The 137,741-nt window shown below is 54.7% G+C and overlaps 5 protein-coding genes across 11 annotated transcripts; 2 read left to right on the top strand and 3 right to left on the bottom strand.

Moving 5' to 3' along the window:
* The first annotated feature begins 9,596 nt into the window (after positions 1-9,596).
* Gal (galanin and GMAP prepropeptide) lies at positions 9,597-12,345 on the top strand. 2 transcript variants are annotated; one of them, XM_090347225.1, is made up of 5 exons: positions 9,597-9,671; positions 9,886-9,940; positions 10,867-10,956; positions 11,161-11,235; positions 12,163-12,345. In XM_090347225.1, the coding sequence occupies exons 1-5, from the start codon at positions 9,597-9,599 to the stop codon at positions 12,225-12,227; spliced, it is 360 nt and encodes a 119-aa protein (XP_090203351.1). In that variant the 3' UTR covers positions 12,228-12,345. The 2 variants fall into 2 exon arrangements, with proteins under 2 accessions (XP_090203351.1, XP_090203350.1); XM_090347224.1 differs by having other exon boundaries at positions 9,883-9,940.
* A 3,930-nt stretch (positions 12,346-16,275) lies between these two features.
* Positions 16,276-44,461, bottom strand: Tesmin (testis expressed metallothionein like protein). Of its 3 annotated transcripts, XM_090347218.1 has the most exons (11): positions 44,362-44,460; positions 43,717-44,186; positions 42,313-42,471; positions 40,577-40,697; positions 39,623-39,699; positions 37,336-37,427; positions 32,747-32,818; positions 22,864-22,966; positions 19,425-19,562; positions 17,337-17,512; positions 16,276-16,725 (listed from the first exon to the last, which is right to left on the bottom strand). In XM_090347218.1, the coding sequence occupies exons 2-11, from the start codon at positions 44,119-44,121 to the stop codon at positions 16,533-16,535; spliced, it is 1,536 nt and encodes a 511-aa protein (XP_090203344.1). In that variant the 5' UTR covers positions 44,122-44,186; positions 44,362-44,460; the 3' UTR covers positions 16,276-16,532. The 3 variants fall into 3 exon arrangements, with proteins under 3 accessions (XP_090203344.1, XP_090203347.1, XP_090203346.1); XM_090347221.1 differs by lacking the exon at positions 19,425-19,562 and having other exon boundaries at positions 44,362-44,461; XM_090347220.1 differs by lacking the exon at positions 32,747-32,818 and having other exon boundaries at positions 44,362-44,459.
* A 2,198-nt stretch (positions 44,462-46,659) lies between these two features.
* On the bottom strand, positions 46,660-89,892 carry Cpt1a (carnitine palmitoyltransferase 1A). 3 transcript variants are annotated; one of them, XM_090347213.1, is made up of 20 exons: positions 82,977-84,376; positions 77,115-77,182; positions 76,193-76,344; positions 72,068-72,213; positions 68,966-69,137; positions 67,928-68,029; positions 65,882-66,019; positions 64,585-64,662; positions 63,551-63,658; positions 62,834-62,921; positions 60,106-60,301; positions 58,473-58,661; positions 58,261-58,366; positions 56,788-56,904; positions 55,315-55,479; positions 53,770-53,904; positions 52,850-53,002; positions 51,741-51,854; positions 51,515-51,607; positions 46,660-48,398 (listed from the first exon to the last, which is right to left on the bottom strand). In XM_090347213.1, exons 3-20 carry the CDS (start codon positions 76,331-76,333, stop codon positions 48,312-48,314), a joined length of 2,328 nt encoding a protein of 775 aa, XP_090203339.1. In that variant the 5' UTR covers positions 76,334-76,344; positions 77,115-77,182; positions 82,977-84,376; the 3' UTR covers positions 46,660-48,311. The 3 variants fall into 3 exon arrangements, with proteins under 3 accessions (XP_090203339.1, XP_090203338.1, XP_090203340.1); XM_090347212.1 differs by lacking the exons at positions 77,115-77,182; positions 82,977-84,376 and adding an exon at positions 89,817-89,892; XM_090347214.1 differs by lacking the exon at positions 77,115-77,182.
* A 15,329-nt stretch (positions 89,893-105,221) lies between these two features.
* Mrpl21 (mitochondrial ribosomal protein L21) lies at positions 105,222-112,898 on the bottom strand. Its single transcript, XM_090347226.1, has 7 exons — positions 112,798-112,898; positions 110,889-110,946; positions 109,571-109,656; positions 108,455-108,618; positions 107,231-107,283; positions 106,827-106,930; positions 105,222-105,668 (listed from the first exon to the last, which is right to left on the bottom strand). The coding sequence occupies exons 1-7, from the start codon at positions 112,880-112,882 to the stop codon at positions 105,604-105,606; spliced, it is 615 nt and encodes a 204-aa protein (XP_090203352.1). The 5' UTR covers positions 112,883-112,898; the 3' UTR covers positions 105,222-105,603.
* A 53-nt stretch (positions 112,899-112,951) lies between these two features.
* On the top strand, positions 112,952-128,190 carry Ighmbp2 (immunoglobulin mu DNA binding protein 2). Of its 2 annotated transcripts, XM_090347211.1 has the most exons (15): positions 112,952-113,079; positions 113,956-114,125; positions 115,615-115,807; positions 115,943-116,040; positions 117,495-117,658; positions 118,221-118,421; positions 119,968-120,115; positions 120,897-121,071; positions 122,420-122,602; positions 122,875-122,993; positions 123,807-123,901; positions 124,098-124,221; positions 125,013-125,744; positions 126,621-126,790; positions 127,503-128,190. In XM_090347211.1, the coding sequence occupies exons 1-15, from the start codon at positions 112,994-112,996 to the stop codon at positions 127,704-127,706; spliced, it is 2,862 nt and encodes a 953-aa protein (XP_090203337.1). In that variant the 5' UTR covers positions 112,952-112,993; the 3' UTR covers positions 127,707-128,190. The 2 variants fall into 2 exon arrangements, with proteins under 2 accessions (XP_090203337.1, XP_090203336.1); XM_090347210.1 differs by lacking the exons at positions 112,952-113,079; positions 113,956-114,125; positions 115,943-116,040 and having other exon boundaries at positions 115,691-115,807.
* Positions 128,191-137,741: the final 9,551 nt, after the last annotated feature.

Genomic DNA, 137,741 nt, shown 5'->3' with positions numbered 1-137,741 from the left:
TCCCAGTACCCCATAGCACACAGTTCCCCTGGCCCTCAGTACCCAGCAGTCCACAGAACGCCATTGGCCAGTCTTCATTTGATTTCTCTGACTCTCTTGGGCACCCACTCTCATTTTCAGAACTTTTCTTTCTTGACACGTTATTTCTGCTGAGACTGTGTTCACGATGTGTGCCGTATCTTGGAAAGGGGGACACTTGAAGGAAATTTGGAGTCTCTTCTTAGCCATCTGCAGGAAGCAGCCTATGGAACCCCGCTGGGTGGCCTGCCTCCCTCTGGGGACCGAGAGACGGTCCCGCCATTGCTGTCCCTCTGGGTCAGTGTGGCCCCCTGCCTGGCCTTCGCTAGTCCCTTCTGAGAGTCCACTGCACAGCTGAGGCTGTGTCTGCCCTGGAGCCTGGCTGACAGACCGGCTTTCCATGCCTGAGCCGGGTGGCCCCGTAGAGTGGCCCCGTGAGAAGGAGCCCCTTTCCCCACTAGTGTGGGCTGGACCAGGGGTCAGCTCTGGGGAGCTGCCGGAAGGGGCTCGGGAGGGGCTGAGGCCACAAAGAACATCCAAAGTCTGCTCAGGCCCTGCAGACTGAGGGGCTGCAGGCAGCTCCCCCTCTCCCTGGCTGAAAGACACTGGTCCAGGACCTTTATCTGGGAAACACTCTTCAGGCTCAGTGACATGAAAGCTGCTCTCCTGGGGGGGGGGGGGGTGGCTTTCATCTTCCCAGACACTACTTGATAGCTTGATAGCTGAGTAGCTCAGTGCCACCCAGGCTCCTGCTGGCCTCTGGCCTCTGGTGCCGGCCTGGGAGGAGGCCTGCGGAACCCCAGTCCTCTGGGGTGACTACAGTCACCCTCCCACTGGGAGGGGCTGGGGCCCAGTCTGCATGGATCCCCTCCTCCTGCCTCCTGTGTGACCACAGGACTGGAGGATGGAGGCAAGGAAAGCGCCCCTCTCCCCAGCACAGCCTGGTAGGTGTCCATTCCCTTCCCATCCAGGCCTCAGGTTCAGAGTCATTGTTCTGCCTACATGAAGAATTAGAAGGCAGGAAGCGAGTTTAAAAGCAGACAGAGTACATTTCCTTGAAAGTAAAAGGACAGCAGAGAAAGGAAGTGGCAAAGACTTTCCTGAGACAGAGTCTGGAGGGAGAGTCCCTGGGTCCCCAGGGAAGGCAGCTCTAAAATACAAGCTCCTGTCGGGCGCAGTGACTCATGCTTGTAATCCTAACAACTCAGGAGGCTGAGATCTGAGATCAGGGTTCAAAGCCAGCCCGAGTACAAAAGGACCTGAGACTCTTATCTCCAATTAACCTGTAGAAAATGAGAAGTGGGGACCGGGAGTTTGGCCTAGTGGTTAAAGTGCTTGCCTAGCATGCATGAAGACCCGGGTTCGATTCCTCGGTACCACATACATAGAAAAAAGCCGGAAGTGGTGCTGAGGCTCAAGTGGTAGAGCTCTAGCCTTGAGAAAGTCCAAGGACAGTGCTCAGGCCCTGAGCTCAAGGCCAGAACTGGAAAAAAAAAAAAAAAAAGAAAATGAGAAGTGGGGTTTGGCTCAAGGGTAGATTGGTAGCCTTGAGCTGAAGAGCTCAGGGACAGTGCCCAGGCCAAGTTCAAGCTCAGTCTCCCTCTCTCTCTCTCTCTCTCTCTCTCTCTCTCTCTCTCTCTCTCTCTCTCTCACACACACACACACACACACACACACACACACACTACAAGCTCCTCCCACTTCCCCTCCGGCTGTGTGCTGACGGGTTGGTGCCTTGCTCATGTGTCCCCTGTTTGTTTTCATTGGTGAATGGACAGCCAGGGCACTCTGGGAAAAATCATGTGAGCTGGAAGCATGGGAACAAAAAGCGCCATGATGAGCCATGTATTTCCTGTCATGTGTTATGTCAACCCCTGTCTCGAGCTCACAACTCCCCTTCCTTTCCCTCACTCCTATGCGCTGGGTTCAGCACCTGGATTATCTGAGAGTCCTGTGACGTCACACCTTTAGAAACATCCTCGTATGATTTGGTTGGGGCTGACTGACCGCACCCTCTCTCCCGCAGACCCAGGCCTGGGCACCTGCCCCGGGCCGCGTTTCCTCAGCCCCACAATTGGTGTAGGGGACATAACTCAGCTCCATGCTGGACAGGCTGGGCCTGGGCTCCAGAGTTCCTCCCGGGGATCCGGCCTGCCCAGCCTGGGCGCTGCAGCTGCCCTGGGGACGGACGGGGAGTCTGCCTTACCAGCTGTACCCGCTTGGAAGTGCCTGGTGTAGAGAAACCAGTTTCCAACTCGTGGGGAACTGTCCTGGAGGCGGCTGGCACAGGGTGCAGGGAAAGATAGGAGGGGCCCAGCCCTGGAGAAACGCAATGTCACAGTAGACCTTACGGACTCACGCCCTGAGAACAGTGGCGCTCCACCATGGCGTTGTAGCTATCTGGAAGCTCACGCCGCAGCCCACAGACGGGATGGGCCAGGTCTGCTTCTCCACCTGCCAGGTCCAGGCGGAGGTGGTGGCTGCTTTGACCAAGGGACGGACATGCTGGGCTCTTAGAGGCTATATGCCTTGGCCACCATACTGTGAGGAAGCCAAAGCAGTTGTGAGGAGGCCTGGTTGTGCCAGGAGGGCAGAACCATGGCACATGCACATTGCTTTTGCTTGGGGCTCCAGGAAGGACATGAGTGGGAGGCTGGAAGGGAAACTTGAGCGAGTTCAGGAAGGCCGGAGAAGGTCTGACAGCTGTCGCCAGAGATCATCTCCTGTAAACACCACAACGCCCTCCCCTCCACCCCCAGGCCACGGACAGACAACAGTGCGGTTTCCACGGTGATGAATCAGGTTTAGGGACAGGCAGCTGTTGGGTAGGGGCAGCTGCTATCTGGGTGGCTTGTAGGACAGCTGTGCTCCCGGAACATGCTGGTCCTGGCCATGGTAATTGGCTATGTCCTTCCTTTGTCAAATTCACCTGATCCTTCAAATGGAATAACAGGGTGGAGAATTGAATTTTTCCCCAGGGTCCTGGGAAGCCTTCTGTTGTCACAGGGGCCTCTCAGCCTGATTTCCTCCTCATTAGTCCTTACTTACATGTCTCCCAGATCTGTGTCTTTACAAAAATGACAGATTATAGCAGGTCCTTTCACCTCCCATGACCCACATGCTCCTGGCTGGAGGACGCGCTCCACCTTACAGACGCCCTGAGCCTAGGAAGGAGCACGTGCAGTATGGATTCCAGATAATCCACAAAGGAGACAGAGAGAGGGAGAGAGCAAGAGAGCAAGAGAGAGAGAGAGAGAGGGAAAGAGAGGGAGAGAGGGAGGGGGGAGTGCGAGTGCCCCCTGGGGCTTGAACTCAGGGCCAGGGTGCTGTCTCCCTGGGCTTTCTTCCTCAAGGCTGATGCTCTACCACTCGAGTCCCAGCTCCACTTCCAGCTTTTTTGCAGTTACAGTAATTGGAGATAAGAGTCTCATAAGCCTCTCTGCTTGGGCTGACTTCAAACTTTGATTCTCAGATTTGAGTGTCCTAGGTAGCCAGGATGGCAGGCGTGCATCATGGGTGCCAGCCACTGTCTTCTTTACCATGATGTATCTTGACCGTGGCATGGAATCGATCCTGGAAGGTTGCTTGTCTGAAATTAGCTGCACGCGGTGTGTTTGTGTTTGTCTAGTGAACCTGGGCATCTTTGGTGAACATTTGGGGTGACACAGGACCTGCTACACAGCAGTGGGGGCCCAGAGAAAAGGTGGGACTGTGGTGAGGAAGACGCCCCCCCCCCCTCCCCGGGAGCCTGGACCTGAGCAGAGTCCAGCAAAACCAGCTTTCCCAGCGGGAGGAAGTATGCGAGAATGGGCTGCCTGGACGTCTTGGTTTTTGCATCATCCTAGGAAAATGGGGTCTCAGCAGCATAAAACCACCCCGGTGCATTTGCTTCCAGAAAACAGCTGGGGGAAAGGAACGGGAGGCTGGAAACTGCCTTAACATTTCCCATAACACAAAATCCTTCAACAGCCCTGAGTCATTTCTGCTCCCCAAGCCCCAGCCCGGGAGAGACAGCACAGTGCTCCTCAGAGGGGTCGCTGGAACTCATGGGGGGAGAGGAGGCGCCCAGAGGGGGTGGGGAGAGAAGGAAGCAGTGAGCACTCTGGCCAGACACCATGTCTGGGACTGGTTCACGCGCTTGTGTTCCCAGCACTCAGGGAGAAGCTAGGGCAGGAGGGTGGAGAGTTGGGAGCCAGGCTAAGGCTCTAAAAAACTCCAAAATGCAATACATAAACCAAGCGAACCACTGCCCCTTTCGTCTGATGGAGGGTCCACCCGGTGGGCCGTGGCCGGGACGTGGGGCGTCTGGGGAGCCCGATGTCAGTCACACGGTGAATGGAGGCTGCCTGGACACAGCAGCTAGCCCTCACGGCCTTCTACGTGGTGGTGCATAGGCTCTGAGGGTCTGATCCCCTGGAGGGATCCGTCCAGTCCTGGGCCGCCCCTCCTGGTGGATCCGTCCAGCCCTGGGCCGCCCTCCTGGGGTGGGGAGATCCGTCCAGCCCTGGGCCGCCCTCCTGGAGGGGGGGGGAATCCATCCAGCCCTGGGCCGCCCCTCCTCCTAGGCCACCTGCCCTCCCGTGGCCGGGGAGCGGCCCCGACTTGACGGGGTGGGCGGGAAGCCAGGCAGCGCGGGATCTGCGCTGTCCAGGCCCCCGGCCCAGGGGCGGCGCGCACAGACCACCCCACCCCACCCCGCTGATCACCGGGTCCCCATGGAGCTGTGGACTGCCCAAGGGGGAGCGTTTGGGGCGGGGCTGGGGCCCCTCGAGGGGCGTGGCTTAGCCCTACAAGGGGTGGGTCTTGGGGCGGGGCTTGGATGAAGGGGCGGAGTTGTAGTCCACCCAGGAGTGTGGTTGGCCGCTGCAGGGGGAGGGGCTTGTGGTGGGCGGGGCGTGGGTGGCGGGGCGGGCTTAGCCGGTCGGGGCGTGGCTTGTGGGTGGGCGGGGCCTATCTGTTCACCTTCCCACCACTCCCGCCAGGCCCCCTGCAAACCGCTGGCGTTTGTTTTTCACGCTGGCAGATAGTTATTAAATTACAACGCAAATATAGTTAGATGAAATGATAAGTCGAAACCATTCTGAGCCCAAATCTGGTAAGTTGACGCATCTTGGGTTTTGTAATAGGCCTAGGTTTAAGCATTAGCTATGTGATTTTTAAATTTTTAAAAAATTATCTTTAGTGGTACAAAGGGCTTCGTTCCACACGTTAGCGGTGAGCACAGTGGGTAGTTTCGGGGCTTTATTCACGACCACCACGTTGGAGAAGGGGTGGAGATGTGGTCAGCAGAAAACGGTGAGTCAAGGGCTCTGACTTTCCCAGCCAGCCAGGTCCCGGCTCTGAGCTCAGGCAGTGCCTGCTCGTGGAGAGCAGCCATCTCGCTGTCCCCCTGGTCCATCCCATCACCAGCCTTCCGCTGGGACCGCGATCAGAGTAACTCCAGCCACCGGTAATGCAAAACCCCAAAGAACACTGCTCACAGAAGAGTGCATGTAGCGGGGAGTCTGGCCTAGTGGTCGATCATCTGCGAAGACCTGGGTTTGACTCAGGTCAAGAAAAAGCTGGAAGTGGTGCTGTGGCTCAAGCAGTAGAGCTCCAGTCTTGAGAAAGCTCAAGGACAGTGCTCAGGCCCTGAGCTCAAGCCCAGGACTAGCAAAAAAAAGTCTACGTACTCTATGCTGCACAGGCTCAGGCTTCCTCAGTGGTGCCTGAAGTTTGCCTGTGTCCCAAAGTGGTTGCTTGTCTTCAGCCCTCACATTCACATTCCAGGGACCAGGAAGAAGGACCAAAAAAGAGCTTATCTGTGAGAGCCCCTCACCCACCGTCAGGTCCGGCTCAGCAAGCCCATGAGTCACCCTAGAATATTATGTGGGAGCTGCACCGGGGGTGGCCAATGGCCCGGGTGGCCCCAACACTGGTAGGGGGTGTCGTGACAGTCAGTGTCATCTGTATAGTTGTCACAGATCTGGGCTTCCACTAGACAGGAATCCTCGAGAGGGCAAGCACCCTCGGCAGCTGCAGCCCCAGAGCCAGGGCAGGCAGGGAATGCGCTCCCATGTGGGGCGCCAGTGGAGCGTCCTGGGGACTGGGCTCTTTGGGGCTGTATTTTCACCATGGGTGAGCAGAGCCTCGAGGGGAGAATGGATGAGTGGGTTCACAAGGCTGGAGAAAATGAGGCTTTCAGCTTCATGTCCATTATGCTAATGGTGACCCACTTTGTCTGCCTCTCACTGAGCTGCCTTGAAGATGACAGGTTGACAATGACTCTCCTTGGGTCACTGCTGAGCAAGAAGCCCATTAGAGCACCGGGTGTGGGAAAAGGGCTGTCACCCTAAATGTCCTCATTTGTCTGGACAAACCTGGACATAGGAACAGGAAACCCCGCAGGCCTCCAGCCCCTGCCCTGGCCAGCCTGCACCTTCCCGGGGCCCTGGGCCCTGGGTCCTGTCACATTCCAGGCTTTGAACAGACTCCCCTTCACCTGGTGAAGCAGGGAGCAGTGACAGGGTCGCCAGCTGGAGGCAGGCGTCCATCTTTTCCTCTTCATCCTTCCCTCCCTCCCTCCCTCCTCACCCCTTCCTTTCTTTCTCTTCTAGAAAGCAGCCACTTCAATCAGATCTTCCTTTCTTCCTCCCTCCCCCTTTCTTTCCCTTTTTTGTTGTCCCAGCATTGGGCTCTGTCTCTTCATTTTTTCGCCCACCACTGGCACTCTACCGCTTAAGCTGTGAGAGACTCATGGCCTTTCCTACCTGTACCGACTTGAAGCATCATCTTCCGATCTCAGCTTCTTGAGTCTCTAGCGTTGCAGGCATGAGCCACGGTGCCTGGCTATCTTATTTTGAGATGGCTGCTCACTATTTGTAATTTCAGCTCTGGAAACCCTGGGCACAGGCCATCCTCCCACCTCAGTCTTCCAAGCAGCTGAGACTACAGAGCCTGCCACTGGGATGGCTTTGGCTGTGTGTGTGTGTGTGTGTGTGTGTGTGTGTGTGTGTGCGCGCGCTCTTCGTCCTACACCTCTCTGAGATTCAATTCACTGCCCTTCTGGACCTGAGGCTTGGCACAGCTGAGACCTCCAGGAAGGAATTCCACTGTCTCAGGTGCAATACCTTGTCTGCAATACCACCTCTCTCCACTCTGAGACCCAAACCCAGGACCTCCAGGCTCCAGCACACAGACCAAGAAGGACAGTGTCATCAGATAACAGATGGGGTGTCTGAAGCATGCTACAAGTCCCATTTTGTTTCTTCCACCTGGAGGATCTGAACTCAGCCTCTTGCTGGCTAGGCTGGTGCCCTATCCCTGAGCCATGCCTTCAGCCCTGTTTTCCGCTGGTTACTTTTCAGACAGGGGTTCCTACCCTCTGGCTTGTGCCTACTTTGAGGCTCCCGTGGCCGCTGGGGTCCGTGGAGATCAGGTCCTGAGGACTTTTCACATCCACACTGCCCCGCCGCTCCACCCCACAGCCTCAGCTCCCCATGCTAACAGCCTTGCGCGCTGCGCACAGGTAAATGCTGTTCTATAGAATCCCAGGTGCACAGGCCTTTAGCCTTTTTGGTCTTCCACCAAGTCTGTTCCTTGGGTTTCTTTTTTTTTTTTTTTTTTTCCAGTTCTGGCCTTGAGCTCAGGGCCTGAGCACTGTCCTTGGACTTTCTCAAGGCTAGAGCTCTACCACTTGAGCCTCAGCACCACTTCTGCCTTTTTTTCTATGTATGTGGTACCAAGGAATCGAACCCAGGTCTTCATGCATGCTAGGCAAGCACTTTAACCACTTTAAGTGCCAGTGGCAGAGGTGTCGCCCGGGTGTCGAGGCTGCCACCCGCGAGGGCCCCGCTGCAGGACCCCGTCTCAGGTCTGCGCCGCCCACCCAGCCCGGGCCGTCGTTTCCCCGTTCTCGTCCTTGTGAGTGGGCCCCGGGCGAGGCTGGACAGCGGCCCGGCTGCGGGCGGCGGGGGTTGTCTGGGTCTGGCCGGCGGCGGGGGGTGGGGGGGGGGTCTGGGTCTGGCCGGCGGCGGGGGGTGGGGGGGGTCTGGGTCTGGCCGGCGGCGGGGGGGGGGGGGAGGGGTCGTCTGGGTCTGGCCGGTGGGGGAGGTCTGGGTCTGGCGGCAGGGGGGGGGGTCTGGGTCTGGCAGGCGGCGGGGGTGGGGTGGGGGGGGGTGGGGTCTGGGTCTGGCCGGCGGCTGGGGGGGGGAGTCTGGGTCTGGCCGGCGGGGGGGGGGTCTGGGTCTGGCCGGCGGCTAGGGGAGGTCTGGGTCTGGCCGGCGGCTGGGGGGGAGTCTGGGTCTGGCCGGCGTGGGGGGTCTGGGTCTGGCCGGCGGGGGGGGGGGGGTCTGGGTCTGGCCGGCGGCTGGGGGAGGTCTGGGTCTGGCCGGTGGCTGGGGGGGGATCTGGGTCTGGCCGGGGGAATGGGGGGGAGTCTGGGTCTGGCTGGCTGGGGGGCGGGGGGGGGTCTGGGTCTGGCCGGCGGGGGGGGGGTCTGGGTCTGGCCGGCGGCTAGGGGAGGTCTGGGTCTGGCCGGCGGCTGGGGGGGAGTCTGGGTCTGGCCGGCGTGGGGGGTCTGGGTCTGGCCGGCGGGGGGGGGGGTCTGGGTCTGGCCGGCGGCTGGGGGAGGTCTGGGTCTGGCCGGTGGCTGGGGGGGGATCTGGGTCTGGCCGGGGGAATGGGGGGGAGTCTGGGTCTGGCTGGCTGGGGGGCGGGGGGGGGTCTGGGTCTGGCCGGCGGGGGGGGGGCGTCTGGGTCTGGCCGGCGGGGGGGGGGCGTCTGGGTCTGGCCGGCGGGGGGGGGGATCTGGGTCTGGCCGGCGGTGTGCCGCGCCCTCGCCCGCCGGAAGCGGCGTCCGGGCCCCGCGGGAGGCGGGAGCGGAGGCGGGGACGCGGCGGCTCCGCGGGGATAAATAGCGGCAGGGCGGACGGGACCGCGACACTCCGGGACCGCACAGCGCCCGCCGGCCATGCGCTGAGCGCCGCCCGCCCGCCCGCCCGCCCGCCCATCGACGCCCGCGCCGCCGCCCGCCGCTCACGGTACTGGGGACGCCTCGCCCCGCCTCGCCCCGTCCCGCCCCGGGCCCCGTCCTGCCCCGTCCCGTCGCGTCCCCCATCGCCCCGCCTCACCCCGCGCCCCGTCCTGCCCCGTCCCCCCTCGCCCCGCCTCGCCCCGCGCCCCGTCCCGTCGCGTCCCGCCTCGCCCCGCCTCACCCCGCGCCCCGTCCTGCCCCGTCCCCCCTCGCCCCGCCTCGCCCCGCGCCCCGTCCCGTCGCGTCCCCCCTCGCCCCGCCTCGCCCCGCGCCCCGTCCCGTCGCGTCCCGCCCCGTCCCGCCTCGCCCCCCGCCCCGTCCTGCCCCGTCCCGTCGCGTCCTGCCCCGTCCCGCCTCGCCCCGCGCCCCGTCTTGCCCCATCCCGTCGCGTCCCGCCCCGTCCCGCCTCGCCCCCCGCCCCGTCCTGCCCCGTCCCGTCGCGTCCTGCCCCGTCCCGCCTCGCCCCGCGCCCCGTCCTGCCCCGTCCCGTCGCGTCCCGCCTCGCCCCGCGCCCCGTCCCGCCCCGTCCCCCCTCGCCCCGCCTCACCCCGCGCCCCGTCCGCAGATGGCCCGCGCCCTCCTGCTGGCCGCGCTCCTGCTCGCCGCCGCCCTGTCGGCCGCTCCGGGACTCGCGACCGCGGTGAGTGCGGGGCAGGCGGGGCGGGGCGCGGAGGCCGCCTGGCCGGGGATGCGGGTCCTGCGCCCGGCGGGGAGCCCTGGGGCGCCCGACGCCCGGCGGGGGCGGGGGCTGCGCGCGGCCCCCGGTGGCCAGGCGCCCCAGCGAGGGGACCACGGGGCGGGGGGGGGGGGGCGGCCGCTGGCCCCGCCTGCCCCGACCGCGCTCTCCCCAGCAGGCCAAGGAGAAGCGAGGCTGGACCCTCAACAGCGCCGGCTACCTGCTGGGCCCGCGTGAGTGCGGGGGGCCGGGGGGTGGGGGGCCCTGCCGGGAGGGCGAGGGGGGCGCAGAGGGCGTGGGGGGCCCTGCGGGGAGGGCGTGGGGGGCGGAGAGGGCGTGGGGGCCCTGCAGACGTGACAGGCCAGGAGGAGCGGGCGGCGTCCCCGTGTGACCTGCAGGCAGCTCTCGGGTCCACCTGGCCGCCCTCCCTGTGCCCGGGCGGACGCCTCCCCAGTCCTGACCCATCCCCGCACCCCCATCAGACCCGCCCGGTTCACAGCCCACGGCTGTTCCCGGCTCTGCTGTTCCTGGGTGCGGTCCTGGGCTGCTTCTTTTGTGGGTCCTGGGACTTGAACTCCGGCCTGGGCGCTGTTCCGAGCTCTTCACCTCAAGTCACATCCCGGAGATAAGAGTCGTGGGCCTTTCCCGCTAGGCTGGCTTTGACCCATGACCCTCAGTCTCTGCCTCCTGAGTAGCTAGGATGACGGGCGCAAGCGGCTCTCGCCCGCTGTTCCTTGGCTTTTTCCTTCAAGGCCAGTGAACTTGAACCCCAGCCCTCTGCAGCCTGCTCTTCCGTGGTCTCTCTGCCCTCACGCTGTTCTGTTTCCACATGGCCCCCGGGCAGGGTCCCTCCCGCCTTTTCTCCCCTCTTTTCTCCCCTCTTCCCCTCCCTCATCCCCTTTCCCTCTCTTTGACTCGAGTCCATCTGATCTTTGGGAGAAAAGAAAATCTTGTTGCGTCACAACTTCACATTTTGAGTGGCCCCTTGTTTTGGGGGTGTGTGGGGGTCCCACGGGGGTCCCACCCCACAGGCTCACCCCGGGTCTCCAGGTGGCTCTGCTGGCAGTCAGGCTGCATCCCTGGTGAGCAGCCACACGGCCTTGTCTGGGGTGGGAAAGGCGAGGCAGGTGGCAGCCGGCAGACACTGCCCTCTTCACAGATGCCATGGACAGCCACCGGTCGTTCAGTGGCAAGCACGGACTGGCTGGCAAGCGGGAACTCCAGCTGGAGGACACGGAGGTGAAGCCAGGTGAGGCCCGGCTGCCTCACAGCCCAGCCTCGCACCTGCCACGGGCCAGGGCGGAAGCAGCCAGCCTGGGAGGGAGGTGGAGGAGCCGGGGACCCACCACGGTGGTGCCTGGGGCCCCAGGGAGGCTCCCGGTGGCCGCCCCTCCTCAGGACGGGTGGCAGGGCCCAAGGCACCCACGTGACTGGTGATCTCTCTGCCCTCCAGGGAGCCACGGAGCTCCGCCCGAGAGCAACGCCATGCGCGCCCTCATTGAATTTCTGACTTTTTTGCATCTCAAAGGTTTGTGGCAGGGCATTGACACAATGTGCTGGGGGGCAGCGAGGGCCTAGCATACGGGTCCTCGTGTCACCCCAGCACCACTGCGGAACAAAGAAAGCAAAGAGGCTCTAAAAAGCGTTGTAGAAAACCACTCGGGGAAGTAACTGTGTTTCCACTAAGCAGACGCCCATGCAGGGTCGTAAGCTCCTTGTGCGGGTCCTGCCTTGCTCCCCGGAGGAGGAGGAGGGGTTCTGGGGCATGGAGCTGGGGAGGGGGGCTGGTGATCTTGCTGCCTAGCCGGGCTCTTTGCCAGTGGTCTGGAACCATGCTCTCTACTTGGTCACCGGTGGCCGGGTCTCAGAGCTCAGGTGCTCTGCAAGGAGCTTCAGGCCACCCTTGAGTCCAGGGAAAAGGGAAGGGCTCCTGGTCCTGGCCGGCCTCCCATCCGCAGCGAGCGCCTCTGGGGGAAGGAGGCTGAGATGGGGCCGCAGCCAGCACTTCACGTCAGGAGGCCCTTGTCCCTTCACAGACATTGGTTACCAGTTTCTGCTGGTCAGTTTTGTTGAGCTCTGATTCTTGGCATCTCTCTGGGTGGTAAGCAGCAGCCAGCAGGCAGCATGTCTCCTTGGCCTTGGTTGGAGGCCTTGGGGACCCTGATGCTAAAGGGTGGCCCTGTTTCCTCCTGGGGAAGCCAGTGCTGCCTGCACCCCAGGGAAGCTGACTCTTCCTGCAGGGCAGCCGTGCCCTGTTCGTAAGCAGGAGTTACGCGGTGTCAAAGCATGCCTAAGGCCTGGCAGTTTCAAACTGCTGGCTTGAGTCATTTGAAGGTGGGGTGGTAGAGTGCCAAGTTACAACAGAGTCCTGGGCTCTGGCTTCAGTGCAAGCCACTGGCGGGTGGCAGGTGGCTCTCTGGAGCTTGCGGTCTAAGTACACGTCTTCTCTCTCCAGAGGCCGGGGCCCTGGACAGCCTTCCTGGCCTTCCCTCGGCCTCATCCTCGGAAGACACAGAATAGCCCTGCACATGGCCTCATCCTGCCGTGCCTGCCTGCGTGTCCTTCAGAGCCCCACTGCAGGATGAGGACAGTGTGCCAGCGCAGGCAGAGTCATCTGTTCCTCATCCCTGCTTTTGACTGTGCTGTTATTAACAATTTTGTTTTTGCTCTTGTTTTATTACTTTGAGTGATAAATAAAACCTGCAGCTATCTCAGTGGCCTGGCTCTGCATTACCGGCGGCACGACAGTGTGCTCAGCTCGACCAGGAGCAGCAGGGTTATAAATCATTTTCTGTGATTATTTTTATTTTCTGTCAGTTGTGGGGCTTGAACTCAGGCCTAGGCATTGTCCCTGAGTGCCGGGGCCAACCGGCAGCAAACCAGGGTTCGCAGATTGGGGTTCCTGAAATAGGGGACAAGGACTAGGAAGAAAAAGAAGAGAGACAGACACACTAGGTCCGGGATGTCCGCAGTCCAGGCAAAGACTCACTAGACTGCCGCGTTTATTTTCCCCTCCCCCTTCTTCCCTCCTCCTCTCCCAGGGAACCTCCAGGTGTTACATTCATATGGTAATTCTCAGGTCATTTACATAGAATAGGGCCAGAAAGCAATAAGACAATATAGCCATCGTCTGATGCAAGTCAAGGTACAGTTTGATTCCACTCTGGCTCCCAACACCTGAGCTTCTTTTGCTCAAGGCTTGTGTTCTACCCCCGGAGCCACAGGACCACTTCTGCCTTTTTCTGAGTAGTTTATTGGCGATAAAGAGTCCCACGGACTTTCATGCCTGGGCTGGCTTTGAACCACGATCCTTAGATCTCCACCTCCTGAGTAGCTAGGATTACAGGTGTGAACCACCAGTTCACACCATGTGGGGAGCCGGATGGCACCTGTTTCCTGCCTCGCTCCTTGTAACTTATTTGGTATGTGAGTGCGAGGCCTTTACTCGTTACTAAGTATCAAGTTGCTCTTCAGTCTGCGCATGACGAAAAAGGGCGTGACCAATCCCGAGTCTCAAAACGGCCTTAGCAACAGAGCAGCCAATGGTAGAGAGCCCTTTGTTCCTTGGGCCTATATAAGCAGCTGCATTTCCCTGCCCAGGGCCCCTCTGCTTCAGCTCTCCCTTCAATCAAGTGGCTCTTCAACAAAGCGTGATACAAGAAGGATCCTCGGGTGGTGTCCGTTCTTCCCTGCCGGTCAGGGGTGTCGGGCGCCGCAACACCAGCTTTGGTTATTTTTTTAATTGCAAATAATGGAGTATTTGACCTCCTTTACCTTCTATGCCAGGACCCTGAGCCCCGGCTCAAGCATGGACTGCATGAGTGGCCCCTGTCACTACCTGTGCGGGGACCTCTAGGTTGCTCAAGGACAGCTGAGTTCGTCATGAAGCTGTCTTCCTAACTGTGAAGACAAGTGTGTTGCTGCCACAAACAAAAGCCCACAGGATGGGCCAGGAGTTTGGCCTAGTGGTAGAGTCTTGCCTAGCATGCATGAAGACCCGGATTCGATACCTTGGTACCACATACATAGAAAAAGATCAGAAGTGGTGCTGTGGCTCAAGTGGTAGAGCGCTAGTCTTGAGAAAGCCCAAAGACAGTGCTCAGGCCCTGAGCTCAAGCCCAGGCCTGGCAAAAACAACAACAACAAAAGCACACAGGCAAACCCCCTGCCTCGAGGTGGGGGATGGAGACAGGAACATAGGAGAGGGTGACCTGGGACCTGAGAAGGGGCCAAGCAGGGACACGCAGTCCGCTGAGGGTGGGGAGGCATGTGCCTGGGGAGACCAGTGAGGAGGAAGAGCAGCCAGGCCTGGCCTGCTCACCGAGAGTTTTGTCAGGAGGGTGCTACCTCTGCCAGTCCAGGGGGCACCGGCCATTTCCCCAGCCCACAGCTGTCCTGTGCGGTGTCCCTCCCGCCTCCTTCCTGCCCGAGGACACCAGCTCAGCCCCTGGTCCTCCAGACCAACACCTCCAGCAGCTATCAGCCTGTGCAGGCTGTTCCAGTGCACTCCACAGGAACCCGCCTGCTCCCCTGCTCCTGCACGCATGCGCGTGGACACACACGTGCACACACACACGCCCACACACACATGCACACACTCGCGCGCACACACACGCAGTACCACCCTGTGTGGTGCTCAGGGCCTCAGCTGTTGCCAGTTTGCCTCTCTTGGCTCACTCCCATGTCGCTGCCCAGGTGGCCCCATCATGTTACCACGGCCAACCTCTCCCCACCTTGGGGACGAGTGGAGGGGGGTAGCAGCATCTGGAAGGCAAGGGGGGGGTGACAGCCAGGAGGGGGGCTGCCAGTACAGGATGGAGGAGGTGGTGATTCTCAGGAGGCTCTGACGAGGCCATGCCACTGGTCCTGCAATCAGTTTGCCATCCTCAGCTTAAACCCAGAGTGGACTGAAAATACCCAGGCATGGGGGTACACTGGTAATCCCAGGCAGAGCACTGACGTGGGGATGGGGAGTCAGGGCCTGCTGGCTTACATAGTGAGACTTTCTCTCAAGATCTAAAGTACGTAGTAGTAGTAACACTGATAATAATACAAGTGGGGCGGGGCCTGATCTGCACTGCCTGCTAGAGAGGCTGAGATTGGCTGGACTGAGGGGTTTGGATCAGGACAGCCCATGCAAACAGTCAGCGAGACCCCATTTCAGCCAACAGCAGACATGGTGACATGTGCCTGCCAACCCTTCCACTAAGGACACAAACAGGAGGATGGTTGTCCAGGTCGGCTCAGACCTAAACATGAAACCCTATTCTGAAAAGCACAAAAGTGAAAGGTCTGGCCAAAGCTAATTTATGAGCCAGGCACTGTGGCTCAGGCCTGTAATCCTAGCTACTCAGGAGGCTGAGATCTGAGGATCACAGTTTGAAGCCAGCCCGGGCACAAAAGAAGATGAGACACTTATACCCAATTAATCACTAAAATAATGGGAAGTGGTGCTGTGGCTCAAGGGGTAGGACGGCAGGCTTGAGCTGAAGAGCTCAGGGACAATGCTCAGGCCCAGGGATACGGTGGTAGCTTTGAGCTGAAGAGCTCAGGGACAGCACCCAGGCCCAGAGTTCAAGCCCTATGATTGACCAAAAAAAAAAAAAAAAAAAAAAAACCAACCTAATTTATGGCACAGCTGTACTTGTCTTCACCTAGGCTTTGGCATCAGAATTGGGTTTTCTGAGGGGCCAATGTGGGGGGGAGGGAGCCTGCAAATGCAAAGAGCAGGGTTTCTTTGTCTCTTCTGTTGTTCCTGCTCAGGAGCAGGCTGTTCCAGACATTATTATTATTATTATTATTATTATTATTACCAGTTCTGGGGCTTGAACTCAGGGCCTGGGCACTGTCCTTGGACACTTTTCGCTCAAGGCTAGAGCTCTGCCACTTGAGCCACAGAGCCACTTCTAGCTTTTTCTGTATATGTGGTACTGAGGAATTGACCCCAGGGCTTCATGCATGCTAAGTAAGCACTCTACCACTAGGCCACACCCCTGGCCAGTAGCCAACATTATTAATCAACACAGAAACATGACAGAACAGTATTCAATATATTTCATGGTGGCTATTAATAAGATAAATACATTCTCAGTTACCAAGTTAATAATTACATCTTCACTCTTACAATAGAACCAAAAAAGTCAACATAATAAGTAACCATTCCTGCTGTCTCTATGAGCTAGTTTAACCATATTTTACAAGTACTAATAATATCAGAACAGTAATTATGGAGCTTTCCTACAATTCATGTACAAACATGCAAGAAACTAGATACAGTTGGAAGCCCTGAACCTCAGCACTTCTGATGAGAGCCTCTGTCCCCACCCCTCCACGACCCTAGAGAGACGGACAGTCCCTGTGACGTGGATGGGACATCTCCACTGTGGACATTTCTTGGGGTCCTCTCTGTAGGTTTCAAGCTGTATCCTAACACCCACCTGGATAGTTTATTTCTAAACAATGTGAAAAACAAAGGTCAACAAAAACAAAGAAACCAGCCCAGTTTGTGGTGCTGGGCGAGCTGTCCTCAAGGGTGACTCGAGGGTGACTCCAGGTGACTCGAGGGTGACTCCAGCATGACTGACTCGCTCTTCCCTCACTGACCACGTCCAGCCTCCTGCCCAGCTCCCTCTTCTGGACTCCAGCTGTCCCTGGATTTCACACCCGACCTCAGATGAGGAAGCACCAAACTAGGCTCTCTAGGCTCGGCTGCCCCGGAGAACCTGGTCCTAGCTGTCCCCACAGCCCCGGCCCCGGCTCCTCCAGGCCACCATGCCAAATGCTGACGCCAAGCCCACAAGCATTTACACTCGACCCTATTGCACTCTACTCCATTTTCAGGCCCTTGGATTTGAACTCGATGTGGAGAATCTGGGACAGGCACCTTCCGAACTCCTCCAGGATCTTCTGCTCTGCCAGGCACTCGGAGCAGTGCTCCTTCTCGGCCTCCTCACCTTGGGCCAGCAGGCAGGCGCACGTGGCCTCCACCACCTCCCAGGAGATGCAGGAAGAGGGCCGCCTGTGGAAAGAGACGGCCACCTTTGTCACCTCCCACAGGACACAGGAAGCCTGACCGAAGGCAGCCAGGCTTGAGGGTTTCTCATGCTTCTGTCCAAGTAAACCTGAGCTTTGTTTTATGCATTAAAATTTATTCATTAATGGCAGCTGGCGTTTTAAAACGACCCATTACGTGGAACTCAAAGAAACTGTTTTACAGAGTAAAAATACCACTCGAGCTTCAGCACCTCTAAGTATAGCACAGCTTCAAAACCATGGAATACATGGTAAAAACATGCAGTGAATCTGGGATGCACGGGTTCTCCAGGAGAGAGGCCCGTGTCTGCCCGCATGCTGACCCTGCACGTGGTGAGCCAGGCTGGGCCGCCGCTGCTTGCTCCTTGAAAGGCAGTGTTAGGGTTAGGGTGCCCTGTGGCGGCACAATGGGCTTCTCCAACTGAGCACACGGGCCAAAACAGCTCCGGGGTCTGGAGAGGCGTGGCCAGGATCCCTGGGCAGAGGCAGCTTTCCCCTCTGCTCCCTCCCTGCTCCCTCCCGCCCCTCCCGGGCTCCTGGCCCCGCCCAGTGCAGAGGCTGTCATTAACTCTCCTCCCACGTGCTTGGTGTACCTACCTATCTTTTTTGAATTTTGATAGTCCTGAAAATTTGCCTGGTAATAAGGGCTGGTGACCCTCGAGATCTCCAGTCTCTGTGTAGTTTGGCAGGTTCATCAGTGACTTTCGTTCTGGACTTTCTTCATAGTTTTTGCAGCCAATGCATTTGCAAATAGAAGAGCACATAATTTTGGCCTGGTAATAGAAAGTGCATCAATAGAATTAGGTTGTCCGACTAAGCTTTGAAGACTAAGTCTGTTTGAATCTTAAAATAATACTGGCTTGGGGCCGGGAGTTTGGCCTGGTGGTAGAGTGCTTGCCTAGCATGCAAAAGACCCAGATTCAATTCCTCAGTACCACATACATAGAAAAAGGCCAGAAGTGGTGCTGTGGCTCAAGTGGTAGAACTCTACCCTTGAGAAAATCCAGGGACAGTGCTCAGGCCCTGAGCTCATGCCCAGGACTGGCAAAAATAAATAAATAAAAAATAATATTGGCTTGTATTGGCTCCTGTGTGTGTGTGTAGTTGGCAATGTTAATGCCTAAACCCCAAGAAGTGTGGAGGTGCAGAATGAAGAGAGCAAGGTGCACCCCACATCCTGCTGTGGAGCACAGTGGAGCCGCAGGTAACTAAATGGGGTAAGTTCCAGGGAGCAGCGCTGCCTCCCACTGGATAAAGCCTGACAGAGCTCCCTGGGTCCTGAAGGGTGCCCGGAAGAATGCTGCCAGGAGCCTTGCTGGCCACCCCAGGGCACCCTGCTCCCTTCCAGCAGGTAGACCTCCTAATGCAGCCGTGCTCAGGGACAGGGCACAGGCCAGCCACCTCCTCATCCATGGGCATGGGGACAGTGGCAAGCGGACACTGCTGTCAACTGTGTGCTTCTTGGTTCCCTCTCTGCTCAACGCGAGACCCCCTCCAGCCTCTAGGTGTAAGGTACACTGTGTAGGCAGCTTTTCTATCTCCAAACATGTCTGAGGTCTCTCGTTTGCATTTCTGGGCCTCTTTCTTTCTGTGGTATTGAGTTTGAACTCACGGCATTGTGCTTGCTAGGCAGTATTTGAATCAAGCCCCAGCTCTTCTTCTTCTTTTTTTTTCAGGTTGTTTTTGAGATAGGATCTCACTTTTTGTCCAAGTAGGTCTAAACCTTGATCCTCCTTATTTACATTTTTTTTGTGCCAGTTCTGGGACTTGAACTCAGGGCCTGAGCGCTGTCCTGAGCTTCTTTTGCTCAAGTCTAGTACTCCACCACTTGAGCCACTGCTCCACTTATGCCTTTTTAAAATTAGAAATAAGAGTCTCAGGAATGTTTCTGCCAAGGCTGGCTTCAAACCACAACCCTCAGATCTCAGGCTCCTGGGTAACTAGTGCCAGGCTTTACCCACCTTTTTCTGATGACATGTGGTCCTGAGAACGTTTTAAGTTGAGCTGGCCTGGAACAGAGACTCCCCTCTCCCCCACCCTGGTCTCCTGTGCAGCTGGAACCATAAGGCATCCACCCGGCCCAGCTATGCTCTGGCCTGCCCTGGTCCACACTGGAAGTGTCCTGTCCCTGCCAGGACAGGGGTGGCCCAGCCCACCTCTAGGAGCCCCCACTGTGTGCACAGGCCTGGCTCATGGCTAGACAAAGCCGGCGCGGGCTCCCACTGGAGCTCTGGGAACAGAACAGACTCGAGAGGAACTTTCAGTTAATGTTCTCATCCTAAAGCTCAGCTCACATTTGAGGATTAATTGGGACTAGTGCAAGAAGCCTTTCAGAAAGCCTGTGAAGAAGAAAAGGGATTATGTTTCTTCACAAGCCGTTGGTAAAGTTTTTCTAACCACAAAATCTACTTAGGCCAAAGTATTTACTCCTTTTTCTTTTCCTTTTTTGTTTTTTTTGCCAGTCCTGGGCTTGAGCTCAGGGCCTGAGCACTGTCCTTGGACTTTCTCAAGGCTGGAGCTCTACCACTTGAGCCTCAGCACCACTTCCAGCTTTTTTCTATGTATGTGGTACCGAGGAATCGAACCCAGGTCTTCGTGCATGCCAGGCAAGCACTCCACCACTAGGCCACACTCCCGGCCCCTGTTTACTCTTTTTTCAAGGCGGGCGCCGCAGCGGGCGCTGACCTCGTAGCACTCGCAGTAGTTCTTCAGGCAGCCCGAGCGCTTGCAGTTGCATCCCTTGTTATGTCGTGGCTTGACATCGCCCAGCTTGCCTTTCCCAATTTTGGGTTGGAAAGCTTCTGGATTTCTATCAAGGCAGGCCTGGGAGGGAAAAAGGGAAACACTGTAAGATTATTTCCTAGAGGGTGCAGCCACCTATACCTCTAAGTCCAGCCCTCAAGAGGCTACGGTGGGCAGATCATGGTTTAAAGCCAGCCTCGGCTATGTAGTGAGACCCTGTGCCCCAAATTACAAAAATAAGCTGGGCACTGGTAGCTTATGGCTGTCATCTTAGCTTCTCAGGAGGATCAGATCTAAGGATTGAGATTTGAAGTCTGGCTGAGCAGCAAAGTCTGTGAAACTCTGATTTCCAATTAACCACCTAAAAGCTGGAAGTGGTGCTGTAGCTCAAGTGGTAGAGCACTAACCTTGAGCAAGAGACTCTTAGGGACAGCTCCCAGGCTTTAAGTTGAAACCCCAGGACCAGCATGCATGCACACACAGACAGGCAGACAGACAGACACATTCACACATAGAACAAAAAATAAAGCCGTGTTTTATGATTCAGAAACAATGGCCACTGCAAAGCAGGTGAACCAGCTACTATTTTCTGGGAGCAGGGAGCCAAGACACCGCGAGGCTCCCTGTCTTCTGCCATCCATTTCCACACACGATACAGACACAGTTTCTTTACAAATACCTTTTTCTGAGTTTCAAGCTCTTTCATTTTTACCATAGAAAATCAAGATGCAGACAATAAGGATACAGAGCGGGTCATAGCTCCCATGTGGAGTTCACCGGGGCTATGACTGACTACTCCGTGTTCTGCAGGTGCACCTTGTACCCTTTCCCACGGCACCGAGGGCTGTGACCGACGCCATGTCCTGATATCTCTCTGTGACTCATCTCGTTTCTCTCATTCAGCCCTGTCAGCAATCTTGGAAGGTAAAAGCTGCTACATGTATCATCCTTACAGATAAGGAAACTGAGTCATCAAAAGGCCAGCTAACCCACAGTGAGTGGTAAAGTATCATGTCCAAGTTTCCCTGCCGACTTCAGAGCACAGGTTCAAACCACAGGATCACACGCCCTCATAGTGCACACCTGGACACAGATTTCAGGTTGGGTTTTGTTCCCCTAGGGTTCTGGGAATGGTTTCCTAGGGCCTGGGGCTTACCACTGAGCTATCCCCTGAGTCTTCTGAGCATGGTATTTCCTCTTGGTTTATCCTCATCGGCCTTCCTCCCTCCCTTCTTCCCTTCCTCCTTTCCTTCCTTCCTTCCTTCCTTCCTTCCTTCCTTCCTTCCTTCCTTCCTTCCTTCCTTTTTCCTCTCTTTTTTTCTGACATAGGGTGTGAACTTAGGACCTTATACTTGATAGGCCTGTGCTCTACCACTTGAGCCACAGCTCCATTCCCAGCTTTTAGGTGGTTATTTGCAAATAAGAGTGTCACAGACCTTCCTGCCCATGGGTCTGGCTTTGAATCTAGATCCTCAGATTTTAGCCTCCTGAGTAGTTAAGATTACAAGCTTGAGCCACCAACCCGTGGCTCCTGGCTCTAACTGCAGGAAAGCAAATGCTGGGCCGTGGTCTAGACAAAGATTTACCAAGTACTAGCTATTTGCCAAACAATTTCCCAAGTGGCCATGCCAATTTATAGTCCTATCAGCAATGCATGAAAATTCCAACTTCTGAAATGAAACTTTTGTACTATATTTTACCTTGAAATAAAACGTTGTCTTCTAAAGTTTAGATGCATTGTAAGTTTTGTCCGTCCTATGGGTCTGGTCCTAGCAAAATCAATATCCTGAGAGATTATCCCATAAATCAGGAAGGAAATCATTTTAGGAAAAGCAAACAGGCCAATGCACATCATTTTGTCCACTTCCGCAGGCTGGCCTCAAGCCTGCAGTTGATGGCCCTCAATTTCCTTTGTGCCTTCCTGGAGCAGACTGAAGCTCCCCTCCCCTGAAGGATACATTCCTTGCTGATAGCCGACAGTATGTATACCTCCTGAGACAAACTCTCTCCCAAAACACCAAGATGATAAACAAGAGCCAGAAATTTAGAATGTGTAATAACACCAAGAATGATTCAGAATGAAGATAAACTATCTTTTCCTGTCTTTGAGACCCCCTGCCTTTACCATATAAACACCCTGACAGCCAAAGAGCTATGTGTCTCTCTCCCTTTGAGGACACCCATTCTGTTAAGAGGTTGCCCTGCCTTTCTGCCTATCTGCTTGTCTGCTTACCTACTTGCTTACTTACTCAATAAAGCTTTGTCAGGTTTTTGTACCATTGTGACCCGTCCAGAAATGCTTATTCTCTGATCAAGATCAAGGACCCTAAGTGAAGTATCTACTTTTTTTTTTTTTTTTTTGTCAGCTGTAGGGCTTGAACTTAGGGTCTGGGCAGTGTAAGTCTCTTTGTCCTCTAGGCTAGCACTCTACCAACTGAACCATAGCTCTACTTCCAGTTTTTTGAGTGGTTAATTGAAGATAAGGGTCTCATGGGGACTTTTCTGCCCAGGTCAGCTTCGAACCTTGAGCCTCAGATCTCATACTTCTGAGTAGCTAAGATTACAGGTGCCCAGCTGAGTCTCTACTTTTTTTTTTTTCTAGTCCTAGGCTTGAGCTCAGGGGCTGAGCACTGTCCTTGGGCTTTCTCAAAGCTAGAGCTCTACCACTTGAGCCACAGCAGCACTTCTAGCTTTTTTCTATGTATGTGGTACCGAGGAATCGAACCCAGGTCTTCGTGCGTGCTAGGCAAGCATTCTACCACTAGGCCAAACTCCCAGCCCCGAGTCTCTACTTTTCAAGGGAAACTTTACTAACCTTTACCTGCACCTGGTGACACTGTCTTTGCAGAGGATGGTCTTTATTTCTCACATTACCTGGCCTCCACTCAAGCGTCTCAGCCTAAATCACCAAACCCCAAACTAAGACTTGTGTGTGTTTCTGAATCAGAGCCTTGAAACTCCTTCGTGCTAGTGGAGGATAAAGATCTTTCCCTGTTCCTTGTCATGGGCTGGTACCCAATAAGGAGACCAGAATCAATGTATGCACTCTTCAACACTTTGGGTTTTCCCAGCAGTGAAATGAGGGATCTCTGGAGATCAGTTTATGAACATTTCACACTTCTTTGAATGTCAGTCCTGGTGTTTGAACTCAGGGCCTGGGCACCATCCCTGAGCTCTTTGCCCAAGGCTAGTACTCTACCACTTTGAGCCACAGCTCCACTTCTGTTTCTTGATGATTAATTGGAGATAAGAGTCTCACAGATTTTCCTGCCCAGACTGGCTTTGAACTGTGATCTTCAGATTTCTGCCCCCTGAGTAGCCAGGATTACAAGTGTGAGCTTGAACATCTCACTCATTTTAAAACGCTTTAAAAATTGATTACCTTAATGGCTTTAAATCGTTCGATTTCATGACGCAAATTGTTGCAACAATTATTACAATTGCAGTTGTTGCAAAAGTCACCACTGGCAAAGCAGTCGCAGTACCTGTGAAGAGAACAGCAGCGTGAGTTCGAAGCCCCGGTGGCTGGAGGTGAGAGAGGAAGGCATGCATTCAGGAGAGGGCCACCACCATGCCGTCATCATAGCAACTCCACTTAGGGGCTGCTTTCTGGCTCCTTTGTTTATATGAAAAGTAAATCAGCTAGGATATTGTCTTGCCAAGTCTAACCCAGAAAAAGAGAAACTAGCCAAAGCTGTTGGTGTTACAATACAGGATTTTGCAAAACTTAAACATCCTGGAAGATGTCTGCTGCTGATATCCACGGCTTCCAACCCCAGTGTCCTGTCATTTCCCCTGAAGCACAATAAGCTGGTGAGCAGAATTTATCGAAGGACAACTTAAGGGGAGCGGTAGACAAACAGGATCCATGAGCAAGCGGGAGAGGGGGCAGGAGAGGCCCTAGGTGAGGTTTGGCAAAATGCAAAGGCTGCTGGTCCTTTCAGATCCCACACCACAGCTCTGAGGGCAACCCTGTGAGGTGTCCCTGCACCCTGTGGTTCCTGGGGTCCATTCACTACTTCCTGGTCCCTCCCCACCCACCCACAGACAGCCATGGCCCGCACAGAGGCATGCACAAGCTTCTGCTTTAAGATTGGGATTCCCACCACCTTGCCTGTACTCGGTTCCCCAAGCGGGAAGCCTATCAGCCACTCCACGGCTTCTGTAAGTGGGGAGGGAGGCAAGAGTGTGATGCTTGACTTTCCATGTCGTCTGATACAGGTGATCACCTGCCAGCATCTGGAGCTGGGAAGCAGAAACCGTGGCTTTAGCTCGCCAATGCGGGGAAAACCCTGGGGCGGTGATGTCCTCACCACGGTGGATTCAGGAAGGCCCCTTGCTGGCCCTCCGTGGACCAGCTAGCTGCAGAACCCCTCCCGGGAGTCTTGAGCACAATTCACATTGTTAAATCATGCTGGTGAAATGCACGTCAAGGCAGCAGGAGAACACAGAGAGGCCAGGCTGCACTAGGCGGTCCTGGCAGCTGGTTCCCCAGTGACTCAGAACTTGCCTTTGCACAGGCTGCTTATACAGGAGACAGGAGACGAAGTCTGGGCTCTGGAAGGGGAGTTAGACCTGAGGACTCCCCACATAAATGAGATCCCTGAAGGGGCGCACCTGATGGGGGGAACTGGAAACAGCCAAGGGAAGAATGGAACAGCTAGAGGCGTGGCTCAGGTGGTCGGTTATCAACCAAGGAATGAAAGTATCCGATACAAATGTTGAGTCTCAGTTTCAGAAATTAAAAGGAAAAGAATGATCTTTGGGACACCATGCAGGTCTTTCCTGGGCTACCAGGATGGAAAGAAGGAAAGGAGACAGTGACAGGAGGATGGGTGGTGGGAAGTGGCACGAATCTGGGGTGCTCCAGGGCACAAAGGGCAAAGCAGAGATCCTGTGTCAGCAGAAAGAGCTGAGAGGCAACTTTGGGACCACTTCACCAGCAGTGCAGACACTTGGGTAGGGCAGGCGTGAAGGGCTTGGGGGAGTCTGGACGCCCCCCCCCCCCATGCAGCAGGCCCTGAAGCCAGAGCGCTCCTTGTACCTGGCTACTATGACTGCTACCACCACTGTGGCAAAGATTAGTAAGCATTCTCTGGAGCACAGTGATGGAAGATTGGAGTGCTGCAAAATGGAAAAGGCAGGAATGGGAGGCTTTCGGCTTCTGGAATTCTGGCAAGAGATAGGTGAAGCCAACCCAGGAGAAAATACCTAGAGAAGCTGACATTGGGTTCCCACAACATGGCTTCATCTCATCATCCTGAAGCCACTGTGAGCCCCAATACCATGACTTGAGTAGCCCCAAAGGCCAGCAGACAAGCAAGTGAGACAGGCTACAGAAGAAGAGGTTGTAAAGGAGGGGGACTACGGGAGAAAGCTAGGAGGGGGACACACTTACGGTGTGAGGAGATCAAAAATGCGTTGAATTCATTAATAAGAACAGGGCACTGGCAGCTCACGCCTGTAAACCTAGCCATCTCAGGAGGCTGAGATCTGAGGATCACAGTTCCAAGCCAGCGTGGGCTCAAAAGTCCATGAAATTCTTATCTCTAATTAGCCACCAGAATACTGGAAGAGGTGCTGTGGCTCAAAATGGTAGAGTGCTAGCCTTGAGCTGAAGAGCACAAGGACAGCACCCCGGCCCGGAGGTCAAGTGCCATGACCAACCACCACCACCACAACAGCAAAATATTCTAGCAAATAAGTGACCACAGATTCATATAAAATAGACTCGTAAGATGTAAACATTGATAGAAAGCAGCAGTAGATCAGGCCAGAAGCCCCAACATTTATGAGAAGAGAGTCCTAGAAATATAAAAACTAAAATGACATTCCAGAAACAGCGACCTTGAGGAAAGAAGGGGAAGCGTAAGTGAACATAGCCGTGGACTCGAACCTGCATCTTCCCATTTGAGGGCCAAGTGGGAGGTACAGACCCGTTACTAGGGTAACTGAGGCTATGTTCACAACTTATGAGGGGAGAAAATGAGGAAACAGTGTCACAATAGTCGTACAATACGTTGTTTTTTTAGAGTGCATATGTGATCTAGATACCCGTAAGTAAACTAAGAAAGAGAAAGAAGAATTTAGAGATGCATTCCACAGACTAGTGCACAGCTTTGGCTTCAAACCATGACCCTCAAATCTTTAGACTCCTGAGTAGCTCCCTCGTGAGCACGGGTGCCCAGCTTTAATGGGCTTGATCTATGACAGTTTCAGGAAGCTCAATAGCAGGACTTCCTGGGACACAGCCCTCAGGAAGTTGGGGAGCATCGTGTAAATATGTGAGCAGGACCATTGCCTCTGTGGTCTGAGGTCCCAGCTACCCTAGGCCTTCTTTGTCAAAGGGGTTTCCCTGTCTAGAACCTTCTGGGCAGCTGTCCCGCCCACCTCGACCGGATGAACTGTCTCGGGACAGCCCTTCCCACACATGCTCAACATGCCCATCTAGTCCTGGGGGGCAGCTGGGTGACTGGCTTGCCCATCTTTTCCTTGCACCTACAATCATGGCTCTTACAAAGTGTGTGTGCCATGAACAGATCTGTGAGTAAAAAACTGCTAGCACACACTTGTTTCGTGTTACCAGACCCTCCTCCTCTCTGACCCCTGCCTAGGGAAGGAAGCCTCTGCTCGGCCCTCGCCCAGGGTCCCTCTCCTTCACAGGCAGTGTACATTCCCAAAACACTAGTGAGGCAGAGAAGCAAAGAGAGCCGCAATGAGAAAAGTAGAACATGTGCTCCAGGCAGGCGTGCAAGCTGTGCCACAGTTGTGGAAGACACTGTGGCTCTTCAAAGTGTTCTGCCTGGAATGACCTGGGGGCATTCCTGGCTGTGCCCCAAACAACTGAAGGCAAGACAGGCAGACACATACCCCAGTGTTCACATCAGCACCACCGGAAACAACCCACGGCCACCAACAGAACTAAAGTGTAGTTGTGCGTACAAGGAGATGATCAGTGAAGTACCGCCACGGGCCGCCAGGCGATGGCAGCGGCAGGACAGAGGCTGGTGACTCCACACTATTACAAGGTGAAGTCGCTACACCAGACAGACTCAGAAACAGACAGTAGAACAGAGCCACCCACGAGCCAGGGAAAGGGAGAGGGATGGGATGATGGAAAGGTCTGGAAGTAGATGGTGGGGGCTTCTCAACACGTGTGTGTCTTTATTAATCTCTTTGAGGCAGGGTCTCACTGTACGGGCAAGGCTGACCTTGAACTTTCAGTCCCCTGAGTAGCTGGATGAACCACCACTGCCCGCTGCCAATGTCTTGGTAACACTGAATCATACACTTACAAAAGGTTATAACAGTAAATTTTATGCAATAACGTATTTCACCACAATTTGAAAAAGCAGGAGGCAGAGAAGAATATATAGAATGCCGCCATTTACATGCCAAAAGAACTTAAATGCTTAAAATTTGAAACATAAAAGATGGCACAAAACAAGTACAGCCATACCAATCCTTACATGAAAAATGCACACGGATGGAAGAGACCCATTAAAACATGGACTGCTTGCTTGTTAAAGTCCAGCCATGTTTAGTGTACAGGAGACACACCTGTAACCACACTGGACACATGAAAAGGGCATCTGACTGGCAGCAGCTGGTCCTGGCTGAAGAGAACATCAATGCCTGACAAAGAACCTAAGGCAGAAGCATTGGGGTAGCAGGTACAGTAATGAACATCGATGTAAAATCATCAGAAAGGCATGCCAGGAATTTGTGTGCCCTCTGTCTGACAGACTCAAACATATACCCCAGACTGGAATTGGAAATGGAATTGTAAGAAACAAGCAAGCTTACAACGTAAAGTAAAAGATCTTAACACTTATCAAAAATAGATAAAACACAGAAATTTAACAATCATTTACTGTTTTTAAACAATAAAGTTAACAAATGAGCTAAGGGATAGATAACTGTACTCCAATGAATAGAGAACATATTAATATATATTAAATTAACAAATATTTTTCAAAATAGATTAAGCATTAAAGAGGAACTCTTCATTAATTTCAAATAACCGATACCATACAAGATATAATTACGTGACTAGTGTAATTAAAAATTAACAATAAAAATATAGTCTTAAAATACATAAGGGGTGACATTGTCCAAAAATGAAATGTACTCATTACTTCACTTATAAATTGGTAACCCCTCTGCACAATACCTTGATAACAATAAAATTATATCTTAAAAATACATAAAAACAATACACACATGTGCATATATGTATATATACAAGCTTGAGTACTTTGAAGAATACACCTAAGTCATAAGGTAAAAAGAACATTATAACAAAATTTACAAAATTATTTTGAGTGAATAATAATGAAAGCCCTTTTATTCACTCTTGTAGGATTCAGCAAAGCTATACATAGGAATTTATAATTTGAAATGCATGTTAAAAATAATTAAAGGTATAGAGATTCCCTTCTTGAATACTTGTCTGTTAAGCACGTCATTTGAAATATGATGTAAAAATCAATGTTAATAAATTCTTTAATAAAAAATAATTAAAGGATTGAAAATAAGCAGTTAACACAAAATGCTGGCAAAACATGAGTGTGAAATAATAAAAACAGAAGGAAGAGAATGGTGAAGATGGAAATTGGAAACAAATATAAGCAACAGAACTAATGAAGCCAAATACTGAGGCTCTGAGATGATGTACAAAACAGACATCTCATGAGGCTGGTCCAAAAAAGCCCCAAGTAGCGAATAACATAACAAAGGGCTACAACTCTAGAGGTAGAGGTAGTCAGGTTTTCCTGTTTGTTTTATGTTAGTCCCGGTAGGAACTCAGGGCCTGGGCATTGTCCTTGAGCTTTTCCGCTCAAGGCTGGCGCTCTACCACTTGAGCTACAGTTCCACTGTTGCCTTTTTTGGTGCTTAATTGGAGATGAGTTTTGTGGACTTTCTTGTCCTAGTTGACTTTGAGCTACAGTCCTCAAATCTCAGGTTCCTGAGTAGCTAGGATTACAGGTGTGAGTCACTAGGGCCCAGCCATTTGAAAATGTACATTTGAAAATGTAAAGAATTCAATACTTGGGCCAGGAGCGTGGCCTAGCGGCACAGTGCTTGCCCAGTGTGCAAGAAGCCCTAGGTTCAATTCCTTGATACCACATACACAGAAAAAGCTGGAAGTGGTGCTGTGGCTCAAGTGGTAGAGCGCTAGCCTTGAGAAAGCTCAAGGACAGTGCCAGGCCCTGAGTTCATCTAATATAACATTTATCAAAACATTCAAATAGTTAAACAGTTAAATAGTTAAGTGTAGCCTAGTGGTAGAGGACTTGCCTAGCATGCACAAAACCCTGGGTTTGATTCCTCAGTTCTACATACACAGAAAAAGCCAGATGTGGTAGAGCTCTAGCCCTGAGAAAGCTCAAGGACAGTGCCCAGGCCCTGAGTTCAAGCCCCAGGAATGGAAGAAAAAAAACACCACTGAATGTGGTAGTGTACACCTGCAATCCTAGCAGGTGTGAGGCAGGAGGATGGGTTGAGACCTTGTCTTTAGTTTTACTGAAAGAAGGGGAAGAACAGCTATAATAGCAAGCATACACTGAAATGATTACAGTCTGTTCCATATAGCCCAAAGACGGAAGAAGAGTCAGCTCCCTCAATCTGTATGTGTGTATATTATGTGTGTATGTGTGTATGCACAGTGCACGTGTGCACATGTGTGTGTGTGTGGGGGGGGCTCTACAGAGAAAAGTGACCCAGAAAAAAATGCCCTGCTGACAAATAGCAAAGATATGTGCCCCTGGGTGTTGTCTGGGGGAGGGAGGACTCATCTCAACTTGATATTTAAATTCATACTCTGCTGTCTAACAAGAAATCTTAGCCATTTTTTGTGCCAGCCCTGGGGCTTGAACTCAGGGCCTAGGCACTGTTCCTGAGCTTCGGAGATCTTAGGATCACAGCTCAAAACCAGCCAAGTCCATGAGACTCTGATCTCCAGTTAACTACCAGAAAACCAGAAGTTGTGCTGTAGCTCAAGGGGGAGGGCAGTAACCTTAAGCTGAAAAGCTCAGGGTCAGCACCCAGGCCCAAAGTTCAAGCCCTACAACCAACAAAAACAAAATAAAACAAAATAACAACAAAACAATAAATAGAAGATGGAAAGAAGCAGGGATTCAAGTATTAGGATTATAAACTATAGGGTACAAATTATATCTTAAAATACATAAGAAGAAATCAAAAGACTAAGCAACACAAGACTATAAAAATATTCAGACTTAACTTTGTATTTTACAGAATTCTGATGTCAATAGTTAATCTATTGACAAAAGGCCCACAAGAAAGCCATGGAAGACAGCTTAATCAATACCTGAAATCTTAAGGTTAAAAAAAAAAGTTCACAAGGGCTGGGTGAGGTGGCTTACACTTGTAATCCTTGCTACTCAGGAAGCTGAGATCTGGGGATCGCAGTTCAAAGCCAGCCCGAGCACTAAAGTCCGAGAGATTCTTTTGTCCAATTAACCACTAGAAAACCAGAAGTGGCTCTGTGGCTCAAGGGGTAGGATGGTAGCTTTGAACTGAATAGCTCAGGGACAATACCCAGGCCCAGGGGTAGGGCGGTAGCCTTGAACTGAAGAGCTCTGAGACAGTTCTGAGGCCCAGAGTTCAAGTTCCATGACAGACAAAAAAAAAGTTCAGAAGGGGCCAGGAGTTTGGCCTAGTGGTAGAGTGCTTGCCTAGTATGCACCAAGACCAGGGTTCAAGTCCTCAGTATCACAAACAAAAAGCCAGAAGTGGTGCTATAGCTCAGGTGGCCAAAGCACTAGCCTTGAGGAGAAAGTCCAAGGACAGTGCTCAGGCCCTGAGTTCAAGCCAGTAAAAAAAAAAAAAAAAAAAGTTCAGAAAGAGCCAGGCATTGGTGGCTCACATCTATAAGGCTAGCTACTCAGGAGGCTGATATCCTGAGGATCGAAGTTCAAAGCCAGACCAGGCACGAAAGGCCATGAGACTCTTATCTCCAATTAACCACGAGTAGATTGGAAGTGGTGCTGTGACTCAAATGGTAGAGTGCTAAACTTGAGCTGAAGAGCTCAGGGATTATGAGATCTAGGCCAGCCTGGGCTACATAATGAGACCTTGTCTCAAAAAAAGCCAAGGAAATAAAAAACATGCAAATAACCAGATTTATCCAACCTATCAGTAAAAGCTGGAATGGAAGATACTTAAAAAATGGAGTATGGGGTCGGGAGTTTGGCCGAGTGGTAGAATGCTTGTCTAGCATGCACTAAGACCCAGGTTCGATTTCTCAGTACCACGTACATAGAAAAAGCCAGAAGTGGGGGCTGGGAGTTTGGCCTAGTGGTAGAGTGCTTGTCTAGCATTCACAAAGATCCAGGTTCCATTCCTTGGTAGCACATACATAGAAAAAAGCTGGAAGTGGTTCTGAGGCTCAAGTGGTAGAGCTCTAGCCTTGAGAAAGTCCAAGGACAGTGCTCAGGCCCTGAGCTCAAGCCCAGGACTGGCCAAAAAAAAAAAAAAAAGAGCCAGAAGTGGTGCTGTGGCTCAAGTGGTAGAGCTCTAGCCTTGAGAACACCCAAGGACAATGCTCAGGCCCCGAGTTCAAGCCCCAGGACTGGCAAAAACAACAATAACAACAAACAAAATGGAGTATGGATTTGTTTAAAGCCAATATAAAAGGGTCAATTAAAACTATCCTGAGCCAGGCATGTTGGCTCACGCCTGTAATCCTAACTACTCAGGAGGCTGAGATCTGAGGATTTAAGTTCAAAGCCAGCCCAGGCACAAAAGTCCATGAGACTCTTATCTCCAATTAACCACCAGAACACCGGAAGTGGTGCTGTAGCTCAAGGTATAGGACAGTAGCTTTGAGTTGAAGAGCTCAGGGATAACAGCCAGGCCCAGAGTTCAAGCCCCACAACCAGAAAAAAATTTTTTTTCTGAAAAACATATATCCATGGTATATAACCATCTTGAATTTCCAGAGTGCCTGAGAAAGACAAGGAAACACTTCTTCCTCACCAGGGGAAGAGTCTGTCTTGCACCATGAAATTATTTGCAAAGATTTAGACTTTGACATTACATTGCTGCTTCTCTTTCACGAAAATAAGCTTTACAGTGGATGCATTTAAAAGCTAATTATAAAGCAAATCATTTTTTAAAGTACATACAAACGAAGAAAAGCCCAATTCGTGCCAGTTTTACAGCTTGTACCAGTGTCTACTAGTTCCCAATCCAGCCAGCAGCAGAGCAGCTCTGTCCACACTAGACATTGCCAGCTTGCCCTCTGCTTTCCTCTCTCCTCACCCACAGCTGCACTCTCCACGCTTTCCTCATCAGCTGCCTCACGGTGCTTCCAATGTCCAAAGAGGCACGTGGCGAGGCACGTGGCTCACATTCACAGGCTAACCCAGTAGCAACTCAAATATTTTCAGTCAACCTCAGATTTCAGCATTAATTTTTAAACGATCAATTTTTGTCTTTTCAGTTTTGTTTTGTGGACCAAGTTTCAGACTTCCTTCTGGGTTTTACCCGTGTGCACCCACATCACTGTCCCATCAATGGAGCTCTCAGCGACCTCGGCGGAGCTCTGCAATGGAGAAATTGTGTGGAGACTGTGGTTAGGGTTGTCAGACATTGCACCAGGACACGTTCTCCCCTTCCAACATGGAACTAAAGCTAGGCAGGCAGCAGCCCTGGCAAGAGCCGAGTGCAGAGCAGCAATGAACCACAGATTCTGACAGGGCTGAGAGGAGCTCAAGTTCAGAGGGAGCCTCAGATTTTGGCCATGCCATCCTTCTTCCACTCAAGATTCTGAAGGATAGCCTTCCCACCACCCCCTGAACTGAGTGAACCTGCTGGAAAGAAACAGGCACCTAGGGGCAGACTTTTCTGGTAAAATTTCTATATAGAATAAACCAATTCTCAGGCTTTTAGATAGGGTATGGAAATGTTACAGCTCATGCTCACCAAGATCCATTTAGCCCTTGCCAGAGGGGACTGATGGTGTTGTAAACCACAACCAAGAAAATGACACCCGCCCCTACCCCAAGAACGAGTGGTGCCATTCTTGACGTGAACTGGCCAAGGGACTTGAAACAGATTCAAGCTAGTGTGGCTCCTCCCTACTCGTCTTTACAATGTGCAACATGTGTTAGGAAGCAGCCGTGGAGAACTGCACATGCGTGTGGCTAGCCATTCCAATTCATCTACACTGCACTCCACTTACTGACTTCTAAACAACCTTATTCGTATTTAATAATGAAGGATTTGTGATTACTTACAATTTCAGACACTGGGATTTGGTACAGTTACATGGCTTTCTAGACTTTGTGTCCCATGAACTAAGAGTTACTCTACAAAGATTAAAAAAGAAAATGTATTCAGATGGTTACCCTTTAATAAGAGGATTAGCTAAAAGCTGGTGGTTTTGAACTAACACTAAAAATCTCAAACCAGCCAATCACAGATATTATCTATAGGTGCCCATGAAAGTGGCATGCCGTATGTGCTGGTTGACTTGGGCAGGGGGAGAGGGTGTCACTGTCACACGTCACACTTCCAGAAGGCTCCCTTGGAGTCTCTCCTATCTCTATTCTGTATGCCTCCCATCAAACAGCCTCCCCCACCAAATCAGATCACTGTTGGTGAGTCACGTTAGGGAGCAGCAGAGGGCCTCGGTCGCTGCTGTTTATGCTGGTAAAGCTGCTACACTACACGGTGGCTTCCCAGCACTATCAAAGCGTGTGGGTATCTATCTGAGTAGTCTTGGTGATCGCTCTCATTTTAGGAAGGGATGGCTGCAATGTAGGTAGGTAGACCAGCCTGGCAGTGGTCTCCGGGAAGAGGGGGAAATAACAGCCCCTCTGGTATCTCTGGATACCACTAACTATAGCCATAGCAGCTTCCCAAGCACTGTGCAGAAGGGAACCAGTGAAGCACTGAGGGTGGGGGAGTGCGGGAGGAAGAGAAGGAAATCCCAGGAAGAGAAGCCCAGGAGGTACCTGTACCCCTGAGAGTATGCCACAGACTTCTGGACATAGACTCATCAGGTCTGATGATCCTAAAAGAACTAGACCAGCACTTGGCCCGTGAATGCCATGTTGTTTTCTGTGTGATTGTAAGTCCTGCATGTGCCCCCAAATAAGCAAGGCCTTTTGCCTGTCTTCCATCCTTGGGCCTCTATATTCCACTCTCCTGGGTTATTGTCTCCATGACCTAACCCTCCTCCTCTCTGCTCTTCTCTGCCATTTACTACACCCGTGCAAGCATTTCATCTTCCACCTCTGTCTCTTTCATATGTATGCTATGCACACACACACACACACACACACACACACACACACACACACACACACGAAACAGTGAGGTACTCGACACACCAACAAACTGCTAGTGGTTACTTTTGGGGATAATTCCCATTTTCAAGATTATGTCTCTAATTCTCTATTGATTTTTGGTACCCATCTAGATTAGTCTTTTATGTCCTCATGGGTGCTGGAGGTGGCAGGTCTGCATATGCACCTGTGAGGCAGAGCTGGGCTGTGCAGGAGGGGCTTTGACAACTACCTTCCCTTCAGCTTGGCAGACTTAAGATGGGCACAGCTTGGCCTGGTGCTTCCTGTGCAGAGGAGCACAGGTCTAGCTACATGGAGCACTGCAGCACTGCAGTACTGCTGACAGGGAGGGAATGCAATGTCAGGGGAACCAGTATTCTTTGAATCAGGGACATGTTGTGGCCAGGATGTGACAAGTGCTTTGGAGGACACCAGAAATAATATATTTTAAATTCAAAGCATCTGTCCTGAAAAAGTCCCTCAAATTACTGGGACATAAGACATACACAATTGAAAAGTAGGAGAATATAACACACGATACAACCCATTGTCAAACTGGTTTTTGATAACTATAACTGAAATGTAATGATGTTCAGAGGCAGAAAGGTTAACACCGATGAATGTGGTTAAGGAAAACTGCTATGGAAAGAGGTGGACATCTTAGCTACACCAATGTCTAACGCTGTGGGTCTTGTTGCTGGTGGTTGAAAGGACATCTGAACAGAGACACCACAGGAAGAAGGAGCAGAGGACAGGACGGGCAGGAAGAAGACCTATGGACTGCAGTAGGAACTAGGTGGCAAAAACTTGCATGCCCTAAATAATTTGACCATCCTGTAAGTGTTAAGCTAAAAATTAAAGAGTAGAAGGATTACTCAAGACCTTGAAAACCCTGCCTCAGAGCAGTATTATAAATAAATTTATACCAGAAGAGGAGCTGTGGCTCAAGTGGTGGAGCACTAGACTTGAACACAAAGGATGAGGGACAGAGCCTGGGCCTTGAATTCAAACCTCATAACCAACAACAAAAAAAAAGAAAAGAAAAAAGAAAGAAAATAAATTATTTGAGGGCTAGGAATGTAGCTTAGTTGTAGAGTGCTTACCTAGCATGCATGAAGCCCTGGGTTTGACTCCTCAGTACCACATACACAGAAAAAGCTGGAAGTGGTGCTGTGGCTCAAGGGGTAAAGCACTAGCCTTGAGCATGAAGCATTGGTGACAGAGCTCAGACTCTGAGTCCAACCCCCAGGACCAGCAAAAAATAAAATAGTAAGTAAATAAATAATACCATGGCAAGATATAACCTCATCTTTAAGAGAAAAAAAAATCCAGAGACGAAAGTGGCACTGTGGCTCAAGTGGTTGAGCTGAAGAGCTCAGGGACAGTGAGTGCCCAGGCCCAGCGTTCAAGCCCCATGACCAAAAACCAGAATCAAAACAAAAAACAATATGAAACAATTAACAACAAAAATACCCAGAGACTTGGATCCTTATCTTCTTTATTATGATATTCAGTATGTTACCCAAAATATTAGTATCAACCATGCATCAGGATTCATATTCATTATTTGAATGACAATCAGAGCAATAGGACATGAATTTTTATTCTAAGAGGTTTGAGTAAAATGATGATCAATGATTATAATTTAGCCAGTGGCCACCCAGCTCTGAGAAGGACTAGGTCAAACCATACTTTCCACTATAAGGCCCAAACAAGCCGCCTCCGTGTTATATAATAGCTTATATATGCTGGAACCATTTCTGATGGACAGTTTCCTTTCTGGTAGATGTAGTTTGACCCTGTTATCTTTCGGAAGTTTGACAAAGGCCAAAGAAGTATTATGAAGAAGAGGATATTTACTAAGTACTCCTGGTTAGAAACTACTAAGGAACAGGCTGGGAGTTTGGCCTAGTGGTTAAAGTGCTTGCCTAGCATGCATGAAGACCCGGGTTCGATTCCTCGGTACCACATACATAGAAAAAAGCCGGTATTGGTTCCGAGGTTCAAGTGGTAGAGCTCTAGCCTTGAGAAAGTCCAAGGACAGTGCTCAGGCCCTGAGCTCAAGCCCAGGACTGGCAAAAAAAACAAAACACAAAAAACAACTTACTAAGGAACAAAACAAACAAAGCCACTCAACAGTTCTCTGGCTGCTCCTCTCATGGGTCATAAACGACAGCGTCCCAGCGTGCAGTTTTAGGAATGCTGGGATAAGCCTGTGCTGATTTAGGAGAGGGACGATGAATCAATGCTCATTCTCAGAAAAAATTATACAAACACAAACCTATGTTGTTCCTGACACATTTTGTAATGGGACCCGAACTACATAAAGATAATATGTGACAAGTGAATGGGGGAGAAAAGAAAAAATATGTTGCCAAGAAAAGTTCCTTTGTGCAAATGCACATGAGCTGCACTACGGCAGAGCTTGAGAGGGCACAGTGTGAAAGCACTAAACTCACTTGAATGTTCTAGACGTGATGAAGCATGTGGCACCACAACATGGCCCCGTTTACAAGAAGCACCATGTGGTCTTGAAAGCTCAGACCACCCTGTGCCAGCAGGGACACAGCGCCACCCACGGGATACTTAGGACACCCATCAGCTTAGGATGCACTTGTCTCACCCAGAAATGCTAACAACCACAGTGCCATCTACAACCTCACAGAAACCATGGCCTCGCAAGTATGGCTCTACATTCTCATCCCAGGTCATTCATCAAAGTCCTCAGGCCCAGCCTTGTGCCAGCTGGAAGAACCACTCCTAAAATCCATGTATGTAGCAGATCCCGGCGATAGCAGAGGCCACGGTGTGGACTCCACTCCAGTCTGTCTCCAGAGCCCTAGAGCCCTGTGGATGACTGCTGGCTCGCTTGTTCTGGCCCCAAACGTGATTGGCCTCACACCAAATGGCCGAAACAGGACACTAGGGGCCCTGAGGCCGCACTGCACAATAGCTTGCCTGCGGTCTCTCTGCATAGCAGCGACTGTAGCCCTACTCCTCTCCACAGGCCAACACAGTTCGTACAGGAACACGAGCACAGCAGTGCTTCAACCAGCATGGTTAGTTTAATTAGTTACAGTTATAAACGCAACTTTGAAATGGCAAGGCAAGGTCCCGGCTGAGTGCAGGTCATGTTCACCTGGAGGTCACAAGAACAGACTCAGACAGAATCCCTGCCACAGCGCATGTGCTGCCTTAGCACAGAAGGCAGTGGGTGGAAGCAGCTCTGGACACTGTCTACATTAAGCAGCTGGTGCAGCACAACTTGCATTGATGACCATAAAAAAGGAACAGACCAGCATAGCTGGAATCCATAAGAAACCAAGACACAGCTAGACTTGGCCATGAGCCCCTCAACCACCTGCACAGAATAGCAGTTACAAATTGGCCTTTCAACTGCCAACATACAGGCATGCAGCCTGCCAGCAACATTCTTCAGGGGAGTCTAATTCTACAGCACAGAAAGAAATCCCAAGTACACAAAAGCAACTTAGATGCTTTAAAGGAAGTTACAATTGATTACTTTCAATCCTTACCCAGCCAAAGTTATTTTGGGTGGTCCTGGAAGGGTTGGTCCTGAAGGGAAAGCAGGCCCATTGACAGCTGATGGAAGGGCGCCATTATCAAGCTGTGCAAAGTCAAAGGCAAACATGTTTTCTATTAGCGTGTTTATTTAAAGTGCCAGTCAATCCTAATGTAGAATTAAAATGATTCTTTTACATCTAGAAGTTTATGCATAACCCTTTATAAGTAGCTCAGGTCTTGATGGCATTACAAATGCACTAACATGTGAACACACAACTCTAGTGGTTTCACAGCCCTTTCTGGCTGCAGGGCCTCAGGAACTGTGGTCACTTTGTTTAACCATGGAAATGCCCTCTCCATTCCATACCACACAGTTTGCCCATTTGTCAGCTGCACTAAAATGTAAGCTGTGTAGGTCAGGTGCATTCTGTTTTGTTTGGGGGTTATTTGGTTCACTGATATCTCAGACGAGCCTGCCGTGTGGGTGATGCGGAAATGCCCTATGTACCAAGGCCTTGCACCAAGTTCAGTTTCCAGAAATGGACACACAAACTCTGCTTCCAACAGCCTGCATTCTTTTTTTTTTCTTTTTTTGCCAGTCCTGGGCTTGAGCTCAGGGCCTGAGCACTGTCCTTGAGCTTTCTCAAGGCTAGAGCTCTACCACTTGAGCCTCAGCATCACTTCCGGCTTTTTTCTAAGTATGTGATACCCAGGTCTTCCTGCATGCTAGGCAAGCACTTTACCACTAGGCCAAACTCCTGGCCCTCTTCGTTTTTTTTTTTTAGAGCTTTTTTCCACCAGTCCTGGGACTTGAACTCAGGGCCTGAGCACTGTTTTGGGGCATTCTCAAGGCTAGCACTCTACCACCACACGGTTTTTTCTGTGTATGTGGAACCAAAGAATCAAACCCAGGTCTTCATGCATGCTAGTCAATCACTCCACCACTAGACCATGTTCCTGGCTCCACAGCCTGTGTATTTATGGGCAGATGCAGACAAATCAGCCAAATGACATGAAATAGCAACAGTGAAGGCTAAGCTTGAGGCAGGTGACATGACAGTAACTGGTTATGCACACTCTCTCAGAGCGGTGACGCAACGTATTAATCTTCTAGTGGAATATACTCGAGGCCTACAATGATGTCATAATAAATGTAAATTTTAACAACACATGTCCAGTCAGGTGTCGGTGCTTCACCCCTGTAATTCCAGCTACTCAGGAGGCTGAAACCTGAGGACTGAAGTTGGAAGCCAGCCCAGGCAGAAAAGTTCCCATGAAACTCTTATCTCTAATTAGCCACTTGAAAATGAAGTTGCACTGCGGCTCAAAGTAGTAGAGTGCTAACCTTGAGCAAAAGAGCTCAGGAACAGTGCCCAGGCTCTCATTTCAAGCCCTACAACCACCACCACCAGCAACAACAGCAAACATGTCCAAGGCAGACACTGCTGGTTCCCAGCTGGAATCCTAGCTATTCAGGAGGCTGAGATCTGAGGATCATGTCAAAACCATCCTGGGCAGGAAATCACACGAGTCTTACCTCCAAGTAGCCACTAAAAAGCTGGAAGTGAAGCTGTGGTTCAAGTGGTAGACTGCCAGCCTTGAGTGAAAAAGCTAAGACAGTGCCAAAACCCTGAGTTCAAGCCCCAGTACTGGTGTGTGCCAAACAAAAATCCATTAACACTGCAGGAGGTGACTATAGCATAACCACAAGCATGAGGCCAGCAGTGGGGAGGCAGAACCTGGAGACCGAAGGAAACGGCAACATGGCCCATGGTGTTGGCCAGGATACATGTCTGTAACGACTCTATTGCCCAGGGTCTAGTACAGGGTCTAGTACAGGAGATTATATATATATCATACACACATGTATATGTAATATAGATACTATATGTATATATATATATATATATATATATATATATATATATATATATATAATTTAGTCCTGGGACCTGAACTCAGGGCTGGGCACTGTCTCCAAGCTTCTTTTTTGCTCAAGGCTAGCACTCTAGCACTTGAGCCACTTCCTTTTTTTTTTTTTTTTTCTGTGTATGTGACACTGAAGAATTGAACCCAGGACACTTAATGCATGCTAGGCAAGCACTCCACCACTAAAACACATTCATTCCCAGCCCTAGGATACATTTTTGTTTTTACTGTTGACTTTTTTTTCATATATTTTTTTATACTGTTGACTCTTAGCTACAGGATAAAAAATATCACTTGAGTTATTTCCACTGCAACAATTAAAATTTCAAAAGATATTAATATATGTTTTATATTAAAACAATGACTCACTTGTTGTGTAATGAGATTCAATTTTGCTGGTAGTGGCAAAAATCTTCCTACTAAAGCAGTCATTGGCTTAGGGACATCTGCAAGAAAAACAAGAAAAATTAATTAGTAGCACATATTCCTTCTTTCCATATTCATGTGAGAGAAAGTATAAAAGCGTCTTAAAGATTTATCATGTACAAAGTTATTGAAACATTGTGATTTCTGTTTTTTATTTATAAAACTTTCAGGTCAGTGTGTTTGTGTGTGTGTGTTGTGCTTTCATCATAAAGCTGCATGACCTGAGCTTCCAAGGAAGAGTCTACTTACTATGCTAAATTGAGTCCCTAAGTTTCCATACTGTACCAAGATTTCCTTTGGAGGCTACAACAAATTCACCAGGACCCTATCGGGTAGTTTATAATTTTAAACAAAGCCCAGTGACATCTACTTGTTGGACACCATGTGTCCAAAACTTATGTGCCTACTTCTCTTGGAATTGATTCTAAGCTGTTGGGTTGTACTTACTGTTAGAGTAAGTTAGACTTTGCCAGAAAGCCATGCAGACATCCAGGTACAAAGAACAAAAGAAAAGTTTATTGCCAGCAAAGGGACCAACAAGACCCCTTCTCACAAAGACAAGTGCCGACTACTGTCTCAGGTGACCTTTGTAACCTGTGAGGGTCCTATCTCAAGGTAGAGGGAGGCGGATGCGAACTATTTACTACCTTTACTAAATGGGCCTAGTGTCGCCTAGGGAAAGAGCCTGCTAAGCTATTGGTCTAACACTAAACTACCCACAGTAGAATGGAAAGGTGTTTCTATGGGCTCAGTGAAATCCTGAGCTACTAACAGTGCTGTGTGCCTCATGTTTCTGAGTCCAGGTGGAAAGACTGGCGTTCTTTTATTTTCATTCTAAGTATATTCACTCACCAATTTACATATGCTAAATGGTAACTTTCATTAATCACTCTGTACCTGACTGCAGGTAATTATTTTGATCTTGATACTGAGGAACCAGATGAAGTGCTTTTAGCTCTCTGGTGCCAGAGTTGTCAATACACAGCATTTGGGTGCCCCCTTTCAGCTGACAAATCACCTAAAATGAGATCAACAATCAGGTTTCATCAGTCTAGCGATGTGAACCTATATAAACTCATACCTGAGAAAAGTTCTAATTGAAGACTCAAGTCTGACGGGAAGACAGAAAACTACAGATCGGCTCTTGATTTCTTCTACAATAACTGCTCCCTAAAAATTCTCCAGCAGTGTATGCATGGCCACTTCTATGTACTAACAGGTCCTTCTCCTGTCTTCCTCCACAGGGATCTGACCACTGAGATGTAGTTCAAGGACCAGGTGCCATTCAAAAGCATCCGTCCGGGAGTTTGGCCTAGTGGTAGAGTGCTTGCATAGCATGCACGAAGACCCGGGTTCAATTCCTCTGTACCACATACATAGAAAAAAGCTGGAAGTGGTACTGAGGCTCAAGTGGTAGAGCTCTAGCCATGAGAAAGTCCAAGAACAGTGCTCAGGCCCTGAGCTCGAGTCCAAGACTGGCAGAAAACAAAAACATCTGTCCTTTCCTTCACTCCACTGCCCACATTAACAGACAACTCAGATTTGGTGGAGAGTTCGTCTCAAGGACTTCCTGTGCATAGTCTCTGCCTTAAAGCCAGGATCTCATTCACTAAATGAAGAGAGGGCTGGATACTAGTGCTCACACTTGTCTTAGCTTAAGGATGGGATCTGAGGACTGAGGTTCAAAACCAGCTTAGGCAGGGAAGTCTTGAATCTCTTATCTCTAAGCTATCAGCAGAAAGTCAGAAGTGAGCTGTGGCTGAAGTGGTAGAGTGCTAACTTTGAGCCAAAAGCTCAAGGACAGTACCCAGGCCCTGGGAATGGAACAATAAAAAATGGCATGGGCAGGTGGGGCTGGGAGTTTGGCCTAGTGGTAGAGTGCTTGCCTAGCATGCACGACGCTCTGGGTTCAATTCCTCAGTATTGCATACTGAAAAAAGCTGGAAGTGGTGCTGTAGTTCAAGTGGTAGAGCGCTGGTCTTGAGGAAAGCCCAAGGACAATGCTCAGGCCCTGAGTTCAAGCTCCAGGACTGGCAAAAAAAGGGGGTGTGGGAAGGAGTATGAGGAGGGACTCATTGGTCACTTGGACTCTGAGTACTTTTCTGAAGGATTTCCTGACACTTCAAGCCTAGTTCTCGCTGCAGTCGAGTCTGGTGCTCTGGTCACATCACTTATAACACAGAAGACAAATGTAGACCAGGTCATATTTTTTTTGCCTTCACTCATGAAATGAGGATGAACAGTAACTTTTATTCTAAGGGTGTTAGGAGGACAAAATGACCACAGTTGTAAAAATATAACACACCCCTCTCAAAGGTGATTGATAGTATACCCCTACCCATATTAGCTGCTGGCAAAAGAACTCTGGAGACATGAAGGAAGAAACCGGGCTTCTGCTTAGAAGCCAGGGAACCACCAGCTCATGCTCACCAGCAAACCACAAAGTATGTGACTTGTGGCCACTCTCCTTAGTGAGTGCAGGAGAGCTCTTTCAACTTGCTCAGGCTGAGTGCAAATAGAATCTTAGGGGTGAAAGGTGAAATGTACCAGGTAACAACCTAAAGTGCTGAGCCAACAAGGAAGCCAATGAGAGGCAGCAAGTGGCTGCTGGGGGGGCTGGCGGGCTTAGTTACCATGGGGCTGGAGTCTTTCTTTCGAGAGCAGCTGGAGGTGTCCTCCGTGTCCTGGGATGAAGAGAACTTGCAGCAGGATTCCTGAGCCAGGGGATTCTGAAAAGCTGCTTCCTCTGGGTTGTTACTTGCAACCGTGCCACCAGCTTCCTTTATTTCAACCTGAAAGGCACAAAGCAGTGGCAGTTTCAGACAACACCTAGACATTGGCTTTTGCAGCTGAATATCCCACAAAATTCAAACCTGAGTATTGTGTCCATTTTTTTTTTTTTGCCAGTCCTGGGGCTTGAACTCAGGACCTGCGCACTGTCCTTGGATACTTTTTGCTCAAGGCTGGTGTTCTGCCACTTGAGCCACAGCACCATTTCTGGCTTTTTCTGACTATATGGTACCGTGGAATTGAACCCAGAGCTTCATGCTTGCTAGGTGGGCACTCTGTCACTAGGCTACTCTCCTGGCCCGTGTCCATTTTTTTTATTTTTTATTTTTATTTTTATTTATTTATTTATTTTTTTTTGCCAGTCCTGGGCTTGAGCTCAGGGCCTGAGCACTGTCCTTGGACCTTCTCAAGGCTAGAGCTCTACCACTTGAGCCTCAGCACCACTTCTGGCTTTTTTCTATGTATGTGGTACCGAGGAATCGAACCCGGGTCTTCATGCATGCTAGGCAAGCACTTTAACCACTAGGCCAAACTCCCGCCCCATTTTTTTTATTTTTAAGGAAGTCAGAAGTGGAGCTATGGCTCAAGTCGTAGGCCAACCTTGAGTGGAAAGGCTCAGGGATAGTGCCCAGGCTCTGAGTTCAAGTCTGTTGTCCGGGGATGAGGCTGAAGGTTCTAGGGACAGAATGAGAATAGAGGCCGCACCTTTGTCCAGCTTCCAGTACGCTAAGGTGTAGTAATAGGGATTTTAGGAGAATCAAAGAAGCAGAAATCCCAGACCCCCAGCTTCTCAGGTTTTCCAATTCCTCGCCTCCTCGGAGCACCAATTCAAAAGCTTCCCACAAAGGTTTACACCACAAAGGTTTGAATAGCTGAGTAATCTCATTTCCCATCCTTTTGGAGGACCAATTTACATTTTCCTGCTTTCCTTTGGACAGGACTATCTCCAAAGCAGGAGTGGCCATCCTGAACTCACCCTAATCCGTGGCGGGATCCCAACACCTCCGTGCCAGGGCTTGTCAAACCCCTTGACTCCCTTGCCTGGTTTGCCTGAGGTCCTAGGTCCCCCCCTCCCCGTCCACCCTCCCTCCCCTACCTCCATGCCTGGTTTGCCTGAGGTCCTAGGTTCCCCCCCTCCCCGTCCATCCTCCCTCCCCTGCCCAGGTTGTGGGATGGAGGGCGCGCGACGCCCGTCTGCACTCCAGCCCGGTGGCCCGCAGGCGGCCCGCAAGGGGCCCGGCTCTCACCGGGATCACACGCACGCCGGCGGCCAGGGGCAGCAGCGCGGGGCCGCGCGCGGCCGGCAGCAGCGACGACAGCACGTGCACGCTGTAGGCGGGCGGCGGCGCGGCGTCGTCCGCGGCGCGGAGCTCGGGGAGGCCCGCCAGGTCCCCGAGCAGCGAGGCCGGCACGTCGCCCGGGCCGTCGGCGCCGGGAGGAGGGCTGAGCGCGCGCAGCAGCGGATCCACGGGGTCGGCGGCGCCCAGGTAGGCGTCGGCCAGCACCGGCAGCTCGTCCTGCTCCGCCTTCACCACCACGGCGGGGCTCAGCGCCAGGCCGTCGGGCGCGAACGGCCGCTCGGCGCTGAAGAGCTCCGTCACCATCTCATCGTCGGGGCCCGGCATGGCGCCCAGCAGGGCCGTCTCCTCCATGGCCAAGCATCGCCCCGCGCCCGGCTCCCGGCGGGCTCCGGCCAGGGCGAGGGCGGGCGGCGCACCTGCACGGGGAGAGCGGGCGGGCGGTGAGCCAGGGGCCGCACCCCGCGTCCGCCCGGCGGGGGAGGCCGCCTCAGCGGACCCCCAGCTGCCCTCGGGGCCGCCGCAGCGGGCACAGGACCCCGGCAGGGCCCCCTCCGGCCCGCACCGGAGCCGCCCATCCCCGCAGGCACGCACCTGTGCCCGCCGGCTGCAGCTGCTGCTATGCTGTGGCCAGGCAGAGCCGCCCTGCTCCACGACCGTTGGCGGTTGGAAGGGGCGGGGCCTTGGCGCGGGATGGGGCGGGGCCGGAGAATGGTGACCAGGGAGGAAGGGCCGGGAGAAGGGAAGGGGCGGGGCCTGTCGTTACAGGGGCGGGGCTAGGAAGCCACTGGAGGGGAGAGCCTATAGAAGGGGCGGAGTCTACCCAGGTGGAGGCGGGACCAGGGAACCACTGGCGGGAGGAGCTTGGAGAAGGGAAGGGGCGGGGCCTGTCATTACAGGGGTGGGGCTAGAAAGCCACTGGAGGGGAGAGCCTATAGAAGGGGCGGAGTCTACCCAGGTGGAGGCGGGACCAGGGAACCACTGGTGGGAGGAGCCTGGAGAAGGGAAGGGGCGGGGCCTGTCATTACAGGGGCGGGGCTAGGAAGCCACTGGTGGGAAGAGCCAACAGAAGGGGCGGAGTCTACCCAGGTGGAGGCGGGACCAAGGAACCACTGGCGGGAGGAGCCTGGAGAAGGGAAGAGGTGGAGCCTGTCATTACAGGGGCGGGGCTAGGAAGCCACTGGTGGGAAGAGCCAATAGAAGGGGCGGAGTCTACCCAGGTGGAGGCGGGACCAATGAACCACTGGCGGGAGGAGCCTGGAGAAGGGAAGAGGTGGAGCCTGTCATTACAGGGGCGGGGCTAGGAAGCCACTGGTGGGAAGAGCCAACAGAAGGGGCGGAGTCTACCCAGGTGGAGGCGGGACCAAGGAACCACTGGCGGGAGGAGCCTGGAGAAGGGAAGAGGCGGAGCCTATGTCAGAAGCAGGGCCAGGATTGTGGGTGAGGATCTGTGGAAGAGGGGCTGGAGGAAGAGGTGGGGAGCTTGGAGAACCCTGGGGATCAACTGCTCCTGCTTAGGATGGGAAACTGAGGCCACAGAGTAAAGAAGCACTAGGCAGACTCCTTCCTTGACGTGAGAGCTTTTGTCTTGGGATTTTTTTTTTTTTTTGTAGGACTGGGGATTAGACTCAAGGCCACTTGAGACCCACTCTTAGCCATTCTGTCTTGTTTATGAGACAGTCTTCGCCTGACTTTGCCTGGTTTAGACTTGAACTCTTTGGAGCCTAGCCTGAACCAAACAACAACAAACAAAAATTAGGGGGCAGGGAGCATGGCCTAATGGTAGGGTGCTTGCCTAGCATGCATGAAACCTGGGTTCAATACCTCGGTACCACATACTCAGAAAGAAAAAACAGAAGTGGTGCTGTGGCTCAAGTTGCAGAGCACCAGCCTTGAGCAAAAAGTACCCAAGGACAGTGCCCTGAGTTCAAGCCCCAGGGCAGGCAAAAAGAAAAATAAATAGACATCCCATCTTAACTTATAGCTGGTGGAGGGTGGTATACATCTGTCATCCCAGCTGGATGGGCGGCTGAAATTGGGAGGATCACAGTTCAAGGCCAACTGGAGCATAAAAATTCATTTATGCTGGGTACCAGTGACTCACAGCTGTACTCGTAGCTACTCAGGAGGCTGACACTTGAGAATCAAGGTTCAAAGCCAGCCCCGGCAGAAAAGTCCATGAGATTCTGATCTCCAAAGTAAGCACCAAAATGCCAGAAGTGGAGCTGTGGCTCAAGTGGTAGAAGGCTAGCCTTGAGCAAAAAGGCTGAGAGATATTGCCTAGGCCCTGAGTTCAAGCCCCAAGAAAAGAAAAAGTCAATTTCCATGGAAGAAACAGAGTAGCGCTGTATGCCTGACATCCCAGCTATGGTGGCTGGTGGGAATCAAAGAATAGGAGGATCACAGTCCAGGCTGGACTGGGTAGGATACAAGACCCTATCAAAAATAGCTAGCATAACCCAGGCACTGACGGCTCATGCCTGTAGTCCTAGCTACTCAGGAGACTCATATCTGAGTAGCTCAAAGTCAGCTAAGTAGAGCTGTAGTTCAAGAGGTATAGCACTAGCCTTGAGCAAAACCGCTCAGGGACAACACCTAGGCTCTGAGTCCAAGTCCTAGAATCACGTGCTCATGAATGTACACACGCACACACACAAAGGGAGGCACAATTCAGTGGCAGAGTACTTTCCTAACAAGCCTGAAGCCTGGGGAGACAGAGGGGTCTAAGACGGCAAGCCAAGAGACTAAGAGGATACAGCAGCAGTACCTATTACGTGCCAGACGTTAGAGGGAGGAGAACGAGGGATGCAAGCTAACAGTCCACAGGCTCCACCCACTAGCTCTCCTCCTGGCGGAGGCTGGTCCCTGACAAAGGAACCCAGGACAGGAACGTCGTAGACAGACAGTGCTTTATTAAGGGTTGCTTACACTCACAGCACACGTTTCTAAGACTTACACCGAAAGAGCACTTCGTATTTACATGCGATGGACTGATGAATGTAGCAGATTCAAGCCAGGGCTGCATTAAAACTAGTTTGTTCCAAATTAAAATACATGATTCTCTCACTTCCCCCTTCCCACACATACAATGAAAACCCACTCTCCAGAAGGAATAGAAAATTGCATTGATAACTGCACAGATCAGCCACGGTGATGCTGGGGACATGAGCCCCGAGAGAGAAGCGCAGTCTTGTGCGCTTGTGTGCACACATGGGGCAGATCGGTCAGGAGCCACCAGCGCCTGACTTATGTCTCTGATGAGGTCTCCACCACTGCTCCCTCTCGTGCTGGGCAGAGGAGGTCATTTTCCTGCAGATTGCCTGACGTCCGTGGCAGGGGACCAGGACAGGTAGCGTTGTTGTGGTTGGGATTTCTTGGTTTTGCCTTTTGTTTTCATCCTTGCTTTTGAGAGGAAAAGGACCTTTCGACCTTCTAGGCGGATTTTACAAAACTGCTATCCCTAAGATGCATGTGGCTCTCACTTCCTCCAGCTGTGGAAGCAGGAAAGGAGAAAGCCTTGAGGACCAGGCAAGTGCTGGGGGAAATAAATACACGGCTTACAAACAAACTGGGAAGCTTGTCACCTCAGGCGAGGCGGTGGGCGTGTCCCTGGGTTAGGAGTTTTGGGTGACACTGAATACTGAAGGGGACTCAGGCTCGCTGGAGAAAGGCACTCCGGGGCAGGGAGCTGTATACCTAGCACCAGTCACCTGCCAGCGAGAACTGTCACCACCATGACCCGAAGCATGGCTTGTTTGCAGCCACCGCCAGCCCCCATGGACATGAGGGCCAGATGTGACGTCAGGGTGATGTGCCTCCTGACCACAGGCCGTCCCTCAAGTTCTTGGCCATCAACATCCTCCATCTTCAGGTCTGGCCCTCCGGCATGCATCAGTCACACCAAACCTGAAGCCAGGCTGCCAGGTTCTGGACACACATCTGCCCTGTGTCTGGATGCCTAACTGAGGGGAGCCAGCGCCAGGCACCCAGCAGTGTTGTTCCCATGAGGAGCCTGGCCCTCAAGGGTGGGGGGGCAGGGGCAGCCCCTCCCCCTCCCCCCTGCTCCACCAAAGACCTCGTGCTACACGAGGGACTCAGTCTTTAAGGCACTGGGTTCTGAAGACGTGCAGGGTCGGTAACAGGACAGACACAGCGACTGCTTGTTCCAAACATGGCAAGGCCACCAGGACAGATGGTGGCACCCTGCCTGGTGAAGGGCGGGTCTTTCCACCACGAGTGGGGTGGTGTACCATCCGCACCAGCAGCACGTCCACTCCCTCCGCCTGGGAAGCTGCAGCCCTACTAAGGATGAGCCCCTGCCAGCTTCGGGATGGTCCCAGGATTCCCAAGGCAAGGATGTGCCTGAAGTAGGAGGGCTGCCCTTCACACCGTGGGGCTACTGTTGTAAGGAGACAAAGCCAACGCTTTCTGGAAGGAAAACTTTTGAGTTTTGTTCTGTTTCCATCTTGAACTAGGATCAGGATTAATGTCTACTCTTCATTTGGTGTGGGTCACAGATTTTCCCTCGCTGCGGCCTAGCAGAATTACTTTTTGGAATTAGAGGCAAGCCCAAACAAGCTGAGGATGTCTGTCATTGCTTCTGTCAGGTGCTTTCCAAAGCGGTGAGAATCCTGGTTTAAACAGAGAAAGCAAAACCGTATCAACATCTGGAAATACAGCCGGGCACAGTGCTGTGCTCCTGTAAATCCCTGACACCTGGGAGGGTGGAGAGAGGAGGACTGCAGGCCGAGGCCAGCCCTGGACAAGTTGTGTGGGTCTCTACCTGAAAAACAAACTGGAAGCAGAATGACTGGGGACGTGGCTTCAATGGTGGAACACGTAAGGCCCTGAGCTTGACCCCAGTGCTAAAACCCAATAGTGGGAACGTTCATGCTTAATAAGCCTCTATACCCATCCTGTGCCTCCACTTAATCACAGCTCCTTCCTGCCTGTAACTAGCTGAGTGGTTAAGGACAAAGCCGGAGGTGAGACATCACAGGTGATGCACCAAGGTACCCGTCTGACCTTGACCTCTGTGACCGGGCTACCCTACATGAGCCTTGACCTCCAAGTTCCCCGCCATGCCCCCCAGCAGTTCCTGACAAATGTGCTCCGATTCCAGAGTAACACTGGTGGAAGGGGTGGGCAGCGCTGTCTTTGAACCCTAGCTGCCCACATGCACACAGAGCTCTCACCCAGGTCACCATGCTGATCAACCATCTGAGCTACCAGTTCCTGGCATGCCTGACGGCAGCAAGCCACGTGCGGCTCCTGGGTGCTCTGGGAAGATGGGCACTCCGTGGTCAGTTATGCCCAAGGACTCAAGAGGACCATGGAAGAGTCCTGACCCTGGCCCTCTGTACAGGCTGTGGCCAGCGGCCTGCCAGGCCTATCAAGCCACAGGTAAGACCACAAGTCAACCAGTTAACAACTAGTTTTTGTTTTGGACATTTTTGTTGATGTTGTTGGTATCTTATTTTTGGCACTCCTGGGGCTTGAATTCAGGGCCTGGGCACTGTCCTTGTGCTTTCTCAAGGCTAGAGCTCTACCACTTCTGGTGTTTTCTGTGTATATAGGACTGAGGAATCGAACCCAGGGCTTTGTGCATGGTAGGCAAGCACTCTACCTCCAGGCCACTCCCCCGGCCCATGTTGGTGGTATTTTTTGAGCCTAGGCTCCAGCTTGCAGTCCTCTTCCCAAGTAACAGAAATGTCATAGGCAGAAATGTCTGCCTATGTTGGTGGTGACCTTCTCCCCTCTGCCTGCTCTCTACCGCCTTTGTCTCAAAATTCTTTATCTTGGAAAAATTCCTTGTTCTTCAGTTTTGGGAGATAATAGGGTTGGAACTCTGGGCCTTATGATTTCTAGGCAGGAACTATAACACTTGTACTACACCTCCAGCCCCTTTCCCTACAGGGTATTTTTTGTTGTTTTTTTGCCAATCCTGGGGCTTGAACTCAGGGCCTGAGCACTGTCCTTGGGCTTTCTCAAGAGTTAGCACTCTATCACTTTGAGCCACAGCATCACTTCCAGTTATCTGGTGGTTACTTGGAGATAAGAGGCCCACAGACTTTGCTGCTTGGGCTAGTTTTGAACTGCGGTTCTCAGATCTCAGCTTCTTGAGTAGGTAGGGTTACAGGTATGACCTACCAGCACCCAGTTTGTTGTTTTCATAAGAGGGCATCCCATTTACACCCAGGCCAGCCTGAACCCAAATTTTCCTATTTACTATGCTTCCAGTGTATCAGGGAAGATGGCACTCAGTACCACAGCCCGCTTTCAGTCTTTTGAGCTAGGGCTTCACACACTTTTTACCCTGCTGGCCACACCATGAACCTCCCAATTTCAGCTTCTCAAGGACTGCAGGCATAAACCACCACACACAGAATAGGGTTTCTTTTTTTATTTTTTCTGGTGGCACCAAGATTTGAACTCAGGACCTTGTACTTGCTAGGAAGATGGTCTACCACTTGAGCCCTGTCCTACTCTTTTTGTAAAACAAAAAACAATGGGAGAGGGGAGTGGGGTGGGGAGACAGTGGGAGAAAACAGAAAACAAAAATGTGCTCATTATCTTATGTAATAATAACCCTCTGACATCACCCTTCCAATAAAATTAAATTACATTTAAAAACTGCAAACTTGGGGCTAGGGGGTTGGCTAATGGTAGAGTGCTTGCCTAGCATGCACGAAGACCTGGATTCGATTCCTTGTTGCCACATACATAGAAAAAAGCCAGAAGTGGTGCTGTGGCTCAAGTGGTAGGGCTCTAGCCTTGAGAAAACCCAAGAACAGTGCTCAGGCCCTGAGTTCAAGCCTCAGGGTTGGAAAAAAATTAAGAAACTGAAAAATTTGGTCTTGCTTGTCAAATAATGTACAATGTGGAAATGAGAGGATAAGATAAACCCACAAATAAAGTGTAGATTACGTGTGTCCATGGAGCAGAGGGCACCTGCTCCATCATGAGGGCAGAGGTGCCCAACTCTGTGACATTATTACATGCTATTCTTGCTCCATCTTCCAGATGCCACACGTTTAGAAAGACATGGAAGCATATGGACATTTAGGTTTAAAATCACTGTAACAGCAAAGACAGGCAAGTAAAGAGAATTTTGAAATTCCTCTTTGTAAAGACATCCCAAACAAGTCAGAGTTGATAACCAAGCGTATTTTCTGTTCTAAGATGCAGTCTCCTAAAAATAAGCACTAACCCCCTGTTTAAAAGGAGAGGGATTTCCATCCTGGGCTGGAGTCACAGCGGTAATCCCAGCTACTCAGCAGGGATCTGAGGATGGCAGTTCCAGGGCAACATGGGCAGAAAAGTCCAAGAGACACTTACCTCCAATTAGTTAGCAAAAAGTGGAAGTACAACCGTGGTTCAAGCTCCACTTTGAATGAAAAAGCCAAGCAAAGATGCAAGGTCCTGAGTTCAAGCCCTGGTACCAGTGTAAAAATAAAAACCAAAGCCAGGCACGGTGGCTCTCACCTGTAAACCTAGATACTCAGAAGGCTGCGATCCGAGGATCGAGGTTCAAAGACAGCCCGGGCACAAAAAGACCTGAGACTTTTATCTCCAATTAACCTCTAAAAAACGGGAAGTGGGGCTTGGCTCCAGGGGTAGGGTGGTAGCCTTGAGCTGAAGAGATCAGGGACAGCGCTCAGGCCCAGTTCAAGCCCCACTAAAACAACAACAAACAACAACAACAACAACCAAGAAGAGAGCAGGACTTCCTCGTCCTCGCCCTTACCGTCTCGGGGCTGGACACCTTGGAGGAGATGTGGAAGTGGATGTAGTTCTCGCCCACAATAATGTAGGACACGCCATAGCCGTCGTCAGCAACCTGCAGGTGAGCAAGACATGGCTTAACTGAGCCCAGGAGGGAGAGAAGACACTGGCGACCGCTCCAAAAGTCAGCAGCAATGCCGCAGCATGGCCTCAGGGGCCCCTCAGAGCCCACCCAGCGCTGCACTCACCGGCCCGAAGCCCCCGCCGCCAGACACGTGGTGCGGGTTTTTCACCAGGTCATACAACTCCACCTGCTGGTGAGGCGTCTGGCTGGTCGACAGCCGCCAAGGCTCAGACAGCACCTGGGCAGAAAGGAGGCAGGGTTCAAGCGGCCCCTCTCCACATCCCATCCTTCCGGCTCCCCCTGGGGATACTGCTCAGAACCCCCGAAGTCTAGGTCCCTGACAACACTGCTGGCTCCGAGAAGGTGCAGAGAAGAGAAGGGCTCCTGGTACCAGGGTTCTGAGATAAGCATGCCACCAAGCAGTGGTGGAATGACCAAGCAGACTTGGGATGGTGCCACCCCCGTACCAGATCCTGTGATCTCAATCTCCAGAGTAGCTAGGATTATAGGTGGGTTATAGGTAACAGCTACTAGTGCAAAGCAAAAAAACAATGAGGTTGAGCATGGTGGTATATGTCTATAGTCCCAGCCACTTGGAGGGCAGACGTTGGAGGAATGTCTGAGCCATCTAACAAAAATCCACCCAAAAAATAAAGCAGATAAACTCACCGCTGAATTATATTTCAAACAGAGGTAAACTGGGTTTGTCATCCTAGCCACTTAGGTGACTGAGTTCTGAAGATCACAATTCAAAGCCAGCCCTGGCAGAAAAGTTCCTGACTCTTAACGCCAATTAACCAACAAAAAGCCAAAAGTGGAGCTCTGTGTCAAGTGGTGGAGTACCACCAGCCTTGAGGAGAAAAAGCCAGGTGAGTGCTCATGGTCTTGAGTGGGAGCCACAGAACCAACACACACGCACGCGCACATGCACACACACGCACGTGCACATGCACGCACACGCACGCACGCGCACACACACTCACGCGCACACACACACACACACACACACACACAGCTCAGGAAATGCGGTGTCCATGTGTATTTCAGGGCTGCCTGAGTACTCGTGGCGGGAGGGTAAATCCTCCAGCGCTGCTTTCCATGTCTCCGCGGCTCCATTCTCCAGCATCTGCGGCAGCCACGCGTGACGCCGCTGTGATCAGCAGGGTGGCAGCAACACACAAGTTTCCTCCCCACGGGGGAGGGCCATGGCGGTGGCCTGGGAGGATCACTTACTTCCTTCAGGAAGGGGGAGTCCACAGCCAGGTATTTGGACACGACGTAAAGGCAGAAGAGATGGCGGTCGATGCCCCCACCCGTCATGGCCAGGCGGTACAGATGCTGATGCCTCTCACACGCCAGCTTGAACAGCTTGAGCCTCTGCTCCACCTGCGGCACGGGGCGAGAGGAGGGCACGCTGCAGGCCTGGGCCGGGCCCCATGCCAACACCCTCCCCCAGCTTCCTGTCTCCTGCTTCCTTTCCAAGCAGGGACACTCTTGGGTCCTGGGTGCGCCTGCCGCCAGCCACCAGCCACTCGCCGGGGCCACAAGGACGCCATGGCTGAAGCTGGACTGTCAGTTCTGCCCTCGGCCATCCACGTCACCCCCACAGGGGCTCAAATGGCACTTCCTGGAAGACTGTAGAGAGTTCCTTTGGCTTCTGAAACCCAATGCCCTTGGCACAGAGGTGGGTATCTGGCCCGGCTGGGAGCTGCCCCTGCGAGGCCTGGCTGCTGCACTTGTCAACTTTCCAGGGCTGGATTGGTGCCGCCTGTCCTGGCCCTTGCTGGCATCTCCCCTCAGGGACAAAGGCCCTGGCCCCTGGCCCCTGAGTCTCTCTGCTTGCTGGTGGTTAGGAGGTGCAGAGAGGAGCCCAGCAGTGAGGTGGGTTCATCCATCTGTCCATCTATGTGGATGAACGGGCAAGACCTTGCAGCGGGTACAGAATTTCCCACGCCCCAGGGGCCAGCTTTCCACCCATGACTCTCTATGCTTCTCCCAGCGCTTTCACCATCCCTCAGAGGAGAAGCTGGGGGAGGAAGAGAAAGCCTGAGGAGGGAGGAAAACCCGGGTCAGGGAGAAGTTGGAGGGAAGGAGAAGCCAGAGGAAACCGTACTGACCAGCATCGCGTACGGGCTCAGCTAGTGGCAGCTTACCGTCTTCGTGGGGTCTGCCATGGCCAACACGAAGTTGCAGGACTCGGTGGTGCAGGAGCGCACAGTCTCCGTCCTTCCCTCCCGGAACAGCCGGGTCATGGAGGCCTCGTAGGTGAGGCAGAACTTGCCCATGTCCTGGGAAAGGAGGGGGGCTCAGCACGGGCAGCTGAAGGCACGGTGGCCAGGTCTGTGGACAGACGTGGACTTTGCCATGGGCTCAGAGGGACCGAAGGCCTGGCCCTCTGGGTGAGCCCGGGCTCATGCCAACTGCACGCTCCCCACACGTGGGCCTGAGCATGTAGAATGGCACGGGACCCCATGAAACAAGGGAGCTGGGTGTGTGAACAGCAAAGGCATGGGAGGGAAGGGGCAGGAGGGTGGATGAGGGGAGAGGTACAGAGCGAAGCACAGCTGGACCCCCGCAGACAGAGGCGGATGGAGAAGGGTGAGGCGGCATGGCATTTCGGGGCCTCCTGAGAGCCGTAGGAGGTGGCTGGCACATGGGAGGGACGCTGCAGGACTGAGTTGCTCCAGGTCGGCCTGAGTCTGGGAAAGAGCCCTGGAGATGCCCCCATGTGATTCAACCAGGGCTCCAGGAAGGAGCCAGGGCCTCCGGGGCTGGGATTGCTGGCGTGAGCCACCAGGTCCTACTCACCACCCACTGCTGGCTTCCTCCAAGGGCGCCTTTTACAGGCAGTTGCCCCAGCTCTGCTTCAGCTCCCACGTCCCATCGTATCCTGATCCAGGGGAACCCCTCGCACCCCCATACTGAGGCTATCACTAAATTACTAGTCTTCCAGTTTCTGCACCCTCAGTTGTGAAACAGCAGATGCCAACTTCCTCCCCACTCTGTCATCTTGCTTACATTTTGGCATTTGCTTATTTTCTGAACTACCAACGTTGAAGTCCAGTACCTGAGCCTGGACGGCAGAGAAGCTGACCAGCGTCTCCCCTGACATTCATCTAGCAGGCCACCTGATCTCTCTACGCTTTGCCTATAAAGTGGGGTGTAACAGTGTCTTCCTGTGAGTGAGACTACGAGGTAGTCTGGATGTGAGGTGCCTGGACAGCAGCTGGCACTGAGCCACAGTCCCCAAGGGCCAGACATCACACTGGCTGGGCATGGTGGTTCACACTGTAATATCAGCACCTCAGAGAGGCACAAGAGAGGATCTCAGGCTGGAGGCCAGTTTCCCACACAGGGATCCTATCACACACACACACACACACACACACACACAATCAATAGCAGCAAGACTGGGTCCAAGCTAAGGTGACACTGGGGCAGAAGGATCTCTTCTTCAGGACCACAAGTTCCAGGTCTGGCCTCACACAGGCCTGGCGGCTCCAGGGACCAGGGCAGAAGTCAGGGTCACAACGACAACGTGGTGAAAATGCTGCCCGCCAGGTGGAAGCTAGTGGAGAATCCACAGGCTGGACCTTAAGGCCAACAGCGGTGCTTCCCTACACTGCCACCTGGGGGTACAGCCCAGGCATGTCAGGGACCCCAGAAATGCTCAGGACGGACGGCACTCCTGGCCCCACCTTGTAATGGGCCAGCTGCAGGGCCATCTGGACGAAGGCATCGGGGCTGGTCCGGCACTTCTTGATCAAGCCTTTGCCGAACGTGTGGAATGAGAAGGAGTGGAGGTCCACGTCCTCGGCCAGGAGGCTCGCGCTGCTCAGGGAAGTCTCGATGACCGCCTGGCACTGCGGGAGACACGATGTGCGGTGCTCACACTGGCACTGCGGGGAGACCCAGCTCCGTCCCCGGCTCGCCGCATGTGGACAGTGCTCCTTTCCACTTCTTCCTGGAAACTCACTCAGAGCCCTTCTCCCCCAGAAGTGGAAGAAAGCAGGAAGGGGCCCGCAGGTGAGGGCTCGTTCCCGGTGAGACCCGATGAAGGGAGAAGACAAACACGTAGAGATCCACTCAGAAAGGAAAAGAACTGAGCTGTGGGGCCACAAGAGCCTGGGAGAAGCTGGGCACTAGCAGCCCATGCCTGTAACCCAAGCTGCTCGGGAGGCTGAGATCAAAAGGACTGCAATTCAAGGCCAACCTGGGCCTACATGCAAGAGCCCATCTCCGTCTGTAGCTGGCACGATGCTGTGCGCCTGCCATTCTGGGAGGCTAGGACTGGGAGACAATCACTCCAGACCTGCCTGGGCAGAAAAGTCTGAGAGGCTATGCCAGTGGCAGGAGCTGGGCACTGTGATGTGTGCCTGCAACCCCAGTGACAAAACTAGAAGCAGAGGGGCCGGCAGTTTGGCCTAGTGGTAGAGTGCTTGCCTAGCATGCACCAAGACTCGGGTTCGATTCCTCAGTACCCACATACATAGAAAAAAAAATCTGGAAGTGGTGCTGTGGCTCAAATGGCAGAGTGCTAGCCTTGAGAAAGAAGCCCAAGGACAGTGCTCAGGCTCTGAGTTCAAGACCCAGGACTGGCAAATTGAAAAAAGAAAGTAGAAGCAGATCTCCCTCCAGGGGTGTGCCTGACCCTATCTCAAACATAACCAGTGTAGCCAGGCATGGATGGCTCACGCCTGTAATCCCAACTACTCTGGAAGCTAAGATCTGAGGATCACAGTTTGAAGCCAGCCCCAGCAGGAGGTCCATAAGACTCTAAGGAGCCGTGGCTCAAGTGGTACAGAACCAGCCTTGAACACAAAACAGCTCAAGGACACTGCCCAGGCCCTCAGTTCAAACCCCAGGGCTGGCACAGAAATCTTGAAACAAAACGTATTTTAAGTGTTAAAAATGTTAAGTTAGCCATTTATAGAGTATTTCAACTCAATAGACTGGGTCTAGAGCACTTGTCCAGCGAGTATGAGGTCCTGAGTTTGATCCAAGGGGGCGAGGGACAGAGACAAAGCGATATGGGTAAGGTGACTCCCCTGTGAGCAGCTGTGGCTGTGGGCATGAGCTTCAGCCTTGGCTGAGGCTGCTGGGGACTGTGCCCGGTACCACATACATAGGACTGTGCCCGCCGCTGTGTGAGCCCCGGCGGTGGCACTCACCTCCTCGGGGATGTCCCACTGAAGCCGAGTGGGGTGGGGGATGCTGGCGTTGGTTTCTCCTCTGCAGTGCCCATCCTCCGCGTAACTCAGGGCAAAGACATCGGTGGCCAAGACATACTGTAAGGTGAGAGGCAGAGACTGAAGAGAAACCCACACTCAGCGCCCCTCGCTGAGAAGATGGGCTCTCCATCCCAGCAACCATCCAGCCACAGACTCAAGCTTCCATACCACAGCACCCAGCTTCCACGCGACTATTATCTTCTATTCACCACCAGAAAACCAAAGTGGAGCAATGGCACAAGTGGTAGAGCACTAGCCTTGAGCTAAAGAGCTCAGGGACAGCACCCAGGCCCAGAGTTCAAGCCCCACAGTTAAACATAAATTAGCTGATTTGGGTCAGGTGCCAATGTCTCACACCTGTAATCCTAAGCTACTCAAGAGGCTGAGATCTGGGGACAGGAGTTTGGCCTAGTGGTTAAAGTGCTTGCCTAGCATGCATGAAGACCCGGGTTCGATTCCTCGGTACCACATACATAGAAAAAAGCCGGAAGTGGTGCTGAGGCTCAAATGGTAGAGCTCTAGCCTTGAGAAAGTCCAAGGACAGTGCTCAGGCCCTGAGCTCAAGCTCAGGACTGGCAAAAAAAAAAAACAAAACAACAACAACAACAACAAAAAAAAGAGGCTGAGATCTGAGAAGCACAGGTAAAAAACCAGCCTGGCAAGAAAGTCCAGGAGATTTTGATCTCCAATTAGCCACCAAAAAGCTGGAAATAGAGCTGTGGCTCAAGTGGTAGAGCTCCAGCTTTGAGCAAAAAAGCTCAAGGATAGCATCCAGGCCCTGAATTCAAGCTCCAGCCCCAGAAAACAAAACAAAACAAAAAAGCTGAGTTGAGGGCCGGGAGTTCGGCCTAGTGGTGAGTGCTTGCCTACCATGCACGAAGACCCAGGTTCGATTCCTTGGTACCACATACATAGAAAAAACCCAGAAGTGGTGCTGAGGCTCAAGTGGTAGAGCTCTAGCCTTGAGAAAGTCCAAGGACAGTGCTCAGGCCCTGAGCTCAAGCCCAGGACTGGCAAAAAAAAAAAAAATGCTGAGTTGAAGATATGAGACTTTTAAATACACTGACAATTTTGAGAATTTAACACAGAGCCTTAGTGAAAGCTGTTGATGAGCAGTGGGTGGACGGAAAGACAGACTTGGGTGGAAACTGGCAGAAGGGTTGGGCTAAGCAGGATGGAGTACTTGCGAGTATGAAAACAGAACAGGGAAGCCACGGGAACTGTCAGGAGGAGGAGGAGAGTGCTGGGGAGACTGGCCAGGGCACAGGACTGAACCCCCATGCCATGACCCAGGCCTTTAATGCAGTGCCAGGATTGCACATGCTGTACTGACACACCAAGAACTCCCACCACACACGCATGAAACGTCCCGGGCCTCAAGTCTAGCGACCTTGATCCGAGCGCCACACTCACCTCCCACATGTGGCCCACGATGGGCGCGTCTGCCCACGAGTGCTCAGCGTTTATGCCCATCCTGCCATTTTTGAAGATGATGAGCGTGAAGGACTTGTCAAACCACCTGCGTGGGACAGGTGTGGTCACAACACGTCAGTGTGGCCAACCACCCCACCGGGGCACGGCTGGCCAGGACACGGCTGCTGCATGGGGGCTGGCCACAGCGGTACCTGTCGTAACATTTGCCGTGCAGGAGTGACTTGGCATAGCTGTCCAGGGACGCCATGGGGTCCTCCTTCCTGCGCCCCTGCTCAGACTCGTCCAGGGTCACGAAGAACGCTGCTTTCTCCACAGCATCCAAGGACTGCTTGTTTTTGCCTTGCCTGAAATAGGTCTGGCGACACTTGGCCCACGGCACCCTGTAGCAATGATGGAAGACCGTGAGAGGCATCTCTGTGATGGGTCTTTGCACCCTTCTGCCTTCTCCAGAAATTTCCTGAACAGGAAGCTGGCTGGGTGGATAACATGGTGTGTGGGCAGCAGCTTGCTGGGGGGAGTGGGAGGAGAAGGTGGACCTCTGGTCCCAGGAAGAGTGATGACCATGGCATGCATGGGGCTATTACCCACAGAACACTGGGTGAATGGATGGGTGAGTGGATAGATGGGTGGGTGGGTGGGTGGATGGATGGGTGGATGGATGGGTGGGTGGACGGATGGGTGGGCGGATGGGTGGGTGGGTGGATTTATGGGTGGGTGGGTAGATTTATGGGTGGGTGGGTGGGTGGGTGGATAGATGGGTGGATGGATGGATGGATGGGTGGATGGATGAGTGAGTGGATGGGTGGGTGGATGGATGGATGGGTGAGTGGATGGGTGGGTGGGTGGATGGGTGGGTGGATGGATGGATGGATGGATGAATGGATTGGTAGGTGGGTAGGTGGATGGATGGATGGGTGGGTGGATGAATGGGTGGATGGATAGATGGGTGGATGGATGGGTGGGTGGATTGATGGGTGGGTGGATGGGTGGATGATGGATGGATGTATGGATGGATAGCCAGGTGGATGGATGGATGGGTAGGTGGATGGATAAATGGGTGGATGGATGGGTAGATGGATGGAGGGCCAGGACACAGCTCACAGTTCACTGCCACACACCCACCCCACACCCACCCTAAGTCCTTCACATATGAGAATTGAGGCACAGACTCAGTCATGGCCACTTGACCGCAGGGGGAGACCACACAGCCTCCCCTGCAAACACAGGCAGTCACATGTCACCCAGGACACCTTCTTGTGCCTCTGTCCTCCCCACATGTACAGCCGGGATCCTTCTTCAAATGTTCCTGGGTCTCCACAAAATACCTGCCCCAGGCAGCCAGGTACCTCAGAGGCTCCCCAGGCTGGCACAGCCCCCCACTGGAACACCCCCTCTCTGGAATACCGGCTGCCTATAGCCTGCTCCTGAAGCAGGCTAAAGAAACAGACACCAGAACTTAAAATGAACAATCTCTGGAAGCCCACACCTCCCACAGTAACCGCTCCCTCGGGCCCCCAAGGACGGGCCCAGCGCTCCGACAGCTGGGTGCACAGAAAAGCTACAAGATGGCACAGCCCAGCGCCACAGGACCCCTGCGGCACCTCGGCCATGGTGGGCACTGGTGAGGATGGAGAGGCATGAGAAGTGGGGAAAGTGGGGTCGGTTGCCTGGGCTCAGGAAGCCTTCCCCTGTCCGGGCCTCACCTCCTGGCTTTCCTGAATCTCATATCCTTTCTGATAAGGCTTCCACGGTCACTGACAGAGCAGGTTTCCGGGTGACCAAGGGACAGTGGGAGCCCCCCACCCCAGCAGGTGGACCCCGCACCTGTCGCCCGCGGTGAGGGCGGCCAGCTTGGCCTCCCCGGGCTGCGGCTCCGAGGGGTCGTCCAGAATGCGCTGCATCTGCTGCTCCAGCTCGCGGGGCTGCAGCAGCCGCCCGCCGTGGTACAGGGGTACCCGGAAGTAGCGGCCCCGGTGGTACACCACGATGTGCTTGCTGTCCTTCAGGTGCTGGATGGTGTCTGCGGAGAGGCGGGGAGTCACTCTGGTCTCAGGACACGCCACCCAGTGCCCGCATCCCCTGGGGACACTTCCCAAGACTCTCTTTTCTTTGGCTTGCGCTCAGGGCCTCGTACTTATTAATTGCACTCTGTCACAGAGCCATGCCTCCAGGCTGGGATCACGATCCAGTCTCCGGGACATTTCTGCCTGGGCTGACCTGGAACCTTGAACCTCCTGATTTCAGCCTAGCTAGGTGTGCACAACAGTACCTAGCTACTGACTGAGAAAAGGCCTCAACAACTTTCCTGCCTTGGACTGTGAACCTCCAGACCTCAACCTCCTGAGCAGCCAGGATTACAGACACAATTATGCCACTGTACCAGGCACAGAGAGAACTTTTTTCTGCAATCATTTTGCTTTAAAAAAAAAAAAAAAGGCAAGAAAACAAGGAAGGAAGGGTGGGAGGGAGGGAGGGAGGGAGGGCTCAGAACAACAGAAAACGAAACCATGACTGTGGGCAGCTGGACTGACTGTAAGAATGGTAGCCCGCCCCTGCCTCCTCATTCCAAGGCAGGCTACCCCTAAATGCCATGTGGAAGAGGAAAGCACCAGGACAAGAAAGAGGCTGAACCTTAGCATGCTCTAGCATTTCTTGCAATACTTCAACAGGATCATACTAGGACACAATACCTGAGGCGGGGAATGCTTAGAAGTGAGACGGGCCCACAGCATCATGGGTCCATCTGTGGCTTTCTATCTGGGGCAGGAAGGCAAATCCAACTTCATATCTTACAGGAAACAGGAAGTCAAGTCCACATAGAGCAGTTATTCGTGAGTAGGCACGCACCAGTGGCTCACACCTATAATCCCAGCTACTCAGGAGGCTAATATCTCAGGATCATGGTTTGAACCCAACCATGGCAGAAAAATCCATGAGATTCTTATCTTCAATTAACCATTTAAAGAGCCAAATGGCCGGGAGTTTGGCCTAGTGGTAGAGTGCTTGCCTAGCATGCACGAAGACCCAGGTTCAATTCCTTGGTACCACATACAAAGAAAAAGCCAGAAGTGGTGCTGTGGCTCAAATGGTAGAGCTCTAGCCTTGAGAAAGTCCAAGGACAGTGCTCAGGCCCTGCGCTCAAGCCCTAGAATCGGTGCATGTGTGCGTGCACAAAGACACACACAGAGTTGCTGGGATGTGTACATGTGTAACTACTACTCCAGGGCCAATATCTGAGGATCGTGGTTCCAGCTCAAGCAGGAGAGTCTGTGTTATAGGTGCTGCTCTGGCAGAATGCTACCCGTGAACTAAAAAGCTGAGGGACAGTGCTGGGCTTTGAGTTCAAGCCCCAGGACTGGCACATACACACACAAAAAAAGCCTGGAGGAAAAATAAAGTGATGGAACTCAAGTTTTTGTTGTTGTTGTTCTGAGATTTGAACTCAGGGCTTCCCATTTGCTAGCCAGGAACCACACGCACACATCACACCTGCAGCCCATTTTTGTACTAGTTATTTCTGGTAGGGTCTTAGTTCTGCCTTGGCCAGGCTGTATCATCATCCTCTTATTTATGCTTCTTGCTTATTAAGTGGGATCACAGCACCCAGTTATTGGGTTAGAAGGAGCCTCTCATGTATGTCTGGGCTGACCTCAACCCACAATCCTCCTGACCTCAGCCTCAGCAATTAGGATTCCAAGAGTGTCTAGAAAGCACTTTCATGCATCCATGTTTGCTAAGCCAGGCTAAGGCGAGCGACTTCTTCAATGTTACTTGGACATGTAGATTTTGTTGATTGACACCTCTGACTACTCTATCTTGAGTACTTTGTAAGAAAATGGGCAGTGTGTGTGGGCCAGCAGTTTGGCCTAGTGATAGAGTGCTTGCCTAGCATGTACAAAGACCCAGGTTCGATTCCTGGGTACCACATAGAGAGAAAAAAGCCGGAGTGGTGCTGAGGCTCAAGTGGTAGAGTGCTAGCCTTGAGAAAGCCCAAGGACAGTGCTCAGGCCTTGAGTTCAAGTCCCAGGACTGGCAAAAAAAAAAAAAAGCAAAGAAAATGGGCAGTGTGGGATGGGAGCAGGGCCTAGTGATGGAGTGATCACACCAACCATGCATGAAGCCCTGGGTTCAATTCCCTGGTACCACAGGTGTTCTCTTTGAGAAAACTCAAGGACCTGAGTTCAAGCCCCCGAACTGGCAAAAGGAAAGAGGGGGGGGGGAGGAGGTAGGGAAGGAAAGGAAAGGAAAGGAAAGGGCGGCTCGTTTTTCCTGAATGTAGTAGGCCTTCCCAATATTCATTACTGCTTGAGGCCAGCTGAGGTAAAAGTGAGATCTTGACTCAAAATTAGTCTGGGGCATGGTAGCACAGACCTTCAAAGGTGGATGTGGGGGGGGGGGAATCACAGTTCAAGACCAACCAGGAACAGGCCCACTGTCCTGGCCCCACAGCACGGCCTGCAGACCAGTCTGGCCCTTGCCACACTCTTTGGCCACTGCCGCCTTCTGAGAAGGACAGAGAGGGCAGGGCATGGGGGCCTGGCACCCGACTCACCGGTCTCCTCTCCTGGGATCCGGCACGTGTTGAACAGCCGCTCCCACTGTGCGGAGCAGAGCGGGACTGTGGACCCCAACACCCGGATCTGCAAGGGAAACAAGGGTCACCCCAACCCGCCATGCCCCCGTGGGACGCCAGGCCCAGTCACAGCTGGGGACACTCCTGACCACGGCCCAAGGCCCTGGGATCCATCCCCAGTATCAGGGGGGGAAAATACGTTGATTTTCTAGATGAGCACACATTTACTTTTTATTTATCTGTTTATTTTGTGGGTCGTGGGACTTGAACTGGGCCTGGGTGCTGTCCCTGAGCTCTTCAGCTCAAGGCTACTGCCCTACCCTTGAGCTAAGCCCCACTTCCCATTTTCTAGAGGTTAACTGGAGATAAGAGTCTCAGGTCCTTTAGTGCCTGGACTTGCTTTGAACCTTGATCCCCAGATCTCAGCCTCCTGAGTAGCTAGGATGACAGCCCTGAGCCATTGTGCAGGCTAGCGCACATTTAAATTCAGTTTCTTGCTTGGTAATCATAGACACTGAGTGCTGAAGATGGTGTATCACCCCAGCTGTGTGAGGAAGCAGAAACTGGAGGGTCAAAATCCAGGTCAGCCCCAGCAAAACCGCAAGTCTACTAAAAAAATAGCAAGCAAAAGGGCCGGATGCGGCTCAAGTGCTGCTCAGCGAGCCCGAGGCCCTGGGAGCAAACCTCAGGACTTACTGGTTTGAGTTCCTCCCGATCCAGCTTACGTCGGTAAAGCAGCATGGCGTGGATGACGTTGCCGGCTTTTGCTGCCTGGATGTGTGTAGATTCAAGAAACAGCAGGTCCTGGGAGAGCGAGGGGGCCCACAGCACAGGTTCACGGGAGAAGCTCCCCGCCCGCGCCCCCCCCCAGCTCTCATGCTTGCTCCTTTACAGAACAAACGGCCGTTTCATCTATATTGCTACAGCGTCCTTAGGTATTTCCTAACAGTGAGAAGTCGATGGTATTAAAAGAACAACAGTACTCTCCCCCCAAAGAGCCTCCTGGGAGGAACAAGAAAAGGATGGGGAGCCATTACACAACTGGGAAGTTCTCTGAATGAGAAATGACTGCAGGCTAACATAATCGCTTACCGCGCTGCCAGGCCTGCCATGAGGCTGGAAGGCAGCTTCCCGTGACAGAAGGCCACGGAAGAGCCAGACACGGGACTTTGCCTGTCCTCCTAGCGCTGGGGAGACTGAGGCAGGGCCTGGCCTAGAAGCTCACCAAATAAAGAACTGGGGAACTGGCTGCAAGGTACAGCCAGGGCCTCAATGCCCTCTTGTATGGCCAAGGCCTGGTTAGGAGAGCGGGGAGCAGTGTGGACACTCATCCAGATGTCACTATGCCTGGTGCCAGTGTTGGTGACTGCACCAACACTCAAGGTCCTGGGGCAGGGGGTGGGGGCTGAGCTGGCCCAGGCTCCCCCACAGCTGCATCCCCATGGGGGAGGAGGACTCACCACAGGGGAGAGGGAGGACTCACCATGGAGGGGGAGGACTTGTCCTGGGGGGACCCATCCCCATGGGGGAGGAGGACTCACCACAGGGGAGAGGGAGGACTCACCACGGAGGGGGAGGACTTGTCCTGGGGGGACCCATCCCCATGGGGGAGGAGGACTCACCACAGGGGAGAGAGAGGACTCACCATGGAGGGGGAGGACTTGTCCTGGGGGGACCCATCCCCGTGGGGGAGGAGGACTCACCCCAGGGTAGGGAGAGGACCCACGTACCATGGCATAGAAGTTGCTGTTCACCATGATTGGCCCTCTGCCCCGGAGGTAGATGTACTCCTCCCACCAGTCGCTCACCTATGGAACACAGCCATGCTCACCAAAGCCGTTCCACCAGTCCTCTTGCTTCAGTTGTCTTTGCAGAGAGGCCTCTTGCTCGTTTTACCCCCCTGATCGACCTCAGACCATGATTCTCCAACTTAAAGGCCTCCAGTGTCACCGGGGTGACAGGTGTACACCACCATGCCTGGGGCGGAAATGCAATCTCGCTACCTTTTTACCTGGGCTGGCTGAGAACCACAGTCCTCCCATTCTCCGTGGCCCAAGTAGCTGGGTGACAGGTGTGAGCCACTGTGCCCAGCACACCTTCTCTTCCACCTCCCCTCCCCCGACCTCGGCACCACTCATGGAGACTCAGCTGAGGCTACACCAGCCAGACTCCAGAGCCCTAACCAGACATTGGAGGGGATATACTTAGAATCAGAAGGAACCCAACACAGGCTGGCGTTGTGGCTCAAATGGTAGAGCTCCTGCCTAGAAAGCACAAGGTCTTGAGTTCAAATCCTAGCACCACCAGAAAAAAGACAAACCCAAACAAATAACCCGCACCAAAAAAAGGAACCATACCAGAGGAGAGGAGCTGGAGGTGACAGGCTAGCAATGGAGACAGCTCCTAACTTCCCTCTAGAAACACTAGAAACACCCACCCCTGTGGGCACAGACGCCCCCTAGGGAAACCACTGACTCTGTCCTTGAGCCTCTGGTCTACACTGCAGCTCCACTGTGCCCCGGCCCCCACTTTAGCACTTGATATCAAAGGAATTTCATGGGGCTCAAGACTAGTCACTGCAAGAAACAAGACTCCATCTCAACAAGAAACAAGACCCCATCTCAACAAGAAACAAGACCCCATCTCAACAAGAAACAAGACCCCATCTCAACAAGAAATAAGACACCATCTCAACAAGAAACAAGACCCCATCTCAACAAGAAACAAGACCCCATCCTATCAAGAAGGCAGGTGTGATGGTCTGTGCCTGTTGCTCTGGGTATGCAAGGGGCACAGGTAGGATTCAGACACAGGTTGGTCCGAGGTAAAATGCAAGGCCCCTATCTGAAAAACAACCAAAAACACAACAGGGCTGGGGCTCTGGCTTAAGGGGTAGGGCACCTGCCTACCACGTGTGAGGTACTGAGTTCCCAGTACCTCCTCCAAACAGTTACTGTAGCTAAATACCCCGGAATGGGTATCTCCATACGTATCATTTCCCCATGGGAAGTCACACACAACACTCACATAATTTGTGGCCCACCAGGATTTCAGCTTCAGGTACCACTGCAATTTGGGTCCCAGGGTGGTGGCGAAGTCCTGGGCCAGCGCTGTCATCCGCTGGAAGTCCTCCTCCTTCATCAGCGGCTTCACCGATTCCAGGTACTGCCGTGTGGACAACAGTCATCAAGTCAGACCCCTGGCCAGGCCTGCCACCCCAGGTGGGACCCCAAGTCCACCACAGCCACCTCCCTATCTATGAGATGGTAACTTTTTTATTTGTGCCAGTCCCGGGCTTGAACTCAGGGCCTTGTGCTCTTGCTTGGCTTTTCCACTCACAGCTGGTGCTCTATCACTTGAACCACACCTTTCATGTGTAGCTTTTTTGGGTGGTTAATTGGAGGTAAGAGTCTTCACAGATTTTTCCTTCCTAGGCTGGCTTTGAACTGTGATCCTTAGACCTTAGCCTCCTGAGTAGTTAGGGTGACAGCACCCAGACATTGTTTGTTAAAGATAAATGAACAGAGGAAAACTGCTCCAAATCCTTATCACAAGTTTAACCAAGAAACTGACAGGGTCAAGGCCACTGCTAAACCCAGGAGCTGGTGGCTCCTATCTGAGGGTGTGGTTCAAAGCCAGCCTGGGCAGGAAAGTCCTTGAGATTTTATTTATTTTGTGGTCATAGGGCTTGAACTCAGCCTGAGCGCTGTCCCTGAGCTCTTCAACTTGAGGCTACCGCCCTACCCTTGAGCCAAGCCCCACTTCCCGTTTTCTTGAAGTTAATTGGAGATAAGAGTCTTAGGTCTTTTTGTACCTGGGCTGGATTTGAACCTCAATCCTCAGATCCTCAGATCTCAGCCTTCTAGGTAGCTAGGATTACGGGCGTAAGCCAATGGGCTTGGCTTCCCCTGAGATTTTTATCTCCAATTTAACCGCTGGAACACCAAATGAGGTGCTATGGCTCAAAGTAACAGAGCACCAGCCTTAAGCAAAAGAGCTCAGGAACAGCATCCAGGCCCTAAGTTCAAGCCCAAGGATTGATAAAAACAAAACAAGATTGGGTGCTGATGACTCACGCCTGTCATCCTAGCTACTCAGGAGGCTGAGATCTGAGAATTGAAGTTCAAAGCCGGCTGAGGGCAGGAAAGTCTGTGAGGTTCTTCAATTAAGCCCAGAAAAGCCAGAAAGGTTGTAAGTCTAGTGGTAGAGCACTAGCCTTGAGCAAAAGGATACCGGAGACAGTACCCAGATGTGTGTGTGTCGGGGGGGGGGGGTCACTGCTAGGAGATCCTCATGTCTGTGACCTGAGTGAAACACGTTTCCATCTGCACTGCTCCTGCCTAGACAGTGCTAAAATGGATGGAGAAGGCAGCCTAGAACCCAGAGTGTGCCAGGCAGCTGCTAAAATGCCAGCTGTCCTGTGCTGGAGTACACACGTGTGCAGGTTTAGCAGCAACACTGAGGTGGAAGACACACTGAGCCTGCCTCAGCCTGAGCCTGAGCCTGAGCCTGAGCCCTGAGCCCCGGGCCCCAGGCCCTGAGTACCGGCCATTCCCATCCACCTGGCCTGCAGGGCAGGAAAGCAGGGCTGGGGAGGCGCTGCTATGGTGGGTAGGGCCTGGGCCCCATCCCCAAGGCTGAGGCGTTTTCTGCCTGCAGTTCTGGCAAGTGGCATGTGTAGTCTAGAGGGAACTCACTGTCCCGGGCGGCTCACACCTGTGATCCTAGCTAGCCAGGAGGCCCCTAACCATGACAGGTCAAAGCCAGACGTGGCAGGAAAGTCCATGACACTCTTATCTCCAATTCATCTCCAAAATCCTGCAAGTGGAGCTCTGGGTCAAGTGGCAGAGCACCAGCCACACTAGTGAGAGTGCAAGGCGCTGAGTTTCCAAGAGAGTGAAAATGGGGGCTGGAGGTGTGGCAGGAGTTCCTGCCTCGCAAGTACAAGGCTGCCAGTTCCAATTCTGGTACCACCAACCACCAGTGGTTACAATGGCAAATTGTACGCTGTGGTTAAACGTCCCATAATTTCAAGCAGTAATATGACAAACACTCCTGAAGTACTGCACCTACCCTGCTGACTGTGTCTTTGACGGCAGGGACGGGCAGGCGGGGCAGGGACGTCTGGAAACTGTACAGCATGGGTTTCCGGCCGGAGAAGACCTTGACCAAGGCCTGGAAGAGACAGTCAGTGATAGAGCCCAGGCCTCTCTCCACGCACACTGCAGGCACACAGAGCACTTATCTGTGCCACTCTGCGGCCTTTCTCTGCCTTGGGGTCACAGAGGCCCTAGGACACAAAGGCAGACTCCAACAAAAGCCAGGCTGAGGGCTGGAAGCATGGCTCAACAGGTAGAGCGCCTGCTTTGCAAGCTAAAGGGCCTGAGTGCAATCCCCAGGACCTCTAGAAAACAAAATGAACCCAGGCTAAGCCAGGTGTCAATGGCCCACGCTTGTGATCCCAGCTACTCAAGAGGCCAACATCTGAGGCCAGCCTGGGTAAGTCTGTGAGGCTCGGCCTTGTGGACCCTGCCAGGCCTCCTGGGCCCTGGCTTAGACTGGATGATGAAGACCTGGCACAGGAAGTGTGTGCTCGGTACCTTGGCTTCCCTGGAGACGGAGATGGGAGGAAGCCTGCGGGGCACACAAACCTAAGGACTCTTATTTCTAGCTAGCTAGCAAAAGACTGGAAGGGGAGCTGTGGCTCAAGTGGAGGGGTGCCAGCGTTAAGTAAAAAAAAAAAAAAGCACGAGTCCCTGAATCTAAGCCCCAGTATTATTGGCACGCATGTGCACACACATAAACACACACACACACACACACACACACACACACACACACACACACACACAATGTTTTAAGTAAAAATCGTATTACAGTTCTTCCAGAAGGATCAGCTTCCATGACCCTGAGAAGCTCAGGGCAGGGAAGGACATGTGGCCATGCAGCAGAGTGCCACTGTGCTTTAGGGCACAGGCTGGAGACCAGTGGACGGCTTGTCAGGCAGACCCCCCCCCCCCCGCTCCTCCCCTCCCTGCACATGCGCCAGGCACGCTCCGCTCCGGTGGGGCGCCTGGCCCAGCTCACTCTCCCCCCCACCCCCGAGCTCACCATCCAGATCCTGGTGGAGCGGCTCATTTTGCCGTGCTCCAGGAACATCCAGCCATGGTAGGACAGGAGCACCTTGAGTGAGTAGCGCATGGTCACAATGAGCGCCACCCACAGGCCGGTGCCAAACAGCACGCTGCTCACCACGTTCTTGGCCTGGCAGGACAGGCGGCCACTGCAGGGAGGGAGGACAGTCACCAGGGCGTCAGCAGGGAGTGGGGGAGACAAGCACAGGGTCAAAAGGAAAGGAAAGCGAAAAGAAAAGACAAGAGGAAAAAAAAAAGTCTGGCACTTTATTTAGTTGGTCGTAGGGCTTGAACTCGGGGCCTGGGTGCTGTCCCTGAGCTTTTTTGCTCGAGGCTAGTAGTCTACTATTTTGGTCCATAGCTGCACTTGTGGTTTTCTGATGGACTTTGCTGGCTTTGAACCACGATCCTCAGATCTCAGCCTCCTGAGTGGCTGCCCGGCTAAAGCTGGTATTTTAAAACAAGAGCATGCCAACTCCAGAGTGATGTAAGCCAGTCACACAGACCTGCGCATTGTCACCAGACTTCAAATGACTGAAGATAGCATCATCACTAAAGAAAAACAAATGAGACAAACACAGGTTGCGGGGGCGGGGGTCTCAGTTCCAGTTGTCTTGGAAATCTCAAAACATTGAATGACAAAACTGAGTGAGAGAGCTTGAAGTTCTGAGTTTAAGCTCCAGGACTGGCACAGCACAAATACAAACCAATACAAATACCCGAGAGGGTTTCACAGATGCCAGGAGCACACAAGCACCTGACATCCCCCACACCTAAAACCACCATCCTGACACTGGGAAAACCTGAATGACAAGAAAAAGACTTTTGCCTCAAACCCATTTTCTGTAACTGGTTTCCATCTAGTGCTTCACTGTTATCTCCAGACCTAATCTGGTCCTGGATCTGGGGATTTAAGATGATCTACATGTGAGATTACACGACAACACTGCAGGCCCAGTACACAAAAGCTGGGCAGGATTTCCACAGGAACAAGTAAAAAGACAAGTGCAGCACCTCTGACCACGCTCCCTCACTCTAGGACAGGAAGTGCTCTTTCTTTGAAAGAATGATCTCTTTAGGTGGCCATAGGATGAGCCAACAGGGCTCAGGCTTCACAAAGCACAATACACTAAGAAAACCGCAGCTCTGGCTTGGGGATAACAGTGGGGCCCTGGGACCTGTCCCCAGCATCAAAAAATGCAAAACAAGCTGGGCATGGTGGCTGACACCGGTGATGCTATCTCCTGAGGAGGTGAGTACTACAACAATCCCTATTTGAAGCGGAGGGTTGAGAGACGCCATCTCAACAACATCTGGGCACAGGGACATGTCCCTATTGTCCCAGCTACTACAGAATGCAAACTGGAGGATGATGGTCCAGGGCTGGCCGAGACAAAAAGGGAGACCCTATTTCAAAAATGACCACATTAAAAAGAGCGGGAGGCATGGCTCAGGTGGTGGCCTGCCTGCCTAGCAAGCTCTAGGCTTTGAGTTCAGTAGCTCCAAAACAGACAAAGCAGGCACAGCAGCCTAGACACAGGAGGGCCTTCCTTCCCAGAAGACAGGCCCAAAGAGCCCTGGATGCGGGGACTGCTCACCTTTCACCTGGCCTTTCTAAATCTGGGCCACAGATGGCCCAGTTTACAGAAGAAGGTCCAGAGGGACAAGGAATCCTTATAAAGGCTTTGGCTAGCTGATACCCCACCATGGACCTAGCTCTGCAACAGCCCTCAGCAGCCTGGGCCGCCCCCACGCACCACCCCACACCAGTGGTCCCAGGAGCGCAGCCCACAGTGGCCAGGGCCTGTAGCTGATCAGGACTGGTGACAAGCCTGGCCTGGGGTACCGAGTTTGCTGACAGGAGTAATGATAGAGCCGGCGTCTCACCCCAGGCTCTGGCACACCACAACCCTGCAGGGGGTGTGGGGGAGCAGGACAGGTAACCTTCCACCATGCCAAGGATTTGATTTGTGTGCAAGTGTGTGTGGAGGGGGGGTTGCGTGGGCATGCTTGTGCCCTTGTGCCCAGCTGACCAGGGACCTCTATCATGCCTCCTACACAAGCCTCTGAGTACAAGCCAAGCAGAAGACTGAGGACCCAGTGGAGGAACTGGGCTGGGTAGGAGCGAGGGGCTCCACTCAATTTGTCCTGGAATAGACACCCCAAATCTATGTCCTCTCCACCCTTGCGGCTCAGGGCAGGCCAAGTCACCTGTGTGTGCTCCCTTGTGCCACGCTTGCTTTTCTTATTCCTTTCTGAGGAATATTTACACGCAACAACCAGGAAGGGGAGATTATCAACCCTACAGTCTCCTTTTCAGCCCTGACGCCACTTCTGGGACCTCCAAGAGCCTCCAGCCTTACCCTCCCAGCACAGGCAGATCGAGCCACAGATCCCAACCCACTGGTGGCTCCACAGGGCCTGGGGCCACGCCTCTGCCACAGCCCAAAAGCCATCTGTGGCAGATACCAGCGATGGAAAAGGAGGATGGCACACCTGTAATCCCAGCTACTCAGAAGGCCAAGGGCTGAGGAGAGCAGTTTGAAGCCAGCCTGGGCAGGGACGCCCCTTGACTCTTTTCTATAATTAACCATGAGCTGTGGCTCAAGTGGTAGAGCACCCGCCTTCAGCAAATGCCAAGCAAGAGTGTGAGGACCTGGATCAATCCCTAGCACCACAAAAAATAAAATAAATTTTAAAATGTGACCCTGTCAGCCAGCCCTGGCAGAAAGGTCATCGGGGCAACAGTGCGAGGACACAGACAGACCCTGACAGCCAGGCTCCATCTGACAGTGTGGCACCTGAGGCCTTGATCCCTCTCTCCACCCAGTCTCCAGGGCCACAAACTCGGGGGCAGGAGCTGGGGAAGGAGGCTGAGTACCAGACCTGGAAAGGGGAGAGCGGGTACAGGAAGGAGGGCCAAAGCCTTGAATCAAATACTCAACATGCACTGGGGCTGTGAGTGACCAGACTGTGCCCAGTGGGAAAGCCACGGACAGCCACGGAAATCCACGCACACCCGACAGGGAAGGCCACGGCCCAGACTTACGGGCCCAGGGAGGGATTCAGAATCACTCACGGGGCAGCTGTGTCGAGGGTCCGGTTGATCCTTGTGATCAGCCCCAAGGAGGGGTCCACCCTGGTGAAACTGGAGGAGACCACGCCGACCACCACGACGAGCCAGCTGGAGGGGCTGGCTGGGAACACGCCGGTGAGGACACCATTCTGCAAACAGAGGCCAGGGGTGAGCATCCCTCCCTCCCCACACGACCCTTCCTCATGGAAGTGTGTCCACACTCGGGGGGGACAGAGACCCCCTCACTGGATGGGTCTCTTCCCCGGAGGCGTGGTTGCAGCTGTTCCAACCATTGGACATTGGCCCCGGGCCCCAGGATAGGAGCACAACCCAAGCAGGAGCTCACCATCCCTAGAGCTGGGAAGGTGGCTTAGTGGTAGAGTGTTCGCCTAGCATAGTGAAGCGCTGGGTTCAATTCCTCAGTACCACATACACAGAAAAAGCCGGAATTGGCGCTGTGGCTCAAGTGCTAGAGCATTAGCCTTGAGCAAAAGAACTCAAGTTCTTGAGCAAAAGACCCCGAGTTCAAGCCCTAGGGCTGGAAAAAAAAAATCTTTAGGCCTTGCCTGACTTGGCTCTGACATCCTGGGCCTGTGTGAAGCCCCGTGCTCAGCCACCCACTGTCCAAGATGCTCAAGACCCCACCACCAACCTCCCTACGCTGCTCCTGAGCCAGGACACCACTTGGCCCTATAGCCGCCTCTAATTTCCTGGAAAAACTCTCCAGTGATGAAAGAGGGGGAGCAGGGAGAGGAGGACATGAGCCAAACTGGTGAGGTGTGGATAACTGCTGAAAGAGGAGGAGAGTCGTGGGGGCTGCTGCTCAGCAGGGAGAGCTGGGTGGCGCAGGCCTGGGGTCCTGGCGCTCAGGAGGGTGACGGAGGAAGATCAAGAGCTGGAGGCCAGCCTGGGGTGTAAAGTAAAAACTTGACCTGGGAAACATAAAACTTCACGCCAGGAATGGTGGCTCAAGCCTTTCATCCTGGCTACTTGGGAGGTGGATAGAGGGGGTTGCGACTAGAAACTAGCCTGGACACAGAAGTTCCTGAGATGCCGTCTCCACCAGTGTTGGAATGTGGTTGTATGTGCCACAGAAAGCACGGGGTCTGGGCGCAGTGAAGTGTGCCTGAGGTTCTCTAGGAATACAGAAGTATACGCAGGAAGATGGCAGCCAGCATAAAAGTGAGATGCTATAGCCAGGTGCTGGAGGTGCGTGCCTGTAATCCTAACTACTCAAGAGGCTGAGATCTGGGGACCTGGGTTCAAAGCCAGCCCAAGCGTGAAAGTCCGTGAGCATCTTATCTCCAATTAACCATCAGAAAACGGGAAGTGATGCTGTGGCTCAAGGGGTAGAGCACTAGCCTTGAGCTGAAGAGCTCAGGGACCGCGCCAGGCCCAGAGTTCAAGTCCCATGACTGACCAAAAAAAAGCAAGATGTTATGTCAAAAACAACCAGAGTAAGAGGTCGGGGCTTGGCTCAGCGGAAGTGCCCTTGCCTGGCAAGCGCAAGGCCCTGGGTTCGGGCCCCGGCTCTGGGGGAAAAAAAACAACAAAAAAAAAGCTATAAAAAAACAACCAGAGTAGAAGGGTTGAGGGCTGGGGAAGAATGACTCAAAAAGCCATCAACAAATCAAACTTTCTCGAGATTTGGGGTTTGCTTTTGTAATTGGGGTTTTCTTTTAGGAGTACAGGGTTTGAACTCAGGGCCTTGTGCTTAGCTAGGCAGGTGCTCTGGCACTTTAGCTGCCTTTGTGCTATGGTCATTATTTGTGCATGTATGTACTAGTCCTGGGCCTTGAACTCAGGGCCTGGGTGCTGTCCCTGAGCGTTTTTTTTTTTTTTGCTCAAGGCTCGTGCTTTACCACCTGAGCCCTTTCTGGATTTTTGGTGGGTAACCGGAGTCAAGAGTCTCAATGACTTTCTTGCTGGCTGACTTAGAACTGTGATCCTCAGATGTCAGCCTCCTGAGTAGCTAGGACGACAGGTGTGTCCACTGGTTCTCCTCTTGCTATTGCTACTTTTGAGCTAGGGTAACACTTTTGAGGGGCCAGGCTCATGATCCTACTATTTTTAGAGGTAAAAATGTTATTTTAAAATAAGTGAGCTCACTGAAGTTCCACGGAAGTAAAAGAACAGAAAGTAGAGCCCATCCTTCACACCTCCCTGCCACAAGTCCACGTACTTGCCACAGCCTGGCCACCCTGCCTGCCTCTCGCCCCGGGGTCACCACCCCACAATCCGGTCCTGTGAGTCTGGACAGCTCTTAAACTTACTTTGCCCACAGGCGGCGCCTGCCTCTCTCACTTTCAGGCCACCACAAAGCCAGCAGCTTAGCTGGAGGGATGCTGGAGCCATGGCTGGGTTCCCAAGGGCATGCCTGCGGCTGCTACGCTAGCCAGTGAGCCTCTCCCGAAGTCTTGGTGGGGCTGGGCATGGAGGGCTGGGCACACAGCCTGCCTGGGACCCACTGCTTCAAACTCACCGTAATTCTTCCAGGATTTAAGAAGCAACTCAACTCGGGCTGGGGAAGTAACTCAGTGGTAGAGCACTGGCCTAGCTAGCATGGTCAAGGACAGAGGGAGGAAGGCAAGAAGGGAAGAGAAAAGGGAGATCTACAAACAACTAACATCAATGAAGAAAGATGTCTACTTTAAAAAAAGGAATTTCTGTGGACCGTGTTCAGTGTTTGAACACTAGCAGCAGATCAGTGTGGACCTGGGTCTGTCCGTCAGCTTTTCTGCTCCAGGCCAGCATTATACTGTTGGAGCCACATCTTTACTTGTAACTTTTTGCTGATTAAATTGGAGATAAGAGCATCCTGGACTTCTCTGCCTGGGCTGGCTTCAAACCTCCATCCTCGGATCTCAGCCTCTGAGTAGCTAGGATTTCAAGTGTGATCCACAGGTACCCAGCAGACGCTTCCTTCTCCACATGATGGAAAGGATTCGGCCAGGGCAGGGGTGTAACTGTACTCCAGTCCCGACTGCCTCCGGCGGGGCAGATTCTTCCCCTGATCACAGCAGACTATGGCTTCACCAGCCTTCAGGACCCAGCCAAGAACCCAGGGAACCAAAAGGGCATGGCAGGGCATGCCTGTAACCCCGGCTACTCAGGAGACAGAGGTGGGAAGGTTGTAAGTTCAAAGCCAGCCTGGAAGACCATGTCACAAAAAGCAGAATTACTCAGCTCAATTTTAATTATGTCCTAAAATGTATGTGCCAGTGATTGCATATAGATTCCCTTCTTAAATATTTGTTTGTTAACCATGACATTTGAAACATGATGTAAAAAAAATCAGTGTTAACAATGGAATTCTATGCTGCCATCAGAATGACATCGCCCCATTTGTAAGGAAATGGAAAAACTTGGAAAAAATCAAGTGAAGTAAGCAAGACCCAAAGGAACACAGGCTCAATGGTTTCCCTCATTTGTAATAATTAGCACACATCTAGGACTCTCCTAGCATAGGATTACAATAGCGCAAAACCTAGGTACATAAGGTCATATAGGAAGAGACTAAATGAAAGGATCTCTAGGATACGGAAACAAGATCTTTATGTTATGTGATTGTTGTTCTTAATATACAATGTTATTTCTTTTCTCTTTTGTTGCCTTCTGGTTGATCTCATATTGTTACTGTATCTGACTTTGTTACCTGGTATATTGTATATACCTTTATTTGTTTATTTGAAATAGGAAAGGGAAGGGGGGGAAACAAGATGATTGGGAGGGAGTGGGCGGAGGGAAATGGGAACAAAAACATGAGAAGGGGTATCAATGTGTGAGAAGTAAAGCACCTACTATCTAGCAAATGTAACTGTAACTCCTCTATACATTACCCCAACAATAATTTTTTTAATCGGTGTTAATAAAATCTTTTAAAAATAAAAAAGCAGACTTAAAGTTGCTTTAAGAAGTCTGGAGGCATAACTCACATAGTAGAGCCCCACAAGTATGAATCTTGGGTTCAAACCCCCAGTACTGCCAGCAAAGAGTACTGGTAAACTCTGTGGCCACTACATGTGTGAGAGCTGTGGGTGTCACGGGGTGGAGGTTAAGTCCTCGGGTGGGAAGAACCCTCTCAGGCTCAGGGTGCCATGGCAGAGACTGAAATAAAGGCGGGGAAACCTTGAAACGGATGAACTTCTTTTTCCAGGAGTGGAGTCCAGAGAGGCAGATCTGTTTCAGGGCCTCGTGGCTCAGTCGGAGGTCAATGCCATCGGGGGTGACGGTGAACTGGAAGGCCACGGCCTGGTGAGCCTCTGCCATCCTGAGATTACCTGTGCAGAGGGGGGAGGCAGAAACGGGGTTCAGGAGTCACCTACCGGATCTCAGATTCTTCCTCCCCCGTGGAGTGCCCCCCTGTCATCCACGACCGGTCCTGTCCCCATGGACCACACCCATCGCCGTCCCCATACACTTCTGCCGGGAAGCCCCAGGGGTTTAATCACAAGGGCCCCATCCTCAGAACGCCAGTACCCCCAAATTCCCCACCTTCCCCAGTTGGTACCCCAGGCCCACACAGGAAGCCAATGGCTAAAAGACTGGCCCTCGGTGACAAGTGTGGTCCTCAGCATGGCTTCCCAGAGGCACCGAAGGAGCCCCTGAGCCGAGGCTGGCACACTGGAGACTCTGAATGGCCACAAAGCCCTAGGGCCCAGGCCCATCCTCCAGCAGAGCGGGTCTGGCCTCTGGCCCTCAGGGCTCATAGAAGCCACCCAGGCTCCCAGCTATGACATGGACTATTCCGCAGGCAGAGCTGGGTCCTCAGAGGCTAGCTGCAGCCAAGTCGGCCCTCTGCCACTACACATGACAGTTCCTGAGCCCTTCTGAGGGCTTCCTCTAGGGGAGGCCACAGGAAACCTATGGGGGGCTGCGGTGGGGCCCAGAACCAGAAAGCAAGTCTATAACCACGGTCTGCTTTCGCCCTGGCCCACTCAGCCACCTTCCTGCACAGATGCCCTGGCCAGAGGTCCCTTCTGTCCCCACCACAGTCCCTTCTCCCCAGGCAGCATCCACAACGTACAACGAAGCCAGAAATCCTAGTTACCTCTGGAGACAGATCTGAGGATCACAGGTCGAAGCCAAGAAGGCCAGGAAAGACTTCTCCCCAATCAACTACCAAAAAAGTAAACCAATAAATAAAGGGGTCAGGAGTCCATCTGTGTTCTGAGACCTGAAAATCATGGTTCAAAGCTCGCTTGGGGAAAAACAACAAAACTGTCAGACTCTTATCTCCAATTAACCAGCAAAAAGCCAGGAATGGAACAGTGGCTCATGTGGCAAAGTACCAAGCATGAAAGCTTAGGGCCCTGGTTTCAACAAAGGCAACAAACACAAAGATACAAAGGAAAACTACCCAGAAGTACATGGAAATCTGCACAGTGCAGGGGTGTGGGTTTTCCCGTCTGCTCACTGAGGGCCACTGGAAGCCTGGACGGCGCCACCTCAGGCAAGTGGGAGCTGGACAGCCATCCACCCCCTCTGTGTCCCCAATGTCACTCATGTGTTCACTCAACAAATATTTGCTGGCTGCTTCTTGGGTGCAAACAAGGAGAAGATCTAGATCGGCACGAGGACGCCCCTCTGCCCTTCCTGCAGACTGGGCACAGGGCAGACAAGTGTCACCTGCATTACACTGGGCATGAGGAGGGGTCAGGCAAGGAGGAGCAGGCAGGCCTCTCCAGCCAGCGACAGCACTGGGGTGACGAGCCCAGGGGCGGGAGAGGGCCCCTGCCGTGCCAGAGAGCTGGACAGTGGCCCTGGTGCAGGCCCTGGAAGGTCTGGGTTTTCTCTTCCATCCAGGCAGTCGTGGAAGGGATGGCAGCCAGGCCAGGCCATGCTGGCAGAACTGGGGACAATGTCCAAGGAGGAGGTGGCACCAGTGACCACTCTGGAAGCCAAGGCCCTGGGTTGACATCCCTGGTCCCCGCTTGGGGCTTCCACAGGGCTGGCTGCCTCCTGCTGGGGGAAGGGCCTTTGCCCTGTGGAGGCAGGTTGAGGCTGGGAGCTGAGCACGGCTGTGTGGAAGGCACTGTGAGAGGGGTGGGGCTGGGGTGAGCAGAGGACCTGGGAATTTGTACTCAGACCCTCCTGGCAGCCTCAGCTGTGGGCAATGCACCAAGCATTTCACAGCATGTGACCTACGACATGAGGGCCAAAGACAGGCCTGCCTGTATCCCCTGCTAGCTACCCAGGAGGTTGAGGGATCAGCTTGAGGCCAGGCAGGAAAGCCTGTGAGACTCTTATCTCCTCTGACTGGTGCATGCGCGTGCACGCATGCGCACACAAAACAAAACTGTGGGGGCAAAGCCCAGATACCCAACATCCAGACAGCTTGTAGACACAAGACCGCACTTTTGTGAGCACAAGAACACAAGCAAAATGAGGGGCGGATATCGACACAGAACCAGTGTTTGCAGCCAACACTTCTAGAGAACCCACATGCATCCAACTGCAGAGTCAGGGAGACCTGGGAATATTGGTAGGGTTCACTCCAGGGGCCACATGTCTTCACAGAATGCTCTTGCTGCTGATGAGACTGGAGCAGGGGCATATGCCTGAAATCCCAACTACTCAGGAGGCAAAGAAGTGTGATGCCAGCCTTGGCAAAATATAAGCAAGAGTCCATTCTTAAACAGCAAGTTGGACAAGTAGTGCTGAAAGAAGATCAAAGTCTGGCCTAGGGCAAAAATTCTAGACCCTATCCAGAAAAGATAATTAAAGGCAAAATGGCTGGGTGCATCGCCTAAATAATAGCACGCTTAAATAGCAAGCTTCAGGGCTCCAGTTGGAATCTCAGTACCAAGGAGACAAGTACTGCAGAGGACGTAAAGTCAGAACCCTCGCTGCTGCTGGCAGGAACACGGAACAGTCATATAAGGTCCCCACGCCTGTCATGGCTTCTCGCAGGCACCTGTCCACACACAAGCCTGTCCACTGATGCCCACATGTTCACAGCAGCAGTGTCTGTGACAGACAAAAATCAGAATCAACTCAGATGCCCATCAGCAGTGAGTAAATAAAACGCAGTCTTCGTGTTCAACAGAGCAGTACTTGGCTGTGAAAAGAAATGACCCACGAACACACAACACAAAACACAGGCGAACCCTGAAAACACAGTGCCGAGCCCAAAGAGCTGGCACAGGGCTTTCCACACACACAAAATGTCCAAATCTAGAGACAGAGTAGGGGCTGCCAGGGGCTCAGGTCATGGGGGCTGTGAATACTGGCAAAGGAGGAGTGTATTTCTATAGAGAGTGACAAAAAAATGTCCTAAAGGCTGCATGCCAGTGGCTCATACCTGCAATTGAGCTACTCAAGAGGCTGGGATCCTCTGAGGGCCACAGTTCAAAGCTCGCCTGAGCAGTCAAGTCCCTGAGACTTTTACTCTAATTAATCACCAAGGAGTTAGAAGCGGCACTGCGGCTAGCTTTGAGCACAAAAGCTCAGGGACAGTGCCCAGGCCCTGAATTCAAGCCCCAAGATTCAAACCCGCACATGGGCACGTGTATGCATGAGTGCACATGTACACACACACAATTCGTAAAACTGTAGTGACAGCCGAACATGTAACTACAGTAAAAACCACAGCGTGAGCAAGGGAAGAAGGCTCTATAACTACAACCTCTCTGTACATCACCTTTATAATAACAATTTAAAAATTAAATTTAAAAATGAATGATCTTAAAACTATGGGGAAAAAACCCACAGAAGCACCAGCATTAGAAGAGGACACAACAAAGCTCCTGACCACAAGTGCTGTCCATTGAACACAGAGCAGCTGGACAGACATCTGGCCCCCAGGCAGGGAGGAGAGTGACCTGTCCCCACCACAGAATGACGGGTATGGGGCCACACTGTGCTATCTCTCTCCCTGACACTAAATTATCCAGATTAGATTGCTGACTAAATGTTCACAAGTATGGGTTTATGGTGGGAGATGGATAGGGTTCCCGGCAGCAGGGTGGGGGAATGAAAGCCGTGGGTGGGGCCGCAGGGGTGCTGGCTCTCCTGCACACACAGGAGACCTAAAATATACTCAAGATTATAAAACACCTGCCCACTGTGATTCACGCTAGGCCCCTCCTGTGTGGAAATATACCACAATACATACAACACATATATAGCATGCCACATGGACACATGCACGGTACATATATACAACATATACCATACAACACAGAGATTCACGCAACACAATGCACATCAACAACTCACAATACAAAACACATGCACATACACACAGCAGTCCCAGGAACCCCATCCCAGGTGCCAGTCTGCTCCCCCTGTGGTGAGCGCCCCATAGGATCCACAGAGAACTGCAGAACCCTCCGAGAGACAGGAACATAGAATAAGGTTGCCAGAGCCGGTGGAAGTGGCTGAGGAAGCCCAGACCCCACCTTCACCCACAGCCACAGTCACGGGGACGTGCATGCAGGGTCTGGCTACCCCCTCCACCTACCCACACCCCTGCAAGAAGCCGCTGCCCCCACCCCCACAACAGGGCCTTCTGCCTGCCACCTGCCTCTCACCTGTCACCAGGTGAAGATGGATATAATCTGGGCACCTGAGCCACTTTCAGAAACTGCAGCCCGGGGGAGCAAGGACAGCAGCCCGGCTCTGTACAGGGACCCCAGCAGGCCCCTGTCTCGGGCCACAGCCTTCCTAGCTAAGTTCTCTAAGACCCAGAACTTTCTCCTTCAGGTAAGCAGAAAGGAAATGTAACAGCCAACCTGCCTTCTGCCCTCCATCCCCTGCAGAAGCAGGAGGATCTCAAGTTCAAGGTCAGCAGTGCTTGGATGCTGCCATCTTCCCGCGTGACACTGGAGTGTCCTGGGGGTGGGGGGCCATACTGGGCGGGAGACCGCAAGGGGGCGCCAGGGCGTCTTCACCTGTCACAAGCCAGGAGGCACCAAGGTGCCCAGTGCATTCCTGTCATTTAATGGGGGTGGAGCGGGGCACAGAAAAGGAGCCCCCCCTGTGTCCTCTCTCCTCCCTGTCCCATTGCACTGCTCCGTCCAGCTCCCCTCCTCCCTGCACCCACTGTGTCCTCCAGAGAGGCTCTGCCAGGGCGGTGGTGAGTGGGGCTCCAACCCTTGGCACTTGCTTCTCTCCTATGTCTCTGAGGGGCCTGCAGTCCCTCCCCGCTGTCTTCCTTTCAGCACAGGCACCCACATGTTCCCACTCCAGCCACAGTTCCCCCCTTCTGGTAACACCCCTGGTGTGCCAGACACGGAGTGGGCACGGCGGCCATGGCGCCCCTGTGCTGGCTCTACTAACCTGGCCACCTGGCTGGAGGCTTCTAGCATGGACACCTCCTCTTCACCCTCCCTCTTTCCCTCCCTCTCAAGGCTGCGGTGGGGGGAAGGGAGGGAGTGGGAAGGGTCTGCCACGCCCCCAATACAGTGCCCCTCCTTCCTCCAGGCTGTCACCCACAGCACGCCTGTAGCCTGTACCCCTCCCCAAGATCCTGCTAGGGACCCCAGCTTTGACTCACCCCTGGCTCAGGATACATCTCGCCCTCCCCACCTGCCTGGGCCCTGTCACCGGTGCAGCAACACCTGTCCCCAGCCTCTGCCCCACCCCCACTCCCCAGGACTGCTTTGCTGTTTAATTGTGGGGGAGGGGGCCCCTAGAGACAGGCTCCACCGCAGGGCCCCATCTGCACCTGCGCCCAAGCTCACGAGTGACAGGAAAGAGCATACAGGAAGGAACGCCGAAGAGAGAAGGGACAGAAAACCCGAAAGGAAGAGAAACACAAGTGGCTAGAGAGAAGGCTGCACTGCCCGCTCCCCCACGGAGGGGACAATTAGAATGCCTCCAGCCTCTGGGATGAGATTCAGGACAGGAGGAATGGTGCCCACATCTCTAGGACATGGCTGCTCCCTGCCCTGTGCCCCCAGCCTGGCTCAGGGCAAACCCTGGGGGGGTGCGAGGCAGGCATCTCCAGATCCCATCACTTCTACTAGGAAACACACAGCATCTGGACCAGCCCTGTGGGGTTGAAAAAGAACTATTGCTGACAGGGGCCGAGAGGGGGCTGCCGCCCAGCCACGCCTCCTTGCCTGGAGCCCACGTGGGTGCCCGCCGACTGCCAAGCGGAGAGTGAACTGCCCCTCTATGCGCCACGGGGGCTACCAAGGGAGGGGCCCAGCACTAAGTACCTTAAAGTAATCCGCTCTTGCAACAGCACCAAGATGCAGGCTTAAGACACGGGAGCTGGGAAGCACGACCTATTTTCCTGGTCTGGGCAGGCGCAGGGCACTGGAGTTTGCGCCGATGGCTTTGCTCCAGCGGGCCAGCACGCTGCCATGAGAGCCACCCGGCAGCCCTGGAGAGCTGGGAAGTTCTACCTATCACACGTCGCCATGCTGTCCCCATCACTCTTCTCACTGCACCAGGGCCTCCCGCTCCTCCACCCCCAGCTGTCTCTGGCTCTGCCAGCCCCTGAAGCTCAGGGTTTTCCAAGACGGGCACCAGTGTTATCTATGCTTGCTGCTAAATTGTGTTTGATCCGGCAGAACATCCCCATTTGGGGGTTTGCTTTCCTCCCCTTTCTTCCTCTCCTCCTCCTCCTCCTCCTCCTCCTCCTCCTCCTCCTCCTCCTCCTCCTCCTCCTCCTCCTCGTCGTCTTCTTCTTCTTCTTCTTCTTCTTCTTCTTCTTCTTCTTGTACTGCAGCTTAAACTCAGATTCTCAGGGGTTCACTTAAAACTTTTTCCCCTCCAAGCTGGCATTCTCCCACTTGAGCTACAATTCTACTCCATTTAGTTTTGGTAAAACTGTTCATTATTCTGTTCCAGCCTCCCCGCCCCCGCCTGACATCTGTGACGAATAGCTCTGTATGACAGAGCTGCTGCAGTGCAGTTCCCTTCCTCCATCACCAACAGCCCTGGACCAAAACCCTCTTACCTCAGAGATGAGCAGCCTGAATCCTGCCGGGCCAGGCAGCAGAGCAGCCACCGGAAGACAGTCCAGCTTCCTCTGGCAGCCAGGGGCCTTGCCCAGTCTCTGCCCACTAGGCCGGTGCCGGGGCTGCAAAGTGAAGCAGCAGCCAGCGAGGAAAGAAGGGAATGGGGCAGGGGCAGGCCTTCCCTCGCTGTTAGACCTCAGAATCTACCTAGAGAAAGCAGGTGATGTGGAAAGCACCTACTGCATAACTACTGGACACTAAAACTAGCCTAGGGGGACAGCGCTTCCAGGAACTCATCTTTATAGCACCCGAATTATGTAAATAAATTCTGTGCTGGAGGACAGATTTCAACACAGCCTAGCAGTCACAGGGAGGGGGTGGAAATGTCAGGTGAGTAGGTGGTGGCCTGGAAAAGAGAAGAGATGCTTGTTCTTGCCCGGCACTGCAGCTCACGCCCTGTAATCCTGCCTGCTCAGGAGGCTGAGATCTGAGGATCATCACACTTCTGAAGCCAGCTGGACTGACACTCTTTTTTTTTTTTTTTTTGCCAGTCCTGGGCTTGAGCTCAGGGCTTGAGCACTGTCCTTGGACTTTCTCAAGGCTAGAACTCTACCACTTGAGCCTCAGCACCACTTCTGGCTTTTTGCTATGTATGTGGTAGCGAGGAATCGAACCCGGGTCTTCATGCATGCTAGGCAAGCACTCTACCACTAGGCCAAACTCCCGGCCTGGACTGACACTCTTATTTTCAATTAACCACCCCCCAAAAAGCTGGAAGTAGAGCTGTGGCTCAAGTGATAGGGAGCCAGCCTTGAGTTTAAAAAAGCTCAGGGACAGCCTGAGGTCCTGAGTTCAAGCCTACTGCCAGTATCAAGGGGGGAGGGAGAGGGAGATTCCTGAAATTACAACACATGCAAAATTAGGTCACCAGTGTAAGCAAAATGCCACTGTGGCCAGCAAGAAAACTACAGCTACCATACACACAATTTGTGCCGATTTAAGATTCTTCCCATGCTCTTCCAGAAGAACTGCTCTCTCCCAGGCACAGGTGCACCGCCTTGTGTGAACTGACTCAGGCCCGCTGGGAACCCCATGAGAGAAGGCTAGCTACAGAAGTGATAGCCTTGTGGAATGCCTGGCAGGGTCTCTGGGAGCACTGGGGGGGAGGGGAAGGGGGGGTGGCATGTGGGTCTGCCCCTGGGGAGCCAAGGACATTGCACATAAAGGCCCAACACCCAGCCCTCCAACACAGGCTCCATTTGGGGTGGGGACCATGTTCTCAGCTGTTTGGTGTGATTTCCAAGGCGACAACCGAAACACTGATAAGGGGAATCCCAGGAAGGTTCTGGAAGGATAGCTTCGGCCTATGGGTTTCCTTAGAACCAGCAATTGGAGCAAGGATGGTTACATTTACAAAGCCAGGGGCAGGAAAAACATCCGCTGGCGGAAAGGAGCCTGTGCTCCTTTCTACTCAAAGCTGGTGCTCCACCACTTGAGCCACACCTTCTCTTTTTCCTCCCAATCGTACTTTTAACGAGAAAATATCCAAGCTGGGCAGCCTCTAATCTCAGCTACTTAGTGGCACAACCAAGAGGACTGGATCACCTGGGAGCAGAGACAATAAAAACAAGACACAACCAAAACCAAAAGAGGCCAAGACCTGAAGATCAAGTTCAAAGCCATCCCAGGAAGGAAAGTCTGTGAGACCCCCTAGCTCACCAGCAAAAACACTGGAGTGGAAATGTGGCTCATTGTTAGAGCAGCAGCCTTGACTGGGAAAAGCTCCAGGTTAAAGACCCAGAACCGCAGGGCACAGTAGTCACGCCTATCATCCTAGCTACTCAGGAGGTTGAGATCCGAGGATCGTGGTTCAAAGCCGGCCGAGGCACGAAAGTCCATGAGACTCTCATCTCCAATAAGTGGGGCTGTGGCTTAAGGGGTAGGGTGGTAGCCTTGAGCTGAAGAGCTCAGGGACAGTGCCCAGGCCCAGAGTTCAAGCCCCATGACCCTTCTTTTTTTTTTTTTTAAAGGAGAGAGATCCAGGACTTCTCCTTGTATAGGATACTATCCCTGAAAAGTCCTCAAGTCACAGCTGGGGTGTCCTGCCTCCTTTCAGCCTATTCCCCATCCCCTCCATTCTGCACCAAGTGGCCCTGAGCTTATCAGATCCCGGCTTGCAACACACAGTACAGTTGCACCCACTCATGACCCCAATCCTGAATTCTCAGGCATGCTAACTGACAGGAGTTGGGGGAACCATCCTGATACCCACACCATGAAAGTGAAAACTTCCTCCAAGGACAGGCATCGAACCCACTGGATCCTTGCACAACCACCCCACGGGCTGCATGCAGACCACACAGCACCATCGGAGAATTAGGGCCCCGCCACCTGTCACGGGCCCTCAGGGGACCAAGTTCAAATCTGTGAGGGCAGCTTCCATGAAATGCAGAGTGCTTCACTCCATCCTCACGCAGGTGGTGACAGCACTAAGTTAGGCATCGTGAGTTTTCACATGCCGGAAACTACCGTCACCATCACGGCCAGGTGCCAATGGTCCATACGTGCAATCCCAGCTCCTCAGAAGGCTGAGGTGGAGGTTTAAAATCAGACAAATCCCAGCCTCTCATCTCTAGTGAACAGCAAAAAGGCCAAACTAGAGGTGTGGCCCAAGTGGCAGAATGCCAACTTTGAGCAAACAGGCTAAGGGAAAGAATCCAGGCCCTGAGCGTGAGCCTTAATACGGACATGCATGCATGCATTCATGTCTTACATGCACTGCACACACACACACTCATGGCGTGCACACACAGCATCACATCCTGCTTCTCAGATCCACAAAACTCAGGTGCTGAGCCACCACCCTTCAGAAGGAAATGAAAACCAGAAAGGCTCTGGTCAAATGCCTTCTCGCATCCAATCTGACTCCACCAGGGGAAAGGGTGAAGGGCCCTCTGCCTGCCAGGTGTTGGAGGTACCACAGACCTGGGTGTGAACTCCAGCTCCACCGAGGAGCTGACTGAAGAACACGCTCCACTGGGTACCAGCCCAGCAGGGGCCACCATACCCTCCTGGCCTCCACCCCAGCTCTACCCCGCTTCTCCTTCCTTGGCCCTTCTGGCTTAGACATAGGCCTGAAGCACCCCACACCTACCACGTGTGCACAAGAAAGAAGACAGAAAGCTAGCCTGGCAGGCTGGCACTGAACGCTTCGGGGGGGGGGGGGGCTGAGGAGCTCACTCTGTCACTCTGGAAATCAGGGCCGAGCGTTCTTATAAGTGAAGCAGCAGGTCTTCCATGAGTCACCCGGGAGTTACAGTGTGTGACAACTCCTTAAAGCTACTGTGTGCACTTTGAAAACACACACAGGTATTTTCAATGGGATGGGAGAAGATTTGTATTGGACAATTTGAGCCAGCCGCTGATGGCTCATGCCCATAATCCTAGCTACTCAGGAGGCTGAAGCTGAGAGACTAGCTCCAATTAGCCCATAAAAAGCCAGAAGTGGAGATGTGGCTCAAGTGTTAGAGAACCCTAATAGGGGGAGAGGGGGAGGGGGGAGGGGAAGGGGAGAGGGAGAGAGGGAGAGACAGACAGACAGACAGAGAGACAGACAGACAGTGTGGGGGGGGAGTGAGAGAAGATCCCTGTCCTCGGGCCTACTCCCTATTCAGGGACAAGCTGATTGTCTGCTTATGACTGTGCTGGAGAGCCAGGGGACACAAAGGGAGCACTAAGCAATGGCTTGGGAAGAGAAGGGGTCACTGCAGACAGCTGGTGCCTTTGACCTGTAGAAGGTACACAAGTTGTGAACATTCACCGTTGGTCCCCACAGCTTCCTCTACTCTGGCTTCCAGAGGCACCCAATGAGCCTAGGATACCTGCAAAGGACCCCACGATAGCAGGAGCCTGCAGCAATCCCGGGAAGAAGAGGCACTGCTACATCTGTCCTTCCTTCAGGCTATATGCTTGTCCTGGAAACGGAGGATGGCAAATGTGGGGGCAACTCAGGAAGAGGCCAGTGGCAGGTGCTCCCCACACACAGGGGAAGTTGGGAATGGAACCAGGTGACCCTCAAGTTCCCAGGACATGCCGGGAATGACCAGCACCGGAACACAGGGAAGGCCCTTTCCAGTCTACCCAAGAGTTCCAGGGCCACCATGGGTGCCATCCTCAGGAAGATGGTTGCCCTATCTGTGAACCTTCCCGGGAGGCCAGTGCCCTGCCAGCAGCTTCTTTATCAACTCCCATCTAGAGAGGACGTCAGAGCAACCACACAGGAAGGGCAAAGGTGGACTCTTTTCAGAACCAGGCTGCCACGTTACCCAAACAACAGAGCAAGCTGGCTTCAAGTCAGGGCCAGCGGGCACCCCATGTCCACCAGCTATCAGAATGGGGTTGAAGTTGAAGGCTACAAAAAGATAACAAATATTTAAAATCAGCCAGGGTACATGTTCCTGTGTCAGAGAGATTTAAAACAAAACAAACAAAAAAAATGATATGCCCTGCACCACTGGGACTATTATTTCTAAATCAAAGACTGCTATTAGCTGCAGCCTCAGGAGTAGAGATGGGTAAGGCCACTTTGCCCTTTTAATTTTGCCCATGGGCCTGCCTTGTTTACTTTTACAACAAAAGAGTGCTTAGAAGAAAGGCTCCAGGTTGGCATGGGCTATCTAAAGGCAGTCGAGGCTTCTATTGTTGAACTGTGAGATTATTTTGCTTTCTGCTTTGCTGGGCATGCCTACCCAGCCACAACTCCCCCCCCTTATTTTTAAAGAAAAGTGAAGATGGGGGTCTCTGAACTCTTGAGATCCTCCGGCCCCGACCTCCGGAGCTGGGGGCCGCTTCTGCCACAGACTTCCTAAGGAATCCCCCTTGAACCACCATTTTACGCTCAACCCCACCAGTTCTTCCGGAATTCAAGCCCGGATTTGCAGGGCGGCCGGACTTGGGCCCGTCAACAGGAACCAGGCGGAGTGATGAACACTTTCCAACGCAAGGAAGAAGAAGAAGAAAGCCCGAGCGCACGAGGCGGCCCTGGGCCGGAGCGGGCGGAGACCCCGGCTTCGGCCCAGGGCGCTCTTGGACCGCGGCCCGGGAGGACGCGGCCCGCAGCTGCGGCCTCGGCGCCCGGCCCGCCCCGCCCGCGGCGTCACGTGACGGCGGAGGAAAGTAGGGGAAAGGTGACGGCGAGCCCCGCCCCGCGGCGCGCGCGGATCCTGTTCCCCGGGCCGTGCCCACAGGGCCCTTCCGGAGCCCGCGAACCCCGGGCGGCCACGCTTCCCGGGGGCGCCCGACCTCGCGCACGGCCTGGGGGACTCGGTGGGGCGGGGGTCCGACGCCTCCGCGGTGCGTCCGCACGGGGACCCCGCGGAGCCCGCCGTGGTTTTATGAATGGGTCGGGGATGGGGGGAGCCCCGGCGGGAGCCCCGAGATTCCCGGGAGCCCCACGCCGACTCCAGATAAGCAACTGCTTTCCAGTGCCAACCAACTCCGTCCACGGGCTCGGCCCGCGCTGGCCTCCACGGGCGCCGAGCGCGTGCGCCCCGCACCTGTTCCCGCTCCAGCCCGGCTGGAGATGCGGTTCAGGTGGGAGGTCAAGACCGGCGACGCCTCGTGGGAAGGAAACCGGCCATCTACGAGAGAAAAAGAGCCCGCTGGCTCCGGGCCGTCCCGGGCGAGCCGGGCCAACAACACACTCGGAATGCTAATGGTGCCCAACTTACAGCCGGGCACCGGCCTGGCGGCGCGCGGGCCCGGCCTCCCCGCCGCGTCCCCGGTGGCCCGGCGTCGCCCAGGTCATGTGGAAGGGGGACGGGCTGGCACCGGGGGACGGGCTGGCACCGGAGGCCAGCGCGGTCCAGCCTTCGTCTTCTTTTTTCAATCCATTGAAGCGTGCGGTCTTGACGGAAATAAACATGCCTGCATATCTGGACCGACCAGAAACCAGACTCCAGCGTGAGAAAGCGGTGCAACAAAGAAAGACACGGCTCAAAACGCGCTTTCATTTCCAGCCGGTCGTGCCCGGCTGCAAGCCGCCCTCGGACGGTGGCGCGGCCCGGGAATATTAAGTTACTTCTGTGTCATTAATGGTCATTTTTAACTCTTGAAAGTAGATCAAGGCCTCGTTTCCGGAAACCAGAGCCGGTTTCCATCGTAGAAGCCTCTGACCCGCGGCCCTGGCCGCCCCCCAACCCCCAGGCGGTGCGGACCCTGCGCCGCCCCGGCCGCGCCACGGCCAAGTTCACCGCCCGGCCCGGCGCGCCCTTGCGCCGCCCGTCCTCACCCACCTGCCCTTGACCCCGCGCCGGCCGGGGAGGGCGGGGCGCACGGGCCGGCGCCTCCCGGGTCCCCGCGCCCAGGGCGTGTCCCGACGGCTGCGCTGCGGGACGGGCGAGCGTAGCGGCCCAGGCCCGGCCCGGCAACCCCGCATCCCCGCGCCGCCGCACCTCACCTGCCCGCGGCGGACCCCCGGACCCTCGCCGAGAAGAACGGAGCCCGGAAAGGAATCAATGGCCTCCCCGGCCACGTCCCCGGCACTGAGCAGCCCTCCGGCTGCCCCAGCAGACCGACCCTCGCGCGGACCCCGGACCCAGTACAGCCGCAGCCCGCAGCACCGCTGACCCCCGCCGCAGGTGTCCCTCCCCGTCCTGAAGGCCGAGCATCCCTGCCGGTGACCCGCCCACCGCGCCCCCCGAGGGCAGCCTCCCTCCCGCACGCCTCGCGGTCCGAGGGGGGAAGGTGGGGTCCCCCCATCCGCGCCCCGGTCCGGCAGTCCCCGCGCGCCCCGCCCGGGCCCGGCCAGGCGGCCCCGCCACGCTCCGCACCCGCCTTACCGAGTCGGTGGACAGCGGCGCGGCGGCGGAATGAGCGAGCGGCCGGCGGCGCCGGGGGCAGGAGGGCCGCGGGCGAGGCCGGGCGCACCGACGCCGGCCGCCGCGGATTGGCTGAGCGGAGCCCGGCTGCGGCAGGGGCGGGCGGGCGGGGCGGGGCGTCGGGGGCGGGACTCCGGGGCGGGACGCCCGGGGTGGGAGCCGCGGCTGTGCGCCCGCCCGGGTCTGAGCACGGAAGCCTGCCCCGCGAGCCTCGGTGTCCTCCTCCGTGAAATGGGCCGGCGCCTGGGGCCTGAGCGCCTACGCGCGAGGTTTACGAGCATCGCCGCCCCGATCCCCGCGGCGGCCCCGCGGGCCGGGCTGTGTGTCCCCGCCACCGCTCCACAGCACGGATGACGAACTGGCCCCGGGCCACCAGTCGCGCGCCGGGTCGGCTCTCTCCCCGCGGCGGGGCCTGCGCTCCAGTGCGCTTCTGGCCACCCGGGGCCTCCGCCGCGGACCCTGGGAGGCGTGGTAGACTGTGTGAGCCGAGGATGAGCTCAGCCCCGCAAAAAACAATAAATAAATCAACTTTTCAGGCGTCGGGAACATAGTAGGTTACCAGGAAAAGGGGGCTCGGAGCCGAGTACCCGTGATCGCTCGCGGTGGGGAGTCGGGGAAGGGCCCGGCCCCCGTCAGTGCCCCCCGGCCCCGGGGCCCCGCGCCGCAGTGCCAGGTCGGGCACTCGGGCTGAGCGGCTCGCGCGCGCCTCCATCTTTCTGTGACTCGGTGGCTACCGAGCAAGGGTAGGAAAAGAAAATGGAAGTCTGCGCTGGCGCGGGCCGACCCCGACCCCGGTCGGCGGGTGCAGGTCCGGGACTGGTGTGAGCCGCCCCGCCCGTTCCCACTTCGCCCAGCCGCGGCGACCCCGGGATCCCGCGCCCGGTCGTCACGCCTGCAGCCGCACCCAAGGATTGCACGACCCGGCCGGCCGGGGCCTCGACGACTCCGCGACGTCGCCGGATCCCCGCGCCCCCTCCGCCGCGCAGCTACCCGCCCCTGGAAGCTTGGCCACGCCTGGAGCGGGAGGGCCGGGCCCGGTCGCGCCTTCCGCCGGCTTGCCGTGGGAGGGCTGCTCCCTCTGCCGGCCCCTGCCCGCCCGGCCTGCATTTCGGGCCCCCAGAAGGCAGGGGTTCGGGGCCAGGCGCGCCGGCGGCGAGGCCGCGATCACCTCCCGCCTCTGGCGACTCGAGGCCTGGCCAGCCCTCCCAGGGGGCCGCCGGGCACGCTCACCTCGATGCCGTCCCCTCTCCTGTCCGGAACCCCGCGCGGGCAGCCCTCCCCCGCCCCCCCCCCCCGCCCCGTCTCGTTCTCGGTTCCTCGGTACCTGCTTTGCGTCCAGCTCCGATTGGCCCCGCGCCCTGTCTGTTGGAAAGGCCCCAGGCCTGGACCGCGCGCCCCTCCCGGCGGCTCTGCGTCCCGGCCACCTGCAGGCCGGGCCGAGGCAGAGCTGGCGCCCGGTTCACCTGTGGAGCCCCAGGAACTCTCACCGTCGCCTGGGTCCCCTCCCTGTTTCCGCCCCACGCCTCCCTGGGGAGCCAGATCCCCAGGGAGCCCCGAGGCCCAGCCAAAAATGCCGCAGTGTCCCACTGAGAAGCTAGAACCATCGTCCTCAAACTCTTTCCCAGTTTTGATCGTAGACACTGTAGCATTTTTTTTCATTATTTATTGTTTAGGGACACTTTTTCAAGAATGAGGAAAGGTTAGTAAGGATTTTTTTTGTTATTGCTGGGGGGGTGACATTGAGATTTGCAAGCAGGGCTTCCTGATTGCTAAGCAGGTGTCTATCATGCAATCCAGGCCTCCACTCCAGTCCCTTACGAGAGAGAGAGAGAGAGAGAGAGAGAGAGAGAGAGAGAGAGAGAGAGAGAGAGAGAGAGAGAGAGAATGAGAGAGAGAGAATGAGAGAGAGAGAATGAGAGAGAGAGTGGCAGACAGACAGACAGAACTGCAGCTTGAACTCAGAGCCAGGGTGTGTCTCTTTGCTTTGCCCCCTAAGGCTGGCATGCTACCACTGAGTCACAGTTCTACTTCCAGCTTTGTGCTGAGTAATTGAAGATGCGTCTCATGAACATTTCTGCCTGGGCTGGCTTCCACTGCAATCCTCAAATCTCAACCTTCTGAGTAGTTCAGGTTACAGGCATGAGCCACTGGCACCCAGCCTGTTAAACCATTTGTTAAAGCATGTCATATTTTTATACATCAATACATTTGTCCCTTTTTTAAAACTAAGAATTAAAAATTAATAATAAACTTAAAACCATGTGTCAGTGTGGCTCATGTCTATAATCCTAAGTACTTAGGAAACTGAGAGCTGATGACCCTGGTTTGATACCAACCCGGGCAGAAAAGTCCATGAGACTGATCTCTAACTACCAAAATGTTGCAAGTGGAGCTATGGCTCAAGTTTTGGGCACTAAAGCTCAGGGACAGCACCTAGGCCCTGAGTTCCAGCCCTAGAACTGGCACAAAACACACAACACACACACACACACACACACACACACACACACACACACACACACACACACACACACCTCGCATGTGCGTGAGGCTTATAAAACCAAATCTCAGGCTGAGCGAGGGCTAGGGATGCAGGTCTATGCCCACTCATTACCTTCTCTCCAGCCCAGGCTGGACTCAAACTCCTTGAGTTAAGCCATCCTCCAGCCTCAACCTTCCCAGTGGCTGAGGTGTGTCTATCTCTACACCTGGCTTCCTCACTTCGTTTTAATGCAAATCCAGAGATACACACACGTACTGGAAGCCAGGGACTGATGCCTGCTAGGTGAGCCCTCTAAGTCTGAGTTGCACCCCACCTTCCCAGCATTTTTTTTTTTTACTACCTCATTCCCCTCGCCAAGAGCATATCTGTGCCCCAGCTGTCTCCCCGGCCTCCTTTCTGGCTGGCAGCTTCCAGCAGGTTCTCATCCAAAAGTGCTTAAGAGACGTTAGATCTGGGCTCGGGTCCCCAGGGAAGCACTGCTGACTCCCCCATGCTCCTGAAGCCTCAGCTGCCCGTGAACTTGACCCTTGAACTCCCCGCAATACACATCACCTGCAATGTTTGCTCAGCCAGGTTCCATGAGGATAAATGAGGTTGTGCCAGGAAAGGCAGCAAAGGCCCTGGAGGTTGTGCCTTGTGTCTGATGCTCCCACAGCAGAGCTACACTAGGGGACATTGGTGTCTTCATGTCTCCCTCAAGGAAGGACTCTGCTTTCCTTCTGCCCTCGCAGTACTCACAGAGGAGAAAGCCAACAGTGGAATCACCTGTCTGGGACACTGGCTCTCTCTCTGAGAGCACAGATCAGCAGAGGCCACATGGCCCTTCCCTGACCCCCTCTGGGCCTTGATTCCTTCATTTTAATTTATTTTTATTTTTTATTTTTTGCTAGTCCTGGGCTTGGACTCAGGGCCTGCATGCTCTCCTTGGGTTTTCTCAAGGCTAGAGCTCTACCCCTTAAGCCATAGCACCACTTCCGGCTTTTTTCTATGTATGTGGTACTAAGGAATTGAACCCAGGTCTTCATGCATGCTAGGCTAGCACTTTAACCACTAGGCCAAACTCCCAGCCCCAGATTCCTTCATTTTAAAAATGAGAGCAGGGGCTAGGAGTTTGACCTTGTGGTAGAGTGCTTGCCTAGCACGCATGAAGACCCGGGTTCCATTCCTGGGTACCACATACATAGAAAAAGCCGGAAGTGGTGTGGTGGCTCAAGTGGTAGAGTTGTTAACCTTGAGAAAGCCCAAGGACAGGGCTCAGGCCCTGAGTTCAAGCCCCAGGACTGGCCATCAATCAATAAATAAATAATCAAAGTGAGAGCCCTAGGTTGGACACTGGTGATTGATGCTCCCAGAATCTCAGGGGACTGAGATCTGAAGAGCCTAATTTGAAGCCAGCCTGGGCAGGAAAGTCTGTGAGACTCTTATCTCTAATCAACCACCAGAAAAGCCAGAAGTGGAGTTGTACAACTCAAGTGGTAGAGCTCCAGCCTTGAGCAAAACAGCGAAGGGACAGTACCCAGGCTCTGAGTTCAAATCCTAGTACTACCAAAGTAAATAAAAGTAAAATTAAGCAATTTGCCTTGGATAAAGGCACTAAGCGACCTCCTTCTCATTACTATTTTCTTTTCCTTTTAGTTTATTTATTTGTAGTAGTAGACATTGTTGTACTTGGGAATTGTGAACTCCAGAGCCACTTACTCTGGGTTCAAACTCTGACTCTGCCACGGCCTAGGGAGAGATCTTAAGATCTCTGTGTAGTCGGGGCATGTTCTCCTTGTACCTCTTGCGATCAAGAGGCAAGAAGCGGTAAAAACCCCGACACTGTGTGCCTCAGTTTCCTCATCTATAAGATAGGAAAGCAACAGAAGCTGCCTGGTGGGGAGGAGGGCTCACGAAGCCAAAGCCAAAGCTACTTCCTCACCCCCAACCTCCCCCCCACACCATAGCCTCCACTCTCCCTCCACGACATCCATGATGGAAAACTTTTTGTCTGGCAGGGTATGGTGATACAAGCCTTTAATCCCAGCAACCCAGAAGTCTCAAGTAAGTGGACTTTGATTTGAGGCTGGCCCCAGGCAAAACCAGGAGAACCTACCTGAAAAACTAAAAATAACGGAGGGGGAGAGGGCGGTGGGGGGGAGGGTAAAGGGTACCAAGACATGTGAAAGGGCATCAATGTATGTGAATTAATGCACCTTCTATATGGCAAATATCATGTAACCCTTTTATTAATTACAATAAAAAAACTAAAAATAAAAATTAAAGGAGGTGGGGAGGGGGGCTGGAGGAGACAAGAGCTGGAGGGGGCTTTGCTGCCTCCCTCCCTCCCTGCGTTCCCTCCTGATCTCAATACAGTGAATAGTTTTCTATTCCTTACACAGAGATCCACAGAACACTTCATTTCGTATCAGGCCTAGACATCACAGACCCACAGAACCGTGGAAAGAAATCTGTGCGATCAAAGTCAAAACAAACCTTTAAGTCGGGTGCTGGAGACTCACACCGGTAATCCTAGCCACTCAGGAGGCTGGGATCGAAGTATCTCAGTTCAAAACCATCCCAGGCAGGAAAGGCCATGAAACTCATATCTCCGATTAACCATTCAAAAACTGAAAGTGGTAGAATGCTAGTTTTGAACACAAGGGACAGCACCCAGGACCTGAGTTCAAGCCCCACAACTGACAGAAAAAAAAAAGAAGAGGGCCGGGAGTTTGGCCTAGTGGTTAAAGTGCTTGCCTAGCATGCACGAAGACCCGGGTTCGATTCCTTGGTACCGCATACATAGAAAAAAGCCGGACGTGGTGCTGAGGCTCAAGGGGTAGAGCTCTAGCCTTGAGAAACTCCAAGGACAGTGCTCAGGCCCTGAGCTCAAGCCCAGGACTGGCAAAAAAAAAAAAAAAAAAAAAAAGAAAGAAAGAAAAGCGAAATAGCCTGTTGCCTCATGCCAGTGGCTCATGTCTATAATCCTGAGCTTGAAGCTCCAAAACGGACAAACAAAAACAAAATACCATTTTGTGCCAGTACTGAACTCAGAGCCTGGGTGCCCTTCCTAAGCTTTTGTGCTCAAGGCTAACATTCTACCATTTGATCCAAACCTCCATTTCTGGCTTTTTGAGGATTAACTGGAGATAAGAATCTCACAGACCTTCCTGCCCAGGCTGGCTTCAAACCTTAATCCTCAGATGTCAGCTCCCTGATTAGCTAGGATTACAGCAGTGAGCTACTACACTCTAGCACTTGAGAAAGCTGTAAACAGCTATAAATCTCTTCCCCCAGAAGAACACACACATTCACAAACAGGAGAAACAGCCTTAGCCTTGACCTTCCCAAGGCTCCTTTGTAGACTTATGCCACACAGATGACCAAAAAATTTACCTAGCGATGCACTGGTGCCATGCCTGCAATCTTAGTTGTAAAAAGCACCTGAGTCTGAGGCCGGGAGTTTGGCTTAGTGGTAGAGTGCTTGCCTACCATACACGAAGACCCGGGTTTGATTCTTCAGTACCACATACATAGAAAAAGGCCAGAAGTGGTGCTATGGCTCAAGTGGTAGAGCTCTAGCCTGGAGAAAGTCCAAGGGCAGTGCTCAGGCCCTAAGCTCAAGCCCAGGACTGGAAAGAAAAAAAAAAGGCACCTGAGTCCTTAACTAGGCTGAAAGCTTCCTCATTAGGAAGGAGCTGTTAGACTTTGCTCCAACAAAAAGCCAATGGTTTATGGTCTGCAGAGAGCCAGACACCTAGGGCTGCGGCTATATTGTTCTGCTGGGCATAAGCTGCTTCCTGAGTCATTGCATCTCAGCTTGCATGTTCCAGAATTCCTAGACTCCGTTTCTAGACCTTTCCTAGCTTTGCCATCCTGCTGGGACCCTCACTGAAGTACAAGTTCACACACGCACATTCACTTAGCATTTATGTCTCACCCACATGTCAGAGCAAGAACTTTACCTTTCCTCTTTCTTTTCTGAGCTGATATGGAGGCTCACACTCAGGGTTCTTGCTCAGCTTCCCTGTTCTCGGTTGGTTTTCTACCACATCAGCCACATTTCCAGCTTGGCTTTTTACTGGTAAGTTGGAGATGGAGGCGAGCTTTAAGCTGCAGTTCTCCAGATGGCAACCGCCTCCGCCTCCTTCTTTGGTCATGGAGCTTGACACTGGGGCCTGAGCACTGTTCCTGAGCAATTTGGCTCAGGGCTAGAGTTCTGCCTCGTTGAGCCACAGCACCACTTCCAGTTTTCTGGTGGTTAATTGGAGATAAGGCTCACAGACTTTCCTGCCCAGGCTGGCTTTGAACCTGGATCCTCAGATCTCAGCCCCTTGAGTAGGATTACAGGTGTCAGTCACAGAAACTGGGTCTTCCTTAATTTCTTTTCTAACACAAAGGGTCTGGAACACCCCTAATCCACTGGGTTTTGTTTGTTTCTTTTTGCCAGTCCCGGGGCTTGAACTCAGGGCCTGAGCACTGTCCTTTGGCTTTTCTCAAGACGAGAGCTCCACCACTTAGGCCACAGCACCACTTCCGGCTTTTCCTATGTATGTGGTACCGAGGAATCGAACCCAGGGCTTGGTGACTGCTAGGCAAGCGCTCTTAGCAGGAGGCCCCACTTGTGGGGCCGGGCTGGGTCGCACACACACCGGCTCCTGGCACGCCCCTGTGGATGTTAAGTTTGGGTTTGCTCTTCTTCAGGGCCAGCCGCCTCTGTCTCCCCATCAGCCCGATGTGGAGGCTGCGCTGATGGGGACCCCGCGGCGCCCCAGGCGGCCCCGAGTGAAGCCCGCTGCCCTGACCTCCGCGTGGATCAGCGCTCCGCCTCCTCGCCCGCCCAGAGGTCACCCGAGCCACCAAGCTACCCAGATTACCCCAAATAGGTGGATAATCCCTTCCTCCAGCTCCCCCGGCCCCCCGGGACCCGTGCTGCCCTGCCCACCCGTACATCCGGCCTCGGGGATCCCTCTCAGCCCGGGGCCCCCAGTCCCCGTCCCATCCCGGGGCCCCCCAGCCCGGGACCCCCCAGTCCCCGTCCCCGCCCATCCCGGGGCCCCCAGCCGCCTCTGGTGGGCTGGGGCCGGCTCGGGGAGGAGGTGGCGGCGCTGGGGTTTCCAGGCGGGCGCCCCCGCGTGCGCGGTGGAGGTGCGCGGAGCTTTCGGTTCAAGACGCCCAGGCCCGGGTCGGGCTGGGCCCTCGGTGTCGCGGGCGGGGAAGGGGGTCGAGGCCGTGGCCAGAACGGCGTGGGGTGGGGACCCCGCGCTACGGGGCCTGGAGAGGAAGGGCGGAGCCGGCGGGGTGGGAGGTGGGCGCAGGAGGGCGGCTGGAGGCCGGGGAGGCTGCGTGGAGGAGCGGGCAGACCCCGGGAGGGACCGGCTCGCCCTGCCCGGGGATGGCGACCCGCCGGCTCCTCCAGGTCGCCCCCAGGCCTCCCTGCGCACCCCTGAGACTTGAATGAATGAAATGAGGAAGTTCCCGGGGCTGATGTGGGAACCAGGAGCGGCAGAACTCGCACCACCGGTGACCTGGCTCTTCCCGCGTCTTTGTCTGGGACTCGGCGCACACTTTCTCGTCCTGTGCACATTTACGCAGCGGAAACCATACGATATATAAATAAGCCGTTCCACGCTCTTCCTTCAGTTAGGAGCTGCCGCCAGCCGGATAGTCTGTTGTGGATTGTCAGCGTCTGCATTTGAACTCAGGACCTCCCCCTTGTGGGTTGCGGTGCTACCACTTGATTCACACTCCCACCCGGCTTTTTGCTGCTTATTTTGGAGACCCAGTCTCATGGGCTTTTCTTCCCTAGGCTGGTTTTGAACCGTGATCCTCTGAATCTCGGTCTCCTGAGTAGCTAGAGTTATGAATGTGAGCCCCCACCTGTAACGATTCTGTTCTCCATCTACACTTCCTTCCCAGGTTATTATGTGGCTATGTCTTATTATAAGCAAATACATAGCTCACACATGTATAGCGTATATGTACGTGTAAACACGCCTGTAGAGATGCTCTGTTTTAGGGCGGTTCTTGCACCATTTACACTGGGTTTCTGTGCAGTTCTGGAACAGGCCCTGCCCTGTTTGGCATGTTTTAGAAATGCTAAGACTTTCCTTCCTCTCTCCCTCCTTCCCTGTTCTCCTCTCTCCTTTCCTTCTTTCCTTTCCTCTTTCTCTTTCCTCCCCCCGCCCTCTCTTGCTGGTCCTAGGGCTTAAACTCAAGGCCTGGATGCTGTCCTTGAACTTTTTTGCTAAAGGCTGACACTACCACTTGAACGACAGTTCCACTTTCAGCTTTTTGGTGGTTAATTGAAGATAGGAGTCTCATGGACTTTTCTTCCTAGGCTGACTTTGAACCACAGTCCTCAGATCGCAGTCTCCTGAGTAGCCAGGATTCCAGGTGTGCGCCACCACCCAAGTCCTGCCCTAGCTCATTCTTAATCGCTGATCTTTCTGATCCGCAGCCACCTTCACAGAGGCTCTGGGGGACTGCACAGTGCAAGGCACTTGCCTTTGGTCCCAGTGGCTGCTGCTGTTTCTCCCTTCGTTGCTAAGCCCCAGTCTTGGACAAAGCAGACAAATGCAGTGCTGACCCAGATCTGCAGTGGGTGAGGAGAGGCTTATTTATTATTTTTTTTGGCCAGTCCTGGGGCTTGAACTCAGGGCCTGAGCTCTGTCCTTTGGCTTTCTCAAGGCTAGAGCTCTACCACTGGAGCCATAGCACCTTTTCCAGCCTTTTATTGTTATTATTTTTTGTCAGTCCTGGGGCTTGAACTCAGGGTCTGAGAGCTGGACTTGGGCTTTCTCAAGGCTGAGAACTCTACCACTTGAGCCACAGCACAACTTCTGGCTTTTTCTATGTATGCGGTACCGAGGAATCAAACTCTGGTCTTTGTGCATGCTAGGCAAGCACTCTACCACTAGGCCAAACTCCCGGCCCAGCATTTTGGTATTTGAGTGGGGAATATTTGAATAAATTCAAGGACCAAATATAGACTATATCTAGGGGGCCAGTAGCATGATCCAGTGACAGAGGTTTCAACCCAGCACCCTAAGAAGAAATACATTTCAGCGGAAACTCTTCCTCCCCATAGCCAAGCAGCTGTCATCTAAGCTCCTCAGGAGGCTGAGGTCTTAGGATCACAGTGCAAAGCCAGCTGGGCAAGAAAGCCTGTGCAACACTTATCTCCAATTAGCTCTCCCCCCCAAAAAAAAGCCAGGCTGAGTGCTGGTGGCTCATGCTGTAATCCTAGCTACTCAAGACGCTGAGATCTAAGGATAGAGATTCAAAGCCAGGCCAGGCAGGAAAGTCCATGAGACCCTTATCTCCAATTAACCACCAGAAAACTGGAAGTGGTGCTGTAGCTCCAAGGAGTAGAGTGCAAGCTTTGAACAAAAGGAGCTCAGGGACAATGCCCAGGCCCTGAGTTCAAGCCTCACCACAGATCTTTACAAAAGAAAAGAAGAAAAAGCTGGAAGTGGAGCTGTGGTTTCAAGTGATAACAGTGCTAGCCTTGAGTACAAAGGCTTAGGGACAATGCCCAGATCTGATCACACACACACACGCACTCACCTGCCTCTCAGCCTTTCCTATCTGACAGTCTTCTGTGTGTCTAGGAGAATATAAGCAAAAGCAAGCATGAGCCTGTGCTCACACCTGTAATCCAAGCTATTCCGGAGGCTGCCATCTGAGGATTGGGGTCTGAAGCCAGCCCCGGTTAGGAAATTCCTGGAAACTTTTTATCTCTAAGTAACCCCCAAAAGCCGGAAATGGTACTGTGACTCAAGTGCTAGAGTGCTAGTCATGAGCTGAAAAAGCTAAGGGATAGTGCCCTGACCCTGAGTTCAAGTAAAGACACCTTCGCCCCAAAAGAAGCGTACAAGAGCCTTTGTTAGGTTTACTTCTATACTTCAGAGTCTTCCTTCCCTTTAATTGTTTATATGTATAATTTTATGTATTCCTTGAAGTATTGCAGCCTCTGGTTTTATTTGACTCTAATGACTTTGTCCCTGATAACATGGGCAGGGTTTGTTTCCAGTCTCTTTCTTCCAGAAACATTGTTGCAGTGACTAAGTGTGTATAAAGGTCACCCTGGCACCTGTGCACCAGCCAGTGGTGGGTTCTGGGAACTCTGGCTTCTGGGCCAAGGCCAAGTGCACGGTGTTGACCTCCTTCTGGGGCAGCCTGCATTAGTCAGGGCTTTGAGGCATAGGAGAGGTAGAGGCAGACTGCCAAGTCCTGGGGCTGCAGGCTGCAGCGGAGGCTGGAGGGTGAATGGGGTGGAGGATGGGGAGCCTTCAGTTGGAGTCTAAGGCAGGGGAAGATATTCACTTCCAAGGGTGCTTGTATGAAGAAAGGCCAGCTTTAGCCGGGCCGGGTGGCTCACGCCTGTAATCCCAGCTACTCAGGAAGCTGAGATCTGAGGATCTAAGCCAGCCTGGGAACTAAAAGTCCGAGAGACTCTTATCTCCAATTAACCACTAGAAAATGGGAAGTGGGGCCGTGACTCTAGGCTTAGGGCAGTAGCCTTGAGCTGCAGAGCTCAGGGACAACACCCAGAGCCAGAGTTCAAGCCCCATAACCCCCCCCACCCCCCCACAAAAAAGCCAGCCTTATATTTCCTCCCTTCCTCTCCCTTCCCCTTTCCTACTCCATCCAGGCCCTTGGGTACCACCTGCTGGGTGTTAGAATCCTCCTTTTCTTTTCTTCTCTGTCCTCCCTTCCTCCCTCCCCCTCCCATTCTCCTTTCTTTTTATTATCTTTTATTGTAATTAATAGAAGGGTTACATTTTATTTGCCAGATAGAAGGTGCATTTCTTCACAAACATTGATACCCTTTCTCATGTTTTTGTCCCCATTTCCCTCCCCCCACTCCCTTTCTCTTTCTTTCCCTCCCCCCCTTTCTTCCTCCCTACCCCTTTTCTATGACTACTAAGATTGGAATTCTGGTCCTGGACGTTGTCATCTTGATTTTTCCCTAGGTTAGTGCTTTACCACTTGAGCCACAACTCTACTTTCTGATTTTTGGTGGTTAATTGAGTCTCGAGGAGGGCTGAGAATGTGGCTTAGTGGTAGAGTGCTTGCCTAGCATGCATGAAGCCCTGGGTTTGATTTCTAAGCATCACATAACACAACTGGAAGTGGCATTGTGGCTCAAGTGGTAGAGCACTAGCCTTGAGCAAAAACAAGCTGAGGAACAGTGCCCAGGTCCTGAGTTCAAGCTCCAGGACTGACCAAAAAATAAAAGTTTCAAAGACTCTCCTGCCTGGGTTGACTTTGAACTCTGATCCTCAGATCTCAGCCTCCTGAGTAGCCAGGATGGATCAGGGCTCCCAGAACATAGCTCCACACAGCCGCCCTGCGGTGTGACACCCACGGGACCCCATTTTTACTGCCCCCTGGTGCTTTTAGAATGAACAGCTGCACACACGTTATCTTTCCACGGAGCACATTTCTTTCTTAAGATAAATTCCAAGAACCGTCCTTCTTGGAACAAAAGTTCGGGTTGTTAAGACTGTTAAACAATTAGCAGAAGCCTGGTTGGCGCCACCACGCTCACTTTCACTGCATTCCGTTCCCCCAAAGTTTCTCTAGTCTAACACTACCGTGGTTAGCTGGAGCTAAGCGTCTCCAAGTCTTTCCTGCCTGGCTGGCTTCGATCTCAGCCTCCTGCAGAGGTGAGCCACCACCACCTGGCTGTACCCGGTGTTCAAAGGAAACATCGCCACGTGTGGCCCTGGCCGCGGCTCTGCTCTGTGCATTGAGATGGACTCCGGAGGACTTTCTGCCCATGCTGGCCTCGAGCATCAATCCTCCCAAATTGGGCCTTCCAAGTAGCTAAGATTACAGGGGTGCGTCACTGGCTCTGGGGATTTACCGTGCCACCAGGCCACACCCCTGGCCACAGTCCACTTTAGTAAGGGCTCCTCAAGCTCCCCTAGCTTCAGCAGTTCATGGGGTTTGCTCTTCCCCCAGAGACTCCTTTCTTGGTGCTCAGAGGTCTGCAATACTTTCTGCTGTCCTTGCCTGCATCTTCCCCTTGGGGCCACTCCCAGGCCAGCACGTGAAGCCGAGTCTGTGGTGCCTGCCTCTGCTTTTGCTGTGACTCCAGGCCAGGCAGGGTGGGGTACTGCGCGCCTTCCACTTGTCTTGCCTGCTTTTCAGGTTTTGTTCTGTGTCAGTACTAGGTCTTGAACTCAGGGTGTCACACTGGCTTGGCTTGCTGGCAAGCTGGTGCCCTCTCCAGCGCCTGAGCCACGCCTCCACGCAGCTCTCGGCGTTATTTGGAGATGGAGTCTCACAGACTTCTCTGGTGATCCTCCAGATCTCAGCCTCCTCAGAAGTCACCAGGGCTGGCTGTGGCCTTGCGTGTTCTATGCTTGCAGTGCCGTCTCCCCAGGGTCGGGTTGCCTGTGAAGACCTACACAGGCTGACCACGTGGCCACCCTGGAATCAAAGCTGTCTCCTCTACCTTTGACCACCACAAGATTCTGCCAGCCAGGCCATTCCGTGAGCACGGGCACTGGCATGCCCCCCTGAGGGCACTCAGGTCCACTGCCCAGCGCTGACACCAGAGGTGGGGGTTCCAGACCACACACATTTCTGGATAGCACGGTGTCCTGGGCACTCCCAACCTGGCACGCAGAGTCTTCAGCACTCCGACCACAGGTGGGGGCCGTGGCTCCTCCTGGTGTTAAGTTACACCATTTCACGTGTGGCTCACAGAACTGAGGTGACTGCACACAGAATCTGTGTGTGTGTGTGTGTGTGTGTGCACGCACGCACCAGTCCTGAGGCTTGAACTCAGGGCTGAGGGCCTGAGCACCGGGGCAGGGGGCACGCTGGGTGGAGCTCTGGGTTCCAGCCGGGCATCAAAATGGAAACAAGGCTTACACATGCAGAGCACAGGCTGCCAGGCTATGACCCCCCTGGCTGGGCCCTGGCCAACACAGGACAAGCCATGTGTGAGTCAAAGGGTAGCCAGCCTTCTAAGTGCTTCTCCTAGTCCCCTAGGCAGCTGCAGGTCTGGGGTTCCTGAGGCTGAGGCCGGGGTGACAGGCTGGAAGGAGACGCTGTAGTAATTGCTGTCCTGACTTCACATTCCTGGAATCCTGTGCAAAGGTCCTGTGGCTTGGGCTTGGGAACATAGCCTAGCGGTAGAGTGCTTGCCTAGCATGCGTGAAGCGCAGGGCTCAATTCCTCAGTACCACATGCATAGATAAAGCCAGAAGTGGCACCGTGGCTCAAAAAAAGGCCGTGTGGGTCTCCTGCCCTTGGCTGCCCCTTCAGAGGATAGGGAGCAGTCTCGTCAGCTGCGCCATGGCCAGGTCAGGCGGTGGGGCCTGTGGCTGTGCAAGGAAGCAATCTCTCCACCAACTCCATGCTGCCAGCCCTGCCCAACACTGATCCTCCTCACCCGGGACCCCGCCTTGGCTATGTCATCAAGGAGCTGCTCAGGCCCCTCACAGTCCTGTGGGGGTTTCAGGGGGTGAGTGGCAGCAGGGGGCATAGCGGGGTTATAGCCCCAGCACTTGAATCCCAAACAACCTAAAACAATGAAACAAGTGGGCCAGGGACACTAGCTCACGCCTGTAACATAAAATTCACGAGACTCCATCCCAACCAGAGTGTGTGCGTGTGCGTATGAGTGTGAGTGTGGCAGTGGTGCATACTGGTCATCTCAGCCACAAGGGAAAGCCCATGTAAGAGGATGACAGCCCTGTCCGGCCCGGCATGAAACAACCCACACCAAAGGGCTGGAGGCATGGCCCAGAGGGGAGAGCGCCTGCCTAGCAAGGGTGAGGCTGAGTTCAAATCCAGTACCACCAGAAAGAAACAAAAGGTATAGGTGCTCTCTCCCAGAGCTATCCGCTCACAGGGAGAGGTTGGACATGTGTCAACACATGTGTGACACCAGGGACACGCAGGGTCCCGGCACCACCTGAGCTCCTGACGCCTGTGTGGCTGAGTGCCCCATCTAGACGGAGGCCGGGAGGCCGTGGCGGGGCCCTTGTGTGCCGTGCTCCAGGGCACAGAAAGGCAGGTGGTGGCCAGCTGACTGGGCCTCGAGGTGGTGCTGGGCACGCGGCCAGGGCCAGTGGTTCCGGCTTAGCCCAGTGGGTGCCTGCAGAAGGCATGCGGGGTTCTTGCTTCCCACAGGGTCTGGGAGCACGTGGGCCACATCACATGGCTCGGGGAGCCCAAGTGCTTGGTGCCGGCTGGCCGTGCAGATGGTGCTCCTGTCCAGAGTGTGTCTCTATGCTGGGAGGTTTGGGGTGCAGTGGCTTCAGCCACCCGAGACTCAGAGCAGCAGCCGTGGTGTCCTGGGCAGGGGAGAGGCCGGGTGGTGGTGTGGTGGGTGAGGGAGGCCTGACAACAACCACGCGTGTACACAAGTGGGGAGCTGGCAGAGGAGCCTGGAGCACAGCGTGGACACAAGGGGGTCAGCGGCCTCCGACATGTCACAGCTCTGTGCCAGGCTCCAGCCCCATCTGCGCACAGCCCTCGGCCTGTGCAGCCACGGCCTGGCCGGCTCTCCGGAGGGGCTTGCAGGGGTGAGTGGCAGCGGGGGCCTGGCTGCCGCTGCAGAGAATGAAGCAGGGAGACGGCAAGGACTGCTGGACAGCAGGAGGACAATGTTTCCGTGTCACTCGGGATGGGTCCCTGGGAAGCTCTGCTCCCAAGACCTTCCTGCTCTCCACACAGGCTGGCTCCAGGTCTCACCCCTCTTCCTGGAGCAGGGAGTCCTCCCTACCTGGCCACAGGTGACCAACCGGGGCGCCAGAGCCCTCTAGGCTGCCTGGGCTGTGTCAGACTGCTCACCCCCCCCCCCGCCCCTCGCCATGGCTGCATGGAGGCCATGCAGGGTGGAGGGGTGGGAGCAGGGACAGAGCTGGAGCAGGTGCATTCAGACTGGGGTGGAGTTCACTCTCCCCAGGGCGGGGGGCTGAGAACCCTAAGCTGCACCCTTGGATCCTGATACTGGGGGTGGGGGTGCAGCTGGCTCCCCGGGGGACACTGATGGTGGAAAACAGCCTTGGTCTGGAATTTATATCACAACAGAGGCTCCACCTTCTCCAAGGACATACGTATATATATATATATATTGTTTTGGTCCTGGGCTTGAACTCAGGGCCTGCGTGCCGCCCCTGAGCTTTGATGCTCACGATTAGTGCTCTACCCCTTGAGCCACGGCTTCACTTCTGGCTTCTGGTGGCTAACTGGAGACGAGTGTCTGGCCTGGCTCCTCACCGCCGCCGTCAGTGGCGGTCAGAGCAGGCGCGGCGCGATCTCGATGCTGTTGATGCGGAGGACGGTCTGCGGGCTCACGATAACTGGGGAGGAGGACAGCAAGGTCACGCCGGCCGCAGGCCAGTGAAGCACAGTGTCCAGCTGCCCCACAGCCCTCCTGGCCACCTGTTAGACAGCGCCCCCTCCAGGACACAAGGAGTGGCTTCCCTGGCTGCGACTCTGCCCACCACGCACATGCTGACGCTCGGAGCAGGCAGAGAAGGGCTCTGCCGCTGGGAGGCAGCGCCTCCTTCCCCCAGGGCAGGCATTGGCACTGGCCACCCACCCCCACGTGCCTAGTGTCCTTCCCACCTCCGCTTCCTCCTGTGGCCTCTGTCCACAGAGATTTCCACCTGGCCTGCCCCTATGGGGGTCCCCCGTCACATCCCGTCAGCCCCGTGCCCTCTGCAGACACGCACCCGTACCCCTTCCCAGTAGACACCAGCACCGCCCCGTGGACGAACCCTGTCCTGCCCTGGCTGTCCCCCAACTCCTACATGATGCCTGCCGGACCCAGCCCTGGGAGCCCCAGCTTCCTGGCACCTACCTCCTGCAGGGCCACCTCCCCGTGAACGCCCTCCCCTGCCAGGCTGACCACGCTCAGAGTGCTCCTCCAGACCCCACCACTCATAAGCCCCGCACTTCTTACACCCTGGCAGCTCTGGCCTCGGCCTTGGGTCCTGTCTGGCACAGCCTTGGGAAGCCACTGCCCAGTAGGTCATTTCAAGGACTTAGTGGAACGCCTGTCAGACCGCCTGCAGGCTGCCCAGCTAAACTGAGGAAGGCGCTGCGCCCCTGCCCACTGCGCCCCTGCCCACTGCCCAGCCGTGGCCCTGTAGGGCACAACGGCACAACGGTCCTCCGTGGCAGCGAGCCTTCTGACACCCAGCCCGGTCCCGGCCTGGCTCCAGATGGCAGCACCTTCCCCAGGGCCAATGCCGGGAGGTCTGCCACGCTGCCAGGGCCACTGAGATGTCAACACTGCTGAGTCCTGGTGGGGTCAAGGGTCACGCTACTTTGGGACTGCCCGGGTCTTGCCCATTGTGTGAGTAACCCCAGGAGTCCTGGTTGGCACAGGTCAAGTAATGGTTGCCAGGGTCGGGGATAGCTTCTGCCAGGACACAGCCGCACAGCCCTCGGGACGGCTGCTGGGGACACAGCAACAGGAAGGACATCTGGTGTCGCTCTGCTCTCTCACTTACTGTGCTTCTTCCTGAAGTTTTTCCTTTTCTTAAATTTCATGTTGACTTTCGGCCATGACTCTGTCTTCTCAACAACTGTGGCTTCCACCCGAACAAGGTCCTTACTAGAAGGAAGGACATGGCGAGGACACGCCCGCCGGGTTAGCGTCAGCTTTGCTGTCGCCCAGAAGACTCTGGAATGCCGGTCCTGCAGGGAAGCTGCCTTGCTCTCCTCAGGCTTCAAGAGCGCCAGGTCTACACTGCAGGCCTCCTGAGAGACCTGAGTGCCACAGGGAGTGGCAGTGGCCTGGGTCCGCTGGGGAGAGTCCTCGTGGGACGCCAAGCCCCTGCCAAGCTGTGCATGGAGCTGGTCGCTGGTGCCCTGGACAGCACCTGCACACCCAGCCTCACCCCGAGCTCCCTACCTGAGCAGCGGCTTGCCGAGGAGGGTGAAGTCCTGTCCCCCGACCAGCAGGACCTGAGGAAGTGACGTGGAGCATTAGTGCTGGCCCACAGACAGGCCGTGCAGACAGAGCAAGGCTGGCCTCAGACTCAGTGTGCCTGGCCACGGCCTCCCGAGTGCTGGGATTACAGGCGTGAGTCGCTATGCCTGGCAAAGTAGCAACACGTACTTTCATAAGACAATAAAGAAATAATAAAAGTAATAAAAACAAGCACTACAGTGGGTCATGTGTGTTGTCTAGAGGTGACTAAGAGTGTGAGTGCAGGTACACACGTGTGTGTGTGTGTGTGTGTGCACGACACGGGACCATTTCACACAGGGGAGCAGAGCACCAGGTGTATTTGTGCATTGTGGCCCCTATCGGGAGTACCCCGAGCCCCAGGAGGTGAGAAGGCGTCTCCCCTGAGGCTGGGAGCTGGTGACCTTTGCACTCCTGATGTGAGACGCCACGACTGGTGTGCTCAGGCCAGGGTTAGCTGGGCGGCAGAGCACAGCCTGGGCCCTGGTCCATGCCCTGCACCTCAAGAAAAGCGTGTCACAGCTGGGCACATGGTGGCTCACGCCTGTCATCCTGCTACTCAGAAGACTGAGATCTGAGGATCAAGGTTCAAAGCCAGCCTAGGCACAAAAGGACCAGAGACTCTTATCTCCAATTAACCTCTAGAAAATGGGAAGTGGGCCTTGGCTCATGGGTAGGGTGGTAGCCTTGAGCTGAAGAGCCCAGGGACAGCGCCCAGACAGAGTGCAAGCCCCATGACCACCCGCCCCCCCAAAAAAAAGAAGGCAAGAGGTGACTCACAGGAAAGGGCAGCGAATGGTCAGCTCTAGTCAATGGGAGCCTGGGAGCCACCCTGCAGAGCCAGGAGGCCAGCTGGACAGGGTGGGCAGGACGGGAGGCTTCTCGGAGGAGACGCTCCCCACTCTTCCCTAAGCTTCCCCACCCAATGATGACAGGATGACAGTACGTAAGACGGCAGGGCAGGGACCGAGCCGCACACCTTCATCTCCTTGGAGTGGGTCTACTGGGCCAGGAAGCAGGGAGTGGCCGTGCGCTCTGCCGTCACCTCCCATCTTGCACCACTCAGCCCTGCCTCCCGGGGGGGAGGGCACATGGCCTGTTCTGCCCAGTGAGGAGGGCACATGTGGAGGCCAGGCCCACAAATACAAAGAAGCCTGCCCGCCTCACCTTCTCCAGGCGAATCCTCTCTCCACACTGGATGTCCAGGTGGTTTTCAATTAAAATCAGGTCCTCCGAGGTTACCTTCCACTGGTGGCTGGCAAAGTGCACCACAGCAAAGAGCCGGCCATACTGGCCTGTGGCAATCAGCTCGTTCACCTTCCTCACGACCTCTGCAGGGGGAAGGGAGGGGAAGGTCGGGGAGGAAGGAGCAGTGCGGTCGCCTGCTTGGAAAGGCAGCCAGCCCTGCCTGGTCTTGCACCTCACATGGAGCGCCAGGGGCGCTCTGACCCTTCCTGAGCGCCTGCGGGTGCTGTGCTAGGTACCCCCACCCCAGGCACTGCTCCTGGTGGCTTCCCAGGTCCTGCAGGGCCCAAACACCTCTTGCGAACCTTGGGCCCAGTGTGCAGCAAGCCTGGCTCACTCCTACAGCTGTGAGGCTTGTTAGTAAGACCAGAAACTGTGGAGTGTGCAGCCAAGAAAGGGGCACCTAGTGTGACCCCCCCGCTCAAGCTGGCAGGCTCCATGCCAGCCCCCACATGGCTCCTCTTCCTAGCCAGCGCTGGGGCCCCAGGCTGTGAATCACCGCAGCCTATGTTTCTGTTTTGTTGTGCTGCGCTGTTATTGGGGCCTGAACTCAGGGACGGGGGCTGCTCCTGAGGTTTCTGCTCAAGGCTGGCTTCACCACAGAGCCACGGCTGACCTCCAGCCCGTGCTGGTTAGATAGGGATTTCATGGGACTTGACTGCCCAGGATGGCTCTGAACTGCAATCCTCAGATTTCACCTTCCTGAGGAGTTAGGATTGCAGGCGTGCACCACAGGTAACCAGCTTTCAGTTGGATGAGGAGCCCATCTGTCTACCACCATGGAGCGGTGACCACTCCCCACCTGTCCACCACCGTGGAGCGGTGACCAGTCCCCACCTGTCCACCACCGTGGAGCGGTGACCACTCCCCACCTGTCCACCACCATGGAGGTGGCCCCCCATCCCATCATCCACGGGAAAGCAGGCAGGTGCTGGAATGCTGTGTGTTGCCCCCTTCACCCTCCAGGATATGGCCAGGCACAGGTGGAAGCCTGGACTCCTGCCCGAGGCATGGCTGCTGGCTGGCTGACGTCTTTACCTGTGTGGCACTTGGTCTCCTCTGCAGGGTCAGGCAAGACTACCTCTGGCCATGGCGGGGAGCTCAAGGAGGTTTGGGGAGTGTACCTGTAACACATTTCACACACGTCATGTGGGACGGGCAGCTTCGGTCCCCAGGAAAGGACTCCTGGCCGCGTGTCAGGAGAGGAAGACCTGTGTCCTCACAGCTCCGAGGGCCTGCCCCCTCGGTCTGGGCGAGTGGCCCCTGGTCATGTGCCAGCCGGGAGCCGAGAAGGTGCTGGGAGTGGGAGCTCTCAAGGGGTTGAGGAGGGTCCACAAGGCCGGCGCTCTCGAGGGATCCACACCCCTCTCAGGACCATGTGTGTTCTGGAGCAGCAGCTCACTAGGCCCCCAAACTTAGACCCCCAGATCTCAGCCTCCTGAGTAGCTAGGATTACAGGTGTGAGGTACTGTGCCTGGCTCAGAAGCTATTTTGGAAATCTGCGCTGTTCAGCCTCCTGGATGGGCGCGGGAGGCAGGGGGAGGGGGGGAGGTCCAGGGTCAGATGAAGACCATGAGCAGAGAGAACTTTCCAGAAGTATCAGGAAGGTAGGCTGGAGCCTTTCCCCCTGGAATGGGGAAAATAGGCCCCAGGGTACATGCGGTTCTTCCTACTTCACATCCAGCACTTTGACGTCTCCCTTTGAGAACTGGAGACGCTGGGGTCCCCATGGCTGAGGAGGCAGTGCCATTGCAGCCCTGTACCAGGTGCTGTGTGCGCTGCTTGTCTATGCTGTGGCTCTGAGTAGGAGTCAGGACCTCCCACCACGATCCTGGCACTGTGCTGAGCTATCTAAAGGTTCTCTTTTGCAGCAAACTCGGGTCCTGTTAGATCAGCACCAATGGCCTCCACCAAGAACAAGTGAGGGCCAGTGTCTATGTGTTGTCCCCGCTACAGGTGCAGGCTGGCATTGTGGCACCGCGGCTGCACGGTGCAGGCTAGCATTGGACCCACCACTCCCCCATCCTGTCTCCCACCTATTCTCACCACGGTTGGGACTGGGTCCAATTTTGTTTCTGTAGAGTATATTAAACTTTTACTAAACCTAGCATCTTAATAAGGAATATGCTTTCTCTGTCTAAAAACCCTGACAGGACCTCTTAGGGCAGGCTTCCCACCACATTTCCAACACAGTGACCCAACCTGGGCCCCACGGCCTCAGCCTCTACACCACCGACTCTACTGAAGGGCTGAGAAAAATACGGCCAAAAAAGCTAAAGTGAAAACTTAAAACCAACCCCCACCCTAGGAAGCTGTCAAGAGGAAGGGGGATCAGCAAACCCACATTTGATATTACCCAGGTGGAAACGGAGTGCTCTGTGAGCCGATCCTTCGAGTGGCAGACCAGAGGGAGCCTGGGGGACAAGAAAACACATCCATCACTACAAGATGCCCAGGCCTGACCTGGGGTCTGTGTTAACCCCACTCATCACCCACCCTGCTGGTGTGCGCTAAAACCAGAAGGAGCCTCACTGAGGGACCCTGTTACACCTGTGGGGATGTCACCCTGGCCCTCTCCCTTCTGGAGCAGCATGGGGGCTTTGGGCTTCTGCTGACACATCAGTCAGCTCACACCCTGCTCTGAGCCTTCCAGCAGCTTCCATCTCACTCAGTGAGAATGCCAAGTACTCCAGCACCAGCAGTTCCATCTTTTCACCTGCCTGGTTCACCTGCCCACCCCTGCCCTCGTCCTTTGGGCTTCCTGGCCATGGTGGAACCTGTAGAGCCTTGCCTGGGTTAGAATAAAATACATTGCATTTTTTTTAAAAAAGTTAGTCCTGGGCCTTGAGCTCAGGGCCAGGGCACTGGTCCCTGAGCTTCTTTAGCTCAAGGCTAATGCTCTACCACTTGAGCCACAGTACCACTTCGGTCTTTTTCTGTGTATATGGTGCTAAGGAATCAAGTCCAGGGGTTCATGCATGCTAGGCAAGCCCTTACCACTAGGCCACACTCCCGGCCAGGTTTTGGGGGGTTTTTTAGAGTATAATTTTACTAAAGTGTGCACAGGGGGGTTACAACTTTATAATTCAGATAATATGTGCATTTCTCTTTTGGGCAATGTCTCCCCAGATTATGGTCATTTTTTTTTTTCTTTGCCAGTCCTGGGCTTGAGCTCAGGGCCTGAGCACTGTCCTGGGACTCTTTCAAGGCTGGAGCTCTACCACTTGAGCCTCAGCACCACTTCTGGATTTTTTTTTCTATGTAGGTGGAACCGAGGAATCGAACCCGGGTCTTCATGCATGCTAGGCAAGCACTCTACCACCAGGCCAAACTCCCGGCCCATGGTCATTTTTAAGTACTGTATGGGCGCCTCACTCACGACGCCCCCCCCCCTCCCTGAGCACTGCACCTAGCAGGCAGCGTTCACCTTCGGAGTCTCTGGGGCTGCGCAGACTATGGGAATTTCACAGCTCTAAAAGTCCTCTGTGCCCGCCCTCCCTCTCCGTATCTCGTGAGGAACTTCCGTCGCTGTCTGTGCTATCAGGGCTTCAGCTCCATCAACAGCCGCGCATTTGCTGGACGGGGGCTTCACCACTTGAGCTCCTGGGCGCCGGAGTCCCCGGCTGGCAGCGCGGCGCCCCAGGCCGGCTTCCAGCCAGATCCTCCGCGCCCCCTCGCCAGTCAGGAGGACGGGCGTGAGCACCGGCGCCGCGGACGACCCACGCTTGCTCCAAGACGGGCGCTGGAGGGGCTCCGCCCGTGCCCTGCCCGCCGGCACGGAGCCTGCCGAGACGGGGGCCCCGGGACCCAGGCAGCGGCGCCCCCGTCCCCCCCCAGCCCCCGGCCCCGGCGCCCCCCGTCCCCCACCCAGCCCCGGCCCCGGCGCCCTCCGTCCCCCCCCAGCCCCCGGCCCCGGCGCCCCCCGTCCCCCCCCAGCCCCCGGCCCCGGCGCCCCCCGTCCCCCCCCAGCCCCCGGCCCCGGCGCCCCACGTCCCCCCCCAGCCCCCGGCCCCGGCGCCCCCCGTCGCCCCCCAGCCCCCGGCCCCGGCGCCCTCCGTCCCCCCCCAGCCCCCGGCCCCGGCGCCCCCCGTCGCCCCCCAGCCCCCGGCCCCGGCGCCCCCCGTCCCCCCCCCCAGCCCCCGGCCCCGGCGCCCTCCGTCCCCCCCCCCCCAGCCCCGGCCCCGGCGCCCTCCGTCCCCCCCCCAGCCCCGGCCCCGGCGCCCTCCGTCCCCCCCCAGCCCCCGGCCCCGGCGCTCCCGTCTCACCGGCCCCGGGCCGGACGCTGCGGCCACACACGCGCGCCAGCCGCCCCAAGGTGCCCGCCAGCGCCGAGGCCGCGGCCGCTGCCATCTCGCCCGCCTCCTGACCCGGAAGCGGAAGAGGCGGGAGCCGCGTGCGTCGACGCACGGGTCCGGCGGGGCCCGCGACCCGACGCCGAGGCCGGCCGCGCCCGCGACGGCGATGGCTTCGGCGGCCGTGGAGGACTTCGTGGCCCGGCAGCTGTCCCTGCTGGGTCTCGAGAGGGACGCGGAGGTGCAGGAGCGCAGGTGCGAGCGGCGCGGCTGCAGGCCCGCCATGGGGCCGGGGCCGGGGGCGCCTGGGGCGGGGGCTGGGGCGGGGTCCGCGGCCGCGGGGCCCGGCCAGCTTCCGGCTTTAACCCCGTCGGCCTCTGCCCACGGCCGCCGCCGCGGCCCTCGCCTGGGGAGGCAGGTAGTAGAGAGGCCGAGTTCCTGGGTGGAGCGGGACTGCGGGTCAGGGAGTCACCGGGCCTCCGCGGGATCCCGGCTCCTCCTTCAGACGGGGGGACGTGGCCAGCCTGGCCTGCGCCTTCCTTCTTTCGTCTGTGGGATGGGGGCTCCCCCCCCCAGGGTTGCTTTGCGAATGGACGCTCGGCTCTGAGTCAAGTGCGTTGAGGGCAGTTGCAAGTGGGAGTTAGCAACCAGGATGGCGCCCGCGCCTGATCTCACAGGGAAGACCCGCCGGGCCGGGCCGTGCCAGGGGCACCGGCAAGCAGGCCAGGGCAGCGAGGAGATTGGCATTTTAGGTCTGCTTGACCGGGGAATCGAAGAGACGGAGCCCGCGTGAGAGTCCAGGTATTCAGAGATGTGAACCTGGCCTTGGGCTGAGGTATTGAGGATGACAGAGCCAGTCTGGGTGTGGCCGGGGAGCCCCACAGGATCTACTGGCAGAAGGGAATCAGGAGTTGGAGTTGCCAAGATCTTGGGTGGCAGATGGCAGAGCCAGGCAGGAGCTGCCCTGGGGGGTGCAGGAGGAGCAGGTTTGGGAGTGGAGCAGATTCTGAGTCCCCGCGGGGGCACATTTAGTGCCCATGTATAGATCTTTGGTTTTCTTTGCCTTTGTGGGCAGAAGTAGAAACTGGTAGGGGTTTGAGTGCTGAAGTGTGGGTACCCGATGTCTTGCAGGGCCTGGCAGGAAAACAGCTCTCTGAAAGAGCTCCAGAGCAGGGGCGTGTGTCTGCTGAAGCTGCAGGTGGCCAGTCAGCACACAGGGCTGTATGGACAGCTTCTGGTCACCTTCGAACCCGGACGATGTGGGTCTGCACCAGGTCTTCCCAGCAACAGCTTCACTTCCGGTATGTGCAGACTGGAGACCGTGCTCTCCCAAAGACTGGCCGGCCACCCCTGCCAGACTGCCAGGTGTTGTTCTGAAGAGCTCTTACCTGAGAGCCCCGCCACTTACCTGGGTTTTTAGCTGTTTGCTCTTCATTCTCCCAAATGGCCTCCATGGCCCTAGTGGTTTGACAGTGTAATCTGCAGCAGATGCCGGAGAGCCATTGTGTTGAACGCTGAGAGCAAGCACAAATGATGCTGGGCATAGATTGGGCTAGGTGCAAGTTGAGTGGAATGTTCATATGCTTACCCTCCCCCATCAGTGTCCCCTCCCAGAGTGGCACCCACAGTGATGCGTCATTGTCACCTGAGTCCAGAGTTTGCCAGGGGCCCAATCGGGGCTGTGTATTCTGTTTTTGTGCTGATGCGGTGCTTGAGCTCAGCCGGGTGCTGCCCCTGTGGTGTTTTCTCCCAAGGCTGGCTACCACTAGAGCCATAGCTCTACTTCCGGCCTTGTGTTGATTAATTGGAGGTAAGAACCGGATGGATTTTTTTTTTTTTTGTCCTGCCTGGGCTGGCTTAGAACTTCAATCCTAGATCTCAGCTGTTGGTGTAGTTAAGATTGTAGGTGTAAGCCATGAGTGCCTCGCTGTAGACTTTTTTTTTTTTTTGGTCAGGAGGCTTGAACTCCGCATGGGCACTGTCCTTGAGCTCTTCAGCTTAAGGCTACTGCACTACCCCTGGAGCCACAGCCCCACTTCGCATTGTCTAGTGATTAATTAGATATAGGAGTTTCATGTTCTTTAGTGCCCTGGTTGGCTTTGAACCCCAGTCCTCAGATCTCAGCCTCCTGAGTAGCTAGGATTATAGGCATGAGCTATTGGTGTCCAGCTTGTTTTTGTTTTTGCCACTCCTGGGGCTTGAGCTCAGGGCCTGAGCACTGTCCTTGGACTTTCTCAAGGCTAGAGCTCTACCACTTGAGCCTCAGCACCACTTCTGGCTTTTTTTCTATGTATGTGGTACCAAGGAATTGAACCCGGGTCTTCGTGCATGCTAGGCAAGCACTCTACCACTAGGTCAAACTCCCGGCCCCTCAGTTCCGGCTTTTTCTATTTATGTGGTGCATGTTGGGAAGCACTCGACCAGTAGGCCAAGCTCCTAGCCCCAGGTTGTTTTAATTTATTTATTTTAAATATTTTTCTCCTTTAATTATCTTTATTGATTGATTGATTGATTGATTATGTGGTACTGAAGAATCGAACCCAGGGCTTCATGCATGCTAGGCAAACGGTCCAGCACTAAGCCATCTTGTTTTTACTTCTGAGCTCATTTACTAAAGGGAGTAAAAGAGAGGCTGGGGAAAAGCTCAAGTGGTAGGGAGCCCTGGGTTCTGACCCCAGCATTAAAAAAAGAAAAAGAGAAAGTGATGTGTATTTGAAATGTGCTAAGACGCATTATAATGATGTTTAGCTTTTCTCAGTGTTCTGTGCAACTGAGCGTTGCTTTTTGCAGGCGATATCGTGGGTCTGTACGGTACTGGGAACCAGGCAGATCAGCTGGCCACTGGGGTCCTGACCCGTGTCACCCAGAGGTCAGTCACGGTGGCCTTTGATGAGTCTCACGACTTCCAGTTGAACCTGGACCCTGAAGCTTTCTACAGACTGCTGAAGCTTGCCAACGATGTCACTTACAAGAGACTCAAGAAGTAAGTGTGAGGCCAGGAGTGCCACGGGCGTTTTCCTTGCCTCTGCTGACCCCTTCTGGTCAGGGGTGGTTGTGCATCCTCCTGAGAAATGGCCCGGGACCTGCTGGCCCTCACCTGGCCTCTCCTCTCTCCCAGTGCGCTGCTCTCTCTGAAGAAGTACCACTCCGGGCCTGCATCCTCGCTCATAGAGGTCCTGTTTGGTGGAGCTGCCCCCAGTCCCGCCAGTGAAATACGTGAGAAATGGCTGCCGAAATGATCAAGGGTGCCGTGACCTTGGGCTGCCTTAGCAGAGGCTTGAGAATGTACAGTTAGAAGCGTCTGCCTTAACACCTTTGCATTCATGTCTGTGAATTTCTGGTGTGAAAAGTCTGCCCTGGACTAGACTAAGAGACAGCGCTCTTCATCTTCCTTCCCTCTCCTTCCTGCTCTCCTTCCTTTCCTCTCCTGTCTCCCTCTCCCTCTCTTTCTCTTTCTCCTTCCTTCCTTCCTTCCTTCCCACCTTCTGTTCCTCCCTCCTTTTGTTTTTTCCTCTTTCTCACTCTTTTTCTCTTTCTCTATCTTGTTTCCTCCGGTGCTGGAGATTGAGCCCATGGCTGTGCACACAAACAATCTCTCACTTGAGCTATGCTCCCAGCCATTTTGATTTTGAGACAGGATCTCACCAATGCCTTTGCTGGGGCTGGCGTCAGAGCTGTGGGCTTCATGACCTGTTGCCCAGGTCTGACCAATCATTTTTTTTTTTTTTTTGCCAGTCCTGGGGCTTACACGCAGGGCCTAGGCACTGTCCCTGAGCCTGTTTGTGCTCAAGATTAGGGTTCTACCACTTGAGTCACAGCACCACTTCCTGCTTTTTCTGTGTATGTGGTACCAGGAATTGAACCTGGGTCTTCGTGCATGCTAGGCAAGCACTCTACCACTAGGCCAAACTCCCAGCCACAATAATGTCCTTTCTAATGCAGAGATTAAAAAAAGAAAGAAAGAAAATGCATTGGTTATGCAAGGGGCGTTCATTGTGACATTTTCATACTTGTACACAATGTATTCTGACGAGCCTTGCCTCCACCCCATTCTCCCTTCTTAATAACTTCAAGAGGTTTCATTGTTTTATTCTCATCCACCTGAATACGCTGTGCCACTCACAATCATCCTCTTGTGTGCTCCCCTTCCTTCCGCAGTTGGCTTTACTCTCTGTAAGAGTTTACTTGAAGTATGTATGAATTACACGAGGACGTTCCCTTGGCATCCCAGATTGTGTGTGTGTGTGTGTGTGTGTGTGTGTGTGTGTGTGTGTGTGTGTGTGTGTGTGTGTGTGTGTGTGCGTGTGCGTGCGCATGCGCATGGCATTTTGCTCAGGAGACCTTTCTGTCCACGTCCTAGCCTCCCGCTGGTCCACAGCTTTCCCCAGAGATCCTGCTGCCGTCTTCATACATAGTGATAGTGATGTATTTAGAAAGTCTTTTCCCTCTCTCCTTCCCCTCACCCCCCAGTCCCGTATTATATCTATTATGTATACACATAAATAACATATATTTCTTCATACTGGCACACGTACATATACACATGTCTGTTTTCTAGCAAAACTTGGTCCTGGTTTAGGGAAACCCAGGAGCTCTGGCCACTCCTGATACCCTGGTTATTCCTGTTCCCTGGACAGGAGTGGCCTCACCTCAAACCTCTTTTTCTGCAGCCCTGCCAACATTTTACAACCCCGCATTGGATGCCTCCCAGAAGGAAGCCGTTTCGTTTGCGTTGGCCCAGAAAGAACTTGCCATCATCCACGGACCTCCTGGCACTGGGAAAACCACAACCGTGGTGGAGATAATCCTGCAGGCGGTGAAGCAGGGCTTAAAGGTGTGCAGCCCACGGCTTCCCCAGGGTTCCTGCAGGCACCTGCTCTGCCCTGTGCGCCAGTGCTCCGCCGGGTCCCAGCCTTCCTGATTCCCTTGGTCCCAGAAGAACCAGCTCACTGGGGCCACAGCCTAGCCCACCATGCTGGGGGTGTGGAGGTGTCCAGGAGGGGTGGAAGGTCCTGTGCAGCTGCAGTGACTCTGTGTGTCACACGTGTGGGCCCACGTCAGTGTTGTTACCAGCAGGTGCCGGGCAAAGGGAAGCGGGTGGTAAGCGGGTGTTTGTGGTGTTGTGAACCCTGCAGAAATCCTCACAGACCCGAGGATGGGGACTCTTGGTGGCCCCAGAAACAGAGTCAGGGGCTCTGAGGCTCAGCTGGCAGCGGCAGAGCCGGGAGCGGACGGGAGGAGGTCGGAGAAAGCTGCCTCTCGTTCCCACTGGTGTCCTTGGCCTTTCCTACTGTGGCAGAGTTTGTGGGTGTGACTTGTGGTAGGTGGGTGTCTGGGGTGAGGAGTTGGACTGCGTGGCTCCTGCCCCAGAGCCCAGCCGAGCGTGCATTTCGCAGGTCCTGTGCTGTGCGCCCTCCAACATCGCCGTGGACAACCTGGTGGAGAGACTGGCACGCCGGAAGCTGCGCATTCTGCGCCTCGGCCACCCCGCCCGCCTCCTGGAGTCCGTCCAGCAGCACTGCCTGGATGCCGTGCTGGCGCGGAGCGACAGCGCCCAGGTCGTCGCCGACATCAGAAGGGACATGGACCAGGTCCTTGTACGTTTGCCCAGCCTGTCCCCGCAGGCCCTTCCTCTCATTCTCCTGTCCCCTCCATCTAGTCTGTCAGGACTGAGGAGTTGGGTTTTTATTTGATCTTGTTTTGTTTGATATTTTGTGTCAGGTATTGGGATTGAACCCAGGTCCTTATACACACTAAGCAGACACTCTGCCACTTGAGCCACGCCTCCAGCCCTCACCCCTCTGCTCTTGTATTTTTTGCAGTAGTGGGATTTGAGCAGGTTTTTGATTGTTGTTGCCTGTCAGTCGTGGAGCCTCAACTCAGGACCTGGGTGCTGTCCCTGAGCTCTTTTTGCTCAAGGCTAGTGTTCTACCACTTTGAGCCACAGCTCCACTTCCAGCTTTCTGGTGGTTCACTGGAGATAAGAGTCTCGTGGACTTCCCTGCCAGAGCTGGACCTGAGCCACGATCCTCAGATCTTAGCTTCCTGAGTAGCTAGGATTATAGGCGTGAGGCACCCGGCTGAGTCTCTACTTTGAAAGGGAAATTTACTAAATTTCACCTTCATTTTGTTTAGGAGAAAGGCTCTTTTCTAACCTTTCTGGGCAGTTCTCCCTGTCTCTGCCTCCTACATACCTGGACTATAGCTTGCACCCCACACTGGCATAGACTTTACATTGTAGATGCTCATTTAGTAGGAATTCAGGTGCTCGGGTACTTGAGGGTGATGACAAATTGTCCTTAAGAAAACATTTTCCACCCCTCTCCCTGTAGCCAGGCAGGTGGTCTAGCTGATACTAGCAAGGATGAAGAATAGCCTGAAAACAGATTTGAAAATCCAGCCTCCTCCCAAGTCCTTCTGTCCTCCCCTGCTTCTGTGGGAAGCAGGGTCGGGAAGGGGGAGGAGGTTCAAGGTCAGGCGGTGGTCCTCTGGTTTATGTATCTGCCTCTTGTCCACTTTTATCATGACCTGGCCTATGTCTGCCCTCAGCCATTGTCCCATGCCCATATTTGCACCCTCATTGGCTTTGCTGAGGACAGTGAAAGGGAGAGGCCAGAGTCCAGACAGTCCTTGTAAACAGAGGCTGGCTAGTCTGAGTGGGCAGCCTGCTTTGGGTCCTGAGGGGTGGGGTTGCTAGCTGTCAAGGTCATTATCAAGGTACAGAGCTGGTGATAATGCCATTCATGTGGACAGTTCTGTTTTCTTCTTTCTGCACGGGTCCTGCTTTTCAGGACTGGTTCTTTGTGAATTAGAACCACTTCCCCTCACCCTTGCCAAACTCTAGTCTGCAAAACAGATGTAACCCTAACTGCTCAGGAGGCTGAAATCTGCGGATCGCAGATTAAAATTAACCCATTCGACCCTTGTCTGCGATTAACTACTAAAAAAACTGTGAATGACATTGTGGCTTAAATGGTTGAGTGCTAACTTTGAGTGAAAAGGTGTAGGGAGAGCACCCAGGCCCAGAGTTCAAATCCCAGTAACCTCCCTAACCCCCCTACCAACACACACACACACACACACACTCAAAAAGTAAAAGCACAAGGTCCTGTTGAAACCACAATATCTTCTTCATCTTTACAGCTGAAAAACAAAAAGACTCAGGATAAGAGAGAGAAAAGTAATTTCCGCAATGAAATGAAGCTGCTAAGAAAAGAGCTGAAGGAAAGGGAAGAGGCCGCCATGGTGGAAAGCCTCACCACAGCCGACGTGGTGCTGGCGACCAATACCGGTGAGCCGCGAGCCAGAGACGGTGTCTCTGCCAGCACGAGGCAGTGCCTGGGGAACCGAGGCGAGGCTGCGACTCCAGATCTCCTTCCCTTCTTTCCCTTCCTCCTTCCCTCCCTCCCTGTCTGTCTTTTTTTTGTCGGTCGTAGGGCTTGAACTTTGGGCGTGGGCGCTCACCCTGAGTTCTTTCATTTAAGGCCAGTGCTCTACCACTTTGAGCCACAGCTCCACTTCCCATTTTCTGGTGGTTCAGAGTCGCATAGATTTTCTGTCTGGGCTGGCTCTGAACCACAGTCCTCAGATCTCAGCCTCCTGAGTAGCTAGGATGACGAATGTGAGCCACCAGTGTCCAGCCTCTCAGATGTCTCTCTGACGCTGACTTTTAACTTAGAACGGTGAGGTTCTAAGCAAGTCGGTGATGTGGATGGATGCTCTTTTGCTGGTATGGAACATGGTGGCTCTTGTGAATGTCCTGGGACAGCCGACAAAAGTCTGTGGGATTGGGGGGCAGTCTTTGTTCAAGGCCTTTGTTGTGCCTTCTGGTTGCCACCTCCTTCCTCCCTCCCCTGTCTGTCGGGGCGCGTCGCCCGTTGGCTGTACGTGGGGTTTCTTCCATGTCTCTGTATGCTGTGGGTGGGACCTGAGACACGGGGATGTCTGTCGCAGTGCTGTGTGCACGCAGCATTAGCATTCGTGCACGCGTTGCTTGCAGAGCCGCTGCAGCATCGCGGTCTTGTGGTGTGATTGCAAGTGGGGGCTGTCCCTCACACTATCCCTCCAACCAGGTGCGTCTCCTGACGGGCCCCTGAAGCTGCTGCCCGAGGGCCACTTTGACCTGGTGGTCATTGACGAGTGTGCCCAGGCCCTGGAGGCCAGCTGCTGGATCCCTCTGCTGAAGGCCAGGAAGTGTGTCCTGGCTGGAGACCACAGGCAGCTGCCGCCCACCACGGCCTCCCACAAGTAAGGCCCTTCGCCACCCCTCCTGCCCCGCCTGTCCTGCAGGGCCCAGCCCGTGTGGGGGCTGTCTGTGCCTTCTTTGCGAGTTTCCTGTGCCACTCCTCTCTGTTTGCATGCAGGCCTAGGGTGTGCGGCATGCATGTCCCCATACTCTGTGCCTTTGGGACCCAGCATGTGGCCTGGCTCACCCCCAGTGCTCACCGGGTCCCTCATGTACCGTGTCCCCTGACGAGGCCACGGGTGTGGGCCATGTTTGGGCCACGTAGCTCACCTCCTGGCATGGGCTGTGCGGTGCCATCAGTAGAGAGCCTGGATAGAGGACAGAGGGACACAGGAGAGTCAGGGCTGCCGGCTCCAGTGGCGCTCCTGCTGTGGCCACGAGCCACCACGGGCTGCTCCTGCTACAGAGTGAGATTTTCTTCCTTCCCGTTCATTCACTCACTCCTTCATCTGTGTATGTGTGTGGGTTTCTAGGCACTGTGCCTTAGCTTGTTTTTGCACTCCACCACTTGAGCTGTCTAGCTCTACTTCTGGATTTTTTGCTGGTTATTTGGAGAATAGAATCTCATGGACTTTGCTGGCTGGGCTGGCTTTTTTTTGCGGGGGGTGGGGGTCATAGGACTTGAACTCTGGGCCTGGCGCTGTCCCTGAGCTCTTCAACCCAAGGCTACCGCCCTACCCCCCCGAGCTGCAGCCTCACTTCCCATTTTCTAGTGGTTAATTGGAGATAGAGTCTCAGGTTCTTTAGTGCCTGTGCCGGCTTTGAACCCCAGTCCTCAGATCTCAGCCTCCTGAGTAGCTAGGTTGACAGGTGTAGCCACTGCGCCCAGCTTGGGCTGGCTTTGATCCGAAATCCTCTCTTCTCAGCATCCTACCTAGCTAGGATGGCAGGTCTGATCCACCCGCGTCCTGCTGAAATCTTTCTTAAAACCCCTGCACAAGTTCCTAGTCAGTGTGATGTCTGTGGTGTGTTTCTGCGAATTCATGGCTTCTAACCGCGGGAGTGGCACCGTGTGCATCCCGGCTTCAGGAGGGAAGACCTGTTTCCTGGCGCTTTCCAGGTCCTGGAGGTCACTGCATATGTTGGCTCTCAGCCTCTTGCCCCTCCTCCAAGCCAGCAGCCCCCCTCCCCTCAAATCCCCTCTCCTGGGGCTCCTCTGATTGTGACCCTGCCTCTCATTTGGGCCCCTTGAGTCTCAGGTCCCGGTGGTCACTTGAGGTCACTGTGAGGTCTCAGGGCCTGGCAGTCAGGATGCAGGTCACCTGGGTACGTTGGACTGGGATCTGCAGACAGCTTTCTCCCCCGATGTCACGTCTGCACTGTGACCTGGCCCCTCCTGTCCCTGTGCAGGGCAGCGCTGGCGGGGCTGTCGCTGAGCTTGATGGAGCGCCTGGCCCAGGAGCGCGGCCCGGCCGTGGTGCGAATGCTGACCGTGCAGTACCGCATGCACCAGGCCATCATGTGCTGGGCTTCGGAGGCCATGTACCACGGGCAGCTCACGGCCCACGCCTCTGTGGCGGGGCAGCTCCTGAGGTGAGTGGCCTGGCTCTGGCCCACCCCGGCCTCCCCTCCTGTCTAAGCAGTAGTGTCGCGTGTGTGGAGCCCCGGCCAGCCTGGGAACTGGGCATTCGGTAGCCTCTCTAGTCTTGTTTTCATCTTTTGAGACAAAGTCTTGCTGTGACACCCAGGCTGGCCTAGAACCTGTGATTCTCCTGTCTCAGCCTCCCCCGTACTGGGACTGTAGGCTGTGCTCCCACGCCCGTCCTGTAGGAGCTCAACGCTGCCCTCTGTCCACCCCGTGCCAGGGACCTCCCAGGCGTGGCTACCACAGAGGAGACCAGCATTCCCCTGCTGCTGGTGGACACGGCTGGCTGCGGCCTGTTTGAGCTGGAGGAAGATGACAGCCAGTCCAAGGGGAACCCAGGTGAGCTTCCTGACGTGGGTGTCCCACCGACATCTCCAGGTACCTCCCACGGACCCCAGGCCACCCTTGAGATAGGGTGCTGAGGTCCCCCAAGCTGGGTGGTGCAAGGGAAGGGTAGAGGACGGGTACTGAGGGGCAGGAAGTATCCTGTTATTCCCAAGGCCCAATGCCCGAAAGGAAGGGCTTCGAGGGACTGTCGGCAGGCCTCAGTTTCTCAGCGGGCCTGCGCCTGGCCCAGTGCCAGTGAGACTTTTGTGTATGTGTATGTGTGTGCACGTGCACACACGTGCAGGCTGCTCCTTGGGCCTGAACTCTAGCCTGAGCACTGTCCATGAGCTGTTTTCCCCTGCTTCTGGTCTTCAGGCTTGAACTCTGGGCATAGGCACTGTGCCTGAGCTCCTTTTGCTCACAGCTAGCCCTCTACCACTGGAGCTGTCGTGCTCCTGCCAGCTTTTTCTGTGATTAATTGGAGATGAGAATCTCTCAGCCCTTCGTGCCAGGCCTGGCTTTGAACTGTGATCCTCAGATCTCAGCCTCCTGAGTAGCGAGGATGGCAGGCGTGAGCCGACTTCTGGCCGGTGGTGAGACTGTTCAGCCATTGGCAGTGCCTCCATGGCTGTCAGGACTCTTGGTCCTCACCTATGTGTGGAACATGGGTGGTTGGTGTCCTTGGCTCATTTGCGGGAGTGGAGCCCCTTCACAGGGGTCAGTTCCCAGGGAGCTCCCGCCTCGGGCCAGCACGGGACCTGCTCCTCAGGCCATGACTGGGCCGGCAGAGTGTATCCCGCACTAAAGCCTGCTCGGCCCCTCCAGGCGAAGTCCGCCTCGCCGCCTTGCACATCCAGGCTCTGGTGGACGCTGGTGTCCACGCAGGAGACATCGCCGTCATTGCACCCTACAACCTCCAGGTACGAAGGCCCTTGTTGTCCATGTCCCTCCTCCCAGGCAGTGTGAGGGCCTGGGGAGCAGTGGCCTCTGGCACGGGACAGCACGCATAGCTGCCATGAGGGAGGGGACAGGTCCTGCGGTCACTGCCTGCCGGGGGTGGCCCGTGGATCTTCCGTGCTGTGGTCCAGGAGTGATGCTGCCACCTTGTCCTCTCAGGTGGATCTGCTCCGACAGAGCCTTGCACACCAGTACCCTGAGTTGGAAATTAAGTCCGTGGATGGCTTCCAGGGCCGAGAGAAGGAGGCCGTGGTCCTGTCCTTCGTCAGGTCCAACAGGAGAGGTGCGAAGCCCCCTCAGAGCCCTGAGGCCACCGGTTCAGGTGGGGTGGGTCCTGCCTGTCCAGAGCCCAGCCTTGTCCTTGCCTGAGGGCTCTGAGAGGTCAGCAGGGCCTGGGGCTGGTTGCCTGAGCCATGTAACTCACCTGTAGACAGGGGAGCAGAAGGGAGAGTGGGGAATGGAGGGTGTGGTGTTCCAGGGAGCAGAGACCACAGAGGCTCCACGGTACAGAAAGCAGGTGGCTGAGCTGGGGGTGCAGGCAGGGAAGGAAGGGCTGGATGCTTCCTGAAGGAGATGGAGCCCTTTGAGCCCCGTGCTTGTCTGTGGGCCTCCGGGAGCCGCTGCTTTGTTGGTATTCCAGGTAGTGAGAATGTTGTTTCCAGGACCAGTGCTGGTGGCTCACCCCTGAGATGCCAGCTACTCAGGAGTGTCTGCCACACTTTTCCCTACGTGAACCAGCCAAAAGCCAGCGCTGGTGTGGGCCTTAAATGGTAGAGTCCTAGCTTTTGAGGAAAAAGCCAAGAGAGAGCAGGAGGCCCCGAGTTCAAGTCCCAGCACTGACACACATGGGTGTATATGCACACACACACACACACACACACAACTTTGTGTCTAGAAACAGCTTTTGTTGGTGGGCTTATGCACCCCTGAGGAGAGCCTGGACAGGAAAGGACAGAGGAAGGGCACGGGGTCTTCCTCTGTGTGTGCATGTGTGTACACGCACACGTGTATGCCACGGATGCTGTGGGGATGGGGGAGGGGCTCCCGGCCGTCTCACCCCTGGCCCTTCCCTAGGTGAGGTTGGTTTTCTGGCTGAGGACCGGCGGATCAACGTCGCCGTCACCCGCGCCCGGCGCCATGTGGCCGTTGTCTGTGACTCCCGCACGGTGAACAACCACGCCTTTCTGAAGACACTGGTGGATTACTTCACCGAGCACGGCGAGGTGCGCACCGCCTTCGAGTACCTTGAGGACATTGTCCCTGAGAACTACGCTCACGAGGGCTCTCAGGGTCCCAGCCGAGCTGCCACCCAGCCCAAGGGCCCTGCGTTCCTCAGCAAGCCTGGGAGTGGGCAGTCCCAGAGAGGCCGGGAGGCCAAGGCCACGTCCCAGCCAGAGCCCAGGAAGCCCAGCACGAGGCCCCCGCAGCCCTGCATTGCTGGGCGGCGCCCCGATGGCTCGGAGCGCCTGCGGGCCATGCTCACAGCGTTTGTGGGCAGTGAGGAGACGCGGCTGGAGTTCCCCACGTCCCTCAGCTCCCACGACCGGCTGCGGGTCCACCAGATTGCCGAGGAGCTGGGGCTGCGCCATGACAGTGCTGGGGAGGGGGCGGCGAGGTATGTCACTGTGAGCAAGAGGGGCGACCCGGGGGCCAGCATCCCGGCCCCCACCCCGCCGCCCATGGACGAGCCCCAGGGGGAGCAGGGTGGCCAGGAGCAGCCCGCCACGAAGGAGCAGCCCGCCACGAAGGAGCAGCCCCTGAGACGGCCGCAGAACAAGAAGAAGAAGAAGAAGAAGGAAGCGAAGGGTAAGTGCTGTCCTGTCGGCACCACCTGCAGCCCCCTGCACCCTTTCCCTTCTTCCCAGAGCCCTGCTCCGGAGGCGTCTTCCCCACACCCCAGATGCTTCTCGGCCATCCCCTGGGGACGGGAGGCAGTCACAGCTCCCGTGCTGCAGCCCTGTACCCTGCAGGGCCTGTGTCATACGCCAGGACTCTGAGCTGCGTGCTGCTCTGACCAAGGCCGTGCTGGTCTCAGGGTAGCTGTGGCCTCTGTTCCGCCTACCTCGTGTCCACTTGCTGGGGTACCTGGTCGTCCCTGCCCAGCCTCTGGCCGCTCTGGGGTTCCTGTTGGCAGGGCTGCTGGCGGTGGGCTCTGGGGGGTTTGGTCCGCCTGAGCAGAGCCACGTGGTTCAGATGCCTACTGAGCTGCTGCACGGGCTCCATGCTGGTGACAGGACAGTCACCCTGCTGCTGGCCGTGGCACCGCTGAGGACAGACTCTGGTTTTCAGTCTGTGAAGTGTGGCCTCCTGTGACCCCAGGGCCTATCTTCTACAAGAAGCTGCACTTTCCTGGGCTTTGAGGTGGCTAGGACATGGCCTTTGAGGGGCCTGCCCCACCGTGGGGACGCTGGCATCTCCACTTGGGGGTTTGGGTTTCAGGCACACTTTGTCTTCCCTCCATGCTCTTCCCTTGGTGCCGGCCATGCAGCAGCCCTCTCGTGGCTCACAGTGCAATAAGGGTAAAAGGGGCTCTGGCAGCCTGGGTGAACCGTGAGTCCCACTAGGAGAGCATTTGTGTGCTCTGGCCAGCCTGGACCAGGAGCTGGGCACACAGAGGGGACACAGCCTGCTGCCCAGCAGGACTGCCCTGGCCTTGCCCACTGGAGTGACACTTCCCCCCAGGACTGGTGGCCACAGCTCTGCCTGCAGAGGACCTTGACACCTTGCTGTCCGCTGTGACCAAGGCGGACAACACCTGCAGCTTTGCCAAGTGCATGGCCAGCATCGTGACCCTGGGCCAGCTCTGCCAGCTCTGTGGACACCGCTTCTGCCTCAGCCACCACCTGCCCGAGGTGGGTGATGGGAGGGGGTCGGCAGGCTGTGCTGCAGGGGGGCAGTGGTTGGGTTCAGGGCATTCATTCTAGTGCAGGCCAGCAAGTGTCTGTGACCCCTGCCCTGACGTGGCAGCAGGCAGCTTTCTAGTTTGTTCCTCCACTGGACAATCCATGGGACCTCTGTCCCTCGTGGCCAGGCTCACAGGTCTTTATGGAGTTGGGGCCAGAGCAGAGCTGGGTGTCTGTGTGTGAGGGAGTCTTGGCCTGGGGTTCTGTGAAGAGGCCAGTGTTGGGTACAGCGTCAGTGCCGAGACGGGGGAAGCCTGAGCCAGGGGAGCAGTGGCAGGCCTGCCTGGGCGTGCCAGTCGGAGCTGAGACCCCGGTTAGGGAGGAGATCCCCGAGCTCGGGTGATGGCCGGAAGGCAGGCTGCCCTTTCGGCATGTGGAGGCCCTGAACACGTGCAGGGAACTGTGGGGAGGTCAACCCCGGCTGGGGGAGTCAAGGGTGGTTGGAAAGTGCTTCATCCCCGGGCAGTGGGGAGAGAACCACAGCCAAGGGGTCTGTGGCCACTCTCCTGTCCTGCTCTCCAGGGACTTGAGCCCGGCCAGGTAGAGATGGATGTGTGGGGAGGAAGGACGTGTCCCTGGTCCGGCACTGGACCTCCTTGCTCCAGCTCCTCGGGCAGCTGACCCTTGCCCTTCCCCCGGTGACTACCCTTTTCCCCCACAGATCCATGGCTGTGGTGAGAAGGCCCGCGCACACGCCCGCCAGAGACGCCGCCGGGAGGCAGTCCCCAGTGCGGGCAGCGGGGCTAAGGACAGGCCCCTGGACCCCGCCAGGAGGGCCCAGCTGCAGAGGAGGCTGGATGTGAGGCTGGGCGAGCTCAGCAGTCAGAGGAGCAGCAAGAGGAAGGAGAAGGAGAGGGGGACATGAGCCTGCATGTGTGCTCAGAGGGCCAAGACCGACAGCCCTTGCGGCCAGACCTGGCCCAGGCGCCTCGGTCTGTTGCCATGGGGGGCTGTGGGCCGAGTTCTGCGTCCTCCCTGAACCCTGGCCAAGCTTCCTGGAGCCACCTGGCTGGCCTCTCACCACCAAAGCGCCTGTGCCTGGTGCGGGGATGGGACAGGCAAGAGCCGGAGGCCTGCCCCGCTGCCCCGCTGAGCAGCGTCTCCTCTCGTGCCACATGTGGCCAGCTGTCCACTGGGCCTGGCTGGGCCTGCTGGGCAGCCATGAGAGCCGCATGTTGCCCACAGATCCGCAGCCTCCGAGCAGCCTTCGCGCGTGTTATTTGAAGAGAGCCTCAGGAGATAATGTTGTTTAGAAATGAAGCATGAACGCATGCCTGCAGTATCCACCGTGCACTTTTCCTCCCCTCCCGTGGCGCTCTGTGGCGTGGCTGCTGTGCAGAACGGCACATTGCGCGTGGAGAGCGTTGGTTCAGGTGACACGGAGGCTGGCGGCGTGGGCGTGCAGGGCCACCGCTGCACCATCCTACTCCTGTCAGCAGGAATGGAGGGTTAGTATTGTGGGCGGTGAGGGAGTGAAGCCCAGGCAGGGTAGAGGGGGCCCCCAGCCTGGCAGGCCTCCAGGGAGGAGAGGGGGCTGCCCTTCCCTGCGTCCCACACTCTCGCCTCCCTCCAGCCCTCCTCGTTCTTCTTAAGTGCTGCTGCATATGGCTTGGTATCTGAGAGTCCCTGGGACTTGAACTCAGGACCTGGGCCCTGTTCCTGAGCTTTTTTGCTCAAGGCTAGTGCTCTACCACTTGAGCCACAATGCCACTTGTGGCTTTTTAGTGATTCATTGCAGCCATGATCCTCCAATGTCAACTCCTGAGTAGCTAGGATTACAGACGTGTGTCACGAGTGCCTCGCTGAGAGTCCCTGATTCTGGCCTCCGCTTCCCTATGAGTCTGGAGGTTGTCCCCGCCCCTGCCCTCAGCTGCCCTTCCCAGCTCTGTCCCTGGCCCCTGCTCCCCAGCCCCTCGTCGCTGTGCTCGGTGGCTTTGGAGTTGAATTGTCTGGAAGAGGGAAGGGACTGGGACCTGGACACGTGCTGAGATACAGCAGAGCATGGGGTGCAGCAGTGGTGCTGAGGGGAGGAGTCCAACAGGAACTGGGGCTCACTGGAGGCCAGGCCTCCTGAATGGGTGGTCAGCTGGATCTGGATCCTCAGACCTCGCCCAGCTACAGCAGGGCTGGAATCTAGACAGCCAGTCAGGGGCACCTGGGTCAGCCAGCTGCTGGCCATGCCCTCTGCTTGCCTCCTGGAGAAAGCCTCACTGCAGAAGGAAAGGTGGCCAGAGAGAAGCATCTGAAAGCGGCAGTGGGGGACTGTGAGATGACCCAGCCCAGCCATAGCACACGCCACATCTCTTCCCCAGCCTTCCTAGAGTTCTGAACTCGTAAAGCCCCCATCCTTTCTTTCAAATTTTAATTTTAATTTTTTGGGGGGGGCTTCATTAAAGTTGTCGTGGGTATGCAACTTGAGTAAAGGACTTTTGCTGGTGCGGTCACGCCCACCTCTGTGTAGCTGTGTGTTTGGAGGCAGGGCTGAATGCTGTCACTAGAAAGCAGGATTGAACCCAGGCCCAGTGGAGCCACCCAGGGGCTGTCCTGCCAGGAGGGTTTCAAGCAGAGGAAGGGAGCCAGCATGGGCCATGTGAGAAGCCTCCAGAATTGGCAGCTGGGGTCCGAGTGCCAGCATGCCCACACACTGGTGAGTGGTTTCAGCAGTCGTTGGAAAGCCCCTTCCTTGCCAGCTGTGCCAAGTAGCCCAGGATGGCCCACAAGCTTCCCTGCATGCCCGGGGCCTACCCTCATGGCACCAGTGTATGGCCATCACACTTCCCCGTGTCCCCACAGTGTCCCCTTAGCTTTGATGGGCACTCATGACTTGGCTGAGTTGGAGTTGGCGACAGTAGGTGTCCGTTTCTCATCCTGAGACACTAGCTAGGAAAATGCCTGTGTTAGCTTGCTTGAGAAAATGGCCCAGCAGTGTCCTCCAGCTGGACAGGTTAGTTCAGAATAGAAGATCAGTTGAGGCCAAACATGTCCCTGGTCAGAGGGCAGACTGCTGGCTAAGACTGAGGCTGACTGAGGGTCCCCCAAATTGGGGTGTCAACATTTAGAGCCCCAGGAGTCCTTCAGCCACCCCCGTGTAAACACCTGGCTTGCTTTCAGGTCACAGCCCACCCTGCTGGGTGGCCCTTGTTCTGGGTACTCTCTGCTTTGTTTGGGGCGCTACCCAGAGGGACAGATGGCCCAGAGGGAATGCTGGGCACCGGCTGCTCTGGGAAGCTTTGGGCCCAAATACAATCTTGGCATTGAGCAGGAATTTTGGTCCATGCCAGGAGTTGGGCAAAAGCCGCAGCCTTATTTGGTGTGGAAACTTCTTTGCCGGAGGCAGAGAGCAAGCAGGCCTTGCGGGTGGGCGGGCGGGCAGCAGCAACGTGGCCGTTCTCCCCACCCAGGACCTGCTCAGGGGCCACGGAGAGCCACCAGAGCTTCCCCCCTGCTTTTGGCCAGCAGCCTGACTTTGCCCAGCGGGAGAGCTGCGGTCCCGTGGGTCCTGCCTTCCTGCCTTGGTGCCGTGAGACGGCCCTGTGGCCTCCAGAGGCGCAGTTAAAACATGTCACCCCAAAACCACCCCACGGTGACCCTCACCCCCAGCTGCCACCCCAGGACCACTGGGCGTCTTGTCTCTGTCCCTCGAAGGTGGTCTGTCCTGGAGATGTGAGCACACGTTTGGTTGTCTGGGCTCGTCCTGGCTCACTTATGTTGGCAGGAGGACGACTGCCATGCTGGCCCCGCCGGTGGCCAGTGTCTGGCCCCTGTCGGGGCCGTTGGGAGCTCGGGCTGCAGGGGTATTGATGTTCAGGTCTTGGTGAAAATGTGGGTTCTCATTTTTCTAGGGTATTGTTCGTTTACTTTTCCTTGAACTCAGAACCTCACACTCAGGCTCAGCTCGCTCACAGCTGGTATTCTTCCACTTGAGCCACATCTCCAGCAGTGCTTTTATGCCAGCTAATGAGATGGTGTCTTGACAATTTTTCTGCTTGGGCGGGCTTTGAACCTTGATTTTCAGATCTCAACCTCCTGAGTTGTTAGGGTTACAGGGTGAACCCATCGGCGGTTTTGTTTGTACTGGAAATCGAACCCAGGGTCCTGACATGCTAGGGAAATGCTGTACCACTGAGGCACCCCGCCTTTGCCTGGTGTTACAGGGTTGGTTGTCATTGAGATTTGAGCTGCTGCTAGTCTGCATAAAGGCTTTTCCCCGGTGTGGGATAAATGACTGGTACCTCCCAAACTTGGCCTGTCTGCCTGCCTGCCTGCCTTCGCCGTCCCCTCCTCCTCCTCCTCCTTGCTTGCTTGTTGGTTTGCCAGTCTTAGATCTTGAACTCAGGACCTGGGTGCTGTCCCTGAGCTGCTTTTGCTCAAGGCTGCCACTCGACCACTTGGGCCACAGCTCCACTTCCACCTTGTTTTGAGTTGTTTATTAAAGAGTCTCAGGACTTTCCTACCCAGGCTGTCTTCAAACTGCAATCCTCAGATCTCAGCCTCCTGACTAGCTAGCTAGGGTTATAGACATGAACTATGGGCATTCGTCCTGAAGTGCAGAAGTTTTGATTTAATGAAGTCGATTGATCAAGGTTGATTTTCTTTGATTGCTTTACTTTTGGTGTGGTGACTAACATCACTTTTCTAAAAAGTTTTCAGGGGTGTCATATTTTCTTCTAGACATTTTCTAGCTTTAGCTTTTACGTTTGAGTCTGTGATCCATTTCAAGTTTGTGTGTGTGTGTGTGTGTGTATCTATTTAGTGCTGGTCCTGAGGATTGAGCTCAGGGCTTGGGTGCTAGCCCTGATTTGTCTTTGCTCAAGTCTAGTGCTCTACTACATGAGCCGCGGGGTCCCTTCTGGCTTTTTTGGCAGTTAGTTGGAGATAAGCGTCTCGCAGACTTTCCTGCCTGAGCTGGCTTCTCCCGTGATCCTCGGATCTTGACCTAGGATTACAGGAGTGAGCCGTCTGTGCGCCCAGCCTCAGTTATTTATTTTTGGTGACAATATAGTTTGTAGTCAGAGCCTTGTGCTTGCTAAGCGTAGGGGTATATATGTGTGTGTGTGTGTGTGTGTGTGTGTGTGTGTGTGTGTGTGTGTGTGTGTGTGTGTATACTGGTCATGGGACTTGAACCCAGGGCCTTGCACTCTCCCTTAGTTTTTTCACTGAAGTACTCTGCCACTTGAGCCACAGCCCCACTTATGGTTCTTTGTTTATTAATCAGAAATAAGAGTCTCTTGGACTTGTCAGCAGGGCTGGCTTCAAACCTCCACCCTCCTCCCCAAGGGAAGGGGGGGGGCTTGCTGTTACCATGGCAACATAACATACTTCCCCAAACTCTGGGGACCATCCACCATTCATCATGTTCATGGGCTGTGTGGCTTGGAATGTGGGCAGAGCTCAGCAGGACAGGCGGGGTAGTGGGGGGGGGAAGGCCAGCAGCTTGTTTCAAGAAGGGACCAACCCTGAGGGGAATTATTCCCCTGGCCTGCCCAGAGGTGCTGTGTGAGTGTTTGACTTGAGCTGAGACCACCGAGTCTTTGCTAAGCTCGCTGGTGCCCCCTGTCCACCCACCCTGGCACGCCAGCCCTGAGCTGAATACCCATCCTCTTGGCTGTGGGTGGCAGTGATTTGCTGATGACTAGAAAATTCCCTTGTCATAGATTCTAGATCCAGTGGCAAGGGTCCTTGTAAGGGACACTCGGGGACATCGGGGAAGGGCGGAGGTTGTCTGAGATGGACAGTCGTCATCCAGGAAGTCCTGGCAGGGCCGTTAGTGAGAGCCCGGCAAGGTGACATTGGCTGGAATGTCTGGCTGATGGGCCTTTCAGTGTAGTGTGTGGATCTTGCAGCCTCTTTGTGCCAATGACTGTGTCTGTGAACAATACCCAGCCCCTATGTGTGGAAGGGACCAGTTCTAGTGACATTGTGCAGCTCCCTGAACTTTGTTTTTTTTGTTGTTGAATTAAGATTTAAAAAAAGTTGAGGGGCTGGGAACGTGGCTTAGTAGAGTGCTTGCCTACCATGCAAGAAGTCCTAGGTTCAGTTCCTCAGTACCGCATACACAGAAAAAGCCGGAAGTGGTGCTGTGGTTCAAGTGGTAGAGCGCTAGCCTTGAGCAAAAGCAGCTCAGGGACAGCGCCCAGGCCCTGAGTAGGCGGGGCTAGCAGACAGACGGAGCGGAGCGGGGCAGGGGAGGGGAGTCGAAAGAGGAGGAGTGATGGGGGCCAAAGCCCTGGGATAGGCGCTGTGGACCAGGGGAGGACCAGGGGAAGGCGAGGTGAGTGAGGAGAGGAGTGTGTGTGCGTGGTTGCTTTGTGCATGGCTGTCCTGCAGGTGTGCAGGAGGGTGCCTGGCAGCCCAGGCTTCAGAGTGGATCAGGAGGGGCAGGGTGTGGAACTCAGTAGACCACGGACTCTGCAGTGGTGAGGGTGGATCTGAAGAAGGCGAGTGCCTGGTGGCTTGGATTCCCGGGCAGGTGGCACACAGGGTAGGATGGGGCAGGGGCCGTGGCACTGGCTCTTTGTGGACGGAAGTGCAGCACATGGTCTTTGTTCTTCCTGGCGTCGACAGTTGCCTCCTTTTTTCCCATTTGCTCCCTCTTGCCTGTGCCATCACGAAACCAGAAAAGCTGTTTCTGCCCCTTAGATTTTTAGGCCTTTCCTTTCCCTACCCGATCCAGGTTGGAAAGAGTTTTCTCCCTGGAGCGGAAGGCCTTGCCCCACCTGCCCGGCCTGTTTCTTGCTTTGCTTTGGCATCCTGTCCTCACTGGCGTGTCTCAAGAAGGCTTAGAGCTGATGGAAAGTCGGAACCCGTGGAGAGGTGCCAACCGCCTTCACTGTGTCTGGAGAGAGACCCTGGTTCCCGTGGGGGGACCTCTGCAGATCCTCCCCGCTGTGGTGAGGCCTTGTCTCCCAGGGGTCCATTCTCCCCATGTGACACAGAGCCACATGGTACACAGAGCCGTGGCCCAGTCTTGCGCCCTGAGCCCCTGAGAAAAGGCATACTGTGGAAGGGACTGGCAGGGAAAGCATTGCTCTGGCTCCAAAAATGGAGGAAAGCAGCTGGGCTACATGGGACAGCCTTTGCCTGCAGCTGGGGTACTCATTCCATGGCCCAAACTGCAGCCACACACCGCCATGTGCCAAATATACAGTGAAGGGCAGAGAAGGGTTCATTTCCTGGTCCAGACAGCCGTGGGGAGACAGCACTTTGGTTCCTCTGCAGCCACCTTGTGTGCAGACATGAGGTTCAGGTTTATAGACAAAGAGCCACGGGCAGGGGAGAGTCCAGCCTGACGCTGGTCACCATGTGGCAGTGTTTGGGGAGAAGTCACCACAGCTGTGGTCGTGGGCAGGGGCACACTGGTCAGCGCAGCCTGTGCTGGGCAGGCTTTGGCATCCCTCACGGGTAGTTTGAATCTCCAGAAGGACGTTACTGGTCAGCGACTAGCCTTGTCCTTCCTGGATTCCAAGGTGATCAGTGACTGCAGAGAGAATGACCCACAGCAGAGACACCGCGTGGGGCGGGCGGAGACATCAGTCTTTTCTCTTGCTTTTAGTTCATTCGTGGGCCCAGCAAAAGCTGTCAGTAAACACCTCTTCCATGCCTAGCAAGCACAAGGCTCCAAGTTCAAACCTCGTTATGACCAACAAAACACCTGAGGAGGGGCCGCTGTCCAAAGCCTGCAGGCTGCGTCTAGAAACTAGGAAGGCAAAGAAATAACCTCCCCGCCCCAACACACAGCAAGCACACTGTGAGCCATCCCTGAAGACAGGGCAAGTTGGTGCTGCTTTATACTGCCACGCTGCCGAGCCTTTCCCAGACTGGAATAAAACCACGAACAGGAAGCTGGGACCTCTCCCGGTGCCTTCTCTGCCACTCAGCTGGGTGGGTTGCTTTTTCCCCCCCTTCCAGTCCTGGGGCTTGAACTCAGGGCCTGGGCACTGTCCTCTGACACTTTTTGCTCAAGTCCAGTGCTCTGACACTTGAGCCATAGCACCATTTCTGGCTTTTTCTGTGTTGTACCAAGCAATCGAACCCAGGGCTTCATGCGTGCTAGGCAAACACTCTACCACTAGGCCACACTCCTGGCGCCGTGGGTTGGCTTTGGATGTCAAGTGCTAAGCTCAGACACGTCTGTCTGTGCCTGCCGTGCCAGCTCTCTGTGCCAGGCTCTGGTGGTGACTTAGCAGCTCGGAGCCCTCCCTCTCCCAGGGCCTCCAGGCCCACGGCTGCTGCCTCCTGGCTTGTGGAGAGCCACTTGAGCCTCCCGTGCCTGCTTGTGGAGGGGCTCCTGCACTGCCCGCCCTTTGAGAACTGACTGTGACCCCATCCTGTGTGAACTCCTTTACTCCGCATGCCAGCCTCGGGATCGCACCAGGCCCCTCTCCCCCCCAGGCCGGGCCAGGGAACCTGAGTGCTGGGTAAGTTTTCGACAGGTGCTCTAGTGCAAGGCACGGGGGTTCAGAGTGTTTGGCACGGCCTTCTGTCCCCTGGCAAGCTGGTGAGGTGCAGTGGTACTGGTGACATAGACCAAGAGGACAGTCACATGACAAGGAGTGATGTGGTTAATGTCATAATGTGCCACCAAACGGCCGGCAGCGTGGCCTGGTGGAAGAGTGCTTGCCTAGCATGCGCAAAGACCCAGGTTCGATTCCTCAGTACCACATACATAGAAAAAGGCAGAAGTGGCGCTGTGGCTCAAGTGTAGAGCTTCAGCCTTGAGAAAGCCCAAGGACAGGGCCCAGGCCCTGAGTTCAAGCTGCGGGACTGGCAAATAATAATAATGTGCCACCAAGGATCTGGGTCCCCAGGGAGATACAGCACTCCTGAGCACATCTGTTCCTCATGACAGTCAGCAGACAAGGTGCAGCGCCCGTACCCACCGGCAGTTACAGATGCTCTGCACCCTCCTTCACCCACGGTCCCGTGCGCGCGCGTGTCCACAGCGACACCGGGGTCTCATGGAGTCATGCTGCTCCTGGGGCATCTTAGAGACGAGCGTGGACTTGAGCCGCTGCCCGCACCCCTGCTGTCCTGGCCTCCCGCCATGCCAGGCAGCCGGTGCACAAGCGTGTCTGCCCAGCGTTGTCCCTGGGCCTGAGGATGGCAGGACACCAAACAGACATGGTCTCTGCCCTGGCAGTGAACAGAGACCCTTATCCAGTCAATGCATTGGAGGAGATGAATCAGGAGTGAGAGGAGAGGGTATTTGTGCATGCGTGTGTTGCAGTATTCCATGGCAGATTGTCAGGAAGGACCTCTCTGCGGCAGTGACGTTGGGCAGTAAGGGATACAACTGGGTATGCAGGAGAGGGAAGTGGCAAGTGCCAAGGCCCTGTGGCACAGCGGGCAGGGAATGAGTGGCCATGTAGGACCCCTGGTGTACAGGAGCCCATGCAGAAGGGGCAGAAAGGGGTCCCATTTGCATGAATTGTGCAGTGAGCAGCCAGGCCCAACACAAGCATAATCAAGCATGTATTAGATGCCTGGTGTTTGCATGGTTGGTGCAGGGTACTGGCTGTCCACTGGAGTTAGTGTGTATCTTTTGGGGGCGACTGGCCCAGGGTAGGGGTTATAACTTGGTGGCCCCTGAGTTCCCCTCTTGGTCATCCTGTGCCCTGGCCCAGTTTCTGGAAGCTTCCCAGGTCCTTCCTGCCTTTGTTGCCATCCAAGGGGGAGAAGTGGGGGGTGCAGCCTTGTCCAGGGCCGTGGCTCCTCGGCCCCTCCTGGTCCCTGCTGTCCCCCGAGCAGGCCATCTGTGCAGCTCAGATGGCTTCGTACACACTGCCAGCTCTGGCCTACGCACACAGGCCCTGGGGCCCAGCTCTGTGCGGCTGGGAAGAGGCCCCCAAGTGCCCGAGGCCCCCAGTGCCCCGACCTCTACCCCCACAGGCCCGGACCTCCCGATAGCCCAGCCGCTGGAGGGGCAGCATGGGGCCGGGTGCCACCTCCTTGTGATGGGGGATTTTCTCCCCACCCCACGCTCGCCTGGCTTCCCCTGGGTGCCCGGCCCAGCACGGCCCCCAGGGCCCCTGCAGCCTCCGTCTGCCTGGACTGCTGTCACAGACTGGGGACGTGACTGCAGACCCTCCCTGTGCCCACAGCCAGGTCTACCGGCGTAGGACCAGAGCCAGGGCAGGGACAGATGCCAGGGTGGGCACCATACCTGGAGCTGGGTGAGCAGGGTCTGCTGCCTGGGGTCTCCGGGGATGGGAAGGCCAGCAGTGTGAAGGGAGGGGCCTGTGACTGAAGGGAGGGGCCCAGCTCGCTTTACCTGCTCAGCATGGAGACGATGGTCAGCATGTGGGGGGCCGTACTCTGGCCCTGGGTGGGCATATGGTGCCCGCTGCCCCAGGCTGGGAGCAGGTGCTCTCACTGCCCAGGGGTGGCTCAGGCCCTTGTCAGAGCTTAATGGATCCGTGACAGTCCGATGTAGAGCAGAGACAGGCCCAACATGGTGTGTGGAGGTACCCCTGCTTCCCCAGGTTTTAAGCACCTCTTAAAAATGCAGTGCTGAGAGTGACATTGCCCAAGAAGAAATTACAGAACTGTAACCTATCTGTGGCCTTTATAACAATAACAACAACAACAACAAAAGGCAATGCTTGGGGGGGGGGCTCACCTGTAATCCTAGCTGCTCAGGAGGCTGAGATCTAAGGATCATGGTTCAAAGCCAGCCCAGGCAGGAACCAGAGAACTGGAAGGGGGTACTGTAGTTAAAAGTGGTAGAGTGCTAGCAAAAGAGCTCAGGACAGCACCCAGCCCATGAGTTTGGACCTCACCACTGACCAAAAAAGAAAAAAGCCAAAGGGGCCGGGAGTTTGGCCTCGTGGTAGAGTGCTTGCCTAGCAGGAACAAAGACTGGGGCTCAATTCCTCGGTACCACATACATAGAAAAAAGCCG

Source organism: Megascapheus bottae, chromosome 16 (genome assembly GCF_031878675.1).
Source record: "Megascapheus bottae isolate mThoBot1 chromosome 16, mThoBot2.hap1, whole genome shotgun sequence".
Lineage (NCBI taxonomy): Eukaryota > Metazoa > Chordata > Mammalia > Rodentia > Geomyidae > Megascapheus > Megascapheus bottae.
The sequence above is the reverse complement of the archived record's forward strand: the minus strand, read 5'-3'. Positions and strand labels throughout refer to the sequence as shown.

Excerpts from the sequence above, each read along its gene's own strand:
- Ighmbp2 (XM_090347211.1), top strand. The coding sequence starts at position 112,994 with ATGGCTTCGGCGGCCGTGGAGGACTTCGTGGCCCGGCAGCTGTCCCTG. Across the intron at positions 115,808-115,942 it reads ACTTACAAGAGACTCAAGAA|TGCGCTGCTCTCTCTGAAGA; the intron begins GTAAGTGTGAGG and ends CCTCTCTCCCAG. Across the intron at positions 121,072-122,419 it reads CCCACCACGGCCTCCCACAA|GGCAGCGCTGGCGGGGCTGT; the intron begins GTAAGGCCCTTC and ends GTCCCTGTGCAG.
- Mrpl21 (XM_090347226.1), bottom strand. The coding sequence starts at position 112,882 with ATGGCAGCGGCCGCGGCCTCGGCGCTGGCGGGCACCTTGGGGCGGCTG. Across the intron at positions 109,657-110,888 it reads AGCACTCCGTTTCCACCTGG|GTACACTCCCCAAACCTCCT; the intron begins GTAATATCAAAT and ends AATGTGTTACAG. Across the intron at positions 107,284-108,454 it reads AGAGGATTCGCCTGGAGAAG|GTCCTGCTGGTCGGGGGACA; the intron begins GTGAGGCGGGCA and ends TCACTTCCTCAG.
- Gal (XM_090347224.1), top strand. The coding sequence starts at position 9,597 with ATGGCCCGCGCCCTCCTGCTGGCCGCGCTCCTGCTCGCCGCCGCCCTG. Across the intron at positions 9,672-9,882 it reads CTCCGGGACTCGCGACCGCG|CAGGCCAAGGAGAAGCGAGG; the intron begins GTGAGTGCGGGG and ends CGCTCTCCCCAG. Across the intron at positions 10,957-11,160 it reads GGACACGGAGGTGAAGCCAG|GGAGCCACGGAGCTCCGCCC; the intron begins GTGAGGCCCGGC and ends TCTGCCCTCCAG.
- Cpt1a (XM_090347212.1), bottom strand. The coding sequence starts at position 76,333 with ATGGCAGAGGCTCACCAGGCCGTGGCCTTCCAGTTCACCGTCACCCCC. Across the intron at positions 72,214-76,192 it reads AGAAGTTCATCCGTTTCAAG|AATGGTGTCCTCACCGGCGT; the intron begins GTTTCCCCGCCT and ends CTCTGTTTGCAG. Across the intron at positions 62,922-63,550 it reads ATCGGGAGGAACTCAAACCA|ATCCGGGTGTTGGGGTCCAC; the intron begins GTAAGTCCTGAG and ends TTTCCCTTGCAG.
- Tesmin (XM_090347218.1), bottom strand. The coding sequence starts at position 44,121 with ATGGAGGAGACGGCCCTGCTGGGCGCCATGCCGGGCCCCGACGATGAG. Across the intron at positions 22,967-32,746 it reads AAATCCCAGTGTCTGAAATT|GTACTGCGACTGCTTTGCCA; the intron begins GTAAGTAATCAC and ends TTCTCTTCACAG. Across the intron at positions 17,513-19,424 it reads ACTACTGCGAGTGCTACGAG|GCCAAAATTATGTGCTCTTC; the intron begins GTCAGCGCCCGC and ends TTCTATTACCAG.